Below are 137,194 nucleotides of genomic sequence, written 5' to 3' on the forward strand. Positions count from 1 at the left end.
CCCCACCCCCATCATTGACCACCCCCCATCATTGTACTATCCCCAACCCCCCATGCATGTCATCATGCAGTATCCCCCACCCCCATCTTGTACCATCCCCACCCCCATCATTGTACCATCCCCCACCCCCCATCATTGTACCATCCCCCACCCCCCATCATTGTACCATCCCCCACCCCCCATCATTGTACCATCCCCACCCCCCATCATTGTACCATCCCCCAACCCCCCATCATTGTACCATCCCCCACCCCCCATCATTGTACCATCCCCCACCCCCCATCATTGTACCATCCCCCACCCCCCTCATTGTACCATCCCCCACCCCCCATCATTGTACCATCCCCCACCCCCATCATTGTACCATCCCCCACCCCCCATCATTGTACCATCCCCCACCCCCCATCATTGTACCATCCCCCCCCCATCATTGTACCATCCCCCACCCCCCATCATTGTACCACCCCCCACCCCCCATCATTGTACCATCCCCCACCCCCCCATCATTGTACCACCCACCCCCCATCATTGTACCATCCCCCACCCCCCATCATTGTACCATCCCCCACCCCCATCATTGTACCATCCCCCCACCCCCATCATTGTACCATCCCCCACCCCCCATCATTGTACCCCCCCACCCCCCATCATTGTACCATCCCCCACCCCCCATCATTGTACCATCCCCCACCCCCCATCATTGTACCATCCCCCACCCCCCATCATTGTACCATCCCCCACCCCCATCATTGTACCATCCCCCAACCCCCATCATTGTACCATCCCCCACCCCCATATTGTACCATCCCCCACCCCCATCATTGTACCATCCCCCACCCCCATAATTGTACCATCCCCCACCCCCATCATTGTACCATCCCCCCACCCCCATCATTGTACCATCCCCCACCCCCCATCATTGTACATCCCCCACCATCCTTGTACCATCCCCCACCCCCCATCATTGTACCATCCCCCACCCCCATCATTGTACCATCCCCCACCCCCATCATTGTACCATCCCCTCCATCCCCCCCCATCATTGTACCATCCCCCACCCCCCATCATTGTACCATCCCCCCACCCCCCATCATTGTACCATCCCCCACCCCCATCATTGTACCATCCCCACCCCCCATCATTGTACCATCCCCCACCCCCCATCATTGTACCACCCCCATCATTGTACCATCCCCACCCCCCATCATTGTACCACCCCCATCATTGTACCATCCCCCACCCCCATCATTGTACCATCCCCCACCCCCATCATTGTACCATCCCCCACCCCCCATCATTGTACCATCCCCCACCCCCATCATTGTAACATCCCCCACCCCCATCATTGTACCATCCCCCACCCCCCATCATTGTACCATCCCCCACCCCCCATCATTGTACCATCCCCACCCCCCATCATTGTACCATCCCCCACCCCCCATCATTGTTACCATCCCCCACCCCATCATTGTACCATCCCCCACCCCCCATCATTGTACCATCCCCACCCCCATCATTGTACCATCCCCCACCCCCATCATTGTACCATCCCCACCCCCCATCATTGTACCATCCCCCACCCCCATCATTGTACCATCCCCCCACCCCCATCATTGTACCATCCCCCACCCCCCCATCATTGTACCATCCCCCATCATTGTACCATCCCCCACCCCCCATCATTGTACCATCCCCCACCCCCATCATTGTACCATCCCCCACCCCCCATCATTGTACCATCCCCCACCCCCATCATTGTACCATCCCCCACCCCCCATCATTGTACCATCCCCCACCCCCCATCATTGTACCATCCCCCATCATTGTACCACCCCCACCCCCCATCATTGTACCATCCCCCATCATTGTACCACCCCCCACCCCCCATCATTGTACCATCCCCCACCCCCCATCATTGTACCAACCCCCACCCCCATCATTGTACCATCCCCCATCATGTACCATCCCCCACCCCCCATCATTGTACCATCCCCCATCCCCCATCATTGTACCATCCCCCACCCCCATCATTGTACCATCCCCATCCCCCATCATTGTACCATCCCCCACCCCCATTATTGTACCATCCCCCATCATTGTACCATCCCCCCACCCCCATCATTGTACCATCCCCCATCCCCCATCATTGTACCATCCCCCACCCCCCATCATTGTACCATCCCCACCCCCCATCATTGTACCATCCCCCACCCCCCATCATTGTACCATCCCCCACCCCCCATCATTGTACCATCCCCCACCCCCCATCATTGTACCATCCCCACCCCCCATCATTGTACCATCCCCACCCCCCATCATTGTACCATCCCCCACCCCCATCATTGTACCATCCCCCACCCCCCATCATTGTACCATCCCCCACCCCCATCATTGTACCATCCCCCATCATTGTACCATCCCCCACCCCCATCATTGTACCACCCCCACCCCCATCATTGTACCATCCCCCACCCCCATCATTGTACCATCCCCCATCATTGTACCATCCCCCACCCCCCATCATTGTACCATCCCCCACCCCCCATCATTGTACCATCCCCCACCCCCATCATTGTACCATCCCCCATCATTGTACCATCCCCCACCCCATCATTGTACCATCCCCCACCCCCCATCATTGTACCATCCCCCCATCATTGTAACATCCCCCACCCCCATCATTGTACCATCCCCCATCATTGTACCATCCCCCACCCCCCATCATTGTACCATCCCCCACCCCCATCATTATACCATCCCCCACCCCCCATCATTGTACCACCCCCACCCCCCATCATTGTACCATCCCCCATCATTGTACCATCCCCCACCCCCATAATTGTACCACCCCCCATCATTGTACCATCCCCCACCCCCATCATTGTACCATCCCCCACCCCCCATCATTGTACCATCCCCCACCCCCATCATTGTACTATCCCCCACCCCCCATCATTGTACCATCCCCCATCATTGTACCATCCCCCACCCCCCATCATTGTACCATCCCCCACCCCCCATCATTGTACCATCCCCCACCATTGTACCATCCCCCACCCCCCATCATTGTACCATCCCCACCATTGTACCATCCCCCACCCCCCATCATTGTACCATCCCCCATCATTGTACCATCCCCCACCCCCACCATTGTACCATCCCCCATCATTGTACCATCCCCCACCCCCCATCATTGTACCATCCCCCACCCCCATCATTGTACCATCCCCCACCATTGTACCATCCCCCACCCCCATCATTGTACCATCCCCCACCCCCATCATTGTACCATCCCCCACCCCCCATCATTGTACCATCCCCCACCCCCCATCATTGTACCATCCCCCATCATTGTACCATCCCCCACCCCCATCATTGTACCATCCCCACCCCCCATCATTGTACCATCCCCCATCATTGTACCATCCCCACCCCCCATCATTGTACCATCCCCCACCCCCATCATTGTACCATCCCCCACCATTGTACCATCCCCCACCCCCATCATTGTACCATCCCCCACCCCCCATCATTGTACCATCCCCCACCCCCCATCATTGTACCATCCCCCATCATTGTACCATCCCCCACCATTGTACCATCCCCCACCCCCCATCATTATACCATCCCCCACCCCCCATCATTGTACCATCCCCCCTCCCCCATCATTGTACCATCCCCCACCCCCCATCATTGTACCATCCCCCACCCCCCATCATTGTACCATCCCCCACCCCCCATCATTGTACCATCCCCCACCCCCCATCATTGTACCATCCCCCATCATTGTACCATCCCCCACCCCCCATCATTGTACCATCCCCCACCCCCCATCATTGTACCATCCCCCACCCCCCATCATTGTACCATCCCCCACCCCCATCATTGTACCATCCCCCACCCCCCATCATTGTACCACCCCCCATCATTGTACCATCCCCCCACCCCCATCATTGTACCATCCCCCACCCCCCATCATTGTACCATCCCCCACCCCCCACCATTGTACCATCCCCCACCCCCCATCATTGTACCATCCCCCACCCCCATCATTGTACCATCCCCCCACCCCCCATCATTGTACCATCCCCCACCCCCATCATTGTACCATCCCCCACCCCCCATCATTGTACACCACCCCCCATCATTGTACCATCCCCCACCCCCCATCATTGTACCATCCCCCACCCCCCATCATTGTACCATCCCCCACCCCCCACCCATTGTACCATCCCCCACCCCCCATCATTGTACCATCCCCCACCCCCATCATTGTACCATCCCCCACCCCCATCATTGTACCATCCCCCACCCCCCATCATTGTACCATCCCCCATCATTGTACCATCCCCCACCCCCATCATTGTACCATCCCCCACCCCCCATCATTGTACCATCCCCCACCCCCCATCATTGTACCATCCCCCACCCCCCATCATTGTACCATCCCCCACCCCCCATCATTGTACCATCCCCCACCCCCCATCATTGTACCATCCCCCACCCCCCATCATTGTACCATCCCCCCATCATTGTACCATCCCCCACCCCCCATCATTGTACCATCCCCCACCCCCCATCATTGTACCATCCCCCATCATTGTAACCATCCCCACCCCCATCATTGTACCATCCCCCACCCCCATCATTGTACCACCCCCCCTCCCCATCATTGTACCACCCCCCATCATTGTACCATCCCCCACCCCCCATCATTGTACCATCCCCCACCCCCCACCATTGTACCATCCCCCACCCCCCATCATTGTACCATCCCCCACCCCCCATCATTGTACCATCCCCCACCCCCCATCATTGTACCACCCCCCACCCCCATCATTGTACCATCCCCCAACCCCCATCATTTGTACCATCCCCCACCCCCATCATTGTACCATCCCCCACCCCCCACCATTGTACCATCCCCCACCCCCCATCATTGTACCATCCCCCACCCCCATCATTGTACCATCCCCCACCCCCCATCATTGTACCATCCCCCATCATTGTACCATCCCCACCCCCCACCATTGTACCATCCCCCACCCCCATCATTGTACCATCCCCCACCCCCCATCATTGTACCATCCCCCCACCCCCCATCATTGTACCATCCCCCACCCCCATCATTGTACCATCCCCCACCCCCATCATTGTACCATCCCCCATCATTGTACCATCCCCCACCCCCATCATTGTACCATCCCCCACCCCCCACCATTGTACCATCCCCCCACCCCCATCATTGTACCATCCCCCACCCCCCATCATTATACCATCCCCCACCCCCCATCATTGTACCATCCCCCACCCCCATCATTGTACCATCCCCCACCCCCATCATTGTACCATCCCCCACCCCCATCATTGTACCATCCCCCACCCCCCATCATTGTACCATCCCCCACCCCCATCATTGTACCATCCCCCACCCCCATCATTGTACCATCCCCCACCCCCCATCATTGTACCATCCCCCATCATTGTACCATCCCCCACCCCCCATCATTGTACCATCCCCCACCCCCATCATTGTACCATCCCCCACCCCCATCATTGTACCATCCCCCTCCTCTTACCCCACACCCCATCATGTACCATCCCCCACCCCCCATCATTGTACCATCCCCCATCATTGTACCATCCCCCACCCCCCACCATTGTACCATCCCCCACCCCCATCATTGTACCATCCCCCATCATTGTACCATCCCCCACCCCCCATCATTGTACCATCCCCCACCCCCACATTGTACCATCCCCCACCCCCATCATTGTACCATCCCCCATCATTGTACCATCCCCACCCCCATCATTGTACCATCCCCCACCCCCCATCATTGTACCATCCCCCACCCCCCATCATTGTACCATCCCCCACCCCCATCATTGTACCATCCCCCACCCCCCATCATTGTACCATCCCCCACCCCCCATCATTGTACCATCCCCCACCCCCCATCATTGTACCATCCCCCACCCCCCATCATTGTACCATCCCCCACCATTGTACCATCCCCCACCCCCATCATTGTGCCATCCCCCATCCCCATCATTGTACCATCCCCCACCCCCCATCATTGTACCATCCCCCATCATTGTACCATCCCCCACCCCCATCATTGTACCATCCCCCACCCCCATCATTGTACCATCCCCCACCCCCCATCATTGTACCATCCCCCACCCCCATCATTGTACCATCCCCCACCCCCCATCATTGTACCATCCCCCACCCCCCATCATTGTACCATCCCCCACCCCCCATCATTGTACCATCCCCCACCCCCCATCATTGTACCATCCCCCACCATTGTACCATCCCCCACCCCCATCATTGTGCCATCCCCCATCCCCATCATTGTACCATCCCCCACCCCCCATCATTGTACCATCCCCCATCATTGTACCATCCCCCACCCCCCACCATTGTACCATCCCCCACCCCCATCATTGTACCATCCCCACCCCCCATCATTGTACCATCCCCCACCCCCCATCATTGTACCATCCCCCACCCCCCACCATTGTACCATCCCCCACCCCCATCATTGTACCATCCCCCACCCCCACCATTGTACCATCCCCCACCCCCCATCATTGTACCATCCCCCACCCCCCATCATTGTACCATCCCCCATCATTGTACCATCCCCACCCCCATCATTGTACCATCCCCCACCCCCCATCATTGTACCATCCCCCACCCCCCATCATTGTACCATCCCCCACCCCCCATCATTGTACCACCCCCCACCCCCCATCATTGTACCACCCCCACCCCCCATCATTGTACCACCCCCCATCATTGTACCATCCCCCACCCCCCATCATTGTACCATCCCCCATCATTGTACCATCCCCCACCCCCCATCATTGTACCATCCCCACCCCCCATCATTGTACCATCCCCCATCATTGTACCATCCCCCACCCCCATCATTGTACCATCCCCCACCCCCATCATGTACCATCCCCCACCCCCATCATTGTACCATCCCCCACCCCCCATCATTGTACCATCCCCCACCCCCTATCATTGTACCATCCCCCACCCCCCATCATTGTACCATCCCCCACCCCCTATCATTGTACCATCCCCCACCCCCCATCATTGTACCATCCCCCACCCCCCATCATTGTACCATCCCCCACCCCCCATCATTGTACCATCCCCCCATCATTGTACCATCCCCCACCCCCCATCATTGTACCATCCCCCACCCCCCATCATTGTACCATCCCCCCATCATTGTACCATCCCCCATCATTGTACCATCCCCCACCCCCATCATTGTACCATCCCCCACCCCCCATCATTGTACCATCCCCCATCATTGTACCACCCCCCATCATTGTACCATCCCCCACCCCCCATCATTGTACCATCCCCCACCATTGTACCATCCCCCACCCCCCATCATTGTACCATCCCCCACCCCCATCATTGTACCATCCCCCACCCCCCATCATTGTACCATCCCCCACCCCCATCATTGTACCATCCCCCACCCCCATCATTGTACCATCCCCCACCCCCATCATTGTACCATCCCCCACCCCCCATCATTGTACCATCCCCCATCCCCCATCATTGTACCATCCCCCACCCCCATCATTGTACCATCCCCACCCCCCATCATTGTACCATCCCCCACCCCCCATCATTGTACCATCCCCCACCCCCCATCATTGTACCATCCCCACCCCCCATCATTGTACCATCCCCCACCCCCCATCATTGTACCATCCCCCACCCCCCATCATTGTACCATCCCCCACCCCCCATCATTGTACCATCCCCACCCCCATCATTGTACCATCCCCCACCCCCCATCATTGTACCATCCCCCACCCCCCATCATTGTACCATCCCCCACCCCCCACCATTGTACCATCCCCCACCCCCCATCATTGTACCATCCCCCATCATTGTACCATCCCCCACCCCCCATCATTGTACCATCCCCCATCATTGTACCATCCCCCACCCCCCATCATTGTACCATCCCCCATCATTGTACCATCCCCCACCCCCCATCATTGTACCATCCCCCACCCCCCATCATTATACCATCCCCCACCCCCCATCATTGTACCATCCCCCACCCCCCATCATTGTACCATCCCCCATCATTGTACCACCCCCCATCATTGTACCATCCCCCACCCCCATCATTATACCATCCCCCATCATTGTACCATCCCCCACCCCCCATCATTGTACCATCCCCCACCCCCCATCATTGTACCATCCCCCACCCCCATCATTGTACCATCCCCCACCCCCCATCATTGTACCATCCCCCACCCCCCATCATTGTACCATCCCCCACCCCCCATCATTGTACCACCCCCACCCCCCATCATTGTACCATCCCCCACCCCCCATCATTGTACCACCCCCCACCCCCCATCATTGTACCATCCCCCATCATTGTACCATCCCCCACCATTGTACCATCCCCCACCCCCCATCATTGTACCATCCCCCACCCCCCATCATTGTACCACCCCCACCCCCCATCATTGTACCATCCCCACCCCCCATCATTGTACCATCCCCCACCCCCCATCATTGTACCATCCCCCACCCCCCATCATTGTACCATCCCCCACCCCCCATCATTGTACCATCCCCCATCATTGTACCATCCCCCACCCCCATCATTGTACCATCCCCCACCATTGTACCATCCCCCACCCCCATCATTGTACCATCCCCCACCCCCCATCATTGTACCATCCCCCACCCCCCATCATTGTACCATCCCCCCATCATTGTACCATCCCCCACCCCCCATCATTGTACCATCCCCCACCATTGTACCATCCCCCACCCCCCATCATTGTACCATCCCCCACCCCCCATCATTGTACCACCCCCCATCATTGTACCATCCCCCACCCCCCATCATTGTACCATCCCCCACCATTGTACCATCCCCCACCCCCCATCATTGTACCATCCCCCACCCCCCATCATTGTACCATCCCCCACCATTGTACCATCCCCCACCCCCATCATTGTACCATCCCCCACCCCCATCATTGTACCATCCCCCATCATTGTACCATCCCCCACCCCCCATCATTGTACCACCCCCCATCATTGTACCATCCCCCACCCCCATCATTGTACCATCCCCCACCCCCCATCATTGTACCATCCCCCACCCCCCATCATTGTACCATCCCCCACCCCCCATCATTGTACCATCCCCCACCCCCATCATTGTACCATCCCCCACCCCCCATCATTGTACCATCCCCCACCCCCATCATTGTACCATCCCCCATCATTGTACCATCCCCCACCCCCATCATTGTACCACCCCCCACCCCCCATCATTGTACCATCCCCCACCCCCATCATTGTACCACCCCCCACCCCCCCATCATTGTACCATCCCCCACCCCCCATCATTATACCATCCCCCATCATTGTACCATCCCCCACCCCCATCATTGTACCATCCCCCATCATTGTACCATCCCCCACCCCCCATCATTGTACCATCCCCCACCCCCCATCATTGTACCATCCCCCATCATTGTACCATCCCCCACCCCCACCATTGTACCATCCCCCATCATTGTACCATCCCCCACCCCCATCATTGTACCATCCCCCACCCCCCATCATTGTACCATCCCCCACCCCCCATCATTGTACCATCCCCCACCCCCATCATTGTACCATCCCCCACCCCCCATCATTGTACCATCCCCCACCCCCCACCATTGTACCATCCCCCACCCCCCATCATTGTACCATCCCCCACCCCCACCATTGTACCATCCCCCACCCCCCATCATTGTACCATCCCCCACCCCCCATCATTGTACCATCCCCCATCATTGTACCATCCCCCACCCCCATCATTGTACCATCCCCCACCCCCCATCATTGTACCATCCCCCACCCCCCATCATTGTACCATCCCCCACCCCCCATCATTGTACCATCCCCCACCCCCATCATTGTACCATCCCCCACCCCCATCATTGTACCATCCCCCACCCCCCACCATTGTACCATCCCCCACCCCCCATCATTGTACCATCCCCACCCCCCATCATTGTACCATCCCCCACCATTGTACCACCCCCCACCCCCATCATTGTACCATCCCCCACCCCCCATCATTGTACCATCCCCCACCCCCCATCATTGTACCATCCCCCACCCCCCATCATTGTACCATCCCCCACCCCCATCATTGTACCATCCCCCACCCCCCATCATTGTACCATCCCCCACCCCCCATCATTGTACCATCCCCCACCCCCCATCATTGTACCATCCCCCACCCCCCATCATTGTACCATCCCCCACCCCCCATCATTGTACCATCCCCCACCCCCCATCATTGTACCATCCCCCACCCCCCATCATTGTACCATCCCCCACCCCCCATCATTGTACCATCCCCCACCCCCCATCATTGTACCATCCCCCACCCCCCATCATTGTACCATCCCCCACCCCCATCATTGTACCATCCCCCACCCCCCATCATTGTACCATCCCCCACCCCCCATCATTGTACCATCCCCCACCCCCCATCATTGTACCATCCCCCACCCCCCCATCATTGTACCATCCCCCACCCCCATCATTGTACCATCCCCCACCCCCCATCATTGTACCATCCCCCACCCCCCATCATTGTACCATCCCCCACCCCCCATCATTGTACCATCCCCCACCCCCCATCATTGTACCATCCCCCACCCCCCATCATTGTACCATCCCCCATCATTGTACCATCCCCCACCCCCATCATTGTACCACCCCCCACCCCCCATCATTGTACCATCCCCCACCCCCCATCATTGTACCATCCCCCATCATTGTACCATCCCCCACCCCCCATCATTGTACCATCCCCCACCCCCCATCATTGTACCATCCCCCACCCCCCATCATTGTACCATCCCCACCCCCATCATTGTACCATCCCCCACCCCCCATCATTGTACCACCCCTCACCCCCCATCATTGTACCATCCCCCATCATTGTACCATCCCCCATCATTGTACCATCCCCCACCCCCCATCATTGTACCATCCCCCACCCCCCATCATTGTACCATCCCCCACCCCCATCATTGTACCACCCCCCACCCCCCATCATTGTACCATCCCCCACCCCCCATCATTGTACCATCCCCCACCCCCCATCATTGTACCATCCCCCACCCCCCATCATTGTACCACCCCCACCCCCCATCATTGTACCATCCCCCACCATTGTACCATCCCCCACCCCCCATCATTGTACCATCCCCCACCCCCCATCATTGTACCATCCCCCACCCCCCATCATTGTACCATCCCCCACCCCCCATCATTGTACCATCCCCCACCCCCCATCATTGTACCATCCCCCACCCCCATCATTGTACCATCCCCCACCCCCCATCATTGTACCATCCCCCATCATTGTACCATCCCCCACCCCCCATCATTGTACCATCCCCCACCCCCTATCATTGTACCATCCCCCACCATTGTACCATCCCCCACCCCCCATCATTGTACCATCCCCCACCCCCCATCATTGTACCATCCCCCACCCCCTATCATTGTACCATCCCCCACCATTGTACCATCCCCCACCCCCCATCATTGTACCATCCCCCACCCCCCATCATTGTACCATCCCCCACCCCCATCATTGTACCATCCCCCACCCCCCATCATTGTACCATCCCCCATCATTGTACCATCCCCCACCCCCCATCATTGTACCATCCCCCACCCCCTATCATTGTACCATCCCCCACCATTGTACCATCCCCCACCCCCCCATCATTGTACCATCCCCCACCCCCCATCATTGTACCATCCCCCATCATTGTACCATCCCCCACCCCCCATCATTGTACCATCCCCCACCCCCATCATTGTACCATCCCCCACCCCCCATCATTGTACCATCCCCCATCATTGTACCATCCCCCACCCCCCATCATTGTACCATCCCCCACCCCCTATCATTGTACCATCCCCCACCATTGTACCATCCCCCACCCCCCATCATTGTACCATCCCCCACCCCCTATCATTGTACCATCCCCCATCATTGTACCATCCCCCACCCCCCATCATTGTACCATCCCCCACCCCCTATCATTGTACCATCCCCCATCATTGTACCATCCCCCACCCCCCATCATTGTACCATCCCCCACCCCCTATCATTGTACCATCCCCCACCATTGTACCATCCCCCACCCCCCATCATTGTACCATCCCCCACCCCCTATCATTGTACCATCCCCCACCCCCCATCATTGTACCATCCCCCACCCCCCATCATTGTACCATCCCCCACCCCCATCATTGTACCATCCCCCACCATTGTACCATCCCCCACCCCCCATCATTGTACCATCCCCCATCATTGTACCATCCCCCACCCCCCATCATTGTACCATCCCCCACCCCCCATCATTGTACCACCCCCCATCATTGTACCATCCCCCACCCCCCATCATTGTACCATCCCCCACCATTGTACCATCCCCCACCCCCCATCATTGTACCATCCCCCATCCCCCATCATTGTACCATCCCCCACCCCCATCATTGTACCATCCCCCACCCCCCATCATTGTACCATCCCCCATCCCCCATCATTGTACCATCCCCCACCCCCATCATTGTACCATCCCCCACCCCCCATCATTGTACCATCCCCCACCCCCCATCATTGTACCATCCCCCACCCCCCATCATTGTACCATCCCCCATCATTGTACCATCCCCCACCCCCCATCATTGTACCATCCCCCACCCCCCATCATTATACCATCCCCCACCCCCCATCATTGTACCATCCCCCACCCCCCATCATTGTACCATCCCCATCATTGTACCACCCCCCATCATTGTACCATCCCCCATCATTGTACCATCCCCCACCCCCATCATTATACCATCCCCCCATCATTGTACCATCCCCCACCCCCCATCATTGTACCATCCCCCACCCCCCATCATTGTACCATCCCCCACCCCCATCATTGTACCATCCCCCACCCCCCATCATTGTACCATCCCCCACCCCCCATCATTGTACCATCCCCCACCCCCCATCATTGTACCATCCCCCACCCCCCATCATTGTACCATCCCCCACCCCCCATCATTGTACCATCCCCCACCCCCCATCATTGTACCATCCCCCACCCCCCATCATTGTACCATCCCCCACCCCCCATCATTGTACCACCCCCACCCCCCATCATTGTACCATCCCCCACCATTGTACCATCCCCCACCCCCCATCATTGTACCATCCCCCACCCCCCATCATTGTACCACCCCCACCCCCCATCATTGTACCATCCCCCACCCCCCATCATTGTACCATCCCCCACCCCCCATCATTGTACCATCCCCCACCCCCCATCATTGTACCATCCCCCACCCCCCATCATTGTACCATCCCCCATCATTGTACCATCCCCCACCCCCATCATTGTACCATCCCCCCACCCCCATCATTGTACCATCCCCCACCCCCCATCATTGTACCATCCCCCACCCCCCATCATTGTACCATCCCCCACCCCCCATCATTGTACCATCCCCCACCCCCCATCATTGTACCATCCCCCATCATTGTACCATCCCCCACCCCCCATCATTGTACCATCCCCCACCCCCCATCATTGTACCATCCCCCACCATTGTACCATCCCCCACCCCCATCATTGTACCATCCCCCATCATTGTACCATCCCCCACCCCCTATCATTGTACCATCCCCCACCATTGTACCATCCCCCACCCCCCCATCATTGTACCATCCCCCACCCCCCATCATTGTACCATCCCCCATCATTGTACCATCCCCCACCCCCCATCATTGTACCATCCCCCACCCCCATCATTGTACCATCCCCCACCCCCCATCATTGTACCATCCCCCATCATTGTACCATCCCCCACCCCCCATCATTGTACCATCCCCCACCCCCTATCATTGTACCATCCCCCACCATTGTACCATCCCCCACCCCCCATCATTGTACCATCCCCCACCCCCTATCATTGTACCATCCCCCATCATTGTACCATCCCCCACCCCCCATCATTGTACCATCCCCCACCCCCTATCATTGTACCATCCCCCATCATTGTACCATCCCCCACCCCCCATCATTGTACCATCCCCCACCCCCTATCATTGTACCATCCCCCACCATTGTACCATCCCCCACCCCCCATCATTGTACCATCCCCCACCCCCTATCATTGTACCATCCCCCACCCCCCATCATTGTACCATCCCCCACCCCCCATCATTGTACCATCCCCCACCCCCATCATTGTACCATCCCCCACCATTGTACCATCCCCCACCCCCCATCATTGTACCATCCCCCATCATTGTACCATCCCCCACCCCCCATCATTGTACCATCCCCCACCCCCCATCATTGTACCACCCCCCATCATTGTACCATCCCCCACCCCCCATCATTGTACCATCCCCCACCATTGTACCATCCCCCACCCCCCATCATTGTACCATCCCCCATCCCCCATCATTGTACCATCCCCCACCCCCATCATTGTACCATCCCCCACCCCCCATCATTGTACCATCCCCCACCCCCCATCATTGTACCATCCCCCACCCCCCATCATTGTACCATCCCCCATCATTGTACCATCCCCCACCCCCCATCATTGTACCATCCCCCACCCCCCATCATTATACCATCCCCCACCCCCCATCATTGTACCATCCCCCACCCCCCATCATTGTACCATCCCCCATCATTGTACCACCCCCCATCATTGTACCATCCCCCATCATTGTACCATCCCCCACCCCCATCATTATACCATCCCCCATCATTGTACCATCCCCCACCCCCCATCATTGTACCATCCCCCACCCCCCATCATTGTACCATCCCCCACCCCCATCATTGTACCATCCCCCACCCCCCATCATTGTACCATCCCCCACCCCCCATCATTGTACCATCCCCCACCCCCCATCATTGTACCACCCCCACCCCCCATCATTGTACCATCCCCCACCATTGTACCATCCCCCACCCCCCATCATTGTACCATCCCCCACCCCCCATCATTGTACCACCCCCACCCCCCATCATTGTACCATCCCCCACCCCCCATCATTGTACCATCCCCCACCCCCCATCATTGTACCATCCCCCACCCCCCATCATTGTACCATCCCCCACCCCCCATCATTGTACCATCCCCCATCATTGTACCATCCCCCACCCCCATCATTGTACCATCCCCCCACCCCCATCATTGTACCATCCCCCACCCCCCATCATTGTACCATCCCCCACCCCCCATCATTGTACCATCCCCCACCCCCCATCATTGTACCATCCCCCACCCCCCATCATTGTACCATCCCCCATCATTGTACCATCCCCCACCCCCCATCATTGTACCATCCCCCACCCCCCATCATTGTACCATCCCCCACCATTGTACCATCCCCCACCCCCATCATTGTACCATCCCCCACCATTGTACCATCCCCCATCATTGTACCATCCCCCACCCCCCATCATTGTACCATCCCCCACCCCCCATCATTGTACCATCCCCCACCCCCCATCATTGTACCATCCCCCACCCCCCATCATTGTACCATCCCCCACCCCCCATCATTGTACCATCCCCCATCATTGTACCATCCCCCACCCCCATCATTGTACCATCCCCCCACCCCCATCATTGTACCATCCCCCACCCCCCATCATTGTACCATCCCCCACCCCCCATCATTGTACCATCCCCCATCATTGTACCATCCCCCACCCCCCATCATTGTACCATCCCCCACCCCCCATCATTGTACCATCCCCCACCATTGTACCATCCCCCACCCCCATCATTGTACCATCCCCCACCATTGTACCATCCCCCACCCCCCATCATTGTACCATCCCCCACCCCCCATCATTGTACCATCCCCCATCATTGTACCATCCCCCACCCCCCATCATTGTACCACCCCCCATCATTGTACCATCCCCCACCCCCATCATTGTACCATCCCCCACCCCCCATCATTGTACCATCCCCCACCCCCCATCATTGTACCATCCCCCACCCCCCATCATTGTTCCATCCCCCACCCCCATCATTGTACCATCCCCCACCCCCCATCATTGTACCACCCCCACCCCCCATCATTGTACCATCCCCCACCCCCCATCATTGTACCATCCCCCACCCCCATCATTGTACCACCCCCCATCATTGTACCATCCCCCACCCCCCATCATTGTACCATCCCCCATCCCCCATCATTGTACCATCCCCCACCCCCCATCATTGTACCATCCCCCACCCCCCATCATTGTACCATCCCCCACCCCCCATCATTGTACCACCCCCACCCCCCATCATTGTACCATCCCCCACCCCCATCATTGTACCATCCCCCACCCCCATCATTGTACCACCCCCCACCCCCCATCATTGTACCATCCCCCACCCCCTATCATTGTACCATCCCCCACCCCCCTTCATTGTACCACCCCCACCCCCCATCATTGTACCATCCCCCACCCCCCATCATTGTACCATCCCCCACCCCCCATCATTGTACCATCCCCCACCCCCTATCATTGTACCATCCCCCACCCCCCTTCATTGTACCATCCCCCACCCCCCATCATTGTACCATCCCCCACCCCCCATCATTGTACCATCCCCCACCATTGTACCATCCCCCACCCCCATCATTGTACCATCCCCCACCATTGTACCATCCCCCACCCCCCATCATTGTACCATCCCCCACCATTGTACCATCCCCCACCCCCCATCATTGTACCATCCCCCACCCCCCATCATTGTACCATCCCCCATCATTGTACCACCCCCCACCCCCCATCATTGTACCACCCCCCATCATTGTACCATCCCCCACCCCCCATCATTGTACCATCCCCCATCATTGTACCATCCCCCACCCCCCATCATTGTACCATCCCCCACCCCCTATCATTGTACCATCCCCCACCCCCCATCATTGTACCATCCCCCACCCCCTATCATTGTACCATCCCCCACCCCCCATCATTGTACCATCCCCCACCCCCCATCATTGTACCATCCCCCACCCCCCATCATTGTACCACCCCCACCCCCATCATTGTACCACCCCCCATCATTGTACCATCCCCCACCCCCCATCATTGTACCATCCCCCACCATTGTACCATCCCCCACCCCCCATCATTGTACCATCCCCCATCCCCCATCATTGTACCATCCCCCACCCCCCATCATTGTACCATCCCCCACCCCCCATCATTGTACCATCCCCCACCCCCCATCATTGTACCACCCCCACCCCCCATCATTGTACCATCCCCCACCCCCCATCATTGTACCATCCCCCACCCCCTATCATTGTACCATCCCCCACCCCCCATCATTGTACCATCCCCCACCCCCCATCATTGTACCATCCCCCACCCCCCATCATTGTACCATCCCCACCCCCATCATTGTACCATCCCCCACCCCCCACCATTGTACCATCCCCCACCCCCATCATTGTACCATCCCCCACCCCCCATCATTGTACCATCCCCCATCATTGTACCATCCCCCACCCCCCATCATTGTACCATCCCCCACCCCCCATCATTGTACCATCCCCCACCCCCCATCATTGTACCATCCCCCACCCCCCATCATTGTACCATCCCCCATCATTGTACCATCCCCCACCCCCCATCATTGTACCATCCCCCATCATTGTACCATCCCCCATCATTGTACCATCCCCCATCATTGTACCATCCCCCATCATTGTACCATCCCCCACCCCCCATCATTGTACCATCCCCCATCATTGTACCATCCCCCACCCCCCATCATTGTACCACCCCCCATCATTGTACCATCCCCCACCCCCCATCATTGTACCATCCCCCACCCCCCATCATTGTACCACCCCCACCCCCCATCATTGTACCATCCCCCACCCCCCATCATTGTACCACCCCCACCCCCCATCATTGTACCACCCCCCATCATTGTACCATCCCCCATAATTGTACCACCCCCCATCATTGTACCATCCCCCATCATTGTACCATCCCCCACCCCCCATCATTGTACCATCCCCACCCCCCATCATTGTACCATCCCCCATCATTGTACCATCCCCCACCCCCCATCATTGTACCATCCCCACCCCCCATCATTGTACCACCCCCAATCATTGTACCATCCCCCACCCCCATCATTGTACCATCCCCCGCCCCCCATCATTGTACCACCCCCCACCCCCCATAATTGTACCACCCCCCATCATTGTACCATCCCCCACCCCCCATCATTGTACCACCCCCCATCATTGTACCACCCCCCATCATTGTACCATCCCCCATCATTGTACCATCCCCCACCCCCCATCATTGTACCATCCCCCACCCCCATCGTTGTACAATCCGTTTGGGTTTGGGGAACCTCTGGGGGGATCCTGGTTTGAGTTGGGGGTGTTCTGGTTTGGGTTTGGGGGACGTCTGGGGGGTCCTGGTTTGAGTTGGGGGTGTGCAGTGTAGTGGTCAGGATAGTGGACGGTATAGTATAGTGGTCAGTGTAGTGGACAGTATAGTATAGTGGTCAGTGTAGTGGACAGTATAGTGTAGTGGACAGTATAGTATAGTGGTCAGTGTAGTGGACAGTATAGTGTAGTGGTCAGTGTAGTGGACAGTATAGTGTAGTGGACAGTATAGTGTAGTGGTCAGTGTAGTGGACAGTATAGTGTAGTGGTCAGTGTAGTGGACAGTATAGTATAGTGGTCAGTGTAGTGGACAGTATAGTGTAGTGGTCAGTGTAGTGGACAGTAAAGTGTAGTGGTCAGTGTAGTGGACAGTATAGTGTAGTGGTCAGTGTAGTGGACAGTATAGTATAGTGGTCAGTGTAGTGGACAGTATAGTGTAGTGGACAGTATAGTGTAGTGGACAGTATAGTGTAGTGGTCAGTATAGTATAGTGGTCAGTGTAGAGGACAGTATAGTGTAATGGTCAGTGTAGTGGACAGTATAGTGTAGTGATCAGTGTAGTGGACAGTATAGTGTAGTGGTCAGTGTAGTGGACAGTATAGTGTAGTGGTCAGTATAGTATAGTGGTCAGTGTAGTGGACAGTATAGTGTAGTGGTCAGTGTAGTGGTCAGGATAGTGGACGGAATAGTGGTCAGTGTAGTGGACAGTATAGTGTAGTGGTTAGTGTAGTGGACAGTATAGTGTAGTGGTCAGTGTAGTGGACAGTATAGTGTAGTGGACAGTATAGTGTAGTGGTTAGTGTAGTGGACAGTATAGTGTAGTGATCAGTGTAGTGGACAGTATAGTGTAGTGGTCAGTGTAGTGGACAGTATAGTGTAGTGGTCAGTGTAGTGGACAGTATAGTGTAGTGGACAGTATAGTATAGTGGACGGTATAGTGTAGTGGACGGTATAGTGTAGTGGACGGTATAGTGTAGTGGACGGTATAGTGTAGTGGACGGTATAGTATAGTGGACGGTATAGTGTAGTGGACAGTATAGTATAGTGGACGGTATAGTATAGTGGACGGTATAGTGTAGTGGTCAGTGTAGTGGACGGTATAGTGTAGTGGACGGTATAGTGTAGTGGACAGTATAATGTAGTGGACAGTATAGTGTAGTGGACGGTATAGTGTAGTGGGCGGTATAGTGTAGTAGGCGGTATAGTGTAGTGGACGGTATAGTATAGTGGACGGTATAGTGTAGTAGGCGGTATAGTGTAGTGGACGGTATAGTGTAGTGGACGGTATAGTGTAGTGGACGGTATAGTGTAGTGGACGGTATAGTATAGTGGACGGTATAGTGTAGTGGACGGTATAGTGGACGGTATAGTATAGTGGACGGTGTAGTGTAGTGGACGGTATAGTATAGTGGACGGTATAGTGTAGTGGACGGTATAGTGTAGTGGACGGTATAGTGTAGTGGACGGTATAGTGTAGTGGACGGTATAGTATAGTGGACGGTATAGTGTAGTGGACGGTATAGTGTAGTGGACAGTATAGTATAGTGGACGGTATAGTGTAGTGGACAGTATAGTGTAGTGGACGGTATAGTGTAGTGGACGGTATAGTGTAGTGGACGGTATAGTGTAGTGGACGGTGTAGTGTTGTGGACGGTATAGTATAGTGGACGGTATAGTGTTGTGGACGGTATAGTGTAGTGGACGGTATAGTGTAGTGGACGGTATAGTGTAGTGGACGGTATAGTGTAGTGGACGGTATAGTGTAGTGGACGGTGTAGTGTTGTGGACGGTATAGTATAGTGGACGGTATAGTGTTGTGGACGGTATAGTGTAGTGGACGGTATAGTGTAGTGGACGGTATAGTGTAGTGGACGGTATAGTGTTGTGGACGGTATAGTGTAGTGGACGGTATAGTGTAGTGGACGGTATAGTGTAGTGGACGGTATAGTGTAGTGGACGGTATAGTGTTGTGGACGGTATAGTATAGTGGACGGTATAGTGTTGTGGACGGTATAGTGTAGTGGACGGTGTAGTGTTGTGGACGGTATAGTATAGTGGACGGTATAGTGTAGTGGACGGTATAGTGTAGTGGACGGTATAGTGTTGTGGACGGTATAGTGTAGTGGACGGTATAGTGTAGTGGACGGTATAGTGTAGTGGACGGTATAGTGTTGTGGACGGTATAGTATAGTGGACGGTATAGTGTAGTGGACGGTATAGTATAGTGGACGGTATAGTGTTGTGGACGGTATAGTGTAGTGGACGGTATAGTGTAGTGGACGGTATAGTGTAGTGGACGGTATAGTGTAGTGGACGGTATAGTGTTGTGGACGGTATAGTGTAGTGGACGGTATAGTATAGTGGACGGTATAGTGTAGTGGACGGTATAGTATAGTGGACGTTATAGTGTAGTGGACGGTATAGTGTAGTGGACAGTATAGTATAGTGGACGGTATAGTGTAGTGGACGGTATAGTGTAGTGGACGGTATAGTGTAGTGGACGGTATAGTATAGTGTAGTGGACGGTGTAGTGTAGTGGACGGTATAGTGTAGTGGACGGTATAGTATAGTGGACGGTATAGTGTAGTGGACGGTATAGTGTAGTGGACGGTATAGTATAGTGGACAGTATAGTATAGTGGACGGTATAGTATAGTGGACGGTATAGTGTAGTGGACAGTATAGTGTAGTGGTCAGTGTAGTGGACAGTATAGTATAGTGGACAGTATAGTGTAGTGGACGGTATAGTGTAGTGGACAGTATAGTATAGTGGACAGTATAGTGTAGTGGACGGTATAGTGTAGTGGACGGTATAGTATAGTGGACGGTATAGTGTAGTGGACGGTATAGTGTAGTGGACGGTATAGTGTAGTGGACGGTATAGTGTAGTGGACGGTATAGTATAGTGGACAGTATAGTGTAGTGGACGGTATAGTGTAGTGGACGGTATAGTATAGTGGACAGTATAGTGTAGTGGACGGTATAGTGTAGTGGACAGTATAGTATAGTGGACAGTATAGTGTAGTGGACGGTATAGTGTAGTGGACAGTATAGTATAGTGGACAGTATAGTGTAGTGGACAGTATAGGAATCAGGTAGCTAAGTACTATTGTATTTGATGGGACTCGGGGGGGGGGTAAAAGTCTACAGGTTAGGGGGCACAAATGACTTGTCTTGCCCCGGGTGCTGACAATCCACGCTACGTCACTGTGTCCAGGCGATTGCGTCGATCTCCCCGTTCCACGCCATGATTTGGTAACGAGGGTTTGGGCGCTGGCCCTAGGGAAAGGTTCCGCCCCTTCACCTTCCACAACCACAACATCACCTAAAATTGATGAAAAAAGATGTATTTAGAAATAAGCGGCACACATAGATTACCTGAAGCTGGGGTGCCAGACACTCACCTGGTGGGGTGCCCATCCCACCCACTTCCTCTCCCCTCTCCTTCCCCCACATCCTCGCGGGTGGGGTGGGGGTGGGGCTTACTTCCCATTCATTCTGGTGAGGTCGGGGGGTCCCTGGGATCCGAGTCTTTTCTCCGCTATGAGAATGATATAAAAGGTGGACTCAGCACTAGGGATGAGCCGAACACCCCCCGGTTCGGTTTGCACCAGAACTTGCGAAGGACCCCCGCGTTCAGTACGAACGTTAGAACCCCATTGAAGTCTATGGGACTCGAACGTTCGAAATGGAAAGTGCTCATTTAACGGCTAATATGCAAGATAGTGTCCTAAAAAGGGTTTGGGGACCTGCCTCCTGCCTCAGGGGACATGGGTCACTGCAAAAAAAAGTTTTAAAAATGGCCGTTTTGGCGGGAGCACTGATTTTAATGACGATTAAAGTGAAAAAAAAGGTGAAATATTCCTTTAAATATGGTGCCTGGGGGGTGTCTGTAGTATGCCTGTGAAGTGCCACGTGTTTCCCGTGTTTAGAACAGTCCCTGCACAAAATGACATTAAACGGAAATAACATCATTTAAAACTGCTTGCGGTTTTAATGTAATATCTGGTTCCTGCAATATGGATGAAAATCATTGAGAAAAATGGCATGGGTAGCCCTCCCTGCCCATTACCAGCCTATTTGGGTCTTGTACGCATATTAAGGGGAACCCCGTACCCATATTAAACAAAGGAAATGCGTGTGGCCCCCAGGCCCTATATACTCAGAACAGCAGTATACAGGCGGTGCAAACAAGACAGGGACTGTGTAGGTTTGTTGTGTTAAGTTGAATCTGTTTGTAATTTTCAACTGGTACATTTCTAAAGTGTAGCTCCAGTCAAAAAAACGATTTTTAAGCTTTTTGGAAAACATAGGGAAGGGTTATCACCCCTGTATAATTTGTTTTGTCGTCCATCTTTTTTCATCTCACTTGCTGCTGTCTCCTTCCGTTTGCAAGTAGGAGATGTTTGTAAGTTGGATGTTTGAAAGTAGGGGCCTGCCCTATATTATAGCGGTATGTACTGGGTACAGAGCACGCAGACAGCACGCACTATCTCCTAACACTACTGACTGCAAGCTCTATTATTAACCACTTGACCACTGGGCACTTAAACACCCTTAATAACCAGACCAATTTTCAGCTTTCGGTGCTCTCACATTTTGAATGACAATTACTCAGTCATGCAACACTGGACCTATAGGAAATGTTTGTCCTTTTTTCACACAAATAGAGCTTTCTTTTGGTGGTATTTAATCACTGCTGGGTTTTTTATTTTTTGTGCTATAAAAGAAAAAAAGACCGAAAATTCTGCGAAAAAATGAATTTTTCTTCGTTTCTGTTATAAAATTTAGCAGATTAGTCATTTTTTCTTCATAAATTTTGGCCAAAATTCATACTACTACATATCTTTGGTAAAAATAAGTAAAAATTGGTGGATATTATTTGGTCTTTGTGAAAGTTATAGAGTCCACAAGCTATGGTGCCAATATCTGAAAATTGATCACACCTGAAGTACTGACGGCCTATTTCCTTTTTTTTTTTTTTTCACAAAATTGTCATATTATCAGGTTATTTCACACACACAGCATATGCATACCACAAATTACACCCCAAAACACATTCTGCTATTACTCCCGAGTACGGCAATACCACATGTGTGAGACTTTTACACAGTGTGGCCACATACAGAGGCCCAACATGCAGGGAGCGCCATCAGACGTTCTGGAGCACCCAGGATAATTCTGACATTTCTCTCCTACATGTAAAAATCATCATTTTATTTGCTAGAAAATTACATAGAATCCCAAAACATTATATATATATATATATATATATTTTTTTTTTAGCAAAGACCCTGGAGAATACAATGGTGGTCGTTGCAAATTTTTATCTCACACGGTATTTGCACAGCAATTTTTCAAACGCGTTTTTTGGGGGGAAAAAACAGTTTTGTGCTTAAAAAACAAACAAAAAAAACAGTAAAGTTAGCCCAATGTTTGCATAAAGTGAAAGATGAAGTTATGCTGAGTAAATAGATATCAAACATGTCACTCTTCAAAATTGCACATGCCCGTGGAATGGCGCCAAACGTCGCTACTTAAAAAATCCCCATAGGCAACGCTTTAAATTTTTTTTTTACTGGTTACATGTTTTGAGTTGCAGAGGAGGTCTAGGACTAGAATTATTGCTCTCGCTCTAACATTCTCGGCGATACCTCACATGTGTGGCACATGCGAGCACATGGGGACATGGGCGCTTTAATTTTTATTTTATTTTTTTATTGTTCATTTTACTTTATTTATTTTAGTTTGACATTTTTTTCCCCAAAAATATATTTTTGATCACTTTTATTCCTATTACAAGAAATGTAAACATCCCTTGTAATAGGAATATGGGGTGACAGGTCCTCTTTACAGTGAAATCTGGGGGGTCAATATGACCCCACATCTCACCTCTAGGCTGGGAAGCCTGAAATAAAAAATAAAAAAAAGATTCTGGCTTTGATCGTACTGGCGAGTTGGTAGAAGCACCGGAGGGCGGTGAGGGGTGGGGGGCGTCTATGGCTGGGTATTTCAGGGTATCACTGAGTATGGCTGGGTATCTCTGAGTATGGCTGGGTATGGCAATTTATGGCAGGGTATTACAGAGTATTGGTGGGGTATTGGCGGGGTACTACAAAGTAATAGCAGGGTACTGCAGAGTATTGGGGGGTACTACAGAGTATTGGGGGTACTGCAGAGTAATGGCAGGGTACTGCAGAGTAATGGGGGTTACTGCAGAGTAATGGGGGTTACTGCAGAGTAACGGGGGGTACTGCAGAGTAATGGCAGGGTACTGCACTGCAGAGTAATGGCAGGGTACTGCAGAGTAATGGCAGGGTACTGCAGAGTAATGGCAGGGTACTGCACTGCAGAGTAATGGCAGGGTACTGCAGAGTAATGGTGGGGTACTGCACTGCAGAGTAATGGGGGGTACTGCACTGCAGAGTAATGGCAGGGTACTGCAGAGTAATGGGGGTACTGCACTGCAGAGTAATGGGGGTACTGCACTGCAGAGTAATGGGGGGTACTGCAGAGTAATGGCGGGGTACTGCACTGCAGAGTAATGGCGGGGTACTGCAGAGTAATGGCGGGGTACTGCAGAGTAATGGCGGGGTACTGCAGAGTAATGGCAGGGTACTGCAGAGTATGCACTGGTATTGCAGAGTATTGGCAGGGAATTGAGGGGTTAAATTCGGTGAGCAGCGATGTGGGCACTGCAGATGCAGCCCACATCGCTGCTGACACCGATCTCTTTCCCCTCCGCTGTACCGATCGGTAGAGAGAGGGGAGGGAGGAACCGGCGTCATAACATGACGCCGGTTTGTTTCCAAGTGATCACTCCGTCATTTGACGGAGCAATCACGTGGTAAACGGCCGCTATGAGTGGCCGTTTACCGTGATCCGTGATGCGCCGGGTCCTGTGGACCCGGCGGTCACGGATGCTCTCGAGTGCGCACACCTCGGGGCACGCAAGAGCAGAATTCTGGGAGGCCGTTAATTAACGGCCTCTCAGAGTTAAACAACCGCCCTGAAGCCGTTAATCGGCAATGGGCAGTTGTTAAGTGGTTAAAGCTAGATCACTAGCTATATAGGTGAGGTGAATATAGCGGTGTATACTGCAGTCAGGGCACAGACAACAACCACTACACAGCAGCAAGATAGGAAATCAGCCCAAAACGATTGGTGTGTGCTGTGTTGAAGGTACACAGAACACCCACTGCTTCAGATGCTAAGTAACACACTACACGAGGCCGCCTCAAAGGCGGCCTTATATAGTGTGGGGCGTGCACTACACAGCCTGAGCTATGATTGGCCACAGGCAGGATGCCTGTGGCCAATCATGGCTCTCCTCGCTGCCGGCGCTGCGATTGGCCAAGCATGCGGGGTCACAGTGCATGCTTGGCCAATCATGGGGCAGCAATGCACTGCGCCACCGCAGTGCATTGTGGTCCGCGCGCGCGTCACTCGAATTTTGACGCGAGCGGCCCAAACGTTCGGAATTCGCCTAACGGCCGAACAGCCAATGTTCGAGTCGAACGTACGTTCGACTCGAACACGAAGCTCATCCCTACTCAGCACATGGATATTGGAGTGCGGCATATGAAGCGTGGATTAGGAGAGGTCTGCCATTGTCTGTCTGCCAAGAGATCCAAGTGGATTGAAATTCCCTTCTAACCCACCTGCAGTACTTCCCTTTTTTGGCCAAGTTTCACAGATGGAGACCCCCCAAGTATCCCCCCTGTGTGGGTGTCCCACCCCACACTAGTGCCCCAGAATCCGGATGTGTAAAGAGCGGCCGGGTCTCCTCTCCTCACATTCCACCCAATCAAGTTTCCAATTCATTCCGGAGACTTCCAGACAACAATGTCCTAAACTTCTTTTAATAGGACAGATTATCATGACCGTCATGTAGATATAACCCGGTACCGGCTAAATACATCGCATTTCTTGGCAAACGAACGATGTTTCCTACGAACGATCACTGCGCCCCGGAACATGAATGTAGCCATTTCCATACAGAAAAGCACACGGAGCGGAACGCACGCTAATAATCATCATAGGAAGACGTGACAAGGACTATTGTGCGGCTCCTTCTTGATGTTGTGATAATGATCCGGCCCCCTCAGTTGGATATCGGACCATCGCTTCCATAATGGAGGCGTACCCCAAACTTCTGCCCCCCGGGGTGCTGACAAGAGTTGTCATGTGATGTCGTCCTTCCTTCTATTCGGATTGGGTGTATGGACTGCGTCTCCCATCATACTCCTCCCTCCTTCCAATCCCAACCATCCCTACCATTCCCTCAGAGGCCATGTTGGTGGCCTTCAGTCTCCTCCTGGATCCAGATGTTTGGGGCTCCGGGATTTCCTCCTCGCCGATTACACAATGTGTCTCCGCCCATTTTTCTCCTAATACTCCCACTGCGCCCCGAAGAGAGAGAAGGGGGCGGGGAGTCGTTTTTTTTAAAAAGAACGTCGGGGGCGGAGTCTGACACATGCGCAGTGTATATAAAGCGAACGCACGTCTCTCGTACGTCCGATCCGTGAGTCAAGCGAATGGAAGCGGCGAGCGTCTCTAAACGAAGGTAAGATTTGAACTTGGCCCATCGCGGTGGGCTTTACCGCTTCACCTTGGAGGCCGATGTTGGGATTATCAGACTCTGGACTGATGTCGGTGTTTTTCTCTTGTGTAAAAAAATGAATCGGTTTAAGGAACCGGAATGTCTGCCCCGTTTTAGTGACAAGTAGAAGAGGAATCTGGGAGGCCGAACACAGTTTACATTACAATGAAGAAGGAAGGCAGCGCAGGGGAGACGTCCGGAACCTGTGACTCGCCCCCCGGAGCAGACGTGACGTTTTTGGAAAGTAAACTCGGGATCTTGAGGAAGATCCTGAAATCCCTGCGATCCGGAGCTCCGGCACACAATGTAGATCCCGAAATCCCTGCGATCCGGAGCTCCGGCACACAATGTAGATCCCGAAATCCCTGCGATCCGGAGCTCTGGCACACAATCTAGATCCTGAAATCCCTGCGATCCGGAGCTCCGGCACACAATGTAGATCCTGAAATCCCTGCGATCCGGAGCTCCGGCACACAATGTAGATCCCGAAATCCCTGCGATCCGGAGCTCCGGCACACAATGTAGATCCCGAAATCCCTGCGATCCGGAGCTCCGGCACACAATGTAGATCCTGAAATCCCTGCCATCCGGAGCTCCGGCACACAATGTAGATCCCGAAATCCCTGCGATCCGGAGCTCCGGCACACAATGTAGATCCCGAAATCCCTGCGATCCGGAGCTCCGGCACACAATGTAGATCCTGAAATCCCTGCGATCCGGAGCTCCGGCACACAATGTAGATCCCGAAATCCCTGCGATCCGGAGCTCCGGCACACAATGTAGATCCTGAAATCCCTGCGATCCGGAGCTCCGGCACACAATGTAGATCCTGAAATCCCTGCGATCCGGAGCTCCGGCACACAATGTAGATCCTGAAATCCCTGCGATCCGGAGCTCCGGGACACAATGTAGATCCTGAAATCCCTGCGATCCGGAGCTCCGGCACACAATGTAGATCCTGAAATCCCTGCCATCTGGAGCTCCGGCACACAATGTAGATCCTGAAATCCCTGCGATCCGGAGCTCCAGAACAGACTGTAGATCCTGAAATCCCTGCCATCCGGAGCTCCGGCACACAATGTAGATCCTGAAATCCCTGCGATCCGGAGCTCCGGCACACAATGTAGATCCTGAAATCCCTGCGATCCGGAGCTCCGGCACACAATGTAGATCCCGAAATCCCTGCGATCCGGAGCTCCGGCACACAATGTAGATCCCGAAATCCCTGCGATCCGGAGCTCCGGCACACAATGTAGATCCTGAAATCCCTGCGATCCGGAGCTCCGGCACACAATGTAGATCCTGAAATCCCTGCGATCCGGAGCTCCAGAACAGACTGTAGATCCTGAAATCCCTGCCATCCGGAGCTCCGGCACACAATGTAGATCCTGAAATCCCTGCGATCCGGAGCTCCGGCACACAATGTAGATCCTGAAATCCCTGCGATCCGGAGCTCCGGCACAGACTGTAGATCCTGAAATCCCTGCCATCCGGAGCTGCGGCACACAATGTAGATCCCGAAATCCCTGCCATCCGGAGCTCCGGCACACAATGTAGATCCCGAAATCCCTGCGATCCGGAGCTCCGGCACAGAATGTTGATGTCCCCTGCTACTTCAACCAACTGAGGTTTCCGAACCACCAGACTGGAGCCGGGGAATCTCTTTGGACCCTTCCCCCATCCCCAGCAGAGGCTTCCCGGGGACAACCTGAGCCTCCCCTCTGGAAGAAGTGGAATGTCCTTCCTACACTGGTGGTCCCATCACTACACTTCCCTCCTGCACCCCCACCTGGAGCTCCGGCACACAATGTAGATCCTGAAATCCCTGCGATCCGGAGCTCCGGCACACAATGTAGATCCCGAAATCCCTGCGATCCGGAGCTCCGGCACACAATGTAGATGCCGAAATCCCTGCGATCCGGAGCTCCGGCACAGACTGTAGATCCTGAAATCCCTGCCATCCGGAGCTCCGGCACACAATGTAGATCCCGAAATCCCTGCCATCCGGAGCTCCGGCACACAATGTAGATCCCGAAATCCCTGCGATCCGGAGCTCCGGCACAGAATGTTGATGTCCCCTGCTACTTCAACCAACTGAGGTTTCCGAACCACCAGACTGGAGCCGGGGAATCTCTTTGGACCCTTCCCCCATCCCCAGCAGAGGCTTCCCGGGGACAACCTGAGCCTCCCCCCTGGAAGAAGTGGAATGTCCTTCCTACACTGGTGGTCCCATCACTACACTTCCCTCCTGCACCCCCATCCGGAGCTCCGGCACACAATGTAGATCCCGAAATCCCGGAGCTCCGGCACACAATGTAGATCCCGAAATCCCTGCGATCCAGAGCTCCGGCACACAATGTAGATGCCGAAATCCCTGCGATCCGGAGCTCCGGCACAGACTGTAGATCCTGAAATCCCTGCGATCCGGAGCTCCGGCACACAATGTAGATCCCGAAATCCCTGCGATCCGGAGCTCCGGCACAGACTGTAGATCCCGAAATCCCTGCCATCCGGAGCTCCGGCACACAATGTAGATCCCGAAATCCCTGCCATCCGGAGCTCCGGCACACAATGTAGATCCCGAAATCCCTGCGATCCGGAGCTCCGGCACACAATGTAGATCCCGAAATCCCTGCCATCCAGAGCAGAGGCTTCCCGGGGACAACCTGAGCCTCCCCCCTGGAAGAAGTGGATGCGCCCGATCCGGAGCTCCGGCACAGAATGTTGATGTCCCCTGCTACTTCAACCAACTGAGGTTTCCGAACCACCAGACTGGAGCCGGGGAATCTCTTTGGACCCTTCCCCCATCCCCAGCAAAGGCTTCCCGGGGACAACCGGTGCCTCCCCCCTGGAAGAAGTGGAATGTCCTTCCTACACTGGTGGTCCCATCACTACACTTCCCTCCTGCACCCCCATCCGGAGCTCCGGCACACAATGTAGATCCCGAAATCCCGGAGCTCCGGCACACAATGTAGATCCCGAAATCCCTGCGATCCGGAGCTCCGGCACACAATGTAGATGCCGAAATCCCTGCGATCCGGAGCTCCGGCACACAATGTAGATGCCGAAATCCCTGCGATCCGGAGCTCCGGCACAGACTGTAGATCCTGAAATCCCTGCGATCCGGAGCTCCGGCACACAATGTAGATCCCGAAATCCCTGCGATCCGGAGCTCCGGCACACAATGTAGATCCCGAAATCCCTGCCATCCGGAGCTCCGGCACACAATGTAGATCCTGAAATCCCTGCGATCCGGAGCTCCGGCACAGACTGTAGATCCCGAAATCCCTGCCATCCGGAGCTCCGGCACACAATGTAGATCCCGAAATCCCTGCCATCCGGAGCTCCGGCACACAATGTAGATCCCGAAATCCCTGCCATCCAGAGCAGAGGCTTCCCGGGGACAACCTGAGCCTCCCCCCTGGAAGAAGTGGATGCGCCCAACTGGAGCCGGGTATATTTGTTTTTACACAAAATATTAATGATGTTATAATTGTTTACAAATCAATGATTTTAGACCATAAATGATGTATACATATCACTAGACGGCAGTTGGTGACCAGCTTGAAAAATGCCGGGGGCAGAATGATGGTCGGTTCTATTTATTAACATTCAATTTGCAAGTCATGAGCTGAAAATTGTGTGCGATTGATGAAGCTAAAACTACAACTATTTTATACACAGGATGAGCTCAGCCAGGAGGAGGCCGTGCCAAGCGTCGTCCAGGAGGAGGCCGTGCCAAGCGTCGGCCAGGAGGAGGCCGTGCCAAGCGTCAGCCAGGAGGAGGCCGTGCCAAGCGTCGGCCTGCACAGCAGCCAGGAGGAGGCCGTGCCAAGCATCAGCCAGGAGGAGGCCGTGCCAAGCATCAGCCAGGAGGAGGCCGTGCCAAGCGTCGGCCAGGAGGAGGCCGTGCCAAAGCGTCGGCCAGGAGGAGGCCGTGCCAAGCATCAGCCAGAAGGAGGCCGTGCCAAAGCGTCAGCCAGGAGGAGGCCGTGCCAAGCGTCGGCCAGGATGAGACCGTGCCAAAGCGTCAGCCAGGAGGAGGGTCTGGAAAGTGGCAGCCAGGATGAGGCCCTGCCCAGCGTCAGCCAGGAGGTGGCTAGGCCCAGTAGGAGCCTCGCCCAATCCCAGGTGCCTCCCCTCTGCCTTACCACCAAAAGGCCCAGGATGAGGACAGTGACGGAGGACTCAGCACTGGGCCTCAGTAGGGATGCCAGCCATTTCCTGAGGAGCCCCTCAGCTCTGAAGAGGCCTATGGCTGCTATCTAGCCACCAGGTTGCTGGACTTACAGAAGGACCAACGCCTCCTCGGTGAGGACATTTTTTATGAGGCCCTTCAGAAGGGGTTGAGGGGTCAGCTGATTGAGAACAGCCACATATATGGGCAAGCCCCTCCTCCTCCTCCGTCTCCTCCTCCTCCTCCTTCTTCTTCTTCTTCCAAGTCCACCACCAGAAGCGCAGCCTCCAAGGAAGGCCGCAGTGAAGAGAAGAAAGTGATGACCTGGGCTCAGAAGACGCAGGCTATGGTAGTGCCACAGCCTGGGGACAGATCTGTCATCTGCGGCTGGTCCTGATCTCTGGCATTCCTGGTCCATATTGTGCTCCCTATTATATGGACTCCTCAAGATCCCAATTTTCTTTTCTACAGGATTGATTTGTGCCCTGGGGGCTAAAAGGCTTCACAAATTCCAAAAGTTTCTCCTGCGTTGCCTTCCTCTTTATTTTGTTACCCGGAATAAATGGAGATTTTATTTTCAGAAAATACTTTCCTTTGTGTTTTTATTCAGTTTGTTTGTGAGTAGGTAGGTACATTTCTAAAAGACAATGTCATATTGACGAGGGACACCTACCTCCTCGAGGGGAAGAAGAAATACAAGATAATGTTATTGTGGTAACATCAAATTCTATGGAGATCCCCAGAAAATAATTCCGTAATCCGAAATAAAAAATGATAAAAGAGGAGAATGAAGAATAATTGTAAAGATTGTTCTGGAGGTCGGACTTCTAAAAACTAGAATATAATTCCTGAGAAGAGGAGAAATGATGAAGAAAGAAGAAAAGAATCTGAAGATGGGAGAATGAGCAGCGTGAGGAATGTGCTGTCCAATGGGAACGCTCGACTTACCGCGCCGATCGCTTCCGTCTCCTTCACAGCGTCGGTTCTGGTGCTTCGGAGCGGCGCACAGACCGGCGGAATTCCCGATACGAGTCGCTTCCGTCGGAAATATTTACAGCATGTTCTATTTCTAGATCCCTCAGAAGAAAACGAGTCAGATGAGGCCCAAACACCTTCCGATTATCCGACGGAAAGATTCCGTCCGACCTTTTCTGCCGGAAAGTCCGGTCATGTGTACCGGGCATTACAGCAAACAACCCGCTACATAGTGTGAGGTTCAACCTCTTTTCTTCTCATTTTAATGAGTGGCCACGAGTCTTGTTATACTGCTGGGGTCACCAGTCCGGTATTTATATATTGTGGGGTCACCAGTCCGGTATTTATATAATGTGGGGTCACCAGTCCGGTATTTATATATTGTGGGGTCACCAGTCCGGTATTTATATAATGTGGGGTCACCAGTCCGGTATTTATATATTGTGGGGTCACCAGTCCGGTATTTATATATTGTGGGGTCACCAGTCCGGTATTTATATATTATGGGGTCACCAGTCCGGTATTTATATAATGTGGGGTCACCAGTCCGGTATTTATATATTATGGGGTCACCAGTCCGGTATTTATATATTATGGGGTCACCAGTCCGATATTTATATATTGTGGGGTCACCAGTCCAGTATTTATATATTGTGGGGTCACCAGTCCGGTATTTATATATTGTGGGGTCACCAGTCCAGTATTTATATATTGTGGGGTCACCAGTCCGGTATTTATATAATGTGGGGTCACCAGTCCGGTATTTATATATTATGGGGTCACCAGTCCGGTATTTATATATTATGGGGTCACCAGTCCGATATTTATATATTGTTGGGTCACCAGTCCGGTATTTATATATTGTGGGGTCACCAGTCCGGTATTTATATATTGTGGGGTCACCAGTCTTGTATTTATATATTGTGGGGTCACCAGTCCGATATTTATGTATATTGTGGGGTCACCAGTCCAATATTTATATATTATGGGGTCACCGGTCTTGTATTTATATATTGTGGGGTCGCCAGTCCAATATTTATATATTGTGGGGTCTCCAGTCCGGTATTTATATATTGTGGGGTCACCAGTCTTGTATTTATATATTGTGGGGTCGCCAGTCCAGTATTTATATATTGTGGGGTTACCAGTACGGTATTTATATATTGTGGGGTCACCAGTCTGGTATTTATATATTGTGGGGTCACCAGTCCAGTATTTATATATTGTGGGGTCACCAGTCCGATATTTATATATATTGTGGGGTCACCAGTCCGATATTTATACATTGTGGGGTCACCAGTGCGATATTGTGGGGTCTCCAGTCCGGTATTTAAATATTGTGGGGTCACCAGTATGGTATTTATATATTGTGGGGTCACCAGTATGGTATTTATATATTGTGGGGTCACCAGTATGGTTTTTATATATTGTGGGGTCACCAGTCCGGTATTTATATATTGTGGGGTCAACAGTCCAGTATTTATATATTGTGGGGTCACCAGTCCGGTATTTATATATTGTGGGGTCACCAGTCCGGTATTTATATATTGTGGGGTCACCAGTCCGGTATTTATATATTGTGGGGTCAACAGTCCGGTATTTATATATTGTGGGGTCACCAGTCCGGTATTTATATATTGTGGGGTCCGATGTTGAGGGGGCGGTTCCATAGCCAGGGGGTTTGACCCGCAGGAGACCCGCCTACAGCCCGCCCTTATTGGTCGGCCCCTCCCATACCACACCGCTCATTGGTCCGCCCGCCTGTCCGTCACACTGAGCTGTAAACTTCACTATAGCAACTGCGGGAAGGAGGAGCGCGAGGCATGCCGGGAGAAAGGGGCGGAGCCGAGCAAAGAGAGCGAATCTGACTGACAGGAATTCCTTGATGTGTTCGGATATAGAGGTGGGGGAGGGGTCTACACCCGGGTGACGTCATCCCAACTCTCCCGAGGGTCAGGAAATCCCTGACATTCCAGCACTGCCTGTCCTCCATCACATCTCACAGTTATGGGGACACCTGATGTCAGGGGCGGACTGACCAGTCGGTCACTCGGGCGCCGCCCGAGGGCCCGCGGACGTTAGGGGCCCGGACTCGGCCATATGAGAGGCCACTTGCAGTGGCTGAATTACATGCCGCGATGTAGATGCTAACTGTGCGCTGCTCCCCGCCGGCCCCTCCTTCCCCCGTCCATCCCAGGCCAGGTGCTTGTACTGTATGCATCGTGACATCACCTGACCTGGGACAGACGAGAAGAGTGGAGGGGCCGGCGGGGAGCAGCGCGCTGTTAGAAGTGTCTCAGGCTCAGCATCCAGTGACTCGCTGAGTGAAGCCGAGACACCAGGGGGGCGCCACACGTGATGGGGGGGTACAGACAGATGCATGGGCCCCGGGTCCCTCCATCCCACAGTGTCCTCCTGTGCTGTGTGTATGTCCTGTGTGCATGTCCCCCTGTGTGCTGTGTAAGTATGTTCTCCCGTGTGCATGTTCTCCCGTGTGCATGTTCTCCCGTGTGCATGTCCTCGTGTGCTGTGTGCGTGTCCCCCTGTGTGCTGTGTAAGTGTCCTATGTGCATGTCCTGCTGTGTGCATGTCCCTCTGTGTGCTGTGTGCATGTCCCCCTGTGTGCATGTCCCCCTGTGCTGTGTGCATGTCCCCCTGTGCTGTGTGCATGTCCCCCTGTGCTGTGTGCATGTCCCCCTGTGCTGTGTGCATGTCCCCCTGTGCTGTGTGCATGTCCCCCTGTGCTGTGTGCATGTCCCGTGTGCATGTCGCCCTGTGTAAGTGTCCCCCTGTGTGCTGTGTAAGTGTCCTGTGTGCATGTCCTGTGCTGTGTAAGTATGTCCCCCTGTGTGCATGTTCTCCCGTGTGCATGTCCTCGTGTGCTGTGTGCGTGTCCCCCTGTGTGCTGTGTAAGTGTCCTGTGTGCATGTCCTGTGCTGTGTAAGTATTTGTCCTGTGTACATGTCCTCCCATGTGCGTGTCCTCCCGTGTGCGTGTCCTCCCGTGCTGTGTGCGTGTCCTCCCGTGTGCGTGTCCTCCCGTGCTGTGTGCGTGTCCCCCTGTGTGCTGTGTAAGTGTCCTGTGTGCATGTCCTGTGCTGTGTAAGTGTGTGTCCTGTGTGCATGTCCCCCTGTGTGCATGTCCTCCTGTGTGCATGTCCCCCTGTGTGCTGTGTGCATGTCCCCCGGTGTGCTGTGTAAGTGTCCTGTGTGCATGTCCTGTGCTGTGTAAGTGTGTGTCCTGTGTGCATGTCCCCCTGTGTGCATGTCCTCCTGTGTGCATGTCTCCCTGTGCTGTGTGCATGTCCTGTGTGCATGTCCCGTGTGCATGTCCCCCTGTGTGCATGTCCCCCAGTGTGCTGTGTAAGTGTCCTGTGTGCATGTCATGTGCTGTGTAAGTATGTGTCCTGTGTGCATGTCCCCCCGTGTACATGTCCCCCCGTGTGCATGTCCTCCCGTGTGCATGTCCTCCCGTGTGCATGTCCCCCTGTGTGCTGTGTAAGTGTCCTGTGTGCATGTCCTGTGCTGTGTAAGTATGTGTCCTGTGTGCATGTCCTCCCGTGTGCATGTCCTCCCATGTGCGTGTCCTCCTGTGCTGTGTTAGTGTCCCCCTGTGTGCTGTGGAAGTGTCCTGTGTGCATGTCCTGTGCTGTGTAAGTGTGTGTCCTGTGTGCATGTCCCCCTGTGTGCGTGTCCTCCTGTGTGCGCATTCTCCCTCCAGTGTCCCCCTGTGTGTGTGCCTTCTCCCTCCAGTATCCCCCTGTGTGTGTGTGCGCGCGTTCTCCCTCCAGTGTCCCCCCCCCTGTGTGTGTGCGCGCGTTCTCCCTCCAGTGTCCCCCCTGTGTGTGTGTGTGTTCTCCCTCCAGTGTCCCCCCCGTGTGTGTGTGTTCTCCCTCCAGTGTCCCCCCCCCTGTGTGTGTGCGCGCGTTCTCCCTCCAGTGTCCCCCCTGTGTGTGTGTGTTCTCCCTCCAGTGTCCCCCCTGTGTGTGTGTGTGTTCTCCCTCCAGTGTCCCCCCTGTGTGTGTGTTCTCCCTCCAGTGTCCCCCCCCGTGTGTGTGTGTTCTCCCTCCAGTGTCCCCCCCCCTGTGTGTGTGCGCGCGTTCTCCCTCCAGTGTCCCCCCTGTGTGTGTGTGTTCTCCCTCCAGTGTCCCCCCCCTCGTGTGTGTGTGTACTCCCTCCAGTGTCCCCCCCCCGTGTGTGTGTGTTCTCCCTCCAGTGTCCCCCCCCCCCCCCCCGTGTGTGTCCCCCTGTGTGTATGTTCTCTCTCTCCAGTGTCTCCCTGTGCAGGCTTGGCTTGAGTGTGGAGACCAAGGGGGCCCCATGATCGTCTATTGCCCGGGGGCCCCATGAGTTGTCAGTCCGCCCCTGCCTGATGTAAGGGGCACTGTTATGGCGGCACCTGATGTAAGGGGCACTGTTATGGGGACACGTGATGTAAGGGGCATTGTTATGGGGACACCTGATGTAAGGGGCACTGTTATGGCGGCACCTGATGTAAGGGGCACTGTTATGGCGGCACCTGATGTAAGGGGCACTCTTATGGGGGCACCTGATGTAAGGGGCACTCTTATGGGGGCACCTGATGTAAGGGGCACTCTTATGGTGGCACCTGATGTAAGGGGCACTGTTATGGGGCACCTGATGTAAGGGGCACTCTTATGGCGGCACCTGATGTAAGGTGGTTCTATTACTTACAATGTGGATGTGATTGGCTGACGTTTGTGTTCTTTCTTTGTCTTCCATCTTGTTTCGGGTACAGATAGTTGTTGGTGGAAGGACGGAATAAAAGGGTCCAGCCAGTGAAGGGGAAAGAGCTCAGAGTAATGGAGAAGAGGAGTGTCCTGCAAGGCAGAATCCGGGGCTCAGAGAAGACCGCTCACCATCAACATCTCCAAGGCCAACACACCACTGGAAGCTCTGAGGATCAGCACTAAACAGCTGCCCCGCTAGGAGGTAAAGCCTAACCTACTAACAATGTCTTTGCTACAAGTCACCCCCCAGTATCTGCTGATACCCCACATAGTTACAGGTCACCCTCCATTCTACCCATACTCTAGGCCACCCTCTGGCCCAGTCTGTAAATACTACAGATCACCAGTTATCAGGACCATCAATAGGGGGTACAGGCAGCACTTCCCATTGGGTCAGCAGGTGGTGGAACAGAAGCTGTCTGTGGATAGGTGGGGGCTGTCAGGTCAGCTTTCCAGTGCCCCATCATTTCTAATGGCAGCCCAGTCTTCGGAGGGTTTAATATTGAGTTTGCCCTTTGCAGCTATAACAGGTTCACCTCTTCTGGAAAGGCCGTCCACAAGATTTAGGAGGGTGTCTATGGAAATGTTTGACCATTCTTCCAGAAGAACTTTTGTGAGTTCAGGCACTGATGTTGGACGAGAAGGCCTACCTCGCAGTCTCCGATCTAATTCATCCTAAAGGTGTTCTATGGGGTTGAGGTCAGGACTCTGTGCAGGCCAGTCAAGTACCTCCACTCCAAACCTGCTCATCCATGTCTTTATGGACCTTGCTTTGTGCACTGGTGAGCAATCATGTTGGAACAGGAAGAGGCCGTCCCCAAACTGTTCCCACAAAGTTGGGAGCATGAAATTGTCCAAAATTGCTTGGTATGCTGACGCCTTAATAGTTCCCTTCACTGGAACTAAGGGGCCAAGTCCAACCTCTGAAAATTAACCACCCCACCATAATCCCCCCTCCCCCACTCCATAATCCCCCCTCCACAAATTGGTTTGGACCAGCGCACAAAGGCATTAATGGCTGTGTGTTGAGTTATTTGGAGGGGACAGGAAATTTACACTGTTATACAAGCTGTACACTCACTACTTTACATTGTAGACAAGTGTCATTTCTTCAGTGTTGTCACATGAAAAGAGAGAAGAAATGTCACTGAGGGGTGTACTTACTTTTGTCACATACTGTCTATTTACCTAGAAAAATGGTGAGGTGTTCTATACTTATTTTACCCGCTGCTACCCACCTCAATACCAGGCACGTACACCCCCTTCCTGTACACACCAATTTTCAACTTTCAGCGCTCTCACAGTTTGAATGACAATTACTCAGTCATACAACACATTTTCCACACAAATAGACCTTTCTTTTGGTGGTATTTAATCACTAGTGGGGTTTTTTTTTGTGCTATAAATTTAAAAAAAAAGTAAATTTTGTGAAAAAAGTGCTTTTCTTTGTTTCTGTTATAAAATTTTGCTAATTAGTAATTATGGGGGTGGGAGGTATGTACATGAGGGGTGTGGAGTGTATGGAGATGGGAGGTATGTACATGAGGGGTGCGGAGTGTATGGGGGGTGGGAGGTATGTACATGAGGGGTGTGGAGTTTATGGAGATGGAAGGTATGTACATGAGGGGTGCGGAGTGTATGGAGGTGGGAGGTATGTAAATGAGAGGGGTGCGGAGTGTATGGAGGTGGGAGGTATGTACATGAGGGGTGTGGAGTGTATGGAGGTGGGAGGTATGTACATGAGGGGTGTGGAGTGTATGGAGGTGGGAGGTATGTACATGAGAGGGGTGTGGAGTGTATGGAGGTGGGAGGTATGTACATGAGGGGTGTGGAGTGTATGGAGGTGGGAGATATGTACATGAGGGGTGTGGAGTGTATGGAGGTGGGAGGTATGTACATGAGGGGTGTGGAGTGTATGGGGGTGGGAGGTATGTACATGAGGGGTGTGGAGTGTATGGAGGTGGGAGATATGTACATGAGGGGTGTGGAGTGTATGGGGGTGGGAGGTATGTACATGAGGGGTGCGGAGTGTATGGAGGTGGGAGGTATGTACATGAGGGGTGCGGAGTGTGACAGGAGGGGGTGCAGAGTGTGACAGGAGGGTGGATGCAGAGTGTGACAGGAGGGTGGATGCAGAGTGTGACAGGAGGTGGATGCAGAGTGTGACAGGAGGGTGGATGCAGAGTGTGACAGGAGGGGGTGCAGGGTGTGACAGGAGGGTGGATGCAGGGTGTGACAGGAGATGGATGCAGAGTGTGACAGGAGGTGGATGCAGGGTGTGACAGGAGGGTGGATGCAGGGTGTGACAGGAGGGTGGATGCAGGGTGTGACAGGAGGGTGGATGCAGGGTGTGACAGGAGGGTGGATGCAGGGTGTGACAGGAGGGTGGATGCAGGGTGTGACAGGAGATGGATGCAGGGTGTGACAGGAGGTGGATGCAGAGTGTGACAGGGGGGCACATAGTGACAGGAGGGGGATGCAGAGCGTGACAGGAGGTGGGTGCAGAGCGTGACAGGAGGTGGATGCAGAGCGTGACAGGAGGTGGATGCAGAGCGTGACAGGAGGTGGATGCAGAGCGTGACAGGAGGTGGATGCAGAGCGTGACAGGAGGGTGGATGCAGAGTGTGACAGGAGGGTGGATGCAGAGTGTGACAGGAGATGGATGCAGAGTGTGACAGGAGGTGGATGCAGAGTGTGACAGGGGGGCACATAGTGACAGGAGGGTGGATGCAGAGTGTGACAGGAGATGGATGCAGAGTGTGACAGGAGATGGATGCAGAGTGTGACAGGAGGTGGATGCAGAGTGTGACAGGGGGGCACATAGTGACAGGAGGGGGATGCAGAGTGTGACAGGAGATGGATGCAGAGTGTGACAGGAGATGGATGCAGAGTGTGACAGGAGGTGGATGCAGAGTGTGACAGGGGGGCACATAGTGACAGGAGGGGGATGCAGAGCGTGACAGGAGGTGGGTGCAGAGCGTGACAGGAGGTGGATGCAGAGCGTGACAGGAGGTGGATGCAGAGCGTGACAGGAGGTGGATGCAGAGCGTGACAGGAGGTGGATGCAGAGCGTGACAGGAGGTGGATGCAGAGCGTGACAGGAGGTGGATGCAGAGCGTGACAGGAGGTGGATGCAGAGCGTGACAGGAGGTGGATGCAGAGTGTGACAGGGGGGCACATAGTGACAGGAGGGGGATGCAGAGCGTGACAGGAGGTGGGTGCAGAGCGTGACAGGAGGTGGATGCAGAGCGTGACAGGAGGTGGATGCAGAGCGTGACAGGAGGTGGATGCAGAGCGTGACAGGAGGGTGGATGCAGAGCGTGACAGGAGGGTGGATGCAGAGCGTGACAGGAGGGTGGATGCAGAGCGTGACAGGAGGGTGGATGCAGAGCGTGACAGGAGGGTGGATGCAGAGCGTGACAGGAGGGTGGATGCAGAGTGTGACAGGAGATGGATGCAGAGTGTGACAGGAGATGGATGCAGAGTGTGACAGGAGATGGATGCAGAGTGTGACAGGAGATGGATGCAGAGTGTGACAGGGGGGCACATAGTGACAGGAGGGGGATGCAGAGTGTGACAGGAGATGGATGCAGAGTGTGACAGGAGGGTGGATGCAGAGTGTGACAGGAGGGTGGATGCAGAGTGTGACAGGAGGGTGGATGCAGAGTGTGACAGGAGGTGGATGCAGAGTGTGACAGGAGGTGGATGCAGAGTGTGACAGGAGGTGGATGCAGAGTGTGACAGGAGATGGATGCAGAGTGTGACAGGAGGTGGATGCAGAGTGTGACAGGGGGGCACATAGTGACAGGAGGGGGATGCAGAGCGTGACAGGAGGTGGGTGCAGAGCGTGACAGGAGGTGGATGCAGAGCGTGACAGGAGGTGGATGCAGAGCGTGACAGGAGGTGGATGCAGAGCGTGACAGGAGGTGGATGCAGAGCGTGACAGGAGGTGGATGCAGAGCGTGACAGGAGGTGGATGCAGAGCGTGACAGGAGGTGGATGCAGAGCGTGACAGGAGGTGGATGCAGAGCGTGACAGGAGGTGGATGCAGAGCGTGACAGGAGGTGGATGCAGAGCGTGACAGGGGGGCACATAGTGACAGGAGGGGGATGCAGAGCGTGACAGGAGGTGGGTGCAGAGCGTGACAGGAGGTGGATGCAGAGCGTGACAGGAGGTGGATGCAGAGCGTGACAGGAGGTGGATGCAGAGCGTGACAGGAGGTGGATGCAGAGCGTGACAGGAGGGTGGATGCAGAGCGTGACAGGAGGGTGGATGCAGAGCGTGACAGGAGGGTGGATGCAGAGCGTGACAGGAGGGTGGATGCAGAGCGTGACAGGAGATGGATGCAGAGTGTGACAGGAGATGGATGCAGAGTGTGACAGGGGGGCACATAGTGACAGGAGGGGGATGCAGAGTGTGACAGGAGATGGATGCAGAGTGTGACAGGAGGTGGATGCAGAGTGTGACAGGAGATGGATGCAGAGTGTGACAGGAGATGGATGCAGAGTGTGACAGGAGATGGATGCAGAGTGTGACAGGGGGGCACATAGTGACAGGAGGGGGATGCAGAGTGTGACAGGAGATGGATGCAGAGTGTGACAGGAGGGTGGATGCAGAGTGTGACAGGAGGGTGGATGCAGAGTGTGACAGGAGGGTGGATGCAGAGTGTGACAGGAGGGTGGATGCAGAGTGTGACAGGAGGGTGGATGCAGAGTGTGACAGGAGGGTGGATGCAGAGTGTGACAGGAGGGTGGATGCAGGGTGTGACAGGAGGGTGGATGCAGGGTGTGACAGGAGGGTGGATGCAGGGTGTGACAGGAGGGTGGATGCAGGGTGTGACAGGAGGGTGGATGCAGGGTGTGACAGGAGGGTGGATGCAGGGTGTGACAGGAGGGTGGATGCAGGGTGTGACAGGAGGGTGGATGCAGGGTGTGACAGGAGATGGATGCAGAGTGTGACAGGAGGGTGGATGCAGGGTGTGACAGGAGGGTGGATGCAGGGTGTGACAGGAGGGTGGATGCAGGGTGTGACAGGAGGGTGGATGCAGGGTGTGACAGGAGGGTGGATGCAGGGTGTGACAGGAGGGTGGATGCAGGGTGTGACAGGAGATGGATGCAGGGTGTGACAGGAGGTGGATGCAGAGTGTGACAGGGGGGCACATAGTGACAGGAGGGGGATGCAGAGCGTGACAGGAGGTGGGTGCAGAGCGTGACAGGAGGTGGATGCAGAGCGTGACAGGAGGTGGATGCAGAGCGTGACAGGAGGTGGATGCAGAGCGTGACAGGAGGGTGGATGCAGAGCGTGACAGGAGGGTGGATGCAGAGTGTGACAGGAGATGGATGCAGAGTGTGACAGGAGATGGATGCAGAGTGTGACAGGAGATGGATGCAGAGTGTGACAGGAGATGGATGCAGAGTGTGACAGGGGGGCACATAGTGACAGGAGGGGGATGCAGAGTGTGACAGGAGATGGATGCAGAGTGTGACAGGAGGGTGGATGCAGAGTGTGACAGGAGGGTGGATGCAGAGTGTGACAGGAGGTGGATGCAGAGTGTGACAGGAGGTGGATGCAGAGTGTGACAGGAGGTGGATGCAGAGTGTGACAGGAGGTGGATGCAGAGTGTGACAGGAGATGGATGCAGAGTGTGACAGGAGGTGGATGCAGAGTGTGACAGGGGGGCACATAGTGACAGGAGGGGGATGCAGAGCGTGACAGGAGGTGGGTGCAGAGCGTGACAGGAGGTGGATGCAGAGCGTGACAGGAGGTGGATGCAGAGCGTGACAGGAGGTGGATGCAGAGCGTGACAGGAGGTGGATGCAGAGCGTGACAGGAGGTGGATGCAGAGCGTGACAGGAGGTGGATGCAGAGCGTGACAGGAGGTGGATGCAGAGCGTGACAGGAGGTGGATGCAGAGCGTGACAGGAGGTGGATGCAGAGCGTGACAGGAGGTGGATGCAGAGCGTGACAGGAGGTGGATGCAGAGCGTGACAGGAGGGTGGATGCAGAGCGTGACAGGAGGGTGGATGCAGAGCGTGACAGGAGGGTGGATGCAGAGCGTGACAGGAGGGTGGATGCAGAGTGTGACAGGAGGGTGGATGCAGAGTGTGACAGGAGGGTGGATGCAGAGTGTGACAGGAGGGTGGATGCAGAGTGTGACAGGAGGGTGGATGCAGAGTGTGACAGGAGGGTGGATGCAGAGTGTGACAGGAGGGTGGATGCAGAGTGTGACAGGAGGGTGGATGCAGAGTGTGACAGGAGGGTGGATGCAGGGTGTGACAGGAGGGTGGATGCAGGGTGTGACAGGAGGGTGGATGCAGGGTGTGACAGGAGGGTGGATGCAGGGTGTGACAGGAGGGTGGATGCAGGGTGTGACAGGAGGGTGGATGCAGGGTGTGACAGGAGGGTGGATGCAGGGTGTGACAGGAGGGTGGATGCAGGGTGTGACAGGAGATGGATGCAGGGTGTGACAGGAGGGTGGATGCAGGGTGTGACAGGAGGGTGGATGCAGGGTGTGACAGGAGGGTGGATGCAGGGTGTGACAGGAGGGTGGATGCAGGGTGTGACAGGAGGGTGGATGCAGGGTGTGACAGGAGATGGATGCAGGGTGTGACAGGAGGTGGATGCAGAGTGTGACAGGGGGGCACATAGTGACAGGAGGGGGATGCAGAGCGTGACAGGAGGTGGGTGCAGAGCGTGACAGGAGGTGGATGCAGAGCGTGACAGGAGGTGGATGCAGAGCGTGACAGGAGGTGGATGCAGAGCGTGACAGGAGGGTGGATGCAGAGCGTGACAGGAGGGTGGATGCAGAGTGTGACAGGAGATGGATGCAGAGTGTGACAGGAGATGGATGCAGAGTGTGACAGGAGATGGATGCAGAGTGTGACAGGAGGTGGATGCAGAGTGTGACAGGGGGGCACATAGTGACAGGAGGGGGATGCAGAGTGTGACAGGAGATGGATGCAGAGTGTGACAGGAGATGGATGCAGAGTGTGACAGGAGGTGGATGCAGAGTGTGACAGGGGGGCACATAGTGACAGGAGGGGGATGCAGAGCGTGACAGGAGGTGGGTGCAGAGCGTGACAGGAGGTGGATGCAGAGCGTGACAGGAGGTGGATGCAGAGCGTGACAGGAGGTGGATGCAGAGCGTGACAGGAGGTGGATGCAGAGCGTGACAGGAGGTGGATGCAGAGCGTGACAGGAGGTGGATGCAGGGTGTGACAGGAGGGTGGATGCAGGGTGTGACAGTAGGGTGGATGCAGGGTGTGACAGGAGGGTGGATGCAGGGTGTGACAGGAGGGTGGATGCAGGGTGTGACAGGAGGGTGGATGCAGGGTGTGACAGGAGATGGATGCAGAGTGTGACAGGAGGTGGATGCAGGGTGTGACAGGAGGGTGGATGCAGGGTGTGACAGGAGGGTGGATGCAGGGTGTGACAGGAGGGTGGATGCAGGGTGTGACAGGAGGGTGGATGCAGGGTGTGACAGGAGGGTGGATGCAGGGTGTGACAGGAGATGGATGCAGGGTGTGACAGGAGGTGGAGTGTGTGGAGTGTGTGTGGAGTGTGACAGGAGGGTGGATGCAGAGTGTGACAGGAGGGTGGATGCAGAGTGTGACAGGAGGGTGGATGCAGAGTGTGACAGGAGGGTGGATGCAGAGTGTGACAGGAGGGTGGATGCAGAGTGTGACAGGAGGGGGTGCAGAGTGTGACAGGAGGGTGGATGCAGAGTGTGACAGGAGGGTGGATGCAGAGTGTGACAGGAGGGTGGATGCAGAGTGTGACAGGAGGGTGGATGCAGAGTGTGACAGGAGGGTGGATGCAGAGTGTGACAGGAGGGTGGATGCAGAGTGTGACAGGAGGGTGGATGCAGAGTGTGACAGGAGGGTGGATGCAGAGTGTGACAGGAGGGTGGATGCAGAGTGTGACAGGAGGGTGGAGGGTGGATGCAGAGTGTGACAGGAGGGTGGATGCAGAGTGTGACAGGAGGGTGGATGCAGAGTGTGACAGGAGGGTGGATGCAGAGTGTGACAGGAGGGTGGATGCAGAGTGTGACAGGAGGGTGTGGAGTGTATGGAGGTGGGAGGTATGTACATGAGGGGTGTGGAGTGTATGGAGGTGGGAGGTATGTACATGAGGGGTGTGGAGTGTATGGGGGTGGGAGGTATGTACATGAGGGGTGTGGAGTGTATGGAGGTGGGAGATATGTACATGAGGGGTGTGGAGTGTATGGGGGTGGGAGGTATGTACATGAGGGGTGCGGAGTGTATGGAGGTGGGAGGTATGTACATGAGGGGTGCGGAGTGTGACAGGAGGGGGTGCAGAGTGTGACAGGAGGGTGGATGCAGAGTGTGACAGGAGGGTGGATGCAGAGTGTGACAGGAGGTGGATGCAGAGTGTGACAGGAGGGTGGATGCAGAGTGTGACAGGAGGGTGGATGCAGAGTGTGACAGGAGGGGGTGCAGAGTGTGACAGGAGGTGGATGCAGAGTGTGACAGGAGGGTGGATGCAGAGTGTGACAGGAGGGTGGATGCAGAGTGTGACAGGAGGGTGGATGCAGAGTGTGACAGGAGGGTGGATGCAGAGTGTGACAGGAGGGTGGATGCAGAGTGTGACAGGAGGGTGGATGCAGAGTGTGACAGGAGGGTGGATGCAGAGTGTGACAGGAGGGTGGATGCAGAGTGTGACAGGAGGGTGGATGCAGAGTGTGACAGGAGGGTGGATGCAGAGTGTGACAGGAGGGTGGATGCAGAGTGTGACAGGAGGGTGGATGCAGAGTGTGACAGGAGGGTGGATGCAGAGTGTGACAGGAGGGTGGATGCAGAGTGTGACAGGAGGGTGGATGCAGAGTGTGACAGGAGGGTGGATGCAGAGTGTGACAGGAGGGTGGATGCAGAGTGTGACAGGAGGGTGGATGCAGAGTGTGACAGGAGGGTGGATGCAGAGTGTGACAGGAGGGTGGATGCAGGGTGTGACAGGAGGGTGGATGCAGGGTGTGACAGGAGGGTGGATGCAGGGTGTGACAGGAGGGTGGATGCAGGGTGTGACAGGAGGGTGGATGCAGGGTGTGACAGGAGGGTGGATGCAGGGTGTGACAGGAGGGTGGATGCAGGGTGTGACAGGAGGGTGGATGCAGGGTGTGACAGGAGATGGATGCAGGGTGTGACAGGAGGGTGGATGCAGGGTGTGACAGGAGGGTGGATGCAGGGTGTGACAGGAGGGTGGATGCAGGGTGTGACAGGAGGGTGGATGCAGGGTGTGACAGGAGGGTGGATGCAGGGTGTGACAGGAGATGGATGCAGGGTGTGACAGGAGGTGGATGCAGAGTGTGACAGGGGGGCACATAGTGACAGGAGGGGGATGCAGAGCGTGACAGGAGGTGGGTGCAGAGCGTGACAGGAGGTGGATGCAGAGCGTGACAGGAGGTGGATGCAGAGCGTGACAGGAGGTGGATGCAGAGCGTGACAGGAGGGTGGATGCAGAGTGTGACAGGAGGGTGGATGCAGAGTGTGACAGGAGATGGATGCAGAGTGTGACAGGAGATGGATGCAGAGTGTGACAGGAGGTGGATGCAGAGTGTGACAGGAGATGGATGCAGAGTGTGACAGGAGGTGGATGCAGAGTGTGACAGGGGGGCACATAGTGACAGGAGGGGGATGCAGAGCGTGACAGGAGGTGGGTGCAGAGCGTGACAGGAGGTGGATGCAGAGCGTGACAGGAGGTGGATGCAGAGCGTGACAGGAGGTGGATGCAGAGCGTGACAGGAGGTGGATGCAGAGCGTGACAGGAGGTGGATGCAGAGCGTGACAGGAGGTGGATGCAGAGCGTGACAGGAGGTGGATGCAGAGCGTGACAGGAGGTGGATGCAGAGCGTGACAGGAGGTGGATGCAGAGCGTGACAGGAGGTGGATGCAGAGCGTGACAGGAGGGTGGATGCAGAGCGTGACAGGAGGGTGGATGCAGAGCGTGACAGGAGGGTGGATGCAGAGCGTGACAGGAGGGTGGATGCAGAGTGTGACAGGAGGGTGGATGCAGAGTGTGACAGGAGGGTGGATGCAGAGTGTGACAGGAGGGTGGATGCAGAGTGTGACAGGAGGGTGGATGCAGAGTGTGACAGGAGGGTGGATGCAGAGTGTGACAGGAGGGTGGATGCAGAGTGTGACAGGAGGGTGGATGCAGAGTGTGACAGGAGGGTGGATGCAGGGTGTGACAGGAGGGTGGATGCAGGGTGTGACAGGAGGGTGGATGCAGGGTGTGACAGGAGGGTGGATGCAGGGTGTGACAGGAGGGTGGATGCAGGGTGTGACAGGAGGGTGGATGCAGGGTGTGACAGGAGGGTGGATGCAGGGTGTGACAGGAGGGTGGATGCAGGGTGTGACAGGAGATGGATGCAGGGTGTGACAGGAGGGTGGATGCAGGGTGTGACAGGAGGGTGGATGCAGGGTGTGACAGGAGGGTGGATGCAGGGTGTGACAGGAGGGTGGATGCAGGGTGTGACAGGAGGGTGGATGCAGGGTGTGACAGGAGATGGATGCAGGGTGTGACAGGAGGTGGATGCAGAGTGTGACAGGGGGGCACATAGTGACAGGAGGGGGATGCAGAGCGTGACAGGAGGTGGGTGCAGAGCGTGACAGGAGGTGGATGCAGAGCGTGACAGGAGGTGGATGCAGAGCGTGACAGGAGGTGGATGCAGAGCGTGACAGGAGGGTGGATGCAGAGCGTGACAGGAGGGTGGATGCAGAGTGTGACAGGAGATGGATGCAGAGTGTGACAGGAGATGGATGCAGAGTGTGACAGGAGATGGATGCAGAGTGTGACAGGAGGTGGATGCAGAGTGTGACAGGGGGGCACATAGTGACAGGAGGGGGATGCAGAGTGTGACAGGAGATGGATGCAGAGTGTGACAGGAGATGGATGCAGAGTGTGACAGGAGGTGGATGCAGAGTGTGACAGGGGGGCACATAGTGACAGGAGGGGGATGCAGAGCGTGACAGGAGGTGGGTGCAGAGCGTGACAGGAGGTGGATGCAGAGCGTGACAGGAGGTGGATGCAGAGCGTGACAGGAGGTGGATGCAGAGCGTGACAGGAGGTGGATGCAGAGCGTGACAGGAGGTGGATGCAGAGCGTGACAGGAGGTGGATGCAGGGTGTGACAGGAGGGTGGATGCAGGGTGTGACAGTAGGGTGGATGCAGGGTGTGACAGGAGGGTGGATGCAGGGTGTGACAGGAGGGTGGATGCAGGGTGTGACAGGAGGGTGGATGCAGGGTGTGACAGGAGATGGATGCAGAGTGTGACAGGAGGTGGATGCAGGGTGTGACAGGAGGGTGGATGCAGGGTGTGACAGGAGGGTGGATGCAGGGTGTGACAGGAGGGTGGATGCAGGGTGTGACAGGAGGGTGGATGCAGGGTGTGACAGGAGGGTGGATGCAGGGTGTGACAGGAGATGGATGCAGGGTGTGACAGGAGGTGGAGTGTGTGGAGTGTGTGTGGAGTGTGACAGGAGGGTGGATGCAGAGTGTGACAGGAGGGTGGATGCAGAGTGTGACAGGAGGGTGGATGCAGAGTGTGACAGGAGGGTGGATGCAGAGTGTGACAGGAGGGTGGATGCAGAGTGTGACAGGAGGGGGTGCAGAGTGTGACAGGAGGGTGGATGCAGAGTGTGACAGGAGGGTGGATGCAGAGTGTGACAGGAGGGTGGATGCAGAGTGTGACAGGAGGGTGGATGCAGAGTGTGACAGGAGGGTGGATGCAGAGTGTGACAGGAGGGTGGATGCAGAGTGTGACAGGAGGGTGGATGCAGAGTGTGACAGGAGGGTGGATGCAGAGTGTGACAGGAGGGTGGATGCAGAGTGTGACAGGAGGGTGGAGGGTGGATGCAGAGTGTGACAGGAGGGTGGATGCAGAGTGTGACAGGAGGGTGGATGCAGAGTGTGACAGGAGGGTGGATGCAGAGTGTGACAGGAGGGTGGATGCAGAGTGTGACAGGAGGGTGTGGAGTGTATGGAGGTGGGAGGTATGTACATGAGGGGTGTGGAGTGTATGGAGGTGGGAGGTATGTACATGAGGGGTGTGGAGTGTATGGGGGTGGGAGGTATGTACATGAGGGGTGTGGAGTGTATGGAGGTGGGAGATATGTACATGAGGGGTGTGGAGTGTATGGGGGTGGGAGGTATGTACATGAGGGGTGCGGAGTGTATGGAGGTGGGAGGTATGTACATGAGGGGTGCGGAGTGTGACAGGAGGGGGTGCAGAGTGTGACAGGAGGGTGGATGCAGAGTGTGACAGGAGGGTGGATGCAGAGTGTGACAGGAGGTGGATGCAGAGTGTGACAGGAGGGTGGATGCAGAGTGTGACAGGAGGGTGGATGCAGAGTGTGACAGGAGGGGGTGCAGAGTGTGACAGGAGGTGGATGCAGAGTGTGACAGGAGGGTGGATGCAGAGTGTGACAGGAGGGTGGATGCAGAGTGTGACAGGAGGGTGGATGCAGAGTGTGACAGGAGGGTGGATGCAGAGTGTGACAGGAGGGTGGATGCAGAGTGTGACAGGAGGGTGGATGCAGAGTGTGACAGGAGGGTGGATGCAGAGTGTGACAGGAGGGTGGATGCAGAGTGTGACAGGAGGGTGGATGCAGAGTGTGACAGGAGGGTGGATGCAGAGTGTGACAGGAGGGTGGATGCAGAGTGTGACAGGAGGGTGGATGCAGAGTGTGACAGGAGGGTGGATGCAGAGTGTGACAGGAGGGTGGATGCAGAGTGTGACAGGAGGGTGGATGCAGAGTGTGACAGGAGGGTGGATGCAGAGTGTGACAGGAGGGTGGATGCAGAGTGTGACAGGAGGGTGGATGCAGAGTGTGACAGGAGGGTGGATGCAGGGTGTGACAGGAGGGTGGATGCAGGGTGTGACAGGAGGGTGGATGCAGGGTGTGACAGGAGGGTGGATGCAGGGTGTGACAGGAGGGTGGATGCAGGGTGTGACAGGAGGGTGGATGCAGGGTGTGACAGGAGATGGATGCAGAGTGTGACAGGAGGTGGATGCAGGGTGTGACAGGAGGGTGGATGCAGGGTGTGACAGGAGGGTGGATGCAGGGTGTGACAGGAGGGTGGATGCAGGGTGTGACAGGAGGGTGGATGCAGGGTGTGACAGGAGGGTGGATGCAGGGTGTGACAGGAGATGGATGCAGGGTGTGACAGGAGGTGGATGCAGAGTGTGACAGGGGGGCACATAGTGACAGGAGGGGGATGCAGAGCGTGACAGGAGGTGGGTGCAGAGCGTGACAGGAGGTGGATGCAGAGCGTGACAGGAGGTGGATGCAGAGCGTGACAGGAGGTGGATGCAGAGCGTGACAGGAGGGTGGATGCAGAGTGTGACAGGAGGGTGGATGCAGAGTGTGACAGGAGATGGATGCAGAGTGTGACAGGAGATGGATGCAGAGTGTGACAGGAGATGGATGCAGAGTGTGACAGGAGATGGATGCAGAGTGTGACAGGAGATGGATGCAGAGTGTGACAGGAGGTGGATGCAGAGTGTGACAGGGGGGCACATAGTGACAGGAGGGGGATGCAGAGCGTGACAGGAGGTGGGTGCAGAGCGTGACAGGAGGTGGGTGCAGAGCGTGACAGGAGGTGGATGCAGAGCGTGACAGGAGGTGGATGCAGAGCGTGACAGGAGGTGGATGCAGAGCGTGACAGGAGGTGGATGCAGAGCGTGACAGGAGGTGGATGCAGAGCGTGACAGGAGGTGGATGCAGAGCGTGACAGGAGGTGGATGCAGAGCGTGACAGGAGGTGGATGCAGAGTGTGACAGGGGGGCACATAGTGACAGGAGGGGGATGCAGAGCGTGACAGGAGGTGGGTGCAGAGCGTGACAGGAGGTGGATGCAGAGCGTGACAGGAGGTGGATGCAGAGCGTGACAGGAGGTGGATGCAGAGCGTGACAGGAGGTGGATGCAGAGCGTGACAGGAGGGTGGATGCAGAGCGTGACAGGAGGGTGGATGCAGAGCGTGACAGGAGGGTGGATGCAGAGCGTGACAGGAGGGTGGATGCAGAGCGTGACAGGAGGGTGGATGCAGAGCGTGACAGGAGATGGATGCAGAGTGTGACAGGAGATGGATGCAGAGTGTGACAGGAGATGGATGCAGAGTGTGACAGGAGATGGATGCAGAGTGTGACAGGGGGGCACATAGTGACAGGAGGGGGATGCAGAGTGTGACAGGAGGGTGGATGCAGACCGGGCCACCGCCTGTAAAAGAGCTACAAGAAGGCGCGGTGGCCCGGCAGAAGAACCGAAGAGGGGGACAAGACCCCCGAAGTCGGGAGAAGAGGCCGGCGGCGGGGAGGAAGAAAGCCGGACTCCTCCGCTAGTAAAAGAGCTACACACACACATAGCAGAGGAGTCCGGCGAGAAGACCCCCGAAGACGGAAGACCCCCGGAGCTGTGCAATAAAATCTTTTTTCCCTGTGTTGTGTTTTTTTTTGTACTTTATTTCACAGGTGAATGGGTAGGGGTACATTGTACCCCATACTCATTCACATAGGGTGGGGGGCCGGTATCCGGGGGCCCCCTTCTTAAAGGGGGCTCCCGGATTCCGATAAGCCCCCCGCCCGCAGACCCCGACAACCAACGGCCAGGGTTGTCGGGAAGAGGCCCTTGTCCTCATCAACATGGGGACAAGGTGCTTTGGGGTGGGGGGGCCGCGCGGCCCCCCCTTCCCCAAGGCACCCCCCATGTTGAGGGCACGCGGCCTGGTACGGCTCAGGAGGGGGGGCGCGCTCGCTCGCCCCCCTTTCCTGGCCGGCCGGGTAGCGTGCTCGGACAAGGGTCTGGTGTGGACTTTGGGGGAACCCCCACGCCGATTTTTTTCGGCGTTGGGGGTTCCCCTTTAAGCCCATTCCAGGCGGCGGAGCCCGCGACGTCTCCTTCGCGGGCCCCGCCTACCTGTACACGCGCTCGAAATGGGCGGACTTTCCGAGCGGGAACAGTCCGCTCATTTCGAAAGTACAGCGGACAGCCCCACACACGGGCGGACTGTTCGCTCAAACACAGTTTCAGCGGACAGTTTTTCGGAATTTCCGAAAGACTTTGTCCGTCCAACTGTCCGCTGAAACTGTCCGCTGAAAGCCCACACACGAGCGGACTGTCCGCCCAAACACTGTTCAGCGGACAAGGTTGGGCGAACAGTCCGGCCGTGTGTACGCGGCCTGAGACTTTTACACAGTGTGGCCACATACAGAGGCCCAACATGCAGGGAGCGCCATCAGACGTTCTGGAGCACCCAGGATAATTCTGACATTTCTCTCCTACATGTAAAAATCATCATTTTATTTGCTAGAAAATTACATAGAATCCCAAAACATTATATATATGTTTTTTTAGCAAACACCCTGGAGAATACAATGGTGGTCGTTGCAACTTTTTATCTCGCACAGCAATTTTTCGAATGCTTTTTTTTGGGTAAAAAAAACTGTTTTGTGTTTAAAAACAAAAAACAAAACAAAACAGTAAAGTTAGCCCAATTTTTGCATAATGTGAAAGATGAAGTTACGCTGAGTAAATAGATACCTAACATGTCACTCTTCAAAATTGCACACGCCCGTGGAATGGCGCCAAATGTCGCTACTTAAAAATCCCCATAGGTGACACATTAAATTTTTTTTACTGGTTATATGTTTTGAGTTACAGAGGAGGTCTAGGGCTAGAATTATTGCTCTCGCTCTAACGTTCGCAGCGATACCTCACATGTCTGGTTTTAACACTGTTTTCATATATGGGCGGGACTTATGTATGCGTTCGCTTCTGCATGTGAGCACATGGGGACAGGGGCGCTTTAAAAAAAAAAAAAAAGTTTTATTGTTCGTTTTACTTTATTTATTTTAGTTTGACATTTTTTTCCCCAAAAATTTATTTTTTGATCACTTTTACTCCTATTACAAGTAATTTAAACATCCTTTGTAATAGGAATATGGCATGACAGGTCCTCTTTACAGTGAGATATGGGGTCAATAAGACCCCGCATCTCACCTCTAAGCTGGGAAGCCTGAAAAAAAAAAAAAAAAAAAGATTCTGGCTTTGATCGTATTGGCGAGTCGGTAGAAGCACCGGAGGGCGGCGGGAGGGGGGGGTGTCTATGGCTGGGTATTGCAGGGTATCACCGACTATGGCTGGGTATGGCTGGGTATCTCCGAGTATGGCTGGGTATCTCCGGGTATGGCAATTTATGGCAGGGTATTGCAGAGAATTGGCTGGAATTGTACTGCAAAGTCATATGACGGCCTCCCAGAGTTAAACAACCGCCCTGTAGCCGTCATTTGGCTATGGGCCGGTTGTTAAGTGGTTAAACAGGAATGCAGGAGATGGTTTCTTGTGATGTGACCAAGGCGAAGGCAGGAATGAAGAGACCTGCAGATCTTTAAGTAGGCGGGACTGACGAGCACATCCACAACAGCTGCTAAACTGTGGAGAGAGATGAGAGCTGCCAATTATCTGACAGCTGAGCGGCCAGCTCAGAGAAGGAAGGGCTGACCAGCCCTGACAATCAGGCCCCAGACTACACTCCATGTATGTATATATATATAATATACACAGTCTGTACCTGCAAACATTATACCTGCTGTCATAATATGACTCATTTACAGAGTCTAGACTTGGGGTGTTTCCTATCGCTATCCCATGGCTGAAGGGTGGTGAATAGGGATGAGCCAAACACCCCCCGGTTCTGTTTGCACCAGAACTTGCAAACGGACCGATAGTTTGCACAAACTTTCAAACCTCGTTACAGTCTATGGGACTCGAACGTGAGAAATCAAAAGTGTGAATTTTAAAGGCTAATATGCAAGTTATTGTCCTAAAAAAGGGTTTGAGGACCCGGGTCCTGCCCCAGGGTACATGTAGTAATGCAAAATTTTTAAAAACTGCTGTTTTTTCAGGAGCAGTGATTTTAATGATGCTTAAAGTGAAAAAATAAAAGTGAAACATTCCTTTAAATATCATGCCTGGGGGATGTCTATAGTATGCCTGTAAAGTGGCCTGTGTTTCCCGTGTTTAGAACTGTCCCTGCACAAAATGACATTTCTAAAGGAATAAAAGTCATTTAAAACTGTTTACGGCTTTAATGTAATGTCTGGTCCCGGCAATATGGATGAAAATCATTGAGAACAAAGGCATGGGTACCCCGCCCCCAAGCCCATTACCAGCCCCTTTGGGTCTTGTATGGACATTAAGGAGAACCGCACACCCAAATTATAAAAAGGAAAGGCCTGAGGCCCCCAGGCCCTATATACTCAGAACAGCAGTATACAGGCGGTCCAAACAAGACAGGGACTGTGTAGGTTTGTTATTAAGTAGAATCTGTTTGTAATTTTTAACTGGTACATTTTTAAAGTGTAGCTCCAGCCAAAAAATCTATTTTTAAGCTTTTTGGAAAACATAGGGAAGGGTTATCACCCCTGTATAATTTGTTTTGCTGTCTGTGCGCACCTGTTCAGAAGATTTCACCTCACTTTCTGTCCCAATGACAATTGGATTGTTAAAATTTGTGTTTTTTTGTGAAATGAGGAACTCTTACAGGAGAGAATTTCCCTTCCTAGGGGTAGATTTCCTCTCACTTCCTGTTGTCTCCTTCTGTTTGAAAGTAGGAGTTGTTTGTAAGTTGGATGTTTGAAAGTAGGGGCCTGCCCTATATACTCAAAATATAAACGCAAAAATGTGGGCCTTAGGTGTTGGTGTTGCCACAACACTGTAATCCCTCACAGTTACTCTGGGTGGGCGCAGGAACGGGCCCTGCTGTGAAATATTAGATCAAGAATTGTAATTACATGCCCCTGAACAGGGGCAGAAAAATTGGGCCTTAGGCACTGGTGCCACAACACTGCAACCCCTTACAGATACTCTAGTTGGGGCGCAGGAATGAGCCCTGCTGCAAAGTATTGCATTAAAAATTGGCCTGTGGCCAATTATGGCTCTCTTCGCTGACGGCGCTGTGATTGGCCAAAGCATGCGGGTCATCGTGCATGCTTGGCCAATCATCAGCCAGCAATGCACTGCTATGACGCAGTGCATTATGGGCGGTGACACGCCGCTCTAATTTGGCACGAACGGACCATAATGTTCGATCTTCCTCTTGAAATGGAAGCTCATCCCTAGTGGTGAAGTATGGGGCAAGATTCCTCACCCTGCTGCCATTCCGCATTATATTTCTTAGAAAAAAGAAGAAAAAAAAACACATACAAAGACAATTAAGGTACGACCAATCTTTATTGGAGATAAATCTATAGATGGAAATGATTGTCGGGCTTCGGAGAATATCGGAGATCAGTGACGGTTGTCCTAGGACTCCTCAAAGGCAGGGCCTTTTTACACTAAGCCTAAACCTTAAGATGATTCAGAGGAAGGCGAAAACCCCCCCGGCCAGATGGGCTCCAAGGGGGGGAAAAATTCCTTCCTGACCCCCTAAGGCGATCGGATTGTCCCTGAATCATCAGTCTAGGGTGCCCAGTTCATCTCATATAGAGAAAAAAAACATACATAGAACCATACAGAACATATGTATTGCAGGTATGTATGCAATAAAACACACCTACCTGCTTGTTCACAACTTTGGGGCTCATTCAGAATATATGCATTGAGCATCCGCACAGATCAGCGCCCCCACACTGATCAGTGCCTCCGCCCGCCGCACCGATTCCTTATGTTTTCTGTGCCCAGCCCCCTACAGGAGGACTGGTGGTACCCCCTTATTGGTGGCCCTGGTGGTGGCATGTAGACATGCTGTGTATGATGGTATGCATGGTGCTATATACGCAGGTATGCATGCAATAAAACACACTTGCATGCTTGTTTACAATCATCTTTGGGGATCATTCAGAATATATGCATTGAGCATCCGCACAGATCAGTGCCTCCCCCACTGATCAGTGCATCTGCCCGCCGCACCGATTCCTCATGTTTTCTGTGCCCAGCACCCTACAGGAGAACCAGTGGTACCACCTTATTGGTGGCCCTGATGGTGGTATGTATAGTGGTATGTTTGGTACTAGGTGGGCATGCTGAGTATGGTGGTATGTATGGCCCTATGTATACATTCTATGTATGGTTCTATGTATGGTGTAGGGAGATCATTGCCAGTGTGCCACAATTATCTCACTCAGTACTGCTTGTGTTACCGTCTCACAGCAGGCAACTCTCTTTTGATGTTAAATACCCTTGGATTGTGGTAACGAGGCTCTGCCCTCTCATAGTAGCGAGGAGGCTCTGCCCTTGGATGGTGGGGACCAAGCTCTGCCCTTGGATGGTGGGCACCAGGCTCTCTGTTTTTCACTACCCTCGGATGATGGCAATGAGGCTCAGCCCTCAAATGTTGATGACGGGGCTCTTTGATGTCATTGCTTCTTGGATGGTGATGAGGAGGCCCTCTGTTAATGTCATTGCCCCTCGGTTGGTGGTGACGAGGCAGCCGCCACCAGTGTAGGGACCTGTGTTGGTACAGCCGTACCTGGTCCCTAGGAGGGTTCTTCAAGCTTTTGGTTGAGTCTTCTTCTGGGAACAGCAAATTGACTTGTTTGTCCAGCTACATTGATAGTTGGGGATTCAGAAGCTGCAGAAAGGGAAATAGAGGGCTGATGGGAAGACCTTCCGGTTACTGAAGTGGCGGCCGCCACCATTGTAGAAATCTGTGTTGGTACAGCCGTACCTGGTGCTCTCTTGAAGATAGGTGCTGATGAGAATCTTTCAAGAGAGTGATGACGTAGTGAACTCCGGTGATGATGGCTTGACTTGAAGATCTTCTCTGTCATGTTCACTAGCAAGTCATCCTCATCTCCTAGATTAAAATTTCTTCCAGCGCTTTGGTCATCTTCACTCCCAAAAACGCTGCACCCCTTCCATTTAAATGCAATCCATCACTGCTATAAAAACGGTGACCGAATGTAAAGTCAACCCAGTTCGTCATGAAGCCAAAGCCCTCCTTCCTGCAATAGTTTCTCAGCCAGTAGTTAAGATCTCTAAGCTCCTGCTGCCTCTCTGGTGTGGCTCGAGGTTCAGGCAATATTTCTGAAAATACTGCCTTGGCTCTCCTTTTCTTCAATATAGCCGCTAAGTCCCTGAAATCATTTTTTAAGGCGCCCCATCTTCCTCTAACTTTGTCGTTCGTACCAATATGTATCATGACAGCGGGGTTCCTCCCAGCCCCATTCAATAATCCGTCCATGCAATCTACAATGTTCCGAACACGGGCGCCCGGTAAACAACATACTGTTTTGCGATAAGGGGATTGGTGACAGATTGCCTTCTGTATCCTTCCAATAATTGAATCCCCTACCACTAGTATGTGCCTATCCTGTCTTGTAAGCTTGCTGCCATGTTCACTGGAGACGTTCCCTTGGCATTTTGGTGGATTCTCTGTGTGAACGTCACATGCTGGTGGATTTTTCATGTGAATGTCGCACTCTGGTGGAGTGGACACATGTAGGTCAAAGTCTGGTGGAGTGGCCACGTCCGGGTCGCACTCTGGTGGAGTGGCCACGTCCGTGGCGCACTCTGGTGGAGTGGCCACGTCCGCGGCGCACTCTGGTGGAGTGGCCACGTCCGCGGCGCACTCTGGTGGAGTGGCCACGTCCGCGGCGCACTCTGGTGGAGTGGCCACGTCCGCGGTGCACTCTGGTGGAGTGGCCACGTCCGCGGCGCACTCTGGTGGAGTGGCCATGAATTGGTCGCACTCTGGTGGAGTGGCCACGTCCGCGGCGCACTCTGGTGGAGTGGCCACGTCTTGGGCACACTCTGGTGGAGTGGCCACGTCTTGGGCACACTCTGGTGGAGTGGCCACGTCCGGGGCGCACTCTGGTGGAGTGGCCACGTCCGGGGCGCACTCTGGTGGAGTGGCCATGAATTGGTCGCACTCCGGTGGAGTGGCCACGTCCGGGTCGCACTCCGGTGGAGTGGCCACGTCCGGGTCGCACTCCGGTGGAGAGGCCACGTACGGGTCGCACTCCGGTGGAGAGGCCACGTCCGGGTCGCACTCCGGTGGAGAGGCCACGTCCGGGTCGCACTCCGGTGGAGCGGACACGTCCGGGTCGCACTCCGGTGGAGCGGACACGTCCGGGTCGCACTCCGGTGGAGCGGACACGTCCGGGTCGCACTCTGGTGTGCAGTCAATACCGCGTACACCTACAATAAAAAAAGAGAGGAATTAGATTTAGCACCTTCACCTACATTTCATATATTTTTCCTTGTAAAACATCAAATTATGGAGAGAAGAGATGAAAACGCTGGTGCCAGAGACCATGAATAAACTCTACAGGACAGGGACACAAGGAGGACTAATGTTGGCCTTTGTATAAAAATGCTGGTTGCCTGCCACTCATCCCGACCCACTGGCTGGCAATAATGGCATGAAAAGTCAGAGGGGCTGGTTGTACCCAGCCCGTAATCAGCCTGCCCATACATGGTTAGAATCTTGGCTGGTCCTTGCTTAGCCGGGTGAGATTGGAAGTGTCTATGGCCGGCTTTAGGAGCGCAGACACTTCTAATGACAGCACTTGGGGTAAAGGCATAGTGCATATTAAAATGCTGATGGATAATGAATTAGTGCGGTTTTGTTTGTGTTGGTTTTGTCCGTCTGTCTGGCCTTGTTTACAAGGGTGATGAGGCCCATATAACATGAACGGGACGTTTCTACAACATCTGTATCTTCCAGGTGCTGCATGCAGGCAGTCCATTGACAATGAGTAGAACGCACAGCTGCACGCACGCAGCCACTTCTCCTAATATGACATGCACTGTCTGCATTCAGGGCCATTCGCCCACACCCAGGACCACTGCTAGAAATCAACTTACATGACTGGGCCCTCTACCACCTATAAGAGCCAGGGCCTGAGCCTGCGCCCCCCCACATCACATTCAGCCAGCAGAGGAAAAGGAGGTGGTGTGCTCTGTGAAGAAATGAGGGGGTGACAACATTTTCCTAACAGTGTAAGGGGCATAAAACCTGCACAGCACACAGCCATCTCATATGTGTAGAAAATGCTGTCATGTTTAACCCCTTGCTTACCGGCCACTTAAACCCCCCTCCCCCTCCTATCCACACCAATCCTCAGCTTTCAGCGCTGTCGCACTTTGAGTGACAATTACACGGTCATACAACACTGTACCCAAATGACATTTGTATCATTTGTTCCCCCAAATAGAGATTTCCTTTGGTGGTATTTCATCTCCTCAGCGGTTTTTATTTTTTTAAATATAAAAAGACCGAATTAAAAACATATTCTTTTACATTTTTGTTAAATGTTATAACGGGTAATTTTTGTCTGTCATTGATGTACGCTGACGAGGTGGCACTGATGGGCACCGATCAGATACACTGATAGGCAGCACTTCTAGGTGTCAATGATTAGCACCACTGGTGGGCATTGATGGGTGGCACTGGTGGGCATTGATAGGTGGCACTGGTGGGCATCGATAGGTGGCACTTTTGGGCATCGATAGGTGGCACTTTTGGGCATTGATAGGTGGCACTGGTGGGCATTTATAGGTGGCACTTTTGGGCATTGATAGGTGGCACTTTTGGGCATTGATAGGTGGCACTGGTGGGCATTGATAGGTGGCACTGGTAGGCACTGATGGATGGCAGTGATGGGCACTGATCAGTTACACTGATAGGCAGCACTTCTAGGTGTCAATGATTAGCACCACTGGTGGTCATTGATGGGTGGCACTGGTGGGCATCGATAGGTGGCACTGGTGGGCATCGATAGGTGGCACTTTTGGGCATTAATGGGTGGCACTGGTGGGCATTGATAGGTGGCACTGGTGGGCATCGATAGGTGGCACTGGTGGGCATTGATAGGTGGCACTTGACATTAGGTGGCACTGGTGGGCATCGATAGGTGGCACTGGTGGGCATCAATAAGTGGCACTGGTGGGCATTGATAGGTGGCACTGGTGGGCATTGATAGGTGGCACTGGTGGGCATTGATAGGTGGCACTGGTGGGCACTGTTACTCTATAAATGAGGCATAATCGCCTCTTCCTTTTCAGGGTCGATGTCCCTTTAAGATGAGCCGGTGATCGGCTTTGTTCTTCTCCTGTCAGCAGAGGAGAAAAAAAAAACGATCACTGAGCTTTTGTTTACATCATGTGATGAGCCGTCATTGGCTGATAACTGATCACATGGTAAGGGGTGGGGATCGGCCCTGTACTCGGATCGGTGGTCACCTGAGTCTCAGTGACTCGTGATCACGGCGCCCTCCGCAGGGAGCGTGCACAGGGGGATGTCATATGACGGCCTCCCGGGAATTCACGTCCGCGCTGTGCCCGTCATTTGCCCACAGCGCGGATGTCAGGGGGTTAAACAGGTGGTGAGGAGGCAATATAACACCTTCTTGCCTCCTGTCAAATGCCCTCTGAAGAGCGACCTGAATGTGGATTGCTGTTCAGAGGGCACAACATGTTTAAATGAGCCCTAAGGCAGTTCAGACAATCCCTTATTTTTTGTCCATTCAGTAGGGAACAGGAGGGACTATTTCATGTTTTCTTTGGGGCACTGCTAAGTAATCTTCTGGTTTTCAACAAGTACAAAATCCCGGGGAGACGGTGCCAATAAGAGATCTATAACCGTCCATCTGCGTGTGTATGGACCTCCCAGTAGTGTGCAGACGTGGATTGTTGGGGATGAAAACAAAAGATTGACATACATGACTACAGAGGTGCAATCACAAAGAGACCATCAAAGAGACAGCGGGGGAGGGATCTGGGTCCCATGTGGGATGGTCGGATGGTCATGGGGGGGCGGCATTATCTGCACTGCCCATGGGGGGGCGGCATTGTCCGCACTGCCCATGGAGGGAGCGGCATTGTCCGCACTGCCCATGGGGGGCGGCATTATCCGCACTGCCCATGGGGGGGCGGCATTGTCCGCACTGTCCATGGGGGGGGGCGGCATTGTCCGCACTGTCCATGGGGGGGGCGGCATTGTCCGCACTGCCCATGGGGGGCGGCATTATCCGCACTGCCCATGGGGGGCGGCATTATCCGCACTGCCCATGGAGGGAGCGGCATTGTCCGCACTGCCCATGGAGGGAGCGGCATTGTCCGCACTGCCCATGGAGGGAGCGGCATTGTCCGCACTGTCCATGGAGGGAGCGGCATTGTCCGCACTGCCCATGGGGGGGCGGCATTATCCACACTGCCCATGGGGGGGTGGCATCATCTGCACTGCCCATGGGGGGGCATTATCCGCACTGCCCATGGGGAGGTGGCATTGGGGGCACTGAACCAATTGGCACCTTTGTTTTGTTTTTTGTGGGTTTACAACCACTTTAAATATTGCTTATAAATGTGTGTTTATTAGGATTGTACAATAAGTACATGGGTTGTGTGTATGTCAGGGGTTGACAAATTTGCTTTGAATTTAGGAGCCAGTTTTTGTTTTTTTAGAGTGGTATGGATTGTCAGCTCCCGGGGTAAGGCCACTCATTTTCACCCCCTATCCCTAACTCACAATGGAGCACCCAGTCAATAACTCCATTGAAACGCTGTTACATCAGGGTTATGGGCTGACCAGAAAGAGAGTAAAGCTGGCAACAGATGGAACTGGCTGGCACTGGCAGGTGACACTGGTTTGGAACTGGCAGGTGACACTATTGGCACTGGCAGGTGGTACTGGTTTGGAAGTTGCAGGTGGCCCTGGTTGGTGGTGGCACTAGTTGTCACTGGCAGATGGCACTGATTGGTGGTGGCACTGGTTGGCGGTGGCACTAGTTGGCACTGATTGGCGGTGGCACTGGCAGGTGGCACTGATTGGTAGTGGCAGGTGGCACTGATTGGCATTGGCAGGTGACACTGGTGTAGAACTGGTAGGTGGCACTGATTGGCGGTGGCACTGGTTGGTGGTGGCAGGTGGCACTGGTTGGTGGTTGCAGGTGGTATTGATTGGCGGGGGCAGGTGGCACTGATTGGCGGTGACACTGGTTGGTGGTTGCAGGTGGTATTGATTGGCGGTGGTACTGGTTGGTACTAGCAGATGGCACTGGTTGGTGGTGGCAGGTGGCACTGACTGGCCGTGGCACTGATTAGCACTAGCAGGTGGGACTGATTGGCGGTGGCACTGGCAGATGCCACTGGTTGGCGCTTGTGGGTGGCACACGGAGCACTCTGTTACTGAAATGTAACAGAGGAGCTGTCAGAATTGAGCTTAAAGCGGAGCTCCACCTTAAAGTGGACCTTCTGCTCATTGGAACCCTCCCCCCCTCCGGCGCCACAATTGGCACCTTTCAGGAGGGAGGGGGGTGCAGGTACCTGTACAGTACAGGTATCTGCATCACTTCCGGCGTAGATTCTGCAGAATCCACGCCCCTTTCCGCAGAATCTACGCCCCTTTCCGAAGGTCCCCCGCTGCCTGCTGGGAAACACACGGATCCCAGAGACAGCGGGGACCATCCTTATTGCGCAGAGCAACTCGCGCATGCGCAGTAGGGAACCGGGAAATGAAGCCGAAAGGCTCCACTTCCTGATTCCCATACCCAAGATGGCGGCGGCAGCACCCGAGAGACGATCGAGAGATCGGCTTCGGGTGCCGACATCGCGGGCGCGCTGGGCGGGTAAGTGTCATTATTCTAAAAGTCAGCAGCGGCAGTATTTGTAGCTGCTGACTTTTAAAAAGAAAAAATGGCGGACTCCCGCTTTAATGTCGGAATGGGCGGGACCCGGCCGGGGTGTGAAGCTGACCAGTAACAGAGAGGCGGTGTAGTGTCATATTTTGTTCCCCATCATAGAATGTTCCGGAAGTGACGCTGCGGCCAGAAATTTAGCACTGCGCATGCGCCATGCGTTCCAAACACTTGCGCCATGCGTTCCAAATGATTTGCGACAATGCAGACCAGTGAAACCGTCAGATAATGTCAGAGAAGTGAGGGGAGGTAATCCCCTCCCTGAGCCACAGTTACCCGCTCTCTCTCCGCCGCTCTCCGCTCTGTCTAAAGTTAATGTCACGATTACCTCCCCTCACTCCCGTGACATTATCTGACGCTTTCACTGAACTACATTGTCAGAAATCCTCTGGAACGCATGGTGCAAGCATTTGGAACGCATCGCGCATGCGCAGTGCAAAATTTCCGGCCGCAACGTCCCTTCCGGAGCGTTCTATGATGGGGAGCAAAATATGACACTACAGCGGATATGTCAGATTTGAGCTTGAGTCGGGGTGGGCGGGCCCCGCTCGGGGTGGGCGGGCCCCGGCCGGGTGAGCGGGACTCAGCAGCTATCAAACACCGGCCAACGATTGGGCTGCTTAAGAAAAGAGGCGCGGCCACATACACGTAGCGGCCCGCCCAGATTCCATTGGCTGGTGTTTGATAGCTGCCGGGTCCCGCCCACCCCGGCCGGGTCCCGCCCACCCCGGACGGTTTCCTCCCACCCCGACATAAAGCTGAAATCTCTCCTTTGCTTGTCAGTGTCACACACAGTGCGCAGCCGCAGAGTGTGGAGGAGGGGGGAGGGGGGCAGTCATTGTTAATAGTGATAGTGAGTGGGCTGGTGGCAGCTTAGGCGTCAGGTTGTGATTTCTGGTGGCATTGGTGACCTGGCGCCTGGGGTTTGTGGAGCCCTGGTGTATGTCTTGTGTTGATTGTAACTAAAAAATGTCATAAAAAAGGACTTGATTTAAAAAATATTCAAAAAAAACATTTGTACCTATGGGAATGTGACCCCAAAACATTTTTTGAAAAAAAAAAAAAAAATTATGAAAAAAATAATATACTTTGAAAAAAAAATTTTTGGAAAAAAAAATTTTTTTGAAAAAATAAAAAATCTATGAAAAAAAAAATTATCTTTGAAAAAAAACACTTACCAATCTCAGTGTCTGTATCCCGGTGATGTCTATTGGCTTTACAGCCGGAACCGAAACATCGAACGACGGCTCTGAAACAGCCGCGCACAAACGCTCGGGTCCTCTTCAGCTTGGAGGGCTTTTTGGTTGGGGTATCTGCAGGCTGGTCACTGACACCTCCTACCATGGCCCTTCCTTTGCTGGGTTTCTCTTTGATGTTTTTCAGAGAAACAATCTGATTACATTTAAATCGGTTCATTATTAAGAATAAAGAAACTCGCTTTAAATGTATGACAACAAATATTGCAATGAAATTGAATTGACCGAAATCAAATCCAATAATATCACAAGGTATCTCTCAGGAGAGATAAAAGCCAACCTCACTTGTCAGTGGACAGTCAACTTCTGATGAATTCTGCCCCAGCGTCTGAATATATAGGGGGACTCAGCCAATGAAATCACAGTGACTTTGGCTCAGCCAATCACAGTGACTTTGGCTCAGCCAATCACAGTGACTTTGGCTCAGCCAATCACAGTGACTTTGGCTCAGCCAATCACAGTGACTTTGGCTTAGCCAATCACAGTGACTTTGGCTCAGCCAATGAAATCGTGTGCTTTTTTTTTTTTTAATTAACTGACAATTCGGGCCGGCAGTTGACGCATGCGCAGTTTGATCGGGATTTTTGCGGCATCTTCCGCGCATGCGTCAACTTCCGGGCCGATCGGGATTTTTTTTTTTTTTTGCGGCATCTTCCGCGCATGCGTCAACTTCCGTCCCGGACGTTGACGCATGCGCAGTGTGATCGGAATTTTTGTGGCATTCTCGCACATTCGTCAACTTCCTGGTTGAAGGGCGCCTGGTCGCCGAATATGTCGTTACAGATGAAGAATAAATCTACAGGAAAATGGCGGCTGAGGGTGACAGGAAGTTCCGGTCAGTGATGTATTTCCGGTGGAGGTGAGATCCCGGAAGTGGTATGGGAGGTGATCGGAGAGGGGGGAGGGTAGACATGTCTCCTCCATAGACCATTGTGGTAAAATTTCATGAAATGTTACCACACCGGAACGTCGTACAACTCGTGTTCCGTTTGATTTCGCGACCTGTCAGAATGTGTAACGGAAGTGACGTTCCTCGGCGCCGCCATCTTCGTACACCCCTCACTCCTCCACAGTAAGGATACACTGAGAAGGGGGGAGAGTGGACATCTTGTTACACCCACCGTTATTTTGCTTTTTACACTTATTTTTAACTGCAATCTGGCTTTATATGATGAATTACAGGACTTAAAACTCCGTCTGACTCGTTAGATGTTGAATTTTAAAAGCAGCGATCTTCTGTCAAATTTGTAAACCTGCGAGATGAGCAGGGATGCCGCTGATTATAAAATTCACCATCTAACCAGTCAGACGGAGTCCTGAGTCCGGTATTTCTCTATATCAACCCAGATTATAGGAAAAATACGTGTGAAATGCTACACTCCTGTCCCAGTGACCCCCTCCCCCCATGTTTTCAGAAAATAGGACACATATATATATATATGAGGAGGATCTGTCACCAGGAAATGGGGATAAATCATATTTATCATACATCCGGGGTGCCTCTCAGTCCTCCATGTTGTTGTTTCGGCTCCCTGCCCCCTCCTCCTGTGAAGTCACGTGACTCCCGCAGAGATGGACATAACGACTCAGATAAGAGTAGGCGTGACCAGTGCATGGGATGGGCGTGGCCTGAGCGGGTGAGGCGGGAACATATCACACTGCCATCACGTGGCTTTGTTCCAACTGACGCGTGCACAGCTAGAGCCGTTAGCCTGTGACGTCAGCAGGAGGCGTGGCCTGAGCCGATATATATAGCTGAGCCGTTAGGGCGGAGCTTCAGTGTGTGGTGAACGCCGAAGAGGAAACATCTGCTGTACAGAGCTCCGGGTGAGGAGCCATTGGACTACAGCGGGGTCACGTGGTGTCTGTGGGTCCGGGGAACTTGTTGCCTCTGCTCAGGATCTGAGGAACTACAACTCCCAGCATGCACTGTGTAAGCAATGGGGTTTCAGCTCCCAGCCTGGAATAAGATGTTACAGGACTACATATCCCAGCATGATTTCTTCTATAGATGTACTACAAGTGCCAGCAATCTCTACATACCCCAGCCTTCTCCCCTCCCCCTCCTCAGGCGTAATCGCACCCCGCATTCATCTCCCACAAGCGGTGGTGGGTCTCTTACCCCCCCGGGTTAGAGGTGGGCGGGTTGGGCCTGAGGGGGGAAGAATGGGTGTTGGGAGATGAGTGGGGAGGGGGGGCTGGAGGCGGTGCAATTCCCCCTGGGGAGGGGGAGGGGAGCGGACTGGGGTATGTAGAGATCACTGGCACCTGTAATATCTCCATAGAGAAAATCATGCTGGGATATGTAGTCCCACAGCGTCCTATTCCAGGCCGGGAGCTGAACCCCCGTCACTTACACAGTGCATGCTGGGAGTTGTAGTTCCTCAGATCCTGAGCAGAGGCAGCAGGTTCCCCGACACACAGACACCACGTGACCCGGCTGTAGTCCAATGGCTCCTCCCCCGGAGCTCTGTGTGGGGGATGGTCCCTCCTCCCCCGCTATCCACACACTGACACCCACATCCCCACCCACCTACCACCGAGGGTGTGGCTCCAATTGCCCACCCCCCTCCTTACCCCAAGCCCCACCTACCTGTCTGGGTGATGATCCAGGGAATAGCCGATCGCCTCTCGGAGGGGTCAGGAAGGAATTTTCCCCCAGCTGTAGCACATTGGCTCACGCTATGCTGGGGGTTTTTCGCCTTCCTCTAGATCAACTGCCCCTCCCCAGACCCAAAATGGGTGGCAATGCCTCTAAGGCTCCGCTACACCCACTCATCTACCCCCAAGGGTGGCAATGCCTCTCAGGCTCCGCTACACCCACTCATCTACCCCCAAGGGTGGCAATGCCTCTCAGGCTCCGCTACACCCACTCATCTACCCCCAAGGGTCAAAATGCCTCTCAGGCTTCAATACACCCACTCATCTACCCTCAAGGGTCAAAATGCCTCTCAGGCTCCAACACACTCATCTACAACCAAGGGTAGCAATGCCTCTAATCAGGCTCTACCTGCCTCACCTACCACTAAGAGGGGGGTGCTACCACCCTGGGTATGGGGCGAGCGTGGGCAGAAGAGCTTCCCCCCAAGTTTCATCTGCCCTCACTCCCCAACACCCAGCGTACTGGTGCTTCCCCCCAGGCCCCAAAAAACTGCACTAATCTACCCCCAAGAGTGGAAATGCCTCTGATCAGGCTCCACTACACCCACTCATCTACCCTCAAGGGTGAAAATGCCTCTCAGGCCCCAACACACCCATCTACAACCAAGGGTAGCAATGCCTCTAATCAGGCTCTACCTGCCTCACCTACCACTAAGAGGGGGGTGCTACCACCCTGGGTACGGGATGAGCGTGGGCAGTGGAGCTTCCCCCCAAGTTTCATCTGCCCTCACTCCCCAACACCCAGCGTACTGGTGCTCCCCCCCCAGGCCCCAAAAAACTGCACTCATCTACCACCAAGTGGTGGAAATGCCTCTGATCAGGCTCCACTGCCTGTCTCAACTACCACCAAAAGTGAATGCTACCACCCTGGGTATGGGGTGAGTGTGGGCAGTTGAGCTTCCCCCAAAGTTTCATCTGCCCTCACTCCCCAACACCCAGCATGTTGGTGCTTCTCTCAGGCCCCACCAAACTGCACTAATCTACCCCCAAGAGTGAAAATGCCTCTGATCAGGCTCCACTGCCTGTCTCAACTACCACCAAAAGTGAATGCTACCACCCTGGGTATAGGGTGAGTGTGGGCAGTTGAGCTTCCCCCAAAGTTTCATCTGCCCTCACTCCCCAACACCCAGCATGTTGGTGCTTCCCTCAGGCCCCACCAAACTGCACTAATTTACACCCCCAAGGGTGGCAATGCCTCTGATCAGGCTCCACTACACCCACTCATCTACCCCCAAAAGTGAATGCTACCACCCTGGGTATGGGGTGAGTGTGGGCAGTTGAGCTTCCCCCCAAGTTTCATCTGCCCTCACTCCCCAACACCCAGCGTACTGGTGCTTCCCCCCCAGGCCCCAAAAAACTGCACTCATCTACCACCAAGTGGTGGAAATGCCTCTGATCAGGCTCCACTGCCTGTCTCAACTACCACCAAAAGTGAATGCTACCACCCTGGGTATGGGGTGAGTGTGGGCAGTTGAGCTTCCCCCAAAGTTTCATCTGCCCTCACTCCCCAACACCCAGCATGTTGGTGCTTCCCTCAGGCCCCACCAAACTGCACTAATCTACCCCAAGAGTGGAAATGCCTCTGATCAGGCTCCACTACACCCACTCATCTACCCCCAAAAGTGAATGCTACCACCCTGGGTATGGGGTGAGTGTGGGCAGTTGAGCTTCCCCCCAAGTTTCATCTGCCCTCACTCCCCAACACCCAGCGTACTGGTGCTTCCCCCCCAGGCCCCAAAAAACTGCACTCATCTACCACCAAGTGGTGGAAATGCCTCTGATCAGGCTCCACTGCCTGTCTCAACTACCACCAAAAGTGAATGCTACCACCCTGGGTATGGGGTGAGTGTGGGCAGAAGAGCTTCCCCCCAAGTTTCATCTGCCCTCACTCCCCAACACCCAGCATGTTGGTGCTTCCCCCCCAGGCCCCACCAAACTGCACTAATCTACCCCAAGAGTGCAAATGCCTCTGATCAGGCTCCACTACACCCACTCATCTACCACCAAAAGTGAATGCTACCACCCTGGGTATGGGGTGAGTGTGGGCAGTTGAGCTTCCCCCCAAGTTTCATCTGCCCTCACTCCCCAACACCCAGCATGTTGGTGCTTCCCTCAGGCCCCAAAAAAACTGCACTCATCTACCCCCCCAAGGGTGGCAATGCCTCTGATCAGGCTCCACTACACCCACTCATCTACCACCAAAAGTGAATGCTACCACCCTGGGTATGGGGTGAGTGTGGGCAGTTGAGCTTCCCCCCAAGTTTCATCTGCCCTCACTCCCCAACACCCAGCATGTTGGTGCTTCCCTCAGGCCCCAAAAAAACTGCACTCATCTACCACCAAGTGGTGGAAATGCCTCTGATCAGGCTCCGCTGCCTGTCTCAACTACCACCAAAAGTGAATGCTACCACCCTGGGTATGGGGTGAGTGTAGGCAGAAGAGCTTCCCCCCAAGTTTCATCTGCCCTCACTTCCCAACACCCAGCATGTTGGTGCTTCCCTCAGGCCCCACCAAACTGCATTAATCTACCCCCCCAAGGGTGGCAATGCCTCTGATCAGGCTCCACTACACCCACTCATCTACCACCAAAAGTGAATGCTACCACCCTGGGTATGGGGTGAGTGTGGGCAGTTGAGCTTCCCCCCAAGTTTCATCTGCCCTCACTCCCCAACACCCAGCGTACTGGTGCTTCCCCCCCAGGCCCCAAAAAACTGCACTAATCTACCCCAAGAGTGCAAATGCCTCTGATCAGGCTCCACTACACCCACTCAACTACCACCAAAAGTGAATGCTACCACCCTGGGTAGGGGGTGAGTGTGGGCAGAAGAGCTTCCCCCCAAGTTTCATCTGCCCTCACTCCCCAACACCCAGCGTACTGGTGCTTCTCTCAGGCCCCACCAAACTGCACTTATCTACCCCAAGGGTGGAAATGCTTCTTCTTAGGCTCCGCTGCACCCATTCATCTACCCCCAAGGGTGGCAGTGCCTCTTACTGCATAGTGTTTTATACATTTGCAATTTAGTCTCTTCTGTGTGATTTTTTATTTGATATTTTAATAAAATGTCATAACTTAATTATATTTGTCGGTGTGGTTTTGTTACATTTCTATAGAACTGTTTCTTTAGGGGTTTTTTTATGTGAACAGAGGGGGATGGGTATTCCATTTTGTTTTTTTGAAAACCTGATCGCTGGCTGATTGACAAATAAAAGCGATCATCTATGGCCAACGTTGGGGACTTTAGCAGCACATAGATTGTGTCATTTTCTCTCCTTCCACAATGGGGGGGACAGAAAGAAACTTGCTTGATTCCCCCCATCAACACAGAGGGGGAAATCCCTCCCATAGTGATATTGTGTTCCGCCAGCGGGGAGCTTATCCCGCTAGCAGAACAGAATGATCACTGCTGGCAGCCATAGCCACTGGCTGCGATCGCATGAAAAAAATCCAGCAGGCTGGGTGTGCTGAAGTCGATGGATTTCAGTACAACCAGCCTGCCCGTGGATGGATTGAATCTCAGCCCTGTCCCTGTTGAAGCAGTCGAGGTTCAATCCTTCTGTGGCCGGTTTTAGATGGTAAGTTCCGAGAGGGCTGATATGAATGTACAATATAAATGTGTAAATTGTTGGCATTATAGATATACATGTGATAAATAAAATACATTTATGTTTTAGGGAAATCACGTAAATTGGAAGGTTGTGACTGGATCTCTTTATAGGATATTTAGTGAAAGCAATAAAGAGTAACAATCCTATGTAGGGACAAACCTGCAACTAAACATATATATAGAGTTAGGGCCGCACTTCACAGAGGAGCCTTGGGGGGGCGCTGCACCTTCCACATAGATTTGGAAATGAGAGCAACAAAAGTCTCCTCTGAATTATTAGACGTGACAATTCGTTTTTGTTTTATTGCTGGATAGTTGGTAAATCTGCTTGGAAATTCTTTTCCTGTATTGTGCAATCTCCTTCCACGTGCAACCATAAAAAGACAGAGCGGGCGCCCAGGCCTAGTGCCTCACCCTAAAACCATCGCTTTATTCATAGAAAAAGTGGTAATTATTATACTCACAAGGTGACAAATGTATCAATCACATCACATAGTAACACCGTCATCCAATCCACATTGCCTCACATTAGGGATGAGCGGAACACCCCCGGATCGCATCGCATCAGAACTTGGGTACAGACAGAACATTTGTGTGAACACCAGTGAAGTCTATGGGACACGATATATGCAAGTTATTGCCATAAAAAGTGTTTGGGGACCCGGGTCCTGCCCCAGGGGACATGGATCAATGCAAAAAAACGTTTTTAAAATGGCCGTTTTTTGTTTTTATTTTAGGAGCAGTGATTCTAATAATGCTTAAAGTGAAACAATAAAAATTAAATATTCCTTTAAATATCATTCCTTAAGGGTTCCCTTAGTCTGCCTGTAAAGTAGCGCATTTTCCCCATGTTTAGAACAGTACCGCAGCAAAATGACATTTCTAAAGGAAACAATGTCATTCAAAATTGCTTGAGACTGTAATGTATTGCCAGATCCCAGCAATATACATAAAAATCATTGATAAAAACAGCGTGGGTTCCCCCCTCCTTACATCCGGTGTCCCCATCAGTCCTTCTTACATCCAGTGTCCCCATCAGTCCTCCTAACATCTGGTGTCCCCATCAGTCCTTCTTACATCCGGTTTCCCCATCAGTCCTCCTAACATCCGGTGTCCCCATCAGTCCTTCTTACATCCGGTGTCCCCATCAGTCCTACTAACATCCGGTGTCCCCATCAGTCCTCCTAACATCCGGTGTCCCCATCAGTCCTTCTTACATCCGGTGTCCCCATCAGTCCTCCTAACATCTGGTGTCCCCATCAGTCCTCCTAACATCTGGTGTCCCCATCAGTCCTTCTTACATCCGGTGTCCCCATCAGTCCTCCTAACATCCGGTGTCCCCATCAGTCCTCCTAACATCCCGTGTCCCCATCAGTCCTTCTTACATCCGGTTTCCCCATCAGTCCTCCTAACATCCGGTGTCCCCATCAGTCCTTCTTACATCCGGTGTCCCCATCAGTCCTTCTTACATCCGGTGTCCCCATCAGTCCTCCTAACATCTGGTGTCCCCATCAGTCCTCCTAACATCTGGTGTCCCCATCAGTCCTCCTAACATCTGGTGTCCCCATCAGTCCTCCTAACATCTGGTGTCCCCATCAGTCCTCCTTACATCTGGTGTCCCCATCAGTCCTCCTAACATCCGGTGTCCCCATCAGTCCTCCTAACATCTGGTGTCCCCATCAGTCCTCCTAACATCTGGTGTCCCCATCGGTCCTCCTAACATCTGGTGTCCCCATCAGTCCTCCTAACATCTGGTGTCCCCATCAGTCCTCCTAACATCTGGTGTCCCCATCAGTCCTCCTAACATCTGGTGTCTCCATCAGTCCTCCTTACATCTGGTGTCCCCATCAGTCCTCCTAACATCCGGTGTCCCCATTAGTCCTCCTTACATCTGGTGTCCCCATCAGTCCTCCTTACATCTGGTGTCCCCATCAGTCCTCCTTACATCTGGTGTTCCCATCAGTCCTCCTTACATCTGGTGTCCCCATTAGTCCTCCTTACATCTGGTGTCCCCATCGGTCCTCCTAACATCTGGTGTCCCCATCAGTCCTCCTAACATCTGGTGTCTCCATCAGGCCTCCTAACATCTGGTGTCCCCATCAGTCCTTACATCTGGTGTCTCCATCAGTCCTCCTAACATCTGGTGTCCCCATCAGTCCTTACATCCGGTGTCCCCATCAGTCCTCCTAACATCCGGTGTCCCCATCAGTCCTCCTAACATCCGGTGTCCCCATCAGTCCTTCTTACATCCGGTGTCCCCATCAGTCCTCCTAACATCTGGTGTCCCCATCAGTCCTCCTAACATCCGGTGTCCCCATCAGTCCTTCTTACATCCGGTGTCCCCATCAGTCCTCCTAACATCTGGTGTCCCCATCAGTCCTTCTTACATCCGGTTTCCCCATCAGTCCTCCTAACATCCGGTGTCCCCATCAGTCCTTCTTACATCCGGTGTCCCCATCAGTCCTCCTAACATCCGGTGTCCCCATCAGTCCTCCTAACATCCGGTGTCCCCATCAGTCCTTCTTACATCCGGTGTCCCCATCAGTCCTCCTAACATCTGGTGTCCCCATCAGTCCTCCTAACATCTGGTGTCCCCATCAGTCCTCCTAACATCTGGTGTCCCCATCAGTCCTCCTAAAATCTGGCGTTCCCATCAGTCCTCCTAACATCTGGTGTTCCCATCAGTCCTCCTTACATCTGGTGTCCCCATCAGTCCTCCTAACATCTGGTGTCCCCATCAGTCCTTCTTACATTCGGTGTCCCCATCAGTCCTCCTAACATCTGGTGTCCCCATCAGTCCTCCTAACATCTGGTGTCCCCATCAGTCCTCCTAACATCTGGTGTCCCCATCAGTCCTCCTAAAATCTGGCGTTCCCATCAGTCCTCCTAACATCTGGTGTCCCCATCAGTCCTTCTTACATCCGGTGTCCCCATCAGTCCTCCTAACATCTGGTGTCCCCATCAGTCCTCCTAACATCTGGTGTCCCCATCAGTCCTCCTAACATCTGGTGTCCCCATCAGTCCTCCTAACATCTGGTCTCCCCATCAGTTCTCCTTACATCTGGTGTCCCCATCAGTCCTCCTTACATCTGGTGTCCCCATCAGTCCTCCTTACATCTGGTGTCCCCATTAGTCCTCCTTACATCTGGTGTCCCCATCAGTCCTCCTAACATCTGGTGTCCCCATCAGTCCTCCTAACATCTGGTGTCTCCATCAGGCCTCCTAACATCTGGTGTCCCCATCAGTCCTTACATCTGGTGTCTCCATCAGTCCTCCTAACATCTGGTGTCCCCATCAGTCCTTACATCTGGTGTCCCCATCAGTCCTAACATCTGGTGTCCCCATCAGTCCTTCTTACATCCGGTGTCCCCATCAGTCCTCCTAACATCCGGTGTCCCCATCAGTCCTCCTAACATCCGGTGTCCCCATCAGTCCTTCTTACATCTGGTGTCCCCATCAGTCCTCCTAACATCTGGTGTCCCCATCAGTCCTTCTTACATCCGGTGTCCCCATCAGTCCTCCTTACATCTGGTGTCCCCATCAGTCCTCCTAACATCTGGTGTCCCCATCAGTCCTCCTAACATCTGGTGTCCCCATCAGTCCTCCTAACATCTGGTGTCCCCATCAGTCCTTCTTACATCCGGTGTCCCCATCAGTCCTCCTTACATCTGGTGTCCCCATCAGTCCTCCTAACATCTGGTGTCCCCATCAGTCCTCCTAACATCTGGTGTTCCCATCAGTCCTCCTAACATCCGGTGTCCCCATCAGTCCTCCTAACATCTGGTGTCTCCATCAGTCCTCGTAACATCTGGTGTCCCCATCAGTCCTCCTAACATCTGGTGTCCCCATCAGTCCTCCTAACATCTGGTGTCCCCATCAGTCCTTCTTACATCCGGTGTCCCCATCAGTCCTCCTAACATCTGGTGTCCCCATCAGTCCTTCTTACATCCGGTTTCCCCATCAGTCCTCCTAACATCTGGTGTCCCCATCAGTCCTCCTAACATCTGGTGTCCCCATCAGTCCTCGTAACATCTGGTGTCCCCATCAGTCCTCCTAACATCTGGTGTCCCCATCAGTCCTCCTAACATCCGGTGTCCCCATCAGTCCTCCTAACATCTGGTGTCCCCATCAGTCCATCTACGGGCCTTCCTTTATCCAGATACACCACGTCTACGGATCTTCCTTTATCTAGATACACCAAATCTACGGGCCTTCCTTTATCCAGATACACCACGTCTACGGGCCTTCCTTTATCCAGATACACCACGTCTACGGATCTTCCTTTATCTAGATACACCACATCTACGGGCCTTCCTTTATCTAGATACACCACATCTACGGGCCTTCCTTTATCTAGATACACCACATCTACGGGCCTTCCTTTATCTAGATACACCACATCTACGGACCTTCCTTTATCTAGATACACCACGTCTACGGGCCTTCCTTTATCTAGATACACCACGTCTACGGGCCTTCCTTTATCTAGATACACCACGTCTACGGATCTTCCTTTATCTAGATACACCAAATCTACGGGCCTTCCTTTATCTAGATACACCACATCTACGGGCCTTCCTTTATCTAGATACACCACATCTACGGACCTTCCTTTATCTAGATACACCACATCTACGGACCTTCCTTTATCCAGATACACCACGTCTACGGATCTTCCTTTATCTAGATACACCACATCTACCGGCCTTCCTTTATCTAGATACACCACATCTACGGACCTTCCTTTATCTAGATACACCACATCTACGGACCTTCCTTTATCCAGATACACCACGTCTACGGATCTTCCTTTATCTAGATACACCACATCTACCGGCCTTCCTTTATCTAGATACACCACATCTACGGACCTTCCTTTATCTAGATACACCACGTCTACGGATCTTCCTTTATCTAGATACACCACGTCTACGGGCCTTCCTTTATCTAGATACACCACGTCTACGGACCTTCCTTTATCTAGATACACCACGTCTACGGGCCTTCCTTTATCTAGATACACCACATCTACGGGCCTTCCTTTATCTAGATACACCACGTCTACGGGCCTTCATTTATCTAGATACACCACGTCTACGGATCTTCCTTTATCTAGATACACCACGTCTACGGGCCTTCCTTTATCTAGATACACCACGTCTACGGACCTTCCTTTATCTAGATACACCACATCTACGGACCTTCCTTTATCTAGATACACCACGTCTACGGGCCTTCCTTTATCTAGATACACCACGTCTACGGACCTTCCTTTATCTAGATACACCACATCTACGGACCTTCCTTTATCTAGATACACCACGTCTACGGGCCTTCCTTTATCTAGATACACCACGTCTACGGGCCTTCCTTTATCTAGATACACCACGTCTACGGACCTTCCTTTATCTAGATACACCACATCTACGGACCTTCCTTTATCTAGATACACCACGTCTACGGGCCTTCCTTTATCTAGATACACCACGTCTACGGACCTTCCTTTATCTAGATACACCACGTCTACGGGCCTTCCTTTATCTAGATACACCACATCTACGGGCCTTCCTTTATCTAGATACACCACGTCTACGGACCTTCCTTTATCTAGATACACCACATCTACGGACCTTCCTTTATCTAGATACACCACATCTACGGGCCTACGGGCCTTCCTTTATCTAGATACACCTCGTCTACGGACCTTCCTTTATCCAGATACACCTCGTCTACGGGCCTTCCTTTATCTAGATACACCACGTCTACGGGCCTTCCTTTATCTAGATACACCTCGTCTACGGACCTTCCTTTATCTAGATACACCACGTCTACGGGCCTTCCTTTATCTAGATACACCACGTCTACAGGCCTTCCTTTATCCAGATACACCACGTCTACGGGCCTTCCTTTATCTAGATACACCACGTCTACGGACCTTCCTTTATCTAGATACACCACGTCTACGGGCCTCCCTTTATCTAGATACACCACGTCTACGGGCCTTCCTTTATCCAGATACACCACGTCTACGGGCCTTCCTTTATCTAGATACACCACGTCTACGGACCTTCCTTTATCTAGATACACCACGTCTACGGGCCTCCCTTTATCTAGATACACCACGTCTACGGACCTTCCTTTATCTAGATACACCACGTCTACGGGCCTTCCTTTATCCAGATACACCACGTCTACGGGCCTCCCTTTATCTAGATACACCACGTCTACGGGCCTTCCTTTATCTAGATACACCACATCTACGGGCCTTCCTTTATCTAGATACACCACGTCTACGGGCCTTCCTTTATCTAGATACACCTCGTCTACGGACCTTCCTTTATCCAGATACACCACGTCTACGGGCCTTCCTTTATCTAGATACACCATGTCTACGGGCCTTCCTTTATCCAGATACACCACATCTACGGGCCTTCCTTTATCTAGATACACCACGTCTACAGGCCTTCCTTTATCTAGATACACCTCGTCTACGGACCTTCCTTTATCCAGATACACCACGTCTACGGGCCTTCCTTTATCTAGATACACCTCGTCTACGGACCTTCCTTTATCCAGATACACCACGTCTACGGGCCTTCCTTTATCTAGATACACCACGTCTACAGGCCTTCCTTTATCCAGATACACCACGTCTACGGGCCTTCCTTTATCTAGATACACCACGTCTACGGGCCTTCATTTATCTAGATACACCACATCTATGGGCCTTCCTTTATCTAGATACACCACATCTACAGGCCTTCCTTTATCCAGATACACCACGTCTACAGGCCTTCCTTTATCTAGATACACCACGTCTACAGGCCTTCCTTTATCTAGATACACCTCGTCTACGGACCTTCCTTTATCCAGATACACCACGTCTACGGGCCTTCCTTTATCTAGATACACCTCGTCTACGGACCTTCCTTTATCCAGATACACCACGTCTACGGGCCTTCCTTTATCTAGATACACCACGTCTACGGGCCTCCCTTTATCTAGATACACCACGTCTACGGGCCTCCCTTTATCTAGATACACCACGTCTACGGGCCTCCCTTTATCTAGATACACCACGTCTACGGGCCTTCCTTTATCTAGATACACCTCGTCTACGGACCTTCCTTTATCCAGATACACCACGTCTACGGGCCTTCCTTTATCTAGATACACCACGTCTACGGGCCTTCCTTTATCTAGATACACCACGTCTACGGGCCTTCCTTTATCTAGATACACCACGTCTACGGGCCTTCCTTTATCTAGATACACCACGTCTACGGGCCTTCCTTTATCTAGATACACCACGTCTACGGGCCTTCCTTTATCTAGATACACCACGTCTACGGGCCTTCCTTTATCTAGATACACCACGTCTACGGGCCTTCCTTTATCTAGATACACCACATCTACGGACCTTCCTTTATCCAGATACACCACGTCTACGGGCCTTCCTTTATCTAGATACACCACGTCTACGGGCCTCCCTTTATCTAGATACACCACGTCTACGGGCCTCCCTTTATCTAGATACACCACGTCTACGGGCCTCCCTTTATCTAGATACACCACGTCTACGGGCCTTCCTTTATCTAGATACACCTCGTCTACGGACCTTCCTTTATCCAGATACACCACGTCTACGGGCCTTCCTTTATCTAGATACACCACGTCTACGGGCCTTCCTTTATCTAGATACACCACGTCTACGGGCCTTCCTTTATCTAGATACACCACGTCTACGGGCCTTCCTTTATCTAGATACACCACGTCTACGGGCCTTCCTTTATCTAGATACACCACGTCTACGGGCCTTCCTTTATCTAGATACACCACGTCTACGGGCCTTCCTTTATCTAGATACACCACATCTACGGACCTTCCTTTATCCAGATACACCACGTCTACGGGCCTTCCTTTATCTAGATACACCACGTCTACGGATCTTCCTTTATCTAGATACACCACATCTACGGACCTTCCTTTATCTAGATACACCACGTCTACGGGCCTTCCTTTATCTAGATACACCACATCTACGGGCCTTCCTTTATCTAGATACACCACGTCTATGGACCTTCCTTTATCTAGATACACCACATCTACGGACCTTCCTTTATCCAGATACACCACGTCTACGGGCCTTCCTTTATCTAGATACACCACGTCTACGGGCCTTCCTTTATCTAGATACACCACGTCTACGGGCCTTCCTTTATCTAGATACACCACATCTACGGGCCTTCCTTTATCTAGATACACCTCGTCTACGGACCTTCCTTTATCCAGATACACCACGTCTACGGGCCTTCCTTTATGTAGATACACCACGTCTACGGGCCTCCCTTTATCTAGATACACCACGTCTACGGGCCTTCCTTTATCTAGATACACCACGTCTACGGGCCTCCCTTTATCTAGATACACCACGTCTACGGGCCTCCCTTTATCTAGATACACCACGTCTACGGGCCTCCCTTTATCTAGATACACCACGTCTACGGGCCTTCCTTTATCTAGATACACCTCATCTACGGACCTTCCTTTATCCAGATACACCACGTCTACGGGCCTTCCTTTATCTAGATACACCACGTCTACAGGCCTTCCTTTATCTAGATACACCTCGTCTACGGACCTTCCTTTATCCAGATACACCACGTCTACGGGCCTTCCTTTATCTAGATACACCACGTCTACGGGCCTCCCTTTATCTAGATACACCACGTCTACGGGCCTTCCTTTATCTAGATACACCACATCTACGGGCCTTCCTTTATCTAGATACACCACGTCTACGGGCCTTCCTTTATCTAGATACACCACGTCTACGGGCCTCCCTTTATCTAGATACACCACGTCTACGGGCCTTCCTTTATCTAGATACACCACATCTACGGGCCTTCCTTTATCTAGATACACCTCGTCTACGGACCTTCCTTTATCCAGATACACCACGTCTACGGGCCTTCCTTTATCTAGATACACCTCGTCTACGGACCTTCCTTTATCCAGATACACCACGTCTACGGGCCTTCCTTTATCTAGATACACCACGTCTACAGGCCTTCCTTTATCCAGATACACCACGTCTACGGGCCTTCCTTTATCTAGATACACCACGTCTACGGGCCTTCATTTATCTAGATACACCACATCTATGGGCCTTCCTTTATCTAGATACACCACGTCTACAGGCCTTCCTTTATCCAGATACACCACGTCTACGGGCCTTCCTTTATCTAGATACACCACGTCTACAGGCCTTCCTTTATCTAGATACACCTCGTCTACGGACCTTCCTTTATCCAGATACACCACGTCTACGGGCCTTCCTTTATCTAGATACACCTCGTCTACGGACCTTCCTTTATCCAGATACACCACGTCTACGGGCCTTCCTTTATCTAGATACACCACGTCTACGGGCCTCCCTTTATCTAGATACACCACGTCTACGGGCCTCCCTTTATCTAGATACACCACGTCTACGGGCCTCCCTTTATCTAGATACACCACGTCTACGGGCCTCCCTTTATCTAGATACACCACGTCTACGGGCCTTCCTTTATCTAGATACACCTCGTCTACGGACCTTCCTTTATCCAGATACACCACGTCTACGGGCCTTCCTTTATCTAGATACACCACGTCTACGGGCCTTCCTTTATCTAGATACACCACGTCTACGGGCCTTCCTTTATCTAGATACACCACGTCTACGGGCCTTCCTTTATCTAGATACACCACGTCTACAGGCCTTCCTTTATCTAGATACACCACGTCTACGGGCCTTCCTTTATCTAGATACATCACGTCTACGGACCTTCCTTTATCTAGATACACCTCGTCTACGGGCCTTCCTTTATCTAGATACACCACGTCTACGGGCCTTCCTTTATCTAGATACACCACGTCTACGGGCCTTCCTTTATCTAGATACACCACGTCTACGGGCCTTCCTTTATCTAGATACACCACGTCTACAGGCCTTCCTTTATCTAGATACACCACGTCTACGGGCCTTCCTTTATCTAGATACATCACGTCTACGGACCTTCCTTTATCTAGATACACCTCGTCTACGGGCCTTCCTTTATCTAGATACACCACGTCTACGGGCCTTCCTTTATCTAGTGTGACATTGGGGGAAGTTTAACTCAGTAGCAGATGCCTTTTCAGTAAGTTCACAGCGAACAGGAACTTTTGTTTAAGGGCATGGTAGCCCACTTTTATTAAAAAGGAACAACATAAAGTTCATACATGCACTTGGTTGCCCACACAAGGGTTCTTCTGCCAAAAAAACAATACATGAAAAATGCCAAGCCACCTGGCTCTCTTCAGCAGCACTGCCACCTAGGCTTTACAATTCAGCCCTCTTGGCCTTATAACAGGGTTCCCGCACAACTACTGCACCTCTTTTCAGTTTCCTTGCTGCTCAGGCCTTCCCCTTCAGGCTCTCATTTGTCTCAGATGCGCACAGCTTTAACACACACAGTGTCTATCTAGACAGCAGCCCCTCACTGCTCTGATCCTCAGACTTGGGTCTCTGGCTTTCTCTAGTGCACTCTCTGCACTCTCTGCACTCTCTGCACTCCTGGAGACCTCCTGTCTCTCTGGGTGGAGCCCAGAACCCTAATCCTGACTCTGCTATAAGCCCAGCACCCACCTGCTCAATCAACCAGCCAGACTCCTGGCTGTTCCAAAAACCCGGTCACAGGATTGGAGATTCCATCCCACCCATAACACTACGGAATCTCCGGGCTCCAGGTCCCAAATTGGATTTTACAAACTTTGGAGGAAACTGATAAAACAGATTCCCCCACATTAAATACTCCTGGAGCCCCTCAACCTGCCTATTTGAGAACCCTGGGCGACAATTATTAGGACAGGGAACTGTACTGTCACAATATATATATATAATTTGTATAACCACTCAAAGTCCGGCAATGTACTGGTATATATCGCTGGGGCTGAAGTGCTGGACACAAGAGCTAACACTCAGTCTGTTTTTCAGATGGAGAAGTGTTGGGAGAAGAGGACTTGCAGCTCGTTGTCGGGGACGGTAAGAACTTGTATGATGGGAGTACTTTATGCTGCTATCAGGGGATGGGATTGTAATTCTGCAGCTGCTGTCATGGCACATCCTTGGTCATGTCAAAGATATAGTGTAAGCGCTCAACTTGTATATATTTTTATAGTGCTACAAAATGATATGTGCTCAAATGTATATATAAGGTTACCCAAAGGAAGGAGGTTAATACTCTATTATAAAAATACAAAAAATATATAGAAATATATAAAGTGACTTATACATATATATATACATATAAACCAAAAAAATGGTGACTAGTGGATATTTTATCCCAAAGGGGAAAAAGGTGACTGTAGATTTACATAGGAAATAATCACAGTGATAAAGTCCATAAATGGATATATAGTCCAAAACAATCGTGCAAAGTGTCAATAACAGCCAGGGTTCTGTGATGTTATGACTGAAGAAAACAATATTTCACCATGTGACGATCCCACCACCGTATAGGGTACAGGCTTACCGGATCTATATGACCCTAGCAGACATACGCCTCAGGGGTCAATCAAAGCTTGTGATCCCAGCCAGAATGGTCTCAAGGATTAGATGTATCAGTCATGGTATATACGATCCCAACAAATGACTAGATGTGGTCACTATTCCTCATGTGCATATACAAGTCCAACAACGACTCAGGCATGGAAGATGGAGAAACAAAGCCAACATGGCATAATAACGTTTTTAAAAAAACTTTAATAAAAAATTTAATTTGCTAAAACTCACATTTCCAAGATGAACAATCAAGCATGTCAGAGAGAAAAAAATGGCAGTAGCGGAGTCCTCCCGACGCGTTTCGACCCACCGGTCATCATCTGGGGTGGACTCACACTACTAACCTACTGCCTTATATAGGTACTCACACAGTAAAGTGATGGCATTCCCCCATGTGTTGTAATTGTGCCCACTTCCGGTATATCCAAGATGGCGGACGGGCGTGCGTTCCACGCCTCGGTTAATATGCGTTCCACCCATATGTCAAAACCATTTGAGCCCAAAAATCATGATTGGAAGTGATAATAATTCTACTTCCGGTATACGAAAAAATGGCGGCCTGGCGTGCGTTCCACGCCTCGCAACGGGTGCGTTCCACCTATTCATGTTAATGTATAGAGAAAAAGGGGGTGTGGAAACGGACCTGTTTCATATAGTAAATATGCAAGAAGGAACGACCTATATGAGACTTTAATTGTTTTGGGCTTACAAATAGACATAAAAATATGTCCAGAACCCTTTTACAAGTGGTAATCAGGAACCGGAAGTGAGCATCTACGAACACCGGAACCGGAAGTGAATGTACGTCACTTCCGGAACGGAATGGGGATGTAAACAAGACATGAGTGCAAGGAGATCATTGTCTATTCTCTAATACTCATAAGAAGGTGGCGCTAATGACACCTAGTGACCACTAGTAAAATTACAACTTGATAATACAGAAACTATACAAACAATACATCACGCTGTACCCAATATAAATCACATGCTATGGGATAGTGACTTTATGATCTAAATAACTATCTTGCCATAAAACATAAAAATAAATGGATATACATATATGCAATGAATAAGATCATTCAAAAATGGTAAAATAAAAATAAAAATATAAAATATAAAATAAAAGCTACTTAATGAATTGTACCCACAAATAAACATACATAATGCCAGACTGCACATCGCTAATGTTGCGAGAAGGTCCTATGAATCGTCTATGAAAGCATTAATGTCCCACTCCACATTCATACCGAATGGGGAGTGGGACTGAAGCTCATATATCCAAAAAGTCTCAAGCCTGGAGACCCCACGAGTGAGGGGCCCACCTCTCCATGGTGGAGTGTATTTATCTATCGCGATAAATTGTGTGCCACGTAGATCATTATTATGGCATTCCCTATAGTGTTTCGGCACCGTGTGCTTGGATAATTTACTTCTGATCAGGGAAATGTGTTCGCCGACCCTCGTGGAAAAAGGTCTAGTGGTACGGCCAACATATTGCTTCCCACAGGGGCAGGTTATTAAATAAACCACATATTTAGTTTTACAGGTGCAAAAGCATTTAATTGAATATCTTTTTCCAGTTACTGTAGATGTAAATTCTGAAATTTTTCGTTGTGTCAGTGCATTGTGCTGACATACACTGCATTTTTTGCACGGGAAATAACCTACCATGTTATGAAAAAAAGTGGGCTGTGTTGGAGGATTAATGATGTTGGGGGCAATTTTGCTTTGCAAAGTAGGAGCCCCTCTAAATAGGACATTCGCTCTTTCAGGAAGATTAGGACCAAGCACAGGATCCTTTCTCAAAACCTCCCAATGTTTACTAAAAATCTTTTTTACTTGCCTATGTTGCATATTGAAGGTGGTTATAAAGGACCACTTAAATTTCTCACTATCATTCCGAGGGGTTTTCACCTGCAGGAGAGTGTCCCTGTTTATATTCGAGACTTCCTGTAGTTGTTTTTCCAAAGTGGGTGCATGATACCCCTTATCTAAGAACCGTTGTTTTAAGCAGTTTGCCTGATCCACAAAAGTATGATCATCAGTACAATTACGACGCAGTCTAATGAATTGACTGCGTGGAACGGAGGTAAGCCAACTTTTATGGTGGCAGCTATCAATGGCAATATAGCTGTTACGGTCAGTGGACTTGAAGTGGGTTTTGAAACTGAAACCCCCTGATGTAATTCCAATCTCTAAATCTAGAAATTGTATTTTATCGGTGCTGGTCTGGTAGGTTAATGAAATTCCCCTGTCATTATTATCCTTGGTCATGGCCATCGTCATCCGATGGTTCTCATCTCTTTATAGAGAGCAGGGAATTGTAGGCTCTTGTTTATTTTCTGGACCCGATTTCCCTGATTCTCCTGATTTTAATGGACCCCTCTGTCTGTCCTTCCCTCCCGCACAGGTGACGGTCACCTTCCACGATGTGGCCGCCTGCTTCGAGGAAGAGGACTGGGAGCTTATGGAGCAATGGCAGCAGGATCTGTAGCGGGACGCCATGAAGGAGATTCACTCTGCTTTGCACAATCTGGGTGAGTGAGGGGGCACGAGGGCATGGGATGGTGGGGGGTGGCAAATGTAGAGGAGGGAGAATACAACCTCACACGTACAATGGTTTCTGAAGAGCATTTGGCAGACAGTGGAGAGGTATTTCATCACCTGCTTGCCATCTGCTTGAACCCCTTGGACTCTGTAAATGCATTGTTATGCTACGCCCGCTGAAAGCGATAGGGGGGGTGGTATACCTTCTGTTGCAAAATAGATATTTGCCAGCACACCGCGGATCGACGCAAAGTAGCGCCCAAACGGATCGTTTATTGCATGATCAGAACAGAAGGAGAGTGCAACATTTCGGAGTCACGCAGGACCCCTTCGTCAGACATGTGATCATCACGTGCCTCCGAAAAACATGGGTGATGTCTGTATCATGTGATCTGGCTAGCTCTGAGGACAAGAAACGGTTTTCTCTCCAGCATAAAAGACACAACTGAGCATGTGCAAGTTGGCTGGCTTTCCCCAGATAGACATTGCAAGGAGGAGGGGGAGGATCTATGCATACAGGATCAAACAGCCCTTTTTTACACAATGTAGAGGATTAACCCTTTACGTTCCACAGTGAGTATAACAAGCATGCTATGACGTGTATATACAGACCGATTTTACTGTTGTGGGTTTAGTAATACTTTCACGGCTGTGTGTTGAGTTATTTTGAGGGGACAGCGAATTGACACTGTTATACAAGCTGTACACTCACTTCTTTACATTGTAGCCAAGTGTCATTTCTTCAGTGTTGTCACATGAAAAGAAAGAATAAAATATTTACGAACATGTGAGGGGTGCACTCACTTTTGTCATAATGTAGATTGTGTTCTCCCTGCCCCCCCCCCCAGGGTACCGGATCCTCAACCCGTATCTCCTGGTGAAGATCGAGAAACACAGAGAACGTTTCCGGAACAACCATAGCCAATCAACAAGTGAGCTCTGCCCCCCTCACTGTGACATAGTTCTGTGTTTTGGTCAGTCCTTACACTTTCTTTCACCAGCTTGTGTTTTATAAAGAGCTAGTTCACCCCCCCCAACAAAGAAAATTGTGTACACACACCTTTTGACAGGAAGTCTGTGATCTTCTGCATAGTCTAGGACTGTATATGGAGATGGGCACTATCTGTCTCTTTGTGTCCCTTTTACTGATACTGGCTTAGGCCCCTTTCACACTGGTGCGGGAGCGGTTTTAACCCCCGCTAGTGGCCGAAAAAAAGGGTTATAACCACCCGCAAATTGCCGCTGCAGCGCTTTCAATGGGCAGGAGGGGTGAAGGAGGGGTGTATACACCCCTCCTTCACCGCTCCAAAGATGCTGCTTGCAGGAGTATTTTTAACGTCCTGCCAATGCACCGCTGCAGTGTGAAGCCCCCGGGGTTTTCACACTGGAGACACAGAAGAGGCTGTTTCAGGGCGCTTTGCAGGCACTATTTTTAGTACTGTAATGCCTGCAAAGCGCCCCCCCCCCCGGGGGGAAAGGGGCCTTACTCATAGAAGGACTTCTGTAAGGACATTTAGGGACAGAGCAGTGAAAGGTTAGAGCCTCTGCCTGGTTTTATTTCTTTTATTCCTTCCTCTACTGGCACCTTATTTATCAGGGTGGGGAAAGTTATCACTAGGGTAATATTTCCAGTCGTGTATTGAGACTGGTATTTTCCTCTCATTGGACAGTGATGGCAGATGGTGGAGTTTGGCCATCATATCAGGAAAACTCACACCCTAGTAATAAAGTGACAGTAAATCAGGGTCATAAGCCCCATACACACTATCAGATTTTCTGCTGGATTTTATTTATTTTCCTTTAGATTTACCAAAACCATATAATAAGGTCAAACCTGTAGGAGTTTCAGTGTGTATGCAACCAGGCAGGCCCTTGTACTATATGGTTTTGGTAAATCTGAAGACAAAAATCAGCAGAAAATCTGATAGTCTGTATGGATATAGAAGGGGGACTTTCTGACTAATCACATGCGGTCATATAGGACAGTGTTTCTCAACTCCAGTCCTCAAGGCGCCCCAACAGGTCATGTTTTCAGGCTTTCCAATATTTTTCACAGCTGATTTGATCAGTTTCACTGCCTTAGTAATTACCACAGCTGGTTCATTTGAGGGAAATGCTGAAAACATGACCTGTTGGGGCGCCTTGAGGAGTTTAGTTGAGAAACACTGATATAGGTGACCAGACAACACCCCCCCCTTTCCAAATCCCTACTACTTGTGTAAAGTCTAAGGCACAGCTGGAGGGGACTATAAGCATGCCATGGCAAATATAACGCAGCTTGTCAAGTCAAAGGGGCTGCTCTGCAACTGCAAGCCCAACGTCTGGCTCGTGTTTGCAGTGCGCAGTAAATTGCAGCAAAATGCAACCACACATCCGGGAGGCAGTCCTATGTGGTTCTGGCCAGCCTCTGATCCACCACATATTGCTTTTTCAGAGACGGCCGCTAGCCTTTGGCCAGATGTTTTACTTTTGTTTGTTTACAATTGAGTAAAGTTATATTTAAAAAAACAAAGAAAAAAAAAACCCTTTTAATAGCAAACATGTCAAACGTGCCTGCTTTGTGCACTGAGGTCCTCCTCTTCTCGGGTCCCCCGCTGGCATGCCTCCTCTTCTCTAAATGAAGTGCCTGCTATGGGGGGGATATGTGTGTGTGTGTGTAGGCGCTCGCTCGCTCCTGAGCCCCACTCTGTATGTCTATTAAACACACAGAACAGTGCTCGGCCCCGCCCCCTCCTCATTGCTACTTGAGCTGTGAATGGCTGACAGCAGCGGGAGCCGTTCGGGAGGCAGAAACCCTGCAGAGCAGCCGCTCTCATGCATATCGCTGGATCATGGTCAGGCAAATGTTAGGGAGGGCTATAGGGAAGTTGTATACTGAAGGTGTACACTCAAAGAGACTTAAGGCTGTAATTGGTGCTAAAAGCTGTGAATACTTATTTACATGGGATTTTCTCCCTACGTCTTTCAGGACGGCACCTGGAGAGAGCGCAGCTCCACCCACTTTCCCAGGAAACACTGCAGTCAGTTTTTCTTTAAAGACCGGACGCTTCCACCATGGCCTCAGTTGTAGTGTTTCCTCCGACATGGTGGAAGCGCTGCAGGGGTGTGTATAGTTTATATAGGGTTTATAGTTCTTATGTGGTGAAACTTTGTGTATTATAGGGCCCATTCCTATAATATTATTTTTTTTTATTATTTTTTTTTTGTGATTCAACTGGATGGACTTGTGCCTTTTTTTTTTAACCTATGTATTAAGTTTTTATAGTGTAGAGCTCATACCATATTTGGACCCATTCCAGAGACTGGACATCACACTGTAGCTGACTGAATTGGTATCGGATTCCAGTTTATACTGTGGAGCTCACACTCCATTTGGACCTGTGCTAGAAACTGGACATCACACTGTACAGTAGCTGACTGAATTGGTATCGGTTTCTATTTGATACCATGGAGCTTACACCCTATTTGGACCCATTCCAGCAGCTGGACATATAACTGTCGCTGACCGAATTGGTATCGGATTCCCGTTTATACTGTAGAGCTCACACTCTATTTGGACCCATTCCAGAAATTGGACATCACACTGGAGCTGACTGAATTGGTACCAGTTTAGAATGTGGAGCTCACACACTATATGGACCTATTCTAAAAACTGGACATAACATGTATTTGAATTGGTATCAGATTCCAGTTTATAATGTAGAGCTCACACTCTATTTGGACCTGTGCTAGAAACTGTACATCACACTGTAGCTGACTGAATTGGTATTGCTTTCAATTATATAATGTAGAGCTCACACTCTACACAGGCCCATTCCAGAGATTGAATATCACACTGTTGTTGACTGAATTGGAATTGGTTTCAAGTTGATACTATGGAGCCCACACTCTCTCTGGACCCGTTCTAGATATCACAATGTAGCTGACTGAATTGGTACCGGATTCCAGTTTATACTGTGGAGCTCACAATCTATTTGGACCCATTCCAGAAATTGGACATCACACTGTAGGTGACTGAATTGGTACCAGTTTCAAGTGTATACTGTGGAGCTCACACTCTATTTGGACCCATTCTAGAAACCTGGACATCACACTGTAGCTGATTGAAATGGTATTGGATTCCAGTTTATACTGTGGAGCTCACACACTATTTGGACCCATTCTAGAAACCTGGACATCACACTGTAGCTGACTGAATTGGTATCGGATTCTAGTTTATACTGTGGAGCTCACACTCCATTTGGACCTATTCTAGAAACTGGACATCACACTGTAGCTGACTCCCCTACAATTTTGCATGGTTTTTAATATGTATTTGTTTCCTTTTTAGCTGAAGAGACCAGTTCTGGCCTGAGTCCCAACAAGACGAGACCACTGTCCAAGAGCCCGAGGGTCGGAGAGGCTCAGGAACTGGCCACCAGACACCGTTCTCGGAGGCGGAAAGGTATTGCTCGCCAAATCAAACCTGTTGCTGCACTGCATGACTTTGACCAGAACAAACAGACTGAGCCCAAAGAGAACGAGGTACCGTGTGTCTTCTCTGATTGTGAGGTCAGCTTCTCCGGGGTACAGCGTTCCTTCCCCTTGGAAGAAATTTGTCCCTACTTGTCACCAGTGAAGGGTTTCAGGGAAGACGCCCCCATCGGTTTCCAGGAGCGAGGACAGGCGTTTATTCTGTGCAGTGTGTGCAGCAAGACCTTCTGCAATAACTCCAGCTTCCAGGTCCATATGCAGAGCCACACAGGAGAACGGCCTTTTAAATGTACGGACTGTGACAAAAGCTTCATCCGCAGCTCTCACCTGAAGATTCACCTGCGTACCCACACTGGAGAGCGCCCCTACAAGTGCACCGTGTGCGAGAAGAGCTTCCATGACAACTCCAGCTATGCCCGCCACCAGCGCATTCATACAGGAGAGAAACCTTACCAGTGCTCCATCTGCGGGAAATACTTCCGCAAAAAGTCCAACCTGAAGGACCACTACAGGACGCACACTGGGGAACACCCCTACAAGTGTCAGCACTGCGACAAGAGTTTCCACCAGAGGAACCATCATGCTGACAGCTGCTGAGCGTTCTGCAAACTTTGTTGGGGGTGGGATGAGAACACCCACCTTTCTCCATCATCGAAAGGCTCAGGATTTTTGGAGGCCTTCATTCTTCTCCCCCCAAAGGGTCATGTTTCCAGCCCCTGAGGATTCTGGGATGAAGAGTTTGATTCAACCCTCCAAACACCTTTCCAGCTGTTGAGTAGCTTCTTTAGGAAGAGGTTTCCTGTCCGCTCCCTTTAACAGGTTATATTTTTGGTCTCTGAGGATTCTGGGAACTCTTGGGGAGAAATCTCTTCTCCATCTCCTCCTAGGCCTTGTTTCTAAATGTTTGGGCGGTGCGGGTGAAAAACCTGAAAATACGACACAAAAGAAAAGAGGGAGAGTGACTTCTAAATGTAGCAACAGTTGGCCACTCACATGTGCCTCTTCATGATGAAACCACTGGCACCTGTATCCTGTGCCCATCTCCTTGCTGATGGTATTGGTGCTGCAGACCTGGTACCGGCGCCTGAGTGGCCTCTCTACTATCTCCGGAACCACACTGGAATGCAGTGGTCCATTGGGCAGGAAGTAACGTCACAGTGACGTGGCTTTACAAAAAGAAGTGTGCGTACCGTATATACTCGAGTATAAGCCGAGATTTTCAGCCTCTTTTTTGAGGCTGAAAGTGCCCCCCTCGGCTTATACTCGAGTCACCGCTGTCTGACTGCCCGAACAGCGTGTCGAGCAGACAGACAGCGGCCATTCTACCTTTCAAAAGCCGCGCCTCCGGCTCCGCCTCCGCCTGTGATAGGCGGAACACTCAATTTCCCAGCAGTCAGTGTTCCGCCTATCACGGACATCGGCTCATCCTCGTACTACGGACGAGGATGAGACGATGTCTGTGATAGGCGGAACACAGACTGCTGGGAAATTGAGTGTTCCGCCTATCACAGGCGGAGGCGGGAGGCGCGGCTTTTGAACAGGGGAATGGCCGCCAGGGCGCCGACGAAGAGCGGCGATCCTGGCATGGGACGACACGGAGGCTCGGGACGGGACGACACGGAGGCTCGGGACGGGACGACACGGAGGCTCGGGACGGGACGACACGGAGGCTCGGGACGGGACCGGACGGAGGCTTGGGACACAGGTAGGCTGGACACACAAGGCTGCACGGACACACACACACACACACACACACATGGACACACACACACACACACACACAGGGAGGGATGGATGGATGGACACACACACACACACACACAGGGATGGATGGATGGATGGACACACACACACACACACAGGGATGGATGGACACACACACACACAGGGATGGATGGATGGATGGACGCACACACACACACACAGGGATGGATGGATGGACGGACACACAGGGATGGACGGACACACAGGGATGGACGGACACACAGGGATGGACGGACACACACAGGGATGGACAGGCATATCTCACCCTCGGCTTATACACAAGTCAATAGGTTTCCCAGTTTTTTGGGGGTAAATTGGGGGCCTCGGCTTATACTCGGGTCGGCCTATACTCGAGTATATACGGTACTCTGAAACACGTAGCCATGCTCTGCTATCCTCCCACCATGACATCACTTCCACCCCGATGGACCACTGCGTTCCAGCGGGGTTCCGGAGATAGTAGAAAGACCAGCTCTGCTACACCAATACCACCATCAGGGAGACGGATACAGGATACAGATGCCAGTGGTTTTCTTATGAAGCGCGTGTCTTTTATGCACACATGTGAGTAGCCAATTGTTTTTAACCAATTGCTACACTCAAAATGCGCTCTCCCTCTTTTTTTTCTTTTGTGTCACATCTACAGAGTCTGTTTCTAACACTCGAGTCAGCGGCCATAACTGTGGCCGGTATTTTTGGGGCTATTCCACCAGAGACATTATGATTGGACGTTTATCTTTATTTTAATTACCATTATTCTTTGGCTGGGGGTACCTACCTGCCTGAGTGTGCCATGCACTTGTCTTGTTTTATGCAGGTGAAAAAGTGTCCACTCTGTCCCTGGCAGGCCGTATGACTGGTCATAATGGGCTTCAAAAGAGTGAGTGATCTCCATAGAACCTGATAGATGTCACCTGTCACCAGCCAGTACTAGGCGGTGATTACAAATACCAGTCACATTGGATGTTCTCTGGTGGCTTCCATTGCCCAACTCTTGAAAAGGGTGTTAATCTGAGGCAAGGTGTATGGGATGGTACCGATTCTCAGAGCTGGGCGGCGGTGGCTACCTATAGAGGTTAACCAAAACTTCAAAGAGCAAAATTATGACCCTGGGGAGTGTAGGTCTTTTTATTGACCACTGTGGGGTTGATTAACCACTTGCTTACTGGGCACTTAAACCCCCCTCAGTCCCAGAGCAATTTTCAGCTTTCAGCGCTGATGCACTTTGAATGACAATTACGCGGTCATACAACACTGTACCCAAATGACATTTTTATCATTTTTTTCCCACAAATAGAGCTTTCTTTTGGTGGTATTTAGTTACAGCTCGGAGTTTTATTTTTTGCTAAACAAACAAAAAAAGATGCAAAAAAAAAATCATGTTTAAAAGTTTGTTATAAAATTTTGCAAACGGGTCATTTTTCTCCTTCATTGAAGTGCGCTGATGAGGCGGCACTGGTGGGCACTGATAGGCTGCATTGGTGGGCACTGATAGGCTGCACTGGTGGGCACTGATAGGCATAGTTAAGGCGGCACAAATAGGCACAGATAAGGCGGCACTGATGGGCAAAGATGGGCACATAAGATGGCACGGATGGGTGGCACAGATGGGTGGCACGGATGGGCACTGATAGGTACCACTGATAGATGGGACTGATGGGCACTGATAGGTGGCATTGCTGGGCACTGGTAGATGACACTGATGGGCACGGATATGTGGCACGGGTGCAGCACCTTTGTTAAGGCAGATTGTGGGCACTGCTGGGTGGCACTGTGGGCACTGCTGGGTGGCACTGTGGGCACTGCTGGGTGGCACTGTGGGCACTGCTGGGTGGCACTGACGGGGGGCACTTACTTTTTTTATTGTTGCACTGGCAGGGGGCAGGTGGGCACTGACAGGGTTGCAGGTGGGCACTAGCAGTGCTGGCCATGATCGGGACTGATGTCCCGATCACGGCCGCCGGTGATCGGCTTTTTTTTTTTCTCCTCGCGCTGACAGCGCGAGGAGGAATAATAGCCGATTACCGGCTCCGTTATATCACATGATCAGCTGTCATTGGCTGACAGCTGATCACGTGATAAGGGGTCGGGATCGACCCCTTGCTCGGATCGGTGATCAGGCGAGTCTCGTAGACTCGCCGATCACAGAGCGCGCCGCGTGCGCCCCTCAGGGGGCGCGCAGGGCGCTCGTGCACGGTACTACGTCATTAGACGTAGTCCCGGAAAAGGAGATCCGCGCTGTAGCCGTCAATTGACTATAGCGCGGATCTCAAGTGGTTAAAGGCAAATGTGCACTCTGCAAAGTGCAATTGCTCCAAGGTTTAGTAGATGAGGTGAAGCTTCCCTTTTGCAAAGAAAAATTAAACAAATACAGCATTTTTGCTTGCACATGATTGGATGATGGAAGTCGGCAGAGCGTCCCCCTCATTTACTAAGCTCTGGAGCAACTGCATAGTAGTAAATCTCCTCCCCAGAGTTCAGGTATCATTCAGATGATGCGGGAATGAGCCATACACAGCTCAAGAATAAACCAGCCGGGTAGAGCAGAGTATGCAGAGAACAGGCTGTATAGCGAATGAGAAGATTTATACAGCCAGGCCATTACTAAATAAGAGGCAGATCGAGGCTTCTGCAATGCTGGAATGCCAGGGGGCCCCTTTTGGCCTGACGGAGGTTATAGACTTGAAGATAGAATCATATTTATATAGCATTGTCTAGGAGTGTGCACTTTGTCTATTGGGGTGTCTTGTGTTCTTCAAAATATCTGGGTTCAGGGTTCCCAGCACAGTCACCCCAATGTCCATAGTAGCTTGCGCCTCTAAGATGCTAAGTGCCCCCTTGTGGGTTTATTTTGTGCAATACAATTAGTCTGTTCTGAGCAATAATCATTGAACATAAGCTACATGACCAGGGTAGTCTAAAGGTCCCTTTTTTACCTGTTACCCATTCCACTCCAACCTCCACCCCATTATCAACCCATAAAGTAAGAGACCACACCTTGCTTTGGAGTAAAATGGCCATAACAGCCTTTATTACGATACTCAAATACTCCAATCAAAATATATATAAATATATCTATATCTATATATAAATAACCAAACAGTATAAATATAACCATAAATATAACCATATCCATATAACCATAACCCACAACTGGTAACGAATAGCATATAGCTAACATGGCCGGTCTGGTGATCTCTGACGGTGACCCATAACTTTACCAACCAACTTTACCAACCAACCAATCACTGCGGTACCCACTTGTAACTTTTCCAGGCCTCCAGCTGTGACCGCTCGGAGACAACCTCCGCAGTGACAACCATAACGGTATTCCCTCCAACGTTCAGGAATACACCGGAGGGACCCATCCTAGCAATGGGCCCCCCACCCCATTTCAGATGACTTCTGATTTACCGCCAACCGTCAAAGACCACCAGACACAACCGCCACAGCCCAAAAGGGTGACTCCCTTACCCTTGAGGGCCACCCCACACCCCCAAGGCCATGTGGATATCCTCCTGCAACCCCAATGACCACAAGTCAATCCCCCCATCCGACAAGTGAACCCCATCCAGTCTCAGGTACATGCCCACATAACCTTCCAGTTCACAGTGGCGAACCACGATCCCACCCTGTTGGGCCACAAACCTCCCCACCACCTTATTGACCCCCATAAGGGTCCTATGGCTGCTCGCCACCGAACGAGCCCAGCGCCAGGCCGTCCTCGCCACAGTGCCCGACCAGTACAGTACCCGGCAAACGGAAGCGCAGCCGCATGAAATCGGACTTGCTGTCCGCAATCAAATCCCTAACCCTCCGTACCCCCAGGTCGTTCCCCCCCGCATGGATTACCAGCACCGCCGGGGGACCGTCCCGAGACACATGTCTCTCAATCTCCTCCATCAACCGTCCCCACCGCATTCCAGGGATACCCAACCACTGCAAGCATGCCTCCCTCCGGGAAATCCCAAGTTGCCTGCCCTCGGGCCGTTGATCACCTCTCCTGGCCCCCCAACATACATAGGAGTGCCCCACGATCCAGACGAGGCGAGCCGGACCTCCATCTGAAAAGAAAAATCAACAGCGTAAACAGCCCCCACCCAGTAACACGGCATCCACCCCGACAGGACAACAACCACGCCAGCCCCCCAAACCCAGAGGAAGCCCAAAAGATTTGTGCAGGCGTGCAACCCTAAGAACATAATGTCTGCTCGTTACGTTTTTATTATTCCTGTGTCATGTAAAGTTTTTTTTTATTTTTATTTTTTATATAGACCATCAAACCACCAACGGTGGCCTAACATAAGAACGAAAACGCCGAGACTCCCCTCTCCCTATCCGGCGCTCTGCCGCCTCCTCCAAACCGCACCGGGCCGCCTCCGTGGCAGCCCCTATCCGGAACGAATGGGACGCAAAATCCCTCGCAACCAACCCCACCGCCCGCAAGCACTTCCGAAACACCGAAACAAATTGGTACTTAGACAAAAAAGGACCCACCCTCATGCCACAGGAAAGGGCCCCCCCCCCCGTCTCACTGCCCGAAAAAACCCGCACTGCCGCCACCGGGCACACTCTGGAACCCGGCAACGCAAACAGGGACACCAGAACCCCCTTTGCCCAGCCGATCCCTTTTGGACCTGCGGAGCCAGAGCCCCACCCGATCAACTGCAACTCGAACCTCCCCAGCCAACAAACCCCCTGCCACCTTCTTGGACAGGCCAACCAACTCCCCAATCCTAAACGCCCCATAGACGGCCAAAGAAAACGCCGCTGTGAACAGCCGCGTCTCATATTCCAAAGAGCACACCCGCTCCAGCTGAGCACAGATCGCCTGCAAGATGGCAAACGTAACCTGCCTCCGCGTATCCCTCGTCCCATGTTGCCTCCCACAACCCTTCAGCGCCTGACGAACCCAAAAAATCCTAAGTCCAGGCTACCACCCACAACAGCTCAAACAAAAAACGTCAAAACCGCCATATGCCGACCGAGCGCAGAAACCAACACCCCCCATTCCATATTCCGGGCCACAAATGAAAGCACCAACAACCGCCAATCGGAGCCTCGATCACGTACCCCAGCCTCCCGAACCAGACCTGACCTTGCAGACCAACCTTGGAATAGGCCGCCCAGGTGGGCGCACTCACAGACTGCCGGATCCATCCGGCGGCGACTCCAATGGCAACCCCCAAATCCACTCCGGGCAACGGGCCCCTTCCGCTTCCGCGCCCGGAGCCCGCTCCCTGAACCTGTCCCACTGAAAACGAGATGGAGTCAGCCCACTCGAGTTCCACACCCGGTATGTACACAGCGTAAGCAAAAACATTCAACTGTAGCCAACGAAGGACCAACTGCCGCATCAACCGTATCCCTGGAGGGGATGAAGCCGACACCCGGTTCACCACCTGCACAACCCCCATGCTGTCGCAATGAATGCGCAACTTCAGATTCCTACACTCCTCCCCCCACAGTTCCAAAGCCAACACCACCGGAAACAGTTCCAACAGAACCAGATTGCCCAAAAACCCCGCCGTTCTCCAAGCCTCCGGCCACGGCTCCGCGCACCACTTGCCCCTGAAAAACGCCCCGTACCCCGTATAACCGGCCGCGGCCGTGACCAAAGCCAAGTCAAAATTGCCGACCGGGCCCGCCATCCACCTGGCCCTCCCATTGTATGAGCCCAAAAAACCCGTGCCAAACCCGCAAATCCACCCGGTGCTCCCTTCCCAACCGCACAAAATGGGTGGGAACGCTGACGCCCGTCGTAGCTGCCGACAGCCGCCGGCAGAAAATCCTTCCCACGGGAATGACCCTACATGCTAAGTGCAGCTGACCCAAGAGCGACTGTAACATCCACAACTGTACCTTGCGCCGGCCCCGAATATCCTTAACTACCCGCTGAAGCTCCACCAACTCGTCCTCCGGCAGCCGGCACTCCATCCCCCGGGAGTCGATCACGATCCCCAGGAAACTCAGTTCCGACGTCGGGCCCTCCCTCTTATCGTCCGCCCAGTGAACCCCAAACCTGCCCGCGATGTGCTGCAACGTAGACAGAAAATCGCACACACAGCGGAGGCAGGCGGGCCCACACATAGGGAGTCAGCCAAATAGTGGACAACTGACTCCAGACCCGAAGCGTCCCTCACCACCCATTCCAAAAAGGAGCTAAACGTCGCACAGTACGCACACGAGGTCGAGCAACCCATCGATAGGCACATAGCCACTAAATACTTGTCACGCCAGTGGCACCCCAACAGCCGAAAGCTATCCGGATGAACCGGAAGCAGCCGGAACGCCGATTCCACATCGGTCTCGGCCATCAGCGCCCCCGGCCCTAACGCCGCACCCACCGTACCGCAGCGTCAAACGAAGCGTAGGACACCGTGCACACCTCAGGGTCACTGAAATCACGCACGTAGCCCCCGATAGGAAAAAAGACAGGTGAGGAATAAGCCGAAACTGCCCTGGCTCCTTCTTGAGGACCACCCCCAATGGGGAAACCACCAAGTCGGGCCACGGCTTATCCCCAAACGCCCCCCCCCCATGCGCCCCCACGCCACCTCCTTCCGCGGCTTGTCATCCGCCACCCACGGATGTTCCAATGTGGACTACAAGTTTTCCGCAACCTGCGGCACCTCAGGCAGCGAACACGGAATCCTGAAGCCATCCCGAAACCCCGCCACCAGCAAACGCGCCGCCGCCCCGTCCGGATACCAACTTAGAAAAGGGGGGGGGGGGGCATCCTTGCCAGCATCACCGGCGTCGTCCCCCTCCGGCGCAGCATACCCGACTCGCTTCCCCTTCCGGCAGCACCGGGACCACATGTGAGTCCCGCCGCAACCGGAACACCCGTGCTTGAACGTGCACGCTCCTCCGAACTTGCAGGCCCCCACGGTGTACTGCCAGCAAACCCCCCCACTTTGTTCCGGCCGGCAGCCCCAAGGTAAGCGCACTCCTGGCCCCCCCCCGAAGAAACTGAGATGGGGCCCCCCGCCAACGACAGAAGCCTCATCCAGAGGCTGATGTCCTTGTGGTCCCAGCGCAATTCCGACCGCACCGCCTTGCGCTGCCGGAACTGCTCATCGTACCGGAGCCACGCCACCCCCATAAACCCGACGGGCCTCCCCGATCGCCTCCATATAACAGAAAAAGCGCCAAGCAAAGCTCGGGGCTCTTCCCCCCAATGACGCCAGCCAAAATGGCAAGCGCCCAGCGCCAATTGGAAAAGTGCGCGGTATCAGCCGATACCGCCGCTTCCCCCAGCGGCCCCTCGAAGCATACATACCCCGCACACCGCGCCGCGTCGGCCAACCGAACCATGTCCGACCGCGCCACCGAATCTTGTTTGCCCGCGTCAACCCCCGATGCCCCGCCCCCCCTCTGTAGACGGCACCAAAGGTGCCACCGGCGCCGTACACCCCGGGGTATCAGAGGCCACCCCGAGGCCCCCCGCCGGGGGAGCCACCCATGGGGTCGCCAACGACGGCTAGGCCTGCCCCCCGGTCAAAATGCCCCGCCAAGGCCCGCAACCGCCCCTGTCCCGCCGATCCCGCACCACCTGGCACCGCCGCCGCAGGAACCCCCGCCACCCCGCGTCCCAAACCCCAGGCGTCACTGGCCCCCCCGCGCCCGCCCGCACCACCCCCCAACGAACCCTGCAATGCCTTAGACATAACAACGCATCAGGGGACTCACCTGGCTGACCCGGAACGCTCCTCACAGCCGGACCGGTGACATCTCCCCCTGGAATGGGTAACTCCTCTGCATCCGACAACTCCCCCTCGGACCGGTCCTCCTGGACCCATGGTGGCGGGGGTGCAAGCCCCCCGGGGGAAGAGACCCCGGAAGCCGAATCCACCACCCGCATAGGTGAGTCCGCGCCCCCGGCTGATTCCCCCGTGACAGCCAGGCGAAGTGAGCCAACCCTGCCAGCCCCTGGGACGGTGGACCATCGGGCGCTCCTCACATCCATCCGGGTGGAGCAGCCTGCAGGCGGACCACGAACCTGCCCAGGCTTACTGGCTGTCCCCCTGCTCCGGGCCGCTGAATCCCTGTGAGAGCCAGCCCGAGCAGCCATCCCTCACCCCACGCTGTGTTCTGCTGCAGCATCCCCCCCCCACTGGCTCCTAAGCCGCACGCCGGCCGCGTGACTCACCCGCCCCACCCCCCCCCCGGGCCGCGCCGTGAAGGCCGCTCCGGGCCCCCTGAGTCCCCCTGTGTCCGTTCGGCTGGGGGGAGCGATCCATCCTCCCCAGGGCTGCTGACTACCCGAGGTGGCAGAGGGTCCGGTCCAGACGAAAAAATGCGCCGGAGGCCGTGACCTCCGCACGCATTGCAAGTGCTCACCCCTCCTCAGGTCCGGTCCCGATGTCCCCGCCAGGCCTCCTCGCTGCTCCCGCAGCCACTCCGGTCCGTGTTCTTCCGCTGGCCGCCGCAGGCCCGCCAGCATGGTCTCGTCGGCCGCCATCTTCCAGAGGAGCAGTGAAAAAACTGCCTCCTCTCTCTGTCCCCTCCGTCGAACTGGACTTTGCTCCGCCCACTCCACCTCTTATAGGGCTCCTCCCCTGTCCCCACACTCACCACCAGCTCCTCCCCCTAAGGCTAATCCCCTTGCAGCTTAACCCTTTAGTTCCCTTAAACATCCCTGTCATGCCCGGCCCTCCATTACTTCCCTCCTAGTCCATTCACTCCGGGCCTCACTTTCTCACAGGTGATTCTATTTAACACACATAAAAGAGTTTACTAAGCACTTGCCTGTAGTAGGCTGGTGATTAAAGTGTGTTACCCTTAAAATTGATCATTTAACGTGATAAGAAAGGCTTAAGGTTTTATACCTTCATGCATTCTATGCCTAAAGGTAAAAAAAGTCTCTGTGCAGCTCCCCCCCCCCTCAGCCGACCTTAATACTTACACGAGCCCCATTGCAATCCAGCGATGTGGGGTCTCCACTTCCTTGTTGGCTGTCAATCACAGCCAGTTAGCCAATGAGAAGAGAGAGGGGTGTGGCCGAGCCTCAGCTCTGTTTGTGAATGGAATCGCAGAGCAGCGGCTCAAGAGCAAGCCTGCCTGGGTGCCCCATAGCAAGCTGCTTGCTCTGGAGGCACTCGGCAGAAGGGAGCGGGCCAGGAGCCAAGAAGGGAGTCATGAAGAGGACGATTGACGCTGATCTGTGCAAAATCACTGCATAGAGCAGGTACGTACAACATGTTTGTTATTTCAAGAAAATGCCTTTAATATAGAAATTTTTTTTTTTGCTTAACCACTTGCCGCCCGGCCCAATAACATATTGACGGGGGCAAAGTGGTTTCATAATCCTGATCGGACGTCATATGACGTGATCAGGATTATGAGCCACTGCGCGCCCCCGGGGGTGTGCATCGCGGCGATCGTTGTTGCGGGGTGTCAGTCTGAAGAGTCTCCGACGTGATCAGCCGTGTCCAAGCCCACCTGTGCCACCTATCAGTGCCACATATCAGTGTCCATCAATGCCACCTCATCAGTGCCACTTCATTGGTGCCCATCAGTGCCGCCTTCTCATTGCCCATCAGTGTAACCCCATCGGTGAAGGAGAAAACTTACTTATTTGCAAAGTTTTGAAACTGAAACAAAAAAAAAAAAAATTTTTTTTTTTCAAAATTTTCGGTATTTTTTTATTTGTTTAGCAAAAAATAAAAACCACAGAGGTGATCAAATACCACCAAAAGAAAGCTCTATTTGTGGGAGAAAAAAAGACATCAATTTTGTTTGGGAGCCACGTCGCACGACCGTGCAATTGTCAGTTAAAGCGACGCAGCGCCGAATCGCAAAAAGGGGCCTGGTCTTTGACCAGCAAAATGGTCCGGGGCTGAAGGGGTTAAAGTATTTGTTTATTTTCTTGCAAAATAAAGTATACATTTTCAATCAAAAAAAAATTTGAAACAGAAACACTCCCACTTCCTTTCCCCCACTTCCTTTTTATTTAATTGTTTGTCACTTTTTTGTGTCACAGTTTTGTCATAGTGTGATGAGTAGGGTGCCGGTCCTCGGGGGGCCAACCCTGAAAGTCTTGTGGGGGAGGTGGACATAGGCCTTTTGGCTTGGTTCACCCTCTCTCTCTCTCTCAGGGGGTCTCCCTTCGGGGGAGCCCCAACCGAGTACTTGGGTGGGTCTATTTCGGCAGAGAAAGGGGTCGTCTGGTCTCGGCCAGGTGGACCAAGTATAAGTCCCCCGTCTGGAGCCTCACGCCCCGGGGGATCAGGTCCTTCCTCGTGGAGGACAGTGATGCACCCGTTTCAGGTTTTTGTGTGTCACTCTTTAGGTGTGTGCACTTTTTTTTTTTTTGGAAGTTTTTGGGGGTGAGGCTTTTAAGAAAAATCTGAAACAAGAGTCTTTCGATAAGGGTGGAGGGTTAGGAGGAAGTTCAGGTACTTTAGACTGCAAAAAATGGAAAGTCTCTTATAGGAAAAAATCCAGAGAAACCGTTTCACAGCCCCGGATTTTACAGCCCCGGATAGACCTCCTCTCACTAGGCCAAGCAGCCGGTAGGGTGTTAAAGGGGTTGTAAAGTGGCCCCTGAACCTTCTCTTCTGGGGTCCCTCGGCGGCTGTCTCTGCTTCCCTCCCACAAGTACTTCTCACGTTCATGCGAGCTCCCTCCCATGGTGAGAAGCACCTGCGGGCGCACTCCCATGATACAGCCGGCGGCTATAGCCACTCGCTGTATCACATGGCCCCGCCCCCCGGTGCGCCGCGTCATCGGATGTGATTGACAGCAGCGCGAGCCAATGGCTGCGCTACTTTCAATCCATCTCCACTTCAGCCAATCAGCGGCCAGGCTGAGCGGAGAAGAGGACGGCGGGGGGGCGAGCGCGGGACTTTTCGAGGGGTCAGGTAAGTAAAACGGAGGGGCTGGGGGGCGCCGGCAGTGTCAGATGTTTTTTCAACTTAAAGCGGGAGTCCGCCGGGACTCCGCGTTTTTTTTTTTAAAAGCCAGCGGCTACAAATACTGCAGCTGCTGACTTTTCAAATAGTGACACTTACCTGTCCAGCGCGCCCGCGATGTCGGCACCCGAAGCCGATCTCTCGATCGTCTCTCGGGTGCTGCCGCCGCCATCTTGGGTATGGGAATCAGGAAGTGGAGCCTTTCGGCTTCATTTCCCGGTTCCCTACTGTGCATGCGCGAGTCACGCTGCGCAATAAGGATGGTCCCCGCTGTCTCTGGGATCTGTGTGTTTCCCAGCAGGCAGCGGGGCACGTGCGGAAAGGGGCGGGCACTTGCGGAAAGGGGCGTAATCTACGCCCCTTTCCGCAGAGAGCTATCCCGGAAGTGGATGCAGATACCTGTACTGTACAGGTATCTGCACCCCCCTCCCCCCTGAAAGGTGCCAATTGTGGCGCCGGAGGGGGGGAGGGTTCCGATGAGTGGAAGGTCCACTTTAGGGTGGAGCTCTGCTTTAATGCATAGAATGCATTAAGGTGAAAAAATATTTACCTTTACAACCCCTTTAAGCAAAGTCTCTGCCGCAGACTTGAGCGTAGAATATTTGAGCGTTACTGAGGGACGTAGACAAATGTAAAGAGCTATCATACGGTACCGGTATCTCTCAGCCGGTCCGGCGATACCGTATGAGTGAAGATCCATGAAGTGTCCTTCAACTGAGCCTCCAGGCTCCTTCAGAGAAGCCAGCCTTGTGCGCGGCCTTCTCCTGAAGAGTCCTCCCCTGGGGTGCTTCTCCAGTCGCTGGGTCTCCCCCTTAGATGAGACGGCACCGGACCACCTTTGGATCAATAGGCCCCCCCGAGATCCATTCAGGCCTGTCCCTGCAGTTGCGTTGCCTCAGGCTAGCCGGCCCCCAAGGCACGGAATGCATGGTTCCGCACCCCAGGCCAGGAGGGCCATGGAGGCTGGTCAGGAGGACCAGAACCAAGCAGACAGAAAATATTCACACTGGAACGGAACACACAAAGCATGTGATGTCAGTACCTTAAATACCACCTCCCAGAATGCACAGCAGGGGAACACTCCCGCTGGGCTGCTTCCGAAAGAACAGTGGCATTCAATACACCCAGCTAGACTGCGTTCTTACCCTTGTCGGCGGCGGCAGGGACACCTGCGGCAAAGGAGAACCCAGTGCAACCCAACTAGACTGGCACTGAAACCAGAAAGGGGGGCCATGGGGCTGGTCAGGAGGACCAGAACCAAACAGACAGAAAATAATCACACTGGAACGGAACACACAAAGCATGTGATGTCAGTACCTTAAAGAGGAAGTAAACCCTGATGAGTGTTACTTCCTCTTTCATTCCCTGCAAAGGTAAAGCATAATGGACTACTGTGCATCGCATCGCATCGCATCGCATAGTAGTCCATTATGTGTCACTTACCTGACACAGGAGCCAGCGAAGTCACCGCTGTCCCCTGTAGTCCGGCGCATCCATCTTGTTGGTGGTGTCTCGCAGCTCCGCCGCTGTCATTCGGCGAAGCCGCGATGACGTCACTCCCGCGCATGCACACGGGAGTCGACACGCGCGGCAGCTCCATTCTTGGAAATGCCGCGCTCAGTGCGCCTGCGCGCCGCTGTCTACGGCGCATGCGCCGTAGACAGCGGTGCCCGTTTTCGGGCAAATATCTCCTAAACCATATATGTTTAGGAGATTTTGTTTGAACCTACAGGTAAGCCTTAATCTAGGCCTTAATCTAGGCTTACCTGTAGGTCACAGTGGTTTGTAAGGGTTTACAACCACTTTAAATACCACCTCCCAGAATGCACAGCAGGGGAACACTCCCACTGGGCTGCTTCCCGAAAGAACAGTGGCATTCAATACACCCAGCTAGACTGCGTTCTTACCCTTGCCAGCGGTGGCAGGGAAAGGAGAACCCAGTGCAACCCAATTAGACTGGCACTGAAACCAGAAATTTAGAAAATTAGCCCCAAAACCCAACTGTGGTTTCAGGAAAATTTACTTTGAAAAAAAAAAAACCACAGCGCCGGCTCGTCAGGAACCAGCGCTACATATGTTAAGCATCAGAGGGCAATTTTCCAGAAGTCTTCCACTGGCTCACCATCCCAGACTGCCACGACTTCAAAGACCTGGAATCCATAGATTTGCCATCTCTTGGCGGACGTCCCCAGAATGGGATCCACACTGGTGGATGTCCTTGGTCTCCATACTACGGAATGTCCCAATAACACTGGAGCACATGGTCCACGTTCCTCTCAAGACCTTCTGCTCTGGATGTCCCTCGTCACCTCCTCCCATGCTCATCTCCAAAGCCTCTCCTATGGAACTCCCTACCCCAATCTCTCCGCCGATCTCCTACTTTAGTAGCTTTTAGACGATCCCCGAAAACCCTTCTCTCCAGAGAAGCCTCCTCTCCCCCACCTAACCACTGTATTTTCATTTTCTCCATCAGCTCATCCCCCCACAGTTATTACCTTTTGTTTCAACCTGACCCTCCCTTCTAGATTGTAAGCTCTGAGGATCAGGGCCCTCTGATCCCTCCTGTATTGATTTGTATTGTAACTGTACTGTCTGCTCTCATGTTGTAAAGCGCTGCGCAAACTGTTGGCGCTCTATAAATCCTGTATAAAGGGCCATTTCTAAGGCAGGGCAAAAGGGGCATCTGCCCTGGGCCCTGTCATTGTTGTGGGGCCCCAAAGCAGCTGCCTCATACTTGCCAACTATCCCAGTTTAAATTCCCTTGTCCTTTGAAGTTTTAGTCCTGTGCTGTGTCCTAATATCTCGGTGTGAAGTGCTGCTACTAACACTGCCCAGCTCTGCCTTATTGTTGTGTACAGCTGACTCACCTGCAGACCCTGTGTTTACATGTAAATAACCAGCATTCATATGTAAATAGTGGTGGCATTCATAAGTAAATAGCTGTGGCTGGTGGCATTGATATGTAAATAAAAGTGGCATATGTATATCATGCACCCCTGCATTGAGGAGATGATGTGCTGTAACCTCTAGCAACCAATCAGTGAGCAGTAATATTGTACAGTAATCTCTAGCAACCAATTAACAAGAAGAAATCATTTGCTGTAACCTCTAGCAACTAATCAATGAGCCGAAACGTGTGCTGTAACCTCTAGCAACTAATCAATGAGCCGAAACGTGTGCTGTAACCTCTAGCAACTAATCAATGAGCCAAAACATGTGCTGTAACCTCTAGCAACGAATCAATCAGCCGAAACGTGTGCTGTAACCTCTAGCAACGAATCAATGAGCCGAAACGTGTGCTGTAACCTCTAGCAACGAATCAATGAGCCGAAACGTGTGCTGTAACCTCTAGCAACTAATCAATGAGCCGAAACGTGTGCTGTAACCTCTAGCAACTAATCAATGAGCCGAAACGTGTGCTGTAACCTCTAGCAACTAATCAATGAGCCGAAACGTGTGCTGTAACCTCTGGCAACTAATCAATGAGCCGAAACGTGTGCTGTAACCTCTAGCAACTAATCAATGAGCCGAAACGTGTGCTGTAACCTCTAGCAACTAATCAATGAGCCGAAACGTGTGCTGTAACCTCTAGCAACGAATCAATCAGCCGAAACGTGTGCTGTAACCTCTAGCAACGAATCAATGAGCCGAAACGTGTGCTGTAACCTCTAGCAACGAATCAATGAGCCGAAACGTGTGCTGTAACCTCTAGCAACTAATCAATGAGCCGAAACGTGTGCTGTAACCTCTAGCAACTAATCAATGAGCCGAAACGTGTGCTGTAACCTCTAGCAACTAATCAATGAGCCGAAACGTGTGCTGTAACCTCTGGCAACTAATCAATGAGCCGAAACGTGTGCTGTAACCTCTAGCAACTAATCAATGAGCCGAAACGTGTGCTGTAACCTCTAGCAACTAATCAATGAGCCGAAACGTGTGCTGTAACCTCTAGCAACCAGTCAGTAAGCAGTAATTATATGCTGTAACCGCTGGCAACCAAACACAACTGCTCCCTGATCCGATATAATAAACTGATTTTAAGTCTAGCTGCTATTTATTGTATGTCTAAGAGCAGGTGGAGAGTGAAATTGAATGGGGGGAGGGGCCCCAAGAAAATATTTGCCCATGGTCCACCGTCCACTCAATATTAAAGACGGCCCTGCCTGTATAATAACATGTCTGTATTCTTTCTATCATCAGACCTCTTTACCTGCTTTAGTAATATCATCCAAGGCTTCCCCTTGGTGTCCGGTCTACAGGAAGGGGACGTGTGTTCCATGTGTAGAATATACATGGATGGTGCACATAAAAGGTAAGTGGCCTTGATAGTATCCACCATAGACAGTGTTATTCCAACCCACCTGGTACCAGCTTCATATTCCTTCTCCTCGGGTTCACTAACAGACATTCAATGTAAATGAGGGAACGTATTTTTCCAGACAGGAAATGTCAGCAAAGAGGCCACTGGAGATCAGCAGCACGGAGATGCAACAAATTTGTGATGTACAGAGCCCAGAAGAAGCAATGGGGGGGGGGGGGGGGATTTACTAAAACTGGAGAGTGTGGAATCTGGGGCAGTTCTGCATGAGAGCAAATCGGGTTTTAACTTCAGCTTGTTTAACCGTGTTCCCGACCGGCGCACGCCGATGTACGGCGGCAGAATGGCAGCGCCTAGAGGCGATTCAGTTCGCATTGTGCGCTATACAAGTATTTCATTCATTTCATTCACGGGCAGGCATATTGGCGTACAAGGTACGTCCAATCTTTAATGCCGCACTGCCATCGCGAGCACGCCGGTCGGGGACCCCCTGTGAGTCCAGTCGCGGGTCACGCGGACTCGATCGCCACTTGCATACCCGCGATCGTCTCACGGGGCGGCTGAACGGAGAGATGCCGTTGTAAACAGCATCTCCCCGTTCTGCCTAGCAACTAGTGACGCTAATCTCTGCTCCATGTGATTGGAGCAGAGATCAGTGTTCACTAAATTAAAGCCCAGCCCCCCCCACGGTTAGTAACACGCCCCTAGGAACAGTTAACCCCTACACTGCCACCCACTGGTTAACCCCTTCACTGCCAGTGTCATTTACACAGGAATCACTGCATTTGTATAGCACTGATTGCTGTATAAATGACAATGGTCCCAAAAATGTCCGATGTGTCCGCCACAATGTCGCAGTCACAATAAAAATCGCTGATCGCCGCCATTAATAGTAAAAAAAAAAATTATTAATAAAAATGCTATAAAACTATCCCCTATTTTGTAAATGCTATAACTTTTGCGCAAACCAATCAATAATCGCTTATTGCGATTTTTTTTTTACCAAATATATGTAGAAGAATACGTATCGGCCTAAACTGAGGGAAAAAAAATGTTTTTTTTTTTATATATTTTTGGGGGATATTTATTATAGCAAAAAGTAAAAAATGTGTTTTTTTTTTCAAAATTGTCGCTCTATTTTTGTTTATAGCGCAAAAAATAAAAACCGCCGAGGTGATCAAATACCACCAAAAGAAAGCTCTATTTGTGGGAGAAAAAAATGATGCCAATTTTGTTTGGGAGCCACGTCGCACGACCGCGCAATTGTCAGTTAAAGCGACGCAGCGCCGAATCGCAAAAAAAGTGGTCTGGTCTCAAGCCAGCAAAATGGTCCGGGGGGGGGGGGGGGGGCTGAAGGGGTTAATGAAGAGTTGACTAAAAATCCTGGAAGCTGATTGGTTTCTCCACAGAGCTGCAGATTTTGCACTCTCCAGTTTTAGTAAATCTCCCCCCAATACAGACTAAAGCCGCGTTCTGGTCCCGGCGTAATGCGATATCCGGCCGGATCCGGCGTAATTCTGACAGCTGGCGGTAAACATTTCGCAGTTGTCTGTGTCAGTCTATTATAAGGAGAGGCGTCATATCTGTGCAGCCGAGGACCGGACTCCAGGCCTTCTACACATCCAATCCTTCTGCATTAGAGGACGGGTGGTGAGTAACTACAAGTCCCAGCAGTCCATTCCTCCGTATCCTGCAATACACAGACTGCACTGAGCACACTGCCGGCATCGCAGGCCGGGACTCCCGACAAATATACCTATTCCTCCCATAACCCATCGCATATTCTTCCGCTCCACCTCAGCTGAAAGGTAAAATCAGGCTTGCAGGGAGAGTCAGTGGGCAGGTAATGATGTTCTCAGGAAGTGTTTGCGGCATATTGTGTGCTGATCCCAACAAGTACATAGAGTACCTACCTCAATATATCATCTTCCAATAGAATTGTCCCCGAGCAACACCTGGAACGTGCCCTGCTGATGGGTTGCTTGTCACATACGTTGTGCTGGGCGGCGCTGCGTCAGGAAAAATGGGTCAAGTCATCTAATTGGTCAGTTTTGGTGCAAATAACTAATATGAGTGACGTCAGGTGACACACCGCATAGGGAGGGAGATACCCAAACTCCCGCTTCCGTGTGCCACACCCCCAAAGTGCCCAAACTCCCGCTTCCGTGTGCCACACCCCCAAAGTGCCCAAACTCCCGCTTCCGTGTGCCACACCCCCAAAGTGCCCAAACTCCCGCTTCCATGTGCCACACCCCCAAAGTGCCCAAACTCCCGACTTCAGTGTGTCACACCCCCAAAGTGCCCAAACTCCCGGCTTCAGTGTGCCACACCCCCAAAGTGTCCAAACTCCTGGCTTCAATGTGCCACACCCCCAAAGTGCCCAAACTCCCGGCTTCAGTGTGCCACACCCCCAAAGTGCCCAAACTCCCGGCTTCAGTGTGCCACACCCCCAAATTGCCCAAACTCCCGGCTTCAGTATGCCACACCCCCAAAGTGCCCAAACTCCCGGATTCAGTGTGCCACACCCCCAAAGTGCCCAAACTCCCGCTTCCATGTGCCACACCCCCAAAGTGCCCAAACTCCCGACTTCAGTGTGTCACACCCCCAAAGTGCCCAAACTCCCGGCTTCAGTGTGCCACACCCCCAAAGTGTCCAAACTCCTGGCTTCAATGTGCCACACCCCCAAAGTGCCCAAACTCCCGGCTTCAGTGTGCCACACCCCCAAAGTGCCCAAACTCCCGGCTTCAGTGTGCCACACCCCCAAATTGCCCAAACTCCCGGCTTCAGTATGCCACACCCCCAAAGTGCCCAAACTCCCGGATTCAGTGTGCCACACCCCCAAATTGCCCAAACTCCCGGCTTCAGTGTGCCACACCCCCAAATTGCCCAAACTCCCGACTTCAGTGTGCCACACCCCCAAATTGCCCAAACTCCCGACTTCAGTGTGCCACACCCCCAAATTGCCCAAACTCCTGACTTCAGTGTGCCACACCCCCAAAGTGTCCAAACTCCCGACTTCAGTGTGCCACACCCCCAAATTGCCCAAACTCCTGACTTCAGTGTGCCACACCCCCAAAGTGTCCAAACTCCCGACTTCAGTGTGCCACACCCCCAAAGTGCCCAAACTCCCGACTTCAGTGTGTCACACCCCAAAGTGCTAAAACTCCCGGCTTCAGTGTGCCACACCCCGAAAGTGCCCAAACTCCCGACTTCAGTGTGCCACACCCCCAAAGTGTCCAAACTCCCGGCTTCAGTGTGCCACACCCCCAAATTGCCCAAACTCCCGACTTTAGTGTGCCACACCCCCAAATTGCCCAAACTCCTGACTTCAGTGTGCCACACCCCCAAAGTGCCCAAACTCCCGCTTCCGTGTGCCACACCCCCAAAGTGCCCAAACTCCCGCTTCCGTGTGCCACACCCCCAAAGTGCCCAAACTCCCGCTTCCATGTGCCACACCCCCAAAGTGCCCAAACTCCCGACTTCAGTGTGTTACACCCCCAAAGTGCCCAAACTCCCGACTTCAGTGTGCCACACCCCCAAATTGCCCAAACTCCCGACTTCAATGTGCCACAACCCCAAAGTGCCCAAACTCCCGACTTCAGTGTGCCACACCCCCAAAGTGCCCAAACTCCCGACTTCAGTGTGTTACACCCCCAAAGTGCCCAAACTCCCGACTTCAATGTGCCACAACCCCAAAGTGCTCAAACTCCCGACTTCAGTGTACCACACCCCCAAAGTGCCCAAACTCCCGACTTCAATGTGCCACAACCCCAAAGTGCCCAAACTCCCGACTTCAGTGTGCCACACCCCCAAAGTGCCCAAACTCCCGACTTCAGTGTGTTACACCCCCAAAGTGCCCAAACTCCCGACTTCAGTGTGCCACACCCCCAAAGTGCCCAAACTCCCGACTTCAATGTGCCACACCCCCAAAGTGTCCATACTCCCGACTTCAGTGTGCCACACCCCCAAAGTGCCCAAACTCCCGGCTTCAGTGTGCCACACCCCCAAAGTGCCCAAACTCCCGGCTTCAGTGTGCTACACCCCCAAAGTGCTCAAACTCCCGGCTTCAGTGTGCCACACCCCCAAAGTGCCCAAACTCCCGACTTCAGTGTGCCACACCCCCAAAGTGCCCAAACTCAACGTTTCAGTGTGCTACACCCCCAAAGTGCTCAAACTCCCGGCTTCAATGTGCCACACCCCCAAAGTGCCCAAACTCCCGGCTTCAGTGTGCCACACCCCCAAAGTGCCCAAACTCCCGGCTTCAGTGTGCCACACCCCCAAAGTGCCCAAACTCCCGACTTCAGTGTGTTACACCCCCAAAGTGCCCAAACTCCCGACTTCAGTGTACCACACCCCCAAAGTGCTCAAACTCCCGACTTCAGTGTGCCACACCCCCAAAGTGTCCAAACTTCCGGCTTCAGTGTGCCACACCCCCAAAGTGCCCAAACTCCCGACTTCAGTGTGCCACACCCCCAAATTGCCCAAACTCCCGAGTTCAGTGTGCCACACCCCCAAAGTGCCCAAACTCCCGACTTCAGTGTGTTACACCCCCAAAGTGTCCAAACTCCCGATTTCAGTGTGCCACACCCCCAAAGTGCTCAAACTCCCGGCTTCAGTGTGCCACACCCCCAAAGTGCCCAAACTCCCGACTTCAATGTGCCACACCCCCAAAGTGCCCAAACTCCTGGCTTCAGTGTGCCACACCCCCAAAGTGTCCAAACTCCCGGATTTCAGTGTGCCACACCCCCAAAGTGTCCAAACTCCCGACTTCAGTGTGCCACACCCCCAAAGTGCCCAAACTCCCAGCTTCAGTGTGCCACACCCCCAAAGTGCCCAAACTCAACGTTTCAGTGTGCTACACCCCCAAAGTGCTCAAACTCCCGGTTTCAATGTGCCACACCCCCAAAGTGCCCAAACTCCCGGCTTCAGTGTGCCACACCCCCAAAGTGCTCAAACTTCCGACTTCAGTGTGCCACACCCCCAAAGTGCCCAAACTCCCGGCTTCAGTGTGCCACACCCCCAAAGTGCCCAAACTCCCGACTTCAGTGTGTTACACCCCCAAAGTGCCCAAACTCCCGGCTTCAGTGTGCCACACCCCCAAAGTGCCCAAACTCCCGACTTCAGTGTGTTACACCCCCAAAGTGCCCAAACTCCCGACTTCAGTGTACCACACCCCCAAAGTGCTCAAACTCCTGACTTCAGTGTGCCACACCCCCAAAGTGTCCAAACTTCCGGCTTCAGTGTGCCACACCCCCAAAGTGCCCAAACTCCCGACTTCAGTGTGCCACACCCCCAAATTGCCCAAACTCCCGAGTTCAGTGTGCCACACCCCCAAAGTGCCCAAACTCCCGACTTCAGTGTGTTACACCCCCAAAGTGTCCAAACTCCCGATTTCAGTGTGCCACACCCCCAAAGTGCTCAAACTCCCGGATTCAGTGTGCCACACCCCCAAAGTGCCCAAACTCCCGACTTCAATGTGCCACACCCCCAAAGTGCCCAAACTCCCGACTTCAATGTGCCACACCCCCAAAGTGCCCAAACTCCTGGCTTCAGTGTGCCACACCCCCAAATTGCCCAAACTCCCGGATTTCAGTGTGCCACACCCCCAAAGTGTCCAAACTCCCGACTTCAGTGTGCCACACCCCCAAAGTGTCCAAACTCCCGACTTCAGTGTGTCACACCCCCAAAGTGTCCATACTCCCGACTTCAATGTGCCACACCCCCAAAGTGCCCAAACTCCCGACTTCAATGTGCCACACCCCCAAAGTGCCCAAACTCCCGACTTCAATGTGCCACACCCCCAAAGTGCCCAAACTCCCGGCTTCAGTGTGCCACACCCCCAAAGTGCCCAAACTCCCGAATTCAGTGTGCCACACCCCCAAAGTGCCCAAACTCCCGACTTCAGTGTGTTACACCCCCAAAGTGCCCAAACTCCCGACTTCAGTGTGCCACACCCCCAAAGTGCCCAAACTCCCGACTTCAATGTGCCACACCCCCAAAGTGTCCATACTCCCGACTTCAGTGTGCCACACCCCCAAAGTGCCCAAACTCCCGGCTTCAGTGTGCCACACCCCCAAAGTGCCCAAACTCCCGGCTTCAGTGTGCTACACCCCCAAAGTGCTCAAACTCCCGGCTTCAGTGTGCCACACCCCCAAAGTGCCCAAACTCCCGACTTCAGTGTGCCACACCCCCAAAGTGCCCAAACTCAACGTTTCAGTGTGCTACACCCCCAAAGTGCTCAAACTCCCGGCTTCAATGTGCCACACCCCCAAAGTGCCCAAACTCCCGGCTTCAGTGTGCCACACCCCCAAAGTGCCCAAACTCCCGGCTTCAGTGTGCCACACCCCCAAAGTGCCCAAACTCCCGACTTCAGTGTGTTACACCCCCAAAGTGCCCAAACTCCCGACTTCAGTGTACCACACCCCCAAAGTGCTCAAACTCCCGACTTCAGTGTGCCACACCCCCAAAGTGTCCAAACTTCCGGCTTCAGTGTGCCACACCCCCAAAGTGCCCAAACTCCCGACTTCAGTGTGCCACACCCCCAAATTGCCCAAACTCCCGAGTTCAGTGTGCCACACCCCCAAAGTGCCCAAACTCCCGACTTCAGTGTGTTACACCCCCAAAGTGTCCAAACTCCCGATTTCAGTGTGCCACACCCCCAAAGTGCTCAAACTCCCGGCTTCAGTGTGCCACACCCCCAAAGTGCCCAAACTCCCGACTTCAATGTGCCACACCCCCAAAGTGCCCAAACTCCCGACTTCAATGTGCCACACCCCCAAAGTGCCCAAACTCCTGGCTTCAGTGTGCCACACCCCCAATTTGCCCAAACTCCCGGATTTCAGTGTGCCACACCCCCAAAGTGTCCAAACTCCCGACTTCAGTGTGCCACACCCCCAAAGTGCCCAAACTCCCAGCTTCAGTGTGCCACACCCCCAAAGTGCCCAAACTCAACGTTTCAGTGTGCTATACCCCCAAAGTGCTCAAACTCCCGGTTTCAATGTGCCACACCCCCAAAGTGCCCAAACTCCCGGCTTCAGTGTGCCACACCCCCAAAGTGCTCAAACTTCCGACTTCAGTGTGCCACACCCCCAAAGTGCCCAAACTCCCGGCTTCAGTGTGCCACACCCCCAAAGTGCCCAAACTCCCGACTTCAGTGTGTTACACCCCCAAAGTGCCCAAACTCCCGGCTTCAGTGTGCCACACCCCCAAAGTGCCCAAACTCCCGACTTCAGTGTGTTACACCCCCAAAGTGCCCAAACTCCCGACTTCAGTGTACCACACCCCCAAAGTGCTCAAACTCCTGACTTCAGTGTGCCACACCCCCAAAGTGTCCAAACTCCCGACTTCAGTGTGCCACACCCCCAAATTGCCCAAACTCCCGAGTTCAGTGTGCCACACCCCCAAAGTGCCCAAACTCCCGACTTCAGTGTGTTACACCCCCAAAGTGTCCAAACTCCCGATTTCAGTGTGCCACACCCCCAAAGTGCTCAAACTCCCGGATTCAGTGTGCCACACCCCCAAAGTGCCCAAACTCCCGACTTCAATGTGCCACACCCCCAAAGTGCCCAAACTCCCGACTTCAATGTGCCACACCCCCAAAGTGCCCAAACTCCTGGCTTCAGTGTGCCACACCCCCAAATTGCCCAAACTCCCGGATTTCAGTGTGCCACACCCCCAAAGTGTCCAAACTCCCGACTTCAGTGTGCCACACCCCCAAAGTGCCCAAACTCCCAGCTTCAGTGTGCCACACCCCCAAAGTGTCCAAACTTCCGGCTTCAGTGTGCCACACCCCCAAATTGCCCAAATTCCCGGGTTTCAGTGTGCCACACCCCCAAAGTGCCCAAACTCCCAGCTTCAGTGTGCCACACCCCCAAAGTGCCCAAATTCCCGGGTTTCAGTGTGCCACACCCCCAAAGTGCCCAAACTCCCAGCTTCAGTGTGCCACACCCCCAAAGTGCTCAAACCCTTCACAAGATGAATAAGGTAAATACGATCTCCAAATTCTGCAGCATATAAAGAGCGACCGACTGCCTGAGCCACAATGCAGCCAAAATCATTCACCAGCATCCGGAGTAACCAACAGAGCTCCCAAATAGAAGGGACACAAGGACAAACACGGCAGGGTGCCATTAATCCTAACCCTAATGCTCCAGTGACGTCATCACGCCTGCTGGCTGGCATGCGGTAGTACTATATGATTCCCTTCTCTCAAATACTTGTGAGTATTGTTTAATAACCCCTTCCCGCCGAGCGTACGCAGATGTGCGCACTCCGATTTCAGGGGTTATACCGGGATGATGTCCGCAGCTGCAGGCATCATCCCGGTACCGTTTTTTAGAGCCGGCGATCGGCTTTCCAGGGATTACAACCAATGCGGCTAAAAGCCTCTCGATTGTTATCCTGGAGGAGCGGGAGGGGACGTCCCCCCCCTCCCGCCGCTCTTTTCCGGACCTCCCGTCCCACCGGGCGACCCGATTCACCAACTGCCACTTCCAGCGGGTAGAGACAGACTGGAAGCGGCGTCATTCCAGTCTCCTGATTGTAAAGTCACAACCTCACTTCCTGTTTACTCGGCTGCCAATGGCGCCGGATATAAAAAAAAAATATACAGTATTCAGAATCCTCGAAAACAGCGATCTGAATACTTTGAAGCGCAAAGGAGGGATTTGGGGTCTTTTAGACACCCCCCTCGATCCCTCCATAAAGAGGACCTGTCACATGGGATGTTTACATTCCTTGTGACAGCAATAAAAGTAATCAAATTTTTTCTTTTTTTTTTTTAAACATAATTTATTAATATAAAAATAAATACAATGAATAAGAAAAAAATATATATATTTTCTAAAGTGGCCCCGTCCCCGCGAACTCGCGCAGCAAAGAAAACGCATACGGAAGTCGCGCCCGCATATGTAAGCGGTGTTCAAATCACACATGTGAGGTATCGCCGCGATCGTCAGAGCGAGAGCAATAATTCATTTTTTTTTTAAAATATATCTTTATTAAGGTTTTAAGGAATGAACAAGGTCCATAGAATAAAGAGAAACAAAGGCTATTTCCAACGTCTTACGTTTGTGTGGAGGACGAAGCCTTCCAAATATCTCAAATAATAAATCAGTATATATAATACAGTATAACTTCCATAGCCTAGGATATCTATGTATGCCGTTTCTTATTGCCTCAATGTGATAATTAGTTGTGGTAAAACATATCCTCATTCATTTATGTTTCGGAGGAGCGACTTCTATTTCCAGTGACATTTATTGTGTAAATTAGGTGTATAAATACCCAGGAAGAGCGAGGAGGAAGGTTAGTAGAGAGAGAATAGCAGAGGGGGGAGGGGGAATAATTTGGGGGGGGGGGGGGGTGACCGGGTTGAGTTGTGTCCTATGGTACCCTAGTAAGGATATCTTACTTTATTACCTTTCATTGTTTATGCATTAACCACTACAATACCAGGGGGGGGCACTTTCGCCCCCTTCCTGCCCAGGCCAATTTTCAGCTTTCATCGCTCTCGCATTTTGAATGACAATTACGCGGTCATACAACTCTGTACCCAAATGACATTTTTATCATTTTCTTCCCACAAATAGAGATTTCCTTTGGTGGTATTTTATCACCTCTGGGGGGGTTTATTTTTTGCTAAACAAATAAAAAAAAGACCGAAAATTTGGAAAAAAAAATATGTTTTTTTTTTTGTTGTTTCAGTTTCAAAACTTTGTAAATAAGTAAGTTTCTCCTTCACTGATGGGGCTGCACTGACGGGCACTGATAAGGCGGCACTGATGAGCTGGCACCAATGAAGTGGCACTGATATGTGGCATTGATGGGCATGGATAGGTGGCATGAATGGGCATGGATAGGTGGCATGAATGGGCATGGATAGGCGGCATGAATGGGCATGGATAGGTGGCATGAATGGGCATGGATAGGAGGCACTGATAGGTGGCACAGATGGGCACTGATAGGCGACACTCATAGGTGGCACAGATGGGCACTGATAGGCGACACTCATAGGTGGCACGGATGAGCACTGATATGCGACACAGATGGGCACTGATATGCAATGCAATGTCGCTTCGTTTTGTACTGATGGATGCCAATCAGTGCCAAACAATAATGCATGCCAGTGATGCCCATTGTGGGCACTGATTGGCATCCATTGTGGGAACTGATTGGCATCCATTGTGGGCACTGACTGGCATCCCTGTTGGTCTAAGGTGGCATACCTGGTCCTGGGCATCCCTGGTGGTCTGGTGGCGTTCCTGGTGGTCCAGTGTGGGCATCCTTGGGGGGGGGGCTGCGCTGATAATCGATCAGCACAGACCCCCCCTGTCAGAGGAGCAGCCGATCGGCTCTCCTCTACTCACGTCTGACAGACACGAGTGAGGAAAAGCCGATCACCAGCTCTTCCTATTTACACTGTGATCAGCCGTGATTGGACACAACTGATCACGTGGTAAAGAGTCTCCGTCGTAGTTGCGGTGTGTGAGACTGACCCCCCGCAACAACGATCACCGTGATCCGCGCCCCCGGGGGCACGCAGAGGCTCAAAATCCTGAGGATGTCCTATGACGCCCGGGTCAGGATTTTGAAACCACCTTGCCGCCGTCATTTGACAATTGGCGGGCGGCAAAGGGGTTAAAGAGAGATTTACCTTCTTCTGAGTATTTGAATAGATTCCAGGTTTTCTTATACGTCGGTCGCTGTCATTATCAAGTCTTCCATCTTCTTTATATCTTCTACTTTTTTCCCACCACATCGCTATAGTTGGCGGGTTCTGTTGTTTCCATAGTAGGGGAATGGAGGGACTTCGCTGCATTCACTAAGTGGCGTAGTAGGGATTTGTCAGCCTTAGGACCAGAGGTCTTTTTACAATTTGGCACTGCGCTGCTTTAACTGGTAATTGCACGGTCATGCAATGTTGCACCCAAACGAAATTTGCGTCCTTTTCTTCCCACAAATAGAGCTTTCTTTTGGTGGTATTTGATTGCCTCTGCGATTTTAATTTTTTACGATATAAAAGGAAAAATAATGAAAATTTTGAAAAAAAAAGATATTTTCTACTTTTTGTTATAAGAAAAATCGAATAAACTCAATTTTAGTCATACATTGAGGGCAAAATGTATTCAGCCACATGTCTTTAGTAAAAAAAAAATGTCAATAAGCGAATATTTATTGGTTTGCGCAAAAGTTATAGCGTCTACAAACTAGAATACATTTTCTGGAATTTACACAGCTTTTAATTTATGACGGCATATCTCATTTCTTGAGGTGCTAAAATGGCAGGGCAGTACAAACCCCCCCCCCCAAATGACCCCATTTTGGAAAGTAGACACCCCAAGGAAATTGCTGAGGGGCATGTTGAGCCCATTGAATTTTTTTTTTTTGTCCCAAGTTATTGAATAATGACACAAAAAAAAAAGTTTACAAAAAGTTGTCACTAAATGATATATTGCTCACACATGCCATGGTTATATGTGGAATTGCACCCCAAAATAAATTCTGCTGCTTCTCCTGAGTACGAAGATACCACATATGTGGGACTTTTTGGGAGTCTAGTCGCGCACGGCACCCCAAAAACCAATCACTGCCTTCAGGATTTCTAAGGGTGCAAATGTTTGATTTCACTCCTCACTACCTATCACAGCTTTGAAGTCCATAAAATGCCAAAATAGCACAAAACCCCCCAAATGACCCCATTTTGGAAAGTAGACACCCCAAGCTATTTACTGAGAGGCATGTTGAGTCCATGAAATATTTTATATTTTGCACAAGTTGCAGGAATATTACAAACTTTTTTTTTTTTGCACAAAGTTGTCACTAAATGATATATTGCTCACACATGCTATGGGCAGAAGTCAAATTACACCCCAAAATAAATTCTGCTGCTTCTCCCGAGTACGGGGATACCACATGTGGGGGACTTTTTGGGAGCCTAGCCACGTACGGGACCCCGAAAACCAAGCACTGCCTTCCGGATTTAAATATAAAATGCTACCAAAAAACCTGTTAGCGATGGCAGGGATCAGGCCTGACTCTGCGATCGCTGCAGTTATGTGTTTAGTGTTTTGTAAGTGACAGTGATCGATCGATACTGCACTTGGGTGGGCTGGGCGGAGGGGCAAAACGCAGGTGCCAGCAGGTATCTGGGCTGATCCCGCTAACAATGCGTTTTTTTCGAACCCTAAACTGCTGGGGACGCTAGTATAGATCTGATCAGATCAGATATTGATCTGTTCAGATTCTATACCACTACGGGAGGTGTATGCTTTGCGCGTGGGTGTTAGCGGTACTGGCACTAACCTAGCACTGCCTGGGGCGACACAGACCCTATCTGACCCTAAAACCTAATTGATATCACCTGCCGGGTGATCAGGGGGTTAAACCTTTATTGGGTAATAAATGGTGGGTGCCCTGATGCTATAAAAAGCAAACTAACCAGAGTCACCCGTAACACTTATACGGTGATCAGTGGTGAAAGGGTTAACTAGGGGCAATCAGGGGGTTAAAATCTTTATTAGGTAGTATATGGGGGTCCCTGGCGCTATATAAAAACCTGACGGGGAACCAAAATAACTAACTGGCTAACCAGCGTCACCAGTGACACTTATACAGTGATCGCTGCTGAAAGGGTTAACTAGGGGCAATCAGGGGGTTAAAACCATTATTGGGTAGTATATGGGGGTCCCTGGCGCTATAAAAACCTGGCGGTGAACCTAAAAATAACTAACTGGCTAACCAGCGTCACCAGTGACACTTATACTGTGATCGCTAGTGAAAGGGTTAACTGCCCCGAGGAGAATGACATCACTTCCTCCTTCCTGTGTTTACACTACACAGGCGGGGGAAGCTTCTCATTCGCCAGGAGCGATTGAGAGGGGATGGCCAGAAACCAACGGCCATCCCCTCATCCCGGATCGCTCCTGAAGCGAAATGGACCGCCGCATCCAGCGGGAGGGGGTCCGATCGGACCCCCCCACCCACTGGAAGGCAAGCACATACGGGTACGTGCTTGTGCCCGTACATGCCATTCTGCCGATGTATTTTTACATGCGGTGGTCCTTAAGTGGTTAATCAACGTGGTCGAAATGCATAGTAGAGAAAATGCTGGATGGTCTGGAATCACGAAATCGGTGAATTTCTGAGATATAGTGCGGTCTGCCGTCTGGTATGCAGTCAGTAGATGCAGATTCCTTCCCCCGCCCGCACCACTCAGGAAGAAGGTCCAGAGTCGGGTGGGTGTCGTGTACCACCTCGTTAGTACCTAATAATTGCTCTCTTGTACTTTGGTGCACAAAGGATTTAACCCCTTGCCGCCGAGCATACGCAGATGTGCGGCCTCGGCTTCCGGGGGTTATACCGGGATGATTATCCCCGGTACCGTTTTTTTAGAGCGGGCGATCGGCTTTCCAGCCATAACAATCGATGCTGCTAAAAGCCACTCGGCTGTTATGCTGGAGGAGCGGGAGGGGACGCCCCCCCCCCTCCTGCCGCCTCCCGCCGCTCTTACTGGGGCTCCCGGTTAATCGGGAGCACCGATGCACGATCCGCCCCTTCTGGCGGCTGGCGAAGGACGGGAATGACGCCGTAAGCGGCGTCATTCCAGCCACCTAATTGTAAACACGGAAGCGATGTCATGACGTCACTTCCTGTTTACTCGGCTGCCAATGGTGCCGAATTAAAAAAAAAAATACAGTATTCAGAATCGCTGAAAACAGCGATGTGAATACTTTGAAGTGTAAAGGAGGGGTGGGGGGTATTTTAGATCCCCGATCCCTCCATAAAGAGGACCCATCACCCCCTATTACTGTCACATGGGATGTTTACATTCATTATAGACCCCGGATCTCTCCATAAAGAGGACCCGTCACCTCCTATTACTGTCACATGGGATGTTTACATTCATTATAGACCCCGGATCTCTCCATAAAGAGGACCCGTCACCTCCTATTACTGTCACATGGGATGTTTACATTCATTATAGACCCCGGATCTCTCCATAAAGAGGACCCGTCACCTCCTATTACTGTCACATGGGATGTTTACATTCATTATAGACCCCGGATCTCTCCATAAAGAGGACCCGTCACCTCCTATTACTGTCACATGGGATGTTTACATTCATTATAGACCCCGGATCTCTCCATAAAGAGGACCCGTCACCTCCTATTACTGTCACATGGGATGTTTACATTCATTATAGACCCCGGATCTCTCCGTAAAAGGACCCGTCACTCCCTATTACCGTCACATGGGATGTTTACATTCATTATAGACCCCGGATCTCTCCATAAAGAGGACCCATCACCCCCTATTACTGTCACATGGGATGTTTACATTGATTATAGACCCCGGATCTCTCCATAAAGAGGACCCGTCACCTCCTATTACTGTCACATGGGATGTTTACATTCATTATAGACCCCGGATCTCTCCATAAAGAGGACCCGTCACCTCCTATTACTGTCACATGGGATGTTTACATTCATTATAGACCCCGGATCTCTCCATAAAGAGGACCCGTCACCTCCTATTACTGTCACATGGGATGTTTACATTCATTATAGACCCCGGATCTCTCCATAAAGAGGACCCGTCACCTCCTATTACTGTCACATGGGATGTTTACATTCATTATAGACCCCGGATCTCTCCATAAAGAGGACCCGTCACCTCCTATTACTGTCACATGGGATGTTTACATTCATTATAGACCCCGGATCTCTCCGTAAAAGGACCCGTCACTCCCTATTACCGTCACATGGGATGTTTACATTCATTATAGACCCCGGATCTCTCCATAAAGAGGACCCATCACCCCCTATTACTGTCACATGGGATGTTTACATTGATTATAGACCCCGGATCTCTCCATAAAGAGGACCCGTCACCTCCTATTACTGTCACATGGGATGTTTACATTCATTATAGACCCCGGATCTCTCCATAAAGAGGACCCGTCACCTCCTATTACTGTCACATGGGATGTTTACATTCATTATAGACCCCGGATCTCTCCATAAAGAGGACCCGTCACCTCCTATTACTGTCACATGGGATGTTTACATTCATTATAGACCCCGGATCTCTCCATAAAGAGGACCCGTCACCTCCTATTACTGTCACATGGGATGTTTACATTCATTATAAACCCCGGATCTCTCCATAAAGAGGACCCGTCACCTCCTATTACTGTCACATGGGATGTTTACATTCATTATAGACCCCGGATCTCTCCATAAAGAGGACCCGTCACCTCCTATTACTGTCACATGGGATGTTTACATTCATTATAGACCCCGGATCTCTCCATAAAGAGGACCCGTCACCTCCTATTACTGTCACATGGGATGTTTACATTCATTATAGACCCCGGATCTCTCCATAAAGAGGACCCGTCACCTCCTATTACTGTCACATGGGATGTTTACATTCATTATAGACCCCGGATCTCTCCATAAAGAGGACCCGTCACCTCCTATTACTGTCACATGGGATGTTTACATTCATTATAGACCCCGGATCTCTCCATAAAGAGGACCCGTCACCTCCTATTACTGTCACATGGGATGTTTACATTCATTATAGACCCCGGATCTCTCCATAAAGAGGACCCGTCACCTCCTATTACTGTCACATGGGATGTTTACATTCATTATAGACCCCGGATCTCTCCATAAAGAGGACCCGTCACCTCCTATTACTGTCACATGGGATGTTTACATTCATTATAGACCCCGGATCTCTCCGTAAAAGGACCCGTCACTCCCTATTACCGTCACATGGGATGTTTACATTCATTATAGACCCCGGATCTCTCCATAAAGAGGACCCATCACCCCCTATTACTGTCACATGGGATGTTTACATTGATTATAGACCCCGGATCTCTCCATAAAGAGGACCCGTCACCTCCTATTACTGTCACATGGGATGTTTACATTCATTATAGACCCCGGATCTCTCCATAAAGAGGACCCGTCACCTCCTATTACTGTCACATGGGATGTTTACATTCATTATAGACCCCGGATCTCTCCATAAAGAGGACCCGTCACCTCCTATTACTGTCACATGGGATGTTTACATTCATTATAGACCCCGGATCTCTCCATAAAGAGGACCCGTCACCTCCTATTACTGTCACATGGGATGTTTACATTCATTATAGACCCCGGATCTCTCCATAAAGAGGACCCGTCACCTCCTATTACTGTCACATGGGATGTTTACATTCATTATAGACCCCGGATCTCTCCGTAAAAGGACCCGTCACTCCCTATTACCGTCACATGGGATGTTTACATTCATTATAGACCCCGGATCTCTCCATAAAGAGGACCCATCACCCCCTATTACTGTCACATGGGATGTTTACATTGATTATAGACCCCGGATCTCTCCATAAAGAGGACCCGTCACCTCCTATTACTGTCACATGGGATGTTTACATTCATTATAGACCCCGGATCTCTCCATAAAGAGGACCCGTCACCTCCTATTACTGTCACATGGGATGTTTACATTCATTATAGACCCCGGATCTCTCCATAAAGAGGACCCGTCACCTCCTATTACTGTCACATGGGATGTTTACATTCATTATAGACCCCGGATCTCTCCATAAAGAGGACCCGTCACCTCCTATTACTGTCACATGGGATGTTTACATTCATTATAAACCCCGGATCTCTCCATAAAGAGGACCCGTCACCTCCTATTACTGTCACATGGGATGTTTACATTCATTATAGACCCCGGATCTCTCCATAAAGAGGACCCGTCACCTCCTATTACTGTCACATGGGATGTTTACATTCATTATAGACCCCGGATCTCTCCATAAAGAGGACCCGTCACCTCCTATTACTGTCACATGGGATGTTTACATTCATTATAGACCCCGGATCTCTCCATAAAGAGGACCCGTCACCTCCTATTACTGTCACATGGGATGTTTACATTCATTATAGACCCCGGATCTCTCCATAAAGAGGACCCGTCACCTCCTATTACTGTCACATGGGATGTTTACATTCATTATAGACCCCGGATCTCTCCATAAAGAGGACCCATCACCCCCTATTACTGTCACATGGGATGTTTACATTCATTATAGACCCCGGATCTCTCCATAAAGAGGACCCGTCACCTCCTATTACTGTCACATGGGATGTTTACATTCATTATAGACCCCGGATCTCTCCGTAAAAGGACCCGTCACTCCCTATTACCGTCACATGGGATGTTTACATTCATTATAGACCCCGGATCTCTCCATAAAGAGGACCCATCACCCCCTATTACTGTCACATGGGATGTTTACATTGATTATAGACCCCGGATCTCTCCATAAAGAGGACCCGTCACCTCCTATTACTGTCACATGGGATGTTTACATTCATTATAGACCCCGGATCTCTCCATAAAGAGGACCCGTCACCTCCTATTACTGTCACATGGGATGTTTACATTCATTATAGACCCCGGATCTCTCCATAAAGAGGACCCGTCACCTCCTATTACTGTCACATGGGATGTTTACATTCATTATAGACCCCGGATCTCTCCATAAAGAGGACCCGTCACCTCCTATTACTGTCACATGGGATGTTTACATTCATTATAAACCCCGGATCTCTCCATAAAGAGGACCCGTCACCTCCTATTACTGTCACATGGGATGTTTACATTCATTATAGACCCCGGATCTCTCCATAAAGAGGACCCGTCACCTCCTATTACTGTCACATGGGATGTTTACATTCATTATAGACCCCGGATCTCTCCATAAAGAGGACCCGTCACCTCCTATTACTGTCACATGGGATGTTTACATTCATTATAGACCCCGGATCTCTCCATAAAGAGGACCCGTCACCTCCTATTACTGTCACATGGGATGTTTACATTCATTATAGACCCCGGATCTCTCCATAAAGAGGACCCGTCACCTCCTATTACTGTCACATGGGATGTTTACATTCATTATAGACCCCGGATCTCTCCATAAAGAGGACCCGTCACCCCCTATTACTGTCACATGGGATGTTTACATTCATTATAGACCCCGGATCTCTCCATAAAGAGGACCCGTCACCTCCTATTACTGTCACATGGGATGTTTACATTCATTATAGACCCCGGATCTCTCCATAAAGAGGACCCGTCACCTCCTATTACTGTCACATGGGATGTTTACATTCATTATAGACCCCGGATCTCTCCATAAAGAGGACCCGTCACCCCCTATTACTGTCACATGGGATGTTTACATTCATTATAGACCCCGGATATCTCCATAAAGAGGACCTGTCACCCCCTATTACTGTCACATGGGATGTTTACATTCATTATAGACCCCGGATCTCTCCATAAAGAGGACCCGTCACCCCCTATTACTGTCACATGGGATGTTTACATTCATTATAGACCCCGGATATCTCCATAAAGAGGACCCGTCACCTCCTATTACTGTCACATGGGATGTTTACATTCATTATAGACCCCGGATCTCTCCATAAAGAGGACCCGTCCCCTCCTATTACTGTCACATGGGATGTTTACATTCATTATAGACCCCGGATCTCTCCATAAAGAGGACCCGTCACCTCCTATTACTGTCACATGGGATGTTTACATTCATTATAGACCCCGGATCTCTCCATAAAGAGGACCCGTCACCTCCTATTACTGTCACATGGGATGTTTACATTCATTATAGACCCCGGATCTCTCCATAAAGAGGACCCGTCACCTCCTATTACTGTCACATGGGATGTTTACATTCATTATAGACCCCGGATCTCTCCATAAAGAGGACCCGTCACCCCCTATTACTGTCACATGGGATGTTTACATTCATTATAGACCCCGGATCTCTCCATAAAGAGGACCCGTCACCTCCTATTACTGTCACATGGGATGTTTACATTCATTATAGACCCCGGATCTCTCCATAAAGAGGACCCGTCACCTCCTATTACTGTCACATGGGATGTTTACATTCATTATAGACCCCGGATCTCTCCATAAAGAGGACCCGTCACCTCCTATTACTGTCACATGGGATGTTTACATTCATTATAAACCCCGGATCTCTCCATAAAGAGGACCCGTCACCTCCTATTACTGTCACATGGGATGTTTACATTCATTATAGACCCCGGATCTCTCCATAAAGAGGACCCGTCACCTCCTATTACTGTCACATGGGATGTTTACATTCATTATAGACCCCGGATCTCTCCATAAAGAGGACCCGTCACCTCCTATTACTGTCACATGGGATGTTTACATTCATTATAGACCCCGGATCTCTCCATAAAGAGGACCCGTCACCTCCTATTACTGTCACATGGGATGTTTACATTCATTATAGACCCCGGATCTCTCCATAAAGAGGACCCGTCACCTCCTATTACTGTCACATGGGATGTTTACATTCATTATAGACCCCGGATCTCTCCATAAAGAGGACCCGTCACCCCCTATTACTGTCACATGGGATGTTTACATTCATTATAGACCCCGGATCTCTCCATAAAGAGGACCCGTCACCTCCTATTACTGTCACATGGGATGTTTACATTCATTATAGACCCCGGATCTCTCCATAAAGAGGACCCGTCACCTCCTATTACTGTCACATGGGATGTTTACATTCATTATAGACCCCGGATCTCTCCATAAAGAGGACCCGTCACCCCCTATTACTGTCACATGGGATGTTTACATTCATTATAGACCCCGGATCTCTCCATAAAGAGGACCCGTCACCTCCTATTACTGTCACATGGGATGTTTACATTCATTATAGACCCCGGATCTCTCCATAAAGAGGACCCGTCCCCTCCTATTACTGTCACATGGGATGTTTACATTCATTATAGACCCCGGATCTCTCCATAAAGAGGACCCGTCACCTCCTATTACTGTCACATGGGATGTTTACATTCATTATAGACCCCGGATCTCTCCATAAAGAGGACCCGTCACCTCCTATTACTGTCACATGGGATGTTTACATTCATTATAGACCCCGGATCTCTCCATAAAGAGGACCCGTCACCTCCTATTACTGTCACATGGGATGTTTACATTCATTATAGACCCCGGATCTCTCCATAAAGAGGACCCGTCACCCCCTATTACTGTCACATGGGATGTTTACATTCATTATAGACCCCGGATCTCTCCATAAAGAGGACCCGTCACCTCCTATTACTGTCACATGGGATGTTTACATTCATTATAGACCCCGGATCTCTCCATAAAGAGGACCCGTCACCTCCTATTACTGTCACATGGGATGTTTACATTCATTATAGACCCCGGATCTCTCCATAAAGAGGACCCGTCACCTCCTATTACTGTCACATGGGATGTTTACATTCATTATAGACCCCGGATCTCTCCATAAAGAGGACCCGTCACCTCCTATTACTGTCACATGGGATGTTTACATTCATTATAGACCCCGGATCTCTCCATAAAGAGGACCCGTCACCTCCTATTACTGTCACATGGGATGTTTACATTCATTATAGACCCCGGATCTCTCCGTAAAAGGACCCGTCACTCCCTATTACCGTCACATGGGATGTTTACATTCATTATAGACCCCGGATCTCTCCATAAAGAGGACCCATCACCCCCTATTACTGTCACATGGGATGTTTACATTGATTATAGACCCCGGATCTCTCCATAAAGAGGACCCGTCACCTCCTATTACTGTCACATGGGATGTTTACATTCATTATAGACCCCGGATCTCTCCATAAAGAGGACCCGTCACCTCCTATTACTGTCACATGGGATGTTTACATTCATTATAGACCCCGGATCTCTCCATAAAGAGGACCCGTCACCTCCTATTACTGTCACATGGGATGTTTACATTCATTATAGACCCCGGATCTCTCCATAAAGAGGACCCGTCACCTCCTATTACTGTCACATGGGATGTTTACATTCATTATAGACCCCGGATCTCTCCATAAAGAGGACCCGTCACCTCCTATTACTGTCACATGGGATGTTTACATTCATTATAGACCCCGGATCTCTCCGTAAAAGGACCCGTCACTCCCTATTACCGTCACATGGGATGTTTACATTCATTATAGACCCCGGATCTCTCCATAAAGAGGACCCATCACCCCCTATTACTGTCACATGGGATGTTTACATTGATTATAGACCCCGGATCTCTCCATAAAGAGGACCCGTCACCTCCTATTACTGTCACATGGGATGTTTACATTCATTATAGACCCCGGATCTCTCCATAAAGAGGACCCGTCACCTCCTATTACTGTCACATGGGATGTTTACATTCATTATAGACCCCGGATCTCTCCATAAAGAGGACCCGTCACCTCCTATTACTGTCACATGGGATGTTTACATTCATTATAGACCCCGGATCTCTCCATAAAGAGGACCCGTCACCTCCTATTACTGTCACATGGGATGTTTACATTCATTATAAACCCCGGATCTCTCCATAAAGAGGACCCGTCACCTCCTATTACTGTCACATGGGATGTTTACATTCATTATAGACCCCGGATCTCTCCATAAAGAGGACCCGTCACCTCCTATTACTGTCACATGGGATGTTTACATTCATTATAGACCCCGGATCTCTCCATAAAGAGGACCCGTCACCTCCTATTACTGTCACATGGGATGTTTACATTCATTATAGACCCCGGATCTCTCCATAAAGAGGACCCGTCACCTCCTATTACTGTCACATGGGATGTTTACATTCATTATAGACCCCGGATCTCTCCATAAAGAGGACCCGTCACCTCCTATTACTGTCACATGGGATGTTTACATTCATTATAGACCCCGGATCTCTCCATAAAGAGGACCCGTCACCTCCTATTACTGTCACATGGGATGTTTACATTCATTATAGACCCCGGATCTCTCCATAAAGAGGACCCGTCACCTCCTATTACTGTCACATGGGATGTTTACATTCATTATAGACCCCGGATCTCTCCATAAAGAGGACCCGTCACCTCCTATTACTGTCACATGGGATGTTTACATTCATTATAGACCCCGGATCTCTCCGTAAAAGGACCCGTCACTCCCTATTACCGTCACATGGGATGTTTACATTCATTATAGACCCCGGATCTCTCCATAAAGAGGACCCATCACCCCCTATTACTGTCACATGGGATGTTTACATTGATTATAGACCCCGGATCTCTCCATAAAGAGGACCCGTCACCTCCTATTACTGTCACATGGGATGTTTACATTCATTATAGACCCCGGATCTCTCCATAAAGAGGACCCGTCACCTCCTATTACTGTCACATGGGATGTTTACATTCATTATAGACCCCGGATCTCTCCATAAAGAGGACCCGTCACCTCCTATTACTGTCACATGGGATGTTTACATTCATTATAGACCCCGGATCTCTCCATAAAGAGGACCCGTCACCTCCTATTACTGTCACATGGGATGTTTACATTCATTATAGACCCCGGATCTCTCCATAAAGAGGACCCGTCACCTCCTATTACTGTCACATGGGATGTTTACATTCATTATAGACCCCGGATCTCTCCGTAAAAGGACCCGTCACTCCCTATTACCGTCACATGGGATGTTTACATTCATTATAGACCCCGGATCTCTCCATAAAGAGGACCCATCACCCCCTATTACTGTCACATGGGATGTTTACATTGATTATAGACCCCGGATCTCTCCATAAAGAGGACCCGTCACCTCCTATTACTGTCACATGGGATGTTTACATTCATTATAGACCCCGGATCTCTCCATAAAGAGGACCCGTCACCTCCTATTACTGTCACATGGGATGTTTACATTCATTATAGACCCCGGATCTCTCCATAAAGAGGACCCGTCACCTCCTATTACTGTCACATGGGATGTTTACATTCATTATAGACCCCGGATCTCTCCATAAAGAGGACCCGTCACCTCCTATTACTGTCACATGGGATGTTTACATTCATTATAAACCCCGGATCTCTCCATAAAGAGGACCCGTCACCTCCTATTACTGTCACATGGGATGTTTACATTCATTATAGACCCCGGATCTCTCCATAAAGAGGACCCGTCACCTCCTATTACTGTCACATGGGATGTTTACATTCATTATAGACCCCGGATCTCTCCATAAAGAGGACCCGTCACCTCCTATTACTGTCACATGGGATGTTTACATTCATTATAGACCCCGGATCTCTCCATAAAGAGGACCCGTCACCTCCTATTACTGTCACATGGGATGTTTACATTCATTATAGACCCCGGATCTCTCCATAAAGAGGACCCGTCACCTCCTATTACTGTCACATGGGATGTTTACATTCATTATAGACCCCGGATCTCTCCATAAAGAGGACCCATCACCCCCTATTACTGTCACATGGGATGTTTACATTCATTATAGACCCCGGATCTCTCCATAAAGAGGACCCGTCACCTCCTATTACTGTCACATGGGATGTTTACATTCATTATAGACCCCGGATCTCTCCGTAAAAGGACCCGTCACTCCCTATTACCGTCACATGGGATGTTTACATTCATTATAGACCCCGGATCTCTCCATAAAGAGGACCCATCACCCCCTATTACTGTCACATGGGATGTTTACATTGATTATAGACCCCGGATCTCTCCATAAAGAGGACCCGTCACCTCCTATTACTGTCACATGGGATGTTTACATTCATTATAGACCCCGGATCTCTCCATAAAGAGGACCCGTCACCTCCTATTACTGTCACATGGGATGTTTACATTCATTATAGACCCCGGATCTCTCCATAAAGAGGACCCGTCACCTCCTATTACTGTCACATGGGATGTTTACATTCATTATAGACCCCGGATCTCTCCATAAAGAGGACCCGTCACCTCCTATTACTGTCACATGGGATGTTTACATTCATTATAGACCCCGGATCTCTCCATAAAGAGGACCCGTCACCTCCTATTACTGTCACATGGGATGTTTACATTCATTATAGACCCCGGATCTCTCCATAAAGAGGACCCGTCACCTCCTATTACTGTCACATGGGATGTTTACATTCATTATAGACCCCGGATCTCTCCATAAAGAGGACCCGTCACCTCCTATTACTGTCACATGGGATGTTTACATTCATTATAGACCCCGGATCTCTCCATAAAGAGGACCCGTCACCTCCTATTACTGTCACATGGGATGTTTACATTCATTATAGACCCCGGATCTCTCCATAAAGAGGACCCGTCACCTCCTATTACTGTCACATGGGATGTTTACATTCATTATAGACCCCGGATCTCTCCATAAAGAGGACCCGTCACCCCCTATTACTGTCACATGGGATGTTTACATTCATTATAGACCCCGGATCTCTCCATAAAGAGGACCCGTCACCTCCTATTACTGTCACATGGGATGTTTACATTCATTATAGACCCCGGATCTCTCCATAAAGAGGACCCGTCACCTCCTATTACTGTCACATGGGATGTTTACATTCATTATAGACCCCGGATCTCTCCATAAAGAGGACCCGTCACCCCCTATTACTGTCACATGGGATGTTTACATTCATTATAGACCCCGGATCTCTCCATAAAGAGGACCCGTCACCCCCTATTACTGTCACATGGGATGTTTACATTCATTATAGACCCCGGATCTCTCCATAAAGAGGACCCGTCACCTCCTATTACTGTCACATGGGATGTTTACATTCATTATAGACCCCGGATCTCTCCATAAAGAGGACCCGTCACCTCCTATTACTGTCACATGGGATGTTTACATTCATTATAGACCCCGGATCTCTCCATAAAGAGGACCCGTCACCTCCTATTACTGTCACATGGGATGTTTACATTCATTATAGACCCCGGATCTCTCCATAAAGAGGACCCGTCACCTCCTATTACTGTCACATGGGATGTTTACATTCATTATAGACCCCGGATCTCTCCATAAAGAGGACCCGTCACCTCCTATTACTGTCACATGGGATGTTTACATTCATTATAGACCCCGGATCTCTCCATAAAGAGGACCCGTCACCTCCTATTACTGTCACATGGGATGTTTACATTCATTATAGACCCCGGATCTCTCCATAAAGAGGACCCGTCACCTCCTATTACTGTCACATGGGATGTTTACATTCATTATAGACCCCGGATCTCTCCATAAAGAGGACCCGTCACCTCCTATTACTGTCACATGGGATGTTTACATTCATTATAGACCCCGGATCTCTCCATAAAGAGGACCCGTCACCTCCTATTACTGTCACATGGGATGTTTACATTCATTATAGACCCCGGATCTCTCCATAAAGAGGACCCGTCACCTCCTATTACTGTCACATGGGATGTTTACATTCATTATAGACCCCGGATCTCTCCATAAAGAGGACCCGTCACCTCCTATTACTGTCACATGGGATGTTTACATTCATTATAGACCCCGGATCTCTCCATAAAGAGGACCCGTCACCTCCTATTACTGTCACATGGGATGTTTACATTCATTATAGACCCCGGATCTCTCCATAAAGAGGACCCGTCACCTCCTATTACTGTCACATGGGATGTTTACATTCATTATAGACCCCGGATCTCTCCATAAAGAGGACCCGTCACCTCCTATTACTGTCACATGGGATGTTTACATTCATTATAGACCCCGGATCTCTCCATAAAGAGGACCCGTCACCTCCTATTACTGTCACATGGGATGTTTACATTCATTATAGACCCCGGATCTCTCCATAAAGAGGACCCGTCACCCCCTATTACTGTCACATGGGATGTTTACATTCATTATAGACCCCGGATCTCTCCATAAAGAGGACCCGTCACCTCCTATTACTGTCACATGGGATGTTTACATTCATTATAGACCCCGGATCTCTCCATAAAGAGGACCCGTCACCTCCTATTACTGTCACATGGGATGTTTACATTCATTATAGACCCCGGATCTCTCCATAAAGAGGACCCGTCACCCCCTATTACTGTCACATGGGATGTTTACATTCATTATAGACCCCGGATCTCTCCATAAAGAGGACCCGTCACCTCCTATTACTGTCACATGGGATGTTTACATTCATTATAGACCCCGGATCTCTCCATAAAGAGGACCCGTCACCTCCTATTACTGTCACATGGGATGTTTACATTCATTATAGACCCCGGATCTCTCCATAAAGAGGACCCGTCACCTCCTATTACTGTCACATGGGATGTTTACATTCATTATAGACCCCGGATCTCTCCATAAAGAGGACCCGTCACCTCCTATTACTGTCACATGGGATGTTTACATTCATTATAGACCCCGGATCTCTCCATAAAGAGGACCCGTCACCTCCTATTACTGTCACATGGGATGTTTACATTCATTATAGACCCCGGATCTCTCCATAAAGAGGACCCGTCACCTCCTATTACTGTCACATGGGATGTTTACATTCATTATAGACCCCGGATCTCTCCATAAAGAGGACCCGTCACCTCCTATTACTGTCACATGGGATGTTTACATTCATTATAGACCCCGGATCTCTCCATAAAGAGGACCCGTCACCTCCTATTACTGTCACATGGGATGTTTACATTCATTATAGACCCCGGATCTCTCCATAAAGAGGACCCGTCACCTCCTATTACTGTCACATGGGATGTTTACATTCATTATAGACCCCGGATCTCTCCATAAAGAGGACCCGTCACCCTCCTATTACTGTCACATGGGATGTTTACATTCATTATAGACCCCGGATCTCTCCATAAAGAGGACCCGTCACCTCCTATTACTGTCACATGGGATGTTTACATTCATTATAGACCCCGGATCTCTCCATAAAGAGATACTCTGACCCGTCACCCCCTATTACTGTCACATGGGATGTTTTCATTTAGACGTCGAGGACCCTGTCACCCCTATTACTGTCACATGGGATGTTTACATTCATTATAGACCCCGGATCTCTCCATAAAGAGGACCCGTCACCGCCTATTACTGTGCACATGGGATGTTTACATTCATTATAGACCCCGGATCTCTCCATAAGAGCTCCATAAAGAGGACCCGTCACCTCCTATTACTGTCACATGGGATGTTTACATTCATTATAGACCCCGGATCTCTCCATAAAGAGGACCCGTCACCTCCTATTACTGTCACATGGGATGTTTACATTCATTATAGACCCCGGATCTCTCCATAAAGAGGACCCGTCACCTCCTATTACTGTCACATGGGATGTTTACATTCATTATAGACCCCAGGATCTCTCCATAAAGAGGACCCGTCACCTCCTATTACTGTCACATGGGATGTTTACATTCATTATAGACCCCGGATCTCTCCATAAAGAGGACCCGTCACCCTCCTATTACTGTCACATGGGATGTTTACATTCATTATAGACCCCGGATCTCTCCATAAAGAGGACCCGTCACCTCCTATTACTGTCACATGGGATGTTTACATTCATTATAGACCCCGGATCTCTCCATAAAGAGGACCCGTCACCTCCTATTACTGTCACATGGGATGTTTACATTCATTATAGACCCCGGATCTCTCCATAAAGAGGACCCGTCACCTCCTATTACTGTCACATGGGATGTTTACATTCATTATAGACCCCGGATCTCTCCATAAAGAGGACCCGTCACCTCTATTACTGTCACATGGGATGTTTACATTCATTATAGACCCCGGATCTCTCCATAAAGAGGACCCGTCACCCCCTATTACTGTCACATGGGATGTTTACATTCATTATAGACCCCGGATCTCTCCATAAAGAGGACCCGTCACCTCCTATTACTGTCACATGGGATGTTTACATTCATTATAGACCCCGGATCTCTCCATAAAGAGGACCCGTCACCTCCTATTACTGTCACATGGGATGTTTACATTCATTATAGACCCCGGATCTCTCCATAAAGAGGACCCGTCACCTCCTATTACTGTCACATGGGATGTTTACATTCATTATAGACCCCGGATCTCTCCATAAAGAGGACCCGTCACCTCCTATTACTGTCACATGGGATGTTTACATTCATTATAGACCCCGGATCTCTCCATAAAGAGGACCCGTCACCTCCTATTACTGTCACATGGGATGTTTACATTCATTATAGACCCCGGATCTCTCCATAAAGAGGACCCGTCACCTCCTATTACTGTCACATGGGATGTTTACATTCATTATAGACCCCGGATCTCTCCATAAAGAGGACCCGTCACCTCCTATTACTGTCACATGGGATGTTTACATTCATTATAGACCCCGGATCTCTCCATAAAGAGGACCCGTCACCTCCTATTACTGTCACATGGGATGTTTACATTCATTATAGACCCCGGATCTCTCCATAAAGAGGACCCGTCACCCCCTATTACTGTCACATGGGATGTTTACATTCATTATAGACCCCGGATCTCTCCATAAAGAGGACCCGTCACCTCCTATTACTGTCACATGGGATGTTTACATTCATTATAGACCCCGGATCTCTCCATAAAGAGGACCCGTCACCTCCTATTACTGTCACATGGGATGTTTACATTCATTATAGACCCCGGATCTCTCCATAAAGAGGACCCGTCACCTCCTATTACTGTCACATGGGATGTTTACATTCATTATAGACCCCGGATCTCTCCATAAAGAGGACCCGTCACCTCCTATTACTGTCACATGGGATGTTTACATTCATTATAGACCCCGGATCTCTCCATAAAGAGGACCCGTCACCCCCTATTACTGTCACATGGGATGTTTACATTCATTATAGACCCCGGATCTCTCCATAAAGAGGACCCGTCACCTCCTATTACTGTCACATGGGATGTTTACATTCATTATAGACCCCGGATCTCTCCATAAAGAGGACCCGTCACCTCCTATTACTGTCACATGGGATGTTTACATTCATTATAGACCCCGGATCTCTCCATAAAGAGGACCCGTCACCTCCTATTACTGTCACATGGGATGTTTACATTCATTATAGACCCCGGATCTCTCCATAAAGAGGACCCGTCACCTCCTATTACTGTCACATGGGATGTTTACATTCATTATAGACCCCGGATCTCTCCATAAAGAGGACCCGTCACCTCCTATTACTGTCACATGGGATGTTTACATTCATTATAGACCCCGGATCTCTCCATAAAGAGGACCCGTCACCCTCCTATTACTGTCACATGGGATGTTTACATTCATTATAGACCCCGGATCTCTCCATAAAGAGGACCCGTCACCTCCTATTACTGTCACATGGGATGTTTACATTCATTATAGACCCCGGATCTCTCCATAAAGAGGACCCGTCACCTCCTATTACTGTCACATGGGATGTTTACATTCATTATAGACCCCGGATCTCTCCATAAAGAGGACCTGTCACCTCCTATTACTGTCACATGGGATGTTTACATTCATTATAGACCCCGGATCTCTCCATAAAGAGGACCCGTCACCTCCTATTACTGTCACATGGGATGTTTACATTCATTATAGACCCCGGATCTCTCCATAAAGAGGACCCGTCACCTCCAATTACTGTCACATGGGATGTTTACATTCATTATAGACCCCGGATCTCTCCATAAAGAGGACCCCGTCACCTCCTATTACTGTCACATGGGATGTTTACATTCATTATAGACCCCGGATCTCTCCATAAAGAGGACCCGTCACCTCCTATTACTGTCACATGGGATGTTTACATTCATTATAGACCCCGGATCTCTCCATAAAGAGGACCCGTCACCTCCTATTACTGTCACATGGGATGTTTACATTCATTATAGACCCCGGATCTCTCCATAAAGAGGACCCGTCACCTCCTATTACTGTCACATGGGATGTTTACATTCATTATAGACCCCGGATCTCTCCATAAAGAGGACCCGTCACCTCCTATTACTGTCACATGGGATGTTTACATTCATTATAGACCCCGGATCTCTCCATAAAGAGGACCCGTCACCTCCTATTACTGTCACATGGGATGTTTACATTCATTATAGACCCCGGATCTCTCCATAAAGAGGACCCGTCACCTCCTATTACTGTCACATGGGATGTTTACATTCATTATAGACCCCGGATCCTCTCCATAAAGAGGACCCGTCACCTCCTATTACTGTCACATGGGATGTTTACATTCATTATAGACCCCGGATCTCTCCATAAAGAGGACCCGTCACCTCCTATTACTGTCACATGGGATGTTTACATTCATTATAGACCCCGGATCTCTCCATAAAGAGGACCCGTCACCTCCTATTACTGTCACATGGGATGTTTACATTCATTATAGACCCCGGATCTCTCCATAAAGAGGACCCGTCACCTCCTATTACTGTCACATGGGATGTTTACATTCATTATAGACCCCGGATCTCTCCATAAAGAGGACCCGTCACCTCCTATTACTGTCACATGGGATGTTTACATTCATTATAGACCCCGGATCTCTCCATAAAGAGGACCCGTCACCTCCTATTACTGTCACATGGGATGTTTACATTCATTATAGACCCCGGATCTCTCCATAAAGAGGACCCGTCACCTCCTATTACTGTCACATGGGATGTTTACATTCATTATAGACCCCGGATCTCTCCATAAAGAGGACCCGTCACCTCCTATTACTGTCACATGGGATGTTTACATTCATTATAGACCCCGGGATCTCTCATAAAGAGGACCCGTCACCTCCTATTACTGTCACATGGGATGTTTACATTCATTATAGACCCCGATCTCTCCATAAAGAGGACCCGTCACCTCCTATTACTGTCACATGGGATGTTTACATTCATTATAGACCCCGGATCTCTCCATAAAGAGGACCCGTCACCTCCTATTACTGTCACATGGGATGTTTACATTCATTATAGACCCCGGATCTCTCCATAAAGAGGACCCGTCACCTCCTATTACTGTCACATGGGATGTTTACATTCATTATAGACCCCGGATCTCTCCATAAAGAGGACCTGTCACTCCCTATTACTGTCACATGGGATGTTTACATTCATTATAGACCCCGGATCATCTCATGACTGCATAAAGAGGACCGTCACCTCCTATTACTGTCACATGGGATGTTTACATTCATTATAGACCCCAGATCTCTCCATAAAGAGGACCCGTCACCTCCTATTACTGTCACATGGGATGTTTACATTCATTATAGACCCAGATCTCTCCATAAAGAGGACCTGTCACCCCCTATTACTGTCACATGGGATTGTTTACATTCATTATAGACCCCGGATC

At 51.7% G+C, this 137,194-nt stretch overlaps 1 protein-coding gene across 5 annotated transcripts; it reads left to right on the top strand.

Annotated features, from left to right (window-relative positions):
• The first annotated feature begins 36,929 nt into the window (after positions 1–36,929).
• On the top strand, positions 36,930–89,928 carry LOC144000273 (uncharacterized). Of its 5 annotated transcripts, none has more exons than XM_077494004.1 (5): positions 36,930–37,250; positions 81,242–81,289; positions 84,219–84,345; positions 85,204–85,329; positions 88,686–89,928. In XM_077494004.1, exons 3-5 carry the CDS (start codon positions 84,312–84,314, stop codon positions 89,423–89,425), a joined length of 900 nt encoding a protein of 299 aa, XP_077350130.1. In that variant the 5' UTR covers positions 36,930–37,250; positions 81,242–81,289; positions 84,219–84,311; the 3' UTR covers positions 89,426–89,928. The 5 variants fall into 5 exon arrangements, with proteins under 5 accessions (XP_077350130.1, XP_077350132.1, XP_077350131.1 ...); XM_077494006.1 differs by having other exon boundaries at positions 36,931–37,250; positions 85,204–85,287; XM_077494005.1 differs by lacking the exon at positions 81,242–81,289 and having other exon boundaries at positions 36,931–37,250.
• The last annotated feature ends 47,266 nt before the right edge of the window (positions 89,929–137,194 follow it).

The sequence above is a fragment of the Lithobates pipiens genome, unplaced genomic scaffold (genome assembly GCF_037356315.1).
Source record: "Lithobates pipiens isolate NorthernLeopardFrog02 unplaced genomic scaffold, aLitPip1_a1.2 Scaffold_201, whole genome shotgun sequence".
Taxonomy (NCBI): domain Eukaryota; kingdom Metazoa; phylum Chordata; class Amphibia; order Anura; family Ranidae; genus Lithobates; species Lithobates pipiens.

What these genes read in the sequence shown, in the direction of transcription:
- LOC144000273 (XM_077494004.1), top strand. Translation starts at nt 84,312, where the DNA reads ATGAAGGAGATTCACTCTGCTTTGCACAATCTGG. An exon ending in CTCTGCTTTGCACAATCTGG is followed by an intron (nt 84,346 to 85,203) that starts GTGAGTGAGGGG and finishes CCCCCCCCCCAG; the next exon opens with GGTACCGGATCCTCAACCCG. An exon ending in TGACATAGTTCTGTGTTTTG is followed by an intron (nt 85,330 to 88,685) that starts GTCAGTCCTTAC and finishes TTTCCTTTTTAG; the next exon opens with CTGAAGAGACCAGTTCTGGC.